This window comes from Siphateles boraxobius, unplaced genomic scaffold, assembly GCF_051911475.1.
Source record: "Siphateles boraxobius isolate OS27281-9 unplaced genomic scaffold, OSU_SipBor_1 3, whole genome shotgun sequence".
NCBI classification, from domain to species: domain Eukaryota; kingdom Metazoa; phylum Chordata; class Actinopteri; order Cypriniformes; family Leuciscidae; genus Siphateles; species Siphateles boraxobius.
In genome coordinates this window covers 12243739-12387917 of record NW_027508919.1, presented here as the reverse complement: position 1 = coordinate 12387917, position 144179 = coordinate 12243739, and the positions used below count along the sequence as shown (strand labels likewise).

Here is a 144179-nt window from a genome sequence, read left to right as displayed (position 1 = left end):
CCATCTATCATTGTTTTCCATAGTTAGTTAGTGGAGTCAATATAGGCTATAGGCTATGATGTGTGCGTGTACACAGCTTTTTTTTAAATGGCGGGTGCTGGTGTTTTGCATGCGTTTGGCCAATCAGCGTACACTAACGTCACTGATCATTTCCTATAGTGCTGGTTTAGACCCTACTCTGAAGTAAGAGCTAAATTTGTTCCTACGAAAGTTCCTGCGGTGCGAACATGCCAAAACCCGGGTACTTCCGCCAGTTCTAGGAACTATGAAAAGGTTCCTCCGGTGCGAATGCCAAGTGTTTCAGATATTTCACATTTCCTGTATTTCTGGCCTTTCTAGTGCTTCTTTTGGGTTCTGTCTTGTTGTTGTCCTCTCCCTGTGGTATCATGACCTTTGGTGCTTTCCTCCTTCCTGTTGTGATGCACCCAGCTGAGCATTATACTGAGACTGTTCACATCTAAAGCTCTGTTTGGTCGTGCCCCTTAACCTCCCCTCACACACACAAACTTTACTACTCAGATGTCACTATGCATAAAAAAATACAGGGCTGTTGTGTGAGTTGCATTAGAAGCTCCAGTTATAGCCTGTCTGACTCCACCCCACCATCAGTAGCAGCAGTCTTACTCCCACATGAGGGCAGTGAGTGAAAGCATCATTAATAGGGTAGAAAAAGAAAAGATCAATAGGCCTCCTCAAAGGAATTCATTTTGAGTCTGGATAGAGTCCATCTGTAGATTTTTTTTCACCCACAAATTAGCTGAATAAAGTGTCTGTAGCTTGTATGAAGGACTGTTTCCTCGACCGCCTGCTAGCTGAGCAGCATGGGAGAGGCCTATTGAATGGCATTATCAAATGGAAAATTATTGCTTGGAATAATTAGTTGCTGCTTTGATGATTGTGCATGAATTAAGGCAGACTGTTTTGGGGAAAGTGAGGTCCTTTTAGCATATTATAGTCAGTGGCACCGTAGAGACTCACCCGATGGAGTCTCGGTTGTGATTGATTGCCTTCAGACCACTTCACACTTTACCCTCTGACCCCTGAATGGTATTCTATTATTTTTCTTATTTCTCCTCTTGCCCTTTGTAGTGAACTCCAGGGATCTGCTCACATTGTTGCTTAGACTCTGGTGCTTCAGTGTGTAATGAGTTTGATGTCTAAGAAAAGATATTCAAGGCGAGCACAATTGGTCTTGTAGCGTTGAGACGATGTTTGCTCTCGCCGATTCACATCCGCCTGCCTTTGCCCAGAGACACAAGCATCCTCCCTCTTAGATAACAGATTCCTTTATCAACTGAACCCAATTAAAAAACTGAAATCACAAGGAATTCATTTGATATCACAGATCATTATCATGGCCGTGTGCACAGAAGCGATTAAAGATGAATGGCATCTCCATCGTCATCTTTCTTCCTCTTTTTCTAAATCTAAATTTGCTTAGTTGATAGACAGACAACCATATGTAGGTATATATGGAAGTCACATTATGACAAAACAGTTAAACAAGTGATTGGACATATGATTAAAGGATAATTCCAGTATTTAGCTCTTTGAGTCTGTTTTCTAGTTTGTTTTGGATGAACTAGAGTGGTGGACACAGAAATTTTGACGATGGGTCCTGTCTCGACTTTTTGACTCTTTTAGAATCGCCTTTGACCGCTTCAGAGTGGCTGTCTACCGACATGCACAAACATGTCCTTAAAACAACCCTTAACGTTCGTTTTCAAAACTGTGCAACTCACCGAGTGGTTAGTGATCTAACCACTCCAAAACAAACTAGAAAACAGACTCAAAGTGCTAAATACTGGAATTATCCTTTAATCAAGAAGGACAGAAAAGTACAGGTGTATTTTTGAACCGGATTAGGCACCCATGTTTTAATGCAATAGTTCATCCAAAAACGAAAATTCCTGTCATAATTTGCTCTTTCTTCTGCAGAACACAAAAGATATTGAAGAATGTTGGTATAGCCATTGCCAAACAGTTTTGGGTACAATTGACATGCAAGACAACATTTCTCAAAAATATCTTCTGTTATGTTCCACTAAAGAAAGAATGTCAGAAAGGATTTTGAATGTCATTGTCACATCGATAGAAAGGCAGACAAGGTAGATGTAAACAAATAACAATTTTATTAAAGTGCAGAGTGAGCGATGCAGGATAACTTGAGTGCGATTATGAATAGCAGATATGGTGAACACTTAACTGACGGTGAAACAATGTTGTGGCGAGGGACGGCCGAGGGACGTGAGAGAACGGCGCGAGGCCGGTGGTGCGATTGCTAATGAGCAACACCTGTATAGCACACCGGTCTCGCATCTCTCACGGAGGAGCGGAAGCATAAAGGGGGAGCGACGACATTAATGATCGAGAGAGGAACAGGCCTGATTTTAGTTGTTCTGGTTTTTGTATTTGTGTTTTATTTTAGCCAGCAGTCGTCCGCGAGGGGCTTCTGGCGGTATTTTAGTTTGTTTATTTTATTTTAAATAAAGTTTGTTAAATGTTCGCCGGTTCCCGCCTCCTTCTTCCCTGAACATTGTTACACTGGTCCCGAAACCCGGGAAGAGGGAGGAACGCGCTGTCAGAGAGTCCTCGCCGCTGTGGGGAATCCGCGGTGCCATCGAGCATGGTGCGCGAGTCGCCGCCGCTCGCCGTGGGCCGGAGCCTGCTGCCATCCGCCGGGCAGGGGAGGAGCAGGGAGCGGGGGACTCGCGGCCATGGACGCTCGAGGCGGTACACTGGAGTGACGGGGGGACGGCCGAGCTCGCTGCCGGCCGCCTGGGAGTTGGAGGGGCGGCTGCCGTCCGGGAGGGAGCGGGGGAGTCGCCGCCGCTCGCCGTGGGCCGGAGCCTGCTGCCGTCCACCAGCAAAGGGGAGGAGCAGGGAGCGGGGGACTCCTGCCGTCTGCCCTAGATCCCAAGGAGCCATCGCCGTCCACCGGGCGGCGGAGGAGTGTCGAGCCGTCCATCGAGGGCTACCCAGCGTCACCGCCAGGCACCGCGGAGGAGATCGCCCAGCTGGTGGAGGACCATGATGGCAGCACGTTGTGGGAACCGGACCATGTTTTTTTTTTTTGTTTTTTTTTCCCTCTCTCCCCTCTCTCGATCTGTCGCTCCTCATGCTTCCGTCTCCGTTTCCCTCGGCTTGTCGGTCCATACCCCCCAGGGATCGCCGCTGCAGGGGGGAGTAGGCACAGGCTCGTGGGTGCCCCCCCGGCCTGTGAGGGGCGATGGGGGTATGTGGCGAGGGACGGCCGAGGGACGTGAGAGAACGGCGCGAGGCCGGTGGTGCGATAATGAGCAACACCTGTATAGCACACCGGTCTCGCATCTCTCATAAAGGGGGAGCGACGACAATAATGATCGAGAGAGGAACAGGCCTGATTTTAGTTGTTCTGGTTTTTGTATTTGTGTTTTATTTTAGCCAGCAGACGTCCGCGACGGGCTGCTGGCCGTTATGTTTATTTTGAGTAAGCCAGCAGTCGTCCGCGAGGGGCTGCTGGCGGTATTTTAGTTTGTTTATTTTATTTTAAATAAAGTTTGTTAAATGTTCGCCGGTTCCCGCCTCCTTCTTCCCTGAACATTGTTACAAATGTCTTTGCAGGATACAGATGAACTCGATGACTGGGAAACACAGGACGATGAACGAAGGAACCTCAGGACAAAAGGTAAGTATCTTCAGGATGGTTATCAGGTAAGAAGAGTCTGTAGCGTCGAGAGACGAGACCAGACACTGAGGTGCAGGAGACTGTGGCCGAAGTAGTGAGTGCAATCATGACGTGCAGGTGCCGGTGATTAGAACTCAGGTGACTGTGATCTGGTGTAATGATCGGGTGCAGAGGGCGGGAGTGATGACGTGGATGGCTCCGTGACAGTACCCCCTCCTCCATGGTCGGCTCCAGACGACCGGAAACTACGACGACGGGGACGACCACGACCTCTGGGCGCAGGATGAGTGGGATGATCTTGATGGAACTGGGTTAACAAGGAGGGATCAAGTATGTCATCACGGGCTACCCAGGAACGCTCCTCTGGGCCGTACCCCTCCCAGTCGACCAGGTACTCCAGTCGATTGCCCCGTCGTCGCGAGTTGATGATGGATTGGACTCTGTAGATGAGTTCTTCTTCCGCGACTTCAGGAGGAGGAGGCACTTCAGGTTCAACGGGTTCTGTGTGGGGAGGAGACAAGGGTTCAGAATAGGGTTTTAACAGTGAAACGTGAAAGGATGGAGAAATACGGTACTGTGCAGGTAGGTTGAGCCTATAAGTGACGTCGTTGAGCTGCCTCTGGATGGTAAATGGACCTATGTAGCGGGGACTCAGCTTACGACAGGGCAAGTGAAGATGGATATCTCGGGTAGACAACCATACCTTTTGTCCAGGTTGGTATTGGGGTGTCTCTGATCTTCTGGCGTTGGCTTGTGTGGTGTGTCTCCGCACTGCCTGTTGTAGATGGATGTGAGCTGAGTCCCACACCCTCTCGCTCTGCTCGAACCAGTGATTAACAGCTGGAACCTCTGATGGTTCACCGGACCAGGGAAACAGGGGAGGCTGATATCCTAGGATGCATTGAAAAGGCGTGAGTCCTGTGGTTGACCGGCGGAGAGAATTCTGGCCATATTCCGCCCGATCTCTTGGATCTTGCGCTCAGTCTGGCCGTTGGTCTGAGGATGATAACCTAAGGATAAACTGATGGAGACTCCAAGGAGATTGAAAAAGGCTTTCCAGAAACGGGAGATGAATTGAGGACCTTTGTCGGATACTATATCCTCAGGGAGACCAAAATGACGGAATACGTTCTGAAAGAGTCCTTCGGCTGCTTCGAAGGCTGTTGGTAATCCACGGAGAGGGATTAGTTTGCAGGCTTTGGGGAATCTGTCGACAATGACGAAAATGCAGGTATTGGACTCTGAGGGTGGAAGGTCAGTCATAAAGTCAATTCCCAGATGGGACCACGGACGATGAGGGATGGGTAGTGGAACCAGTTTGCCAGCGGGTGGTCGACGGGGAGTGTTGGTGATGGCACAGACTGAGCAACCCTTGAGATATCGGGAGATATCTTGGGCCATAGTAGGCCACCAGTAGCGTTGACCTAGGAGCGAGAGGGTTCGATGGCTACGTGGGTGTCCAGAGCCCGGAGAGGTGTGAGCTGGGTCCAGAAGGGGTAGACGGTAAGCGGTGGGTACGTAGATGCACCCTTCTGGACCTCCCGGCGGAGCAGGTTCTGCTTGAGTGGCAAGTCGAATGACTTCATCTAAAGACTAGAGGATGGGACTGACAATCATGGCTGGAGGGAAGATGGTTTCAGGATTGGTAGGTTCTGGATCAGGTTGATGGAGACGTGAGAGAGCATCAGCTTTGGAATTCTTATATCCAGGTAGGAAGTCTATATCTAGGAAGTCGAATATTGTGAAGAAGAGGGACCATCTGGCTTGGCGTGGATTGAGATGACGAGCTTCTCTGAGATATTCTAGATTCCTATGGTCTGTGATGACTTCAAACTTATGTTTAGCTCCCTCCAGCCAATGTCTCCACTCCTCTAGTGCACTCCTCTAATGCAAGCGTGATGGCGAGGAGCTCTCTGTTGCCGATGTCATAGTTCTGCTTTGCCGGGGACAGCTTCTTTGAATAGAAGGGCACATGGAGGGAGTAAAGGAGGTTCCCCTGCCGCTGTGAGAGCTCCGCTCCCACCCCGGTGGATAAAGCGTCCACCTCCACGGTGAATGGTAATTCTGGATCCGGATGGATGAGGATGGGAGCGGTGACAAAAGCTTCCCTGAGAGTGGAAAAGGCAGTGGTGGCTTCTGGAGTCCAGGACAGAGACTTGGGCCGGGTCTTGAGGAGTGATGTAAAAGGAGAGCTGAGAAGACTGTAGTTATGAATGAACCTGCGGTAGAAATTTGCGAATCCAAGGAATCTCTGTAGTTCTTTGATGGTAGTGGGTTGAGGCCAGGTCCGGATTGTGTCCACCTTCCTCTTGTCCATCTGGATGCCCTGTTGGTCAATGATGTATCCGAGAAAGTGAACCGTTGAAGTGTGGAATTCACATTTTTTTTTTCAAATAGAGCTGTTGTTTCCTGAGGCGCTGGAGAACCTGCTTCACGTGGTGCCGATGTTCAGTGAGGTTCTTGGAGAATATCAGGATATCGTCAATATAGACTATGACAAACTGTTGGAGGAAGTCTCGGAGGATTTCTTTCATGTAACCTTGGAAAACTGAAGGAGCATTGGACAGTCCATAGGGCATAACCCTGTACTCATAGTGCCCTGAGGGCGTCACAAAGGCTGTCTTCCATTCGTCGCCCTTATGGATCCAAATTATAGGCACTTCGTAGGTCAAGCTTGGAGAATACGCAGGCACCACGGAGTTGTTCCAGGGCTGAGGGGAGCAGAGGAAGGGGATAACTATACTTGATGGTCTGTGAGAGTCCGGTAGTCGATGTAGGGCCGCAAGCCTCCGTCCTTCTTTGCCACAAAAAAGAAACTGGAAGCGGCAGGGGACGTTGAAGGGCGGATGAAATCCTGGTGAAGAGCCTCCTTGATGTACTCCTCCATGGCCATCTGCTCCGGGATGGACAGAGAATAAACTCGACCCTTGGGTAGAGTCGCCCCAGGTAGCAGGTCGATGGCACAGTCCCATGGCCGATGAGGTTTTAGTTGCGTTGCCAACCGCTTGCTGAAAACATCCTGGAACGCCCGGTACTCAGGAGGAATCTCCACCTTCATGTCAGACACTGGACTCTCGATGGTAGTGGAGTTGTCGGCGACAGACGAAGTGGGAGAACGGGAATAAGGACGAGGAACCTTGATCACGGAGGTTAAACAGGTCTGATGACTGGAGGTACCCCACTGGAGAATCTCACCAGTAATCCAGTTTATCCGAGGTTCGTGTTGGAGCATCCATGGGTGTCCCAGGTTGATGTCCGCAGTATGATCCTTCCAACACCAGAAACGAGATCTCCTCAGAATGCAGGCAGCCGATGCGGAGCGTCATGGTGGGGGAGAAATGGCTAATATGACCACGACCCAGCGGCTTACCTAGGATGGTGTGAATCGTTAGGTTCATGGGGACAGTGTCTTCTCTTAACATTGAGCCTTTGAAGGAGGTTGCGAGATATGAAGTTGCTGGCCGACCCTGAATCGATGAGAGCTTGCGCTGGAACAGTAGAACGGGGTGTTACGAGGCAGACAGAGGTGTGGGTCAGAGATGCAATCTTGGTAGAAAGTTGGATGGTACTCACCGCTGGGCGTGAAGGTAGAACTGGGCAATTAGAGATGACATGTTCTTCTCCCCCACAGTACAAGCACAGACGATTAACCCATCATATTTGACGCTCCGTTGGTGTTAGTCGCTGGGTATCCACCTGCATTGGTTCTGGTGTTGGAAGGGCGGCAGATGGTACTAGAGGCGAGGATGCAGAGCAGGTTGGAATAACGGACAAGCAGTTAGTCGTTGGGAGATTCGGATCGATTTCTGGATGAGCTAACTGTCTAACTGTCCATAAGAGCTGTTAATGTCGAATAAAAGCTGATAACGACTTGGTTACTGGAACTTCTGCTTGCCATAGCACTGTAGAGCTCGACCGGAGAGAAGAGAGATTATAAACGCTATACGTGCTCGATCAGAGGGGTACAGTTGGGGTTGCATCTCGAAGTGAAGATTACACTGAAGGATAAACCCGCTGCAATCCTCTGCCTCGCCGCAGTAGGTCGCTGGTCGGGCCATGGGACTGGCAGAGGCAGCAGGTGAAGAAGTGGGGGGTGATGGAGGAAGTGCTTGGTGAACAGCGTTAAACCAGCCGAATGGATCCGTGACACCCTTGCTTGTGCTCGTGCTCTGCATTGCGATGGTCTTGTCTTCTGTCACATCCATAGAAAGGCAGACAAGGTAGATGTAAACAAATAACAATTTTATTGAAGTGCAGAGTGAGCGATGCAGGATAACTTGAGTGCGATGATGAATAGCAGATATGGTGAACACTTAACTGACGGTGAAACAATGTCTTTGCAGGATACAGACGAACTCGATGACTGGGAAACACAGGATGATGAACAGAGGAACCTCAGGACAACAGGTAAGTATCTTCAGGATGGTTATCAGGTAAGAAGAGTCTGTAACGTCGAGAGACGAGACCAGACACTGAGGTGCAGGAGACTGTGACTGAAGTAGTGAGTGCAATCATGACGTGCAGGTGCCGGTGATTAGAACTCAGGTGACTGTGATCTGGTGTTATGATCGGGTGCAGTGGGCGGGAGTGATGACGTGGATGGCTCCGTGACAGTCATGCGGGTGAGTAAATGATGACATCATTTTTATTTATTTTTTATATGTGGGTGAAGCCCACATCTATAATCTACATTAAAGCAGTCAGCAATGGGGAGTTTCCCACAAGTTGGTTTAATCAGAAGGTCAATAAAAATTTGTCTTTGGTGTGTTAGCAAAAACTGAGAAGCTGTTATTGTTGTGCTATGAGATTTGTGGAAATCATTTATTAATGTTTTTTTCCCCCCTTAAATATCAGTTCAGAACATCAAAGTGTTTCAGAGCTATTTATTTTTATTTCAGTTACATTTTTAAATCGACAATCCAAGTAAATTAGCAACGAGCTCCAAAATATATCCGGACCTTGTCTACAACTGACCAGCGAATTAATAAAAAAATAATAATAATAAACATGTAAAGGATAAAAAAAAAAAAAATAATAAAAAAAATAAACATGTAAAGCATAAACCCCCATGAGATGCTAGGGAAGTTGATGTATTAAAAAAGGAAAATGAGCTCTGCTCTTTCTTCTTGTAAAGAAAAAGAAGATATCCAAGTACTGAAGTTTGAGCCAAGGTTGGCGGATATATCGGAGCTCCAACTGTGAGAGTTGAAAGACTGAAATACTTCCAGTTAAGTAGACGCCATTTAAAGTCATGTCACTGTGCTTTTCCCTTATGTATGAGTAACTGATATAATCACTGGCGATGTGCACCAGCTCACGTGCTGCTCATCGCCATGCATGCTACATACTCACAGTTCACCAACTATTTAACACCCTTGCGTCTTGCCTCTCGCTGCTCGAAACATGTGCCCTGCATATGAAACAGGCCTGTGTAATCCAAACGTGAAAACGTATGCCCTAAAGATCCACATTGCTTGCCTATGCATGTTGATAATACTGTTTATATAATCCATGCAATGATGGTTGAAATAAACCTTCCGAGTGACATTTAACCACTTTTGATGCAAACATATATGCAAACATATTCTCCAGCAATTAATCATTTTAGGCCTTCCATGTAACATCCTGTGAATTTACCTCAATACATTAATGAATGATTCTCCCTCCATCCCTGCTGGGCAGAAGGGGTTAGCGCAGACCTCACGAGATTCCAAGTACTCTTGCATCACGATTGAACTCTAGAGACTCCAGCCGGCTCTGATGAATGGATAGTGTAATGAGGAGGCACACAGCTGCAGCTCAGTGAGGTAAACCCAGCCCAGACAGTTTGCAGGTCGCAGACGGAGGGAGAACGCTTCATGCAGGCATGAGGGATCTGATAATGGAAGAAGTCGTCTCGGTGGGAGCCTGCCTGGAATTACTAGTTCATTTTAGGAAGTGCTATGGCTGGGGAATGATAATGAGACATTTGATAAGGCATAGAGGGCCAAGTCAAGTGAAAGGTGCAATGCCAGGAGGTGTGAATGCGCGAGCTGCGCTAGGCTGTTGGTTTACTTTGATTTGATGGAGATAAGAGGGGAGGCCCTTGACTGGGACATTAAGCATCAGCACCTGTGTCAGGGAGCCAGGTAGACCTGAAGACATTTGTTGAGTAGTATGTTGAGACAACCTGCTTTACAGAGGCTTAACTGCTTTAAAATAGGTTTTGGAAGTGAATATATTACTTAAGTCCCAATATTACAGCAGAGAACCAGGGGCCTCTGTTTATTTCATGCGTTTTTATGTCTAGTAAGTCCACATGAGACACGACCACATCATATTGTTAATAGTTGCGTGTGGTGGAATATATTTTTCTGTCACTGTAACTGTGACAGCCTGTGGTTTTTTTGTCTTTTTAAAGGCACACTATGTCAGATTTTTGCATTAAAATATCCAAAAACCATTAGCACAGTGTTATATATTTTTATATATTTTTATTTTACAAATAAACGGACATGTATGAGTAATAATTTAGACAATTAAACATTGTTACTTGTTGCGGCTAATTCATTAGAAGTAAATAAAATCATGTTATCAAACTTTATTTCATTACCTCATCCATGAACATTATTTGTCAGTCCCATCAGATTGATTTCCATTGGCATTTGAGGTGAACACTACAACTCCCATCATGCCACATTCCTTCACAGTGTCATCAAGCTACGCCTTTGTTATTGTTTTCAATATGCAACTTCTAGCAGCGAAAATTACATACTGTCCCTTGATATTGCATTATTAATTTGCATGCTTATGACCTTTGCTGTCATTTTCACACCCACTTAAAGGGGCATTCGGCAACTATTTCAACTTAATAAAACCGTTTAGAAATCATTTGGATGGTTTAATAACCTGTTCTGGTGAGAATGGTGACTTTCCCCGCTCCCCCCAACGTTCCTAGGCGGAAAACCAACCTTGCAACATGGGGACTAACGTCCCGGTAAGTTGGTAATAGGAAGTCTCGTGAGAAGCGAGAACGAGCGAGAAACACAAACTGCTTTACGGCAATTCGACATAAACACACACGCCGCCCTCAATATGTATGATGTATTACCCATCTCGGTAGACATAACTCCACTCGATAAAGTTGGCCGGCTCCGATAATAACAAATGCACATGAGAAGCGGTAGAAAGCGGGAGGAGGGTGCCGCAAGTGAGTTTTCTTACGACATTGTTGTGAAATATACGCCTCACAGCTGTAGGGGGAGCTCGTTGACAAAACATGCAACAACAAAAGTGAAAATCAGCAAAGAAATAGCTAGAGTTGCCGAATGCCCCTTTAAAGTTAATCTTTAAAAAAAAAAAATATATTAGTTAAATGTAATCTTTAGCAAACCCTCAAATGAATTAAATTCCAGTTATTTTGACCATATATCCTTTATATGGTGCATTACAATTCACTTGTAGCTTTTACATTTTAAAATGTATAATATTAATCTAGTGTTTTTAATTTATTTAGATGTATAGTGTAGAATTTAAACATTTATTAAAATTAAATAAATATTAAAATCCTACATTTTACTGTCTAATAAAATAAAACACTGGAAATATATATATATATTGTTTTATTGTTATGAGCCAGAATTTTACAAGAAGCCATGGCGAAATAATTTGGATTTCCAATCCAAGGTGTTCTTTTGCGACCAAAGGTTGTGGCCTTCGTGTAAGTGAAGTTTGCTCATTAAGTGCCAATCAGAGATTACCGCAGGCCATGATTTGCCTGTCTAGTGACGGAGCACCTGTCACAAGTGGCAATCTCTCAACCTACATCTGCATGCTGTGCCGTGCCACTGCCTGTCCAGTTTCTCATTATCTCCGTGCCCTTTTACTGCCCACATGGCTCTGTAAGTGGGTCAGAGCTGCTTACATTTGCAGTCTCCAAAGTCCCAAATTTCTATCCATGCTCATTGATCAGTTAGGCTGTGACCCAGAAAGCACTGCTGTGGCTGTCCAGACATTTACCGGAGTTCAGAGAGGATATTTGGTGAGTTATGCACCGTGTGGGTTGTAAATCATCTCAGTGTTACTGTTCTGGAATAACTACGTTAGTACCAATGATTGCTTCTTTACTTGCATGAGTATAAAAAAAAACATCTGTTCTACATATTTTACAAGTTGTTTTTTTAATAAATTTTTTTGATAGATAGCTAAATTTGAGATTCTTGAATGGTGGTGTAGTTACAAAGACCATTGTGATCTGCCATCAGAACAAAAGCACTATATTTAGAAATTGTTTCAAGCTGATCATGCGTATTGCAATTCATGTGTTGTGAAGTGCAGCTTGACACGTCCACTTCATTTCGCACCTAATTTTCAGGAAAACTGTATATTGAAATAGTCAGCTCGTTTCCCTCCACATCTGCATATTACATGTCCTGAGAGATTTGATTCGGATAAATTAGGGCCTCTTTGATCCGACGGACACATCTGTCATTCATTAATGCTGTCACAGAGTCTCGAGGATACTGCCAGCTGAGGCTCTCCCAGGAGAAGATGTCTCTCTCTGTCTTTTTATGATGCTCAAGATAAAAACACAATTTAAACATTAGCTTGAATGTTCTGCTTAAAACATTTTATTTTTCCCTCAAATGAGCAGTGCAATTAAGAACGTGAAAACTCCGTCATCCTGGCAGGGGCTGTAATGGAATCTGGCAGCTCCGTGACAGGGGTGATTACGAGAACTTTAATTGACAACCTGCCACTCTTCCAGTGTTTCCGACAGACGCAGTGTATTGTTTCATCATTTACAAAAGCTTATGAATTCTTCTAAAATGCATGGTGCTAGCGAACCGCCGTAGCCCCACAGCGTGTTTTAATCACACTCCCCCATGCAGCCTCGATGACCTGTAGAAATGCAGAGATGGCAGCGGGATACAGGCAATAAAGACTCACCATGCCCTCTTCAGCAGTTCTTAAATAGTGATGAGGTGCTCATAAGCAGCACTGCTAGAAGAATAATATCCCCTCAGAAAGCGTCCATACCTGCGCAGCCATGTCTAAGTGGACGTCTGCAGCCTGATGTGAAATTAAAAAATTCACCTCTTACTGTGACTCTAATTAAAAACACTTGAATCAACAATTTTGCATGCAAGACAGCACTTCAAGAAGAGATGCCTGGTGGGTTTGCCTTTTTGCCAAGCATTATTAGCATACTCGTATTGTCTATTCCTCTGTTTAGCCCTGGCGCATGAACTTTATCACCTCCGATGGTTTGCAACGCTGCTCGGTTTCTCTCCTCAAAAGATTTTCAAAACGCTTTAATCTAAATGCATTATACTTGCAGGAGCGGAGTACTGCGAAAACCGCCATGTACATGCATTATTTTTCTGTTATTTTAAGACAATGCTCTTCAGACCTTTGAACCTACTGAAAATATGATGTATTCAGAATGAACAAAACCGCTCTCTCTGGGATTGTTGGTGGAAGCCTTCAAGGTTGGCTAAACAAAAAAGAAATAGAAAATCAATGGCTCTATAAAGAAATTTCTTCCAAAAGTTTGAATACTGTGCGCTTTATTCAAAAGCGAGTTCATTTATTCATGCATTTGTATATTAGCTGTTCGAGAGACCGCTATGAGGCTTAAACATTGATTTATCAGAATCTTTCTTTGATTGTTCCTCATATGTGTTTATCAGTCATATTATGTGTGTTTCTAGTGGACGGATAAAAAAAGCGATAGAAAGATAAATGAAGTGCTACAATCCTCTTGCTTTTCCAATTGTTCTGCACCTGACTCTTTTGAAATGTGTAAACACACAATTCTACTGACTGTATGGTGCTTTCTTTCCGTTTCCTCTCCATTTTTTGCAATCAGCGAGTGTGTAAAGATGGTCAGGACAGGTTGTTGTTTAGGAAGCAAACCAGAGCCGGCAAAACTTGTCAGAGTGGCAGAGTTCCTCTCCAAAGGAAGCACATTAAAATGCAAAATCGACCCCATCTGGTTTTGATTTGCAATGTAAATCCACTTTGTTGCAACACAGAAACATGACTGTAATCCCAGTATGAGAAACTCTTTGTTGAAGTGCAGCCATGATCTCTTTCTTGTCTTTTTTTCCCAAGAACTCTTTTTTTTTTCACCCAGATAAAAGTTAATTGAATCGGATCCTAATCTCGTCTGAGATGTGTCAAGAGGGAAATAAAAAAAAGAAAAATATTAGTGCGGGTTACAGAAATCCCCTATCTCCTTCTCTTTTTTTGCCCTCTGGGATCGGGAGCAATCTAAAGGCTGTTTTGCCGATTAGGTCTTTGGTGTTCTTAACTGAATGCCGTGGTCTTTTTCTTTCTCTGCCTGCCTGTGAGGGGAGAGTGAGATGCGGACTGGGATGTCAGTGATCAGCCACCCTGCTCAGCTCTGCCTGAGTGTCCTCTCTTTTCCTGGAGGGGCTGACATTGATCTAGACTAAACAGATGACCCACACAATCACTGCACCTGAAAATAAAATAGTTCCTTGGGCTCCTACCATCACAGTGTTTCCTTGTTCTTTTCCAAAAAAACTAAACAAAAAACAGAAATCTGTTCCTGAAGTTCTGTGTATGGAGACTGTATAACGTATGGGATCTTCCAAATATATATATACAACATATGTTCTATGTATTAGTTTATATATTCTATATATAAGTCAATGTATAATGCATTTGATGCACTGACACAAAGAATAATTGATTTTCTAGTTTGTTGTTGTATTGTTTTGTAGGTGATTTCTTAAGGTCTGAAGAAAAGTGTATGAGAACATGTTGCTTAGCTGTCAGTACACCCATACAGTGCTAAATTATTTATCAGACTGGGGCTACCAGTGAAGCAGAGAGAATATTGTAGTTAGGGAGCATTCACATTAATGAATATTGAATAAGATTCCGGAGTTCAGTAAGATTTTTAAATGGCTCCGCTGTTCACATCAAAATACTAAGAATGTTCTCTGACGACTTGTTAAAGAGCAATTTAGAATTAAAATATACACTTCTGTACAAAAGTTTGTGGTCAATAAGATTCAGCAGACTTTTAATTCAGCAAGCACACAAAAAGTGAAAGTAAAGACATTTATAACGTTATGAAATATTTCTATTTCAAATGAATGTTTTTTAACTTTCTATTCATTACATAATCCTGAAAAAAGTATGACATCTCTACAAAAATATTAAGCAATGTTTTCAACATTGATAATAATAATAAATATTATTGAGCAGTAAATCAGCATATTAGAATGATTTCTGAATGATCATGTGACACTGAAGACTGAAGTAATAATGCTGAAAATACAGCTTTGCCATCATAGGAATACATTTTTCAAAATTGCATTTTGTAAAAATATTTTATAATATATTTTATAATATAATTTATAATATTTTTATAATACAGTTTATTACTGTATTAGAATTTTTTTCCGTACTGTATTTTTTGGGGAGTTAATTACTCCCTTAATGGAACTATGGAATAACATTAAAAGCCAAACCAATATGCATAAAGTGAAAATTGATTTCCTTGATTTAAGGATGACATTTTAAACCTTAAAATAAAAACTCTCTTTGACTCATCCTCTTGTTTCTTTACTCATCCAAACCTATGACTTTCTTCAATAAAGGACTAAATGTTTGAAGAACATTCTGCCGACTGTTTTCTAGATAATGATAATGAATCACAATTGGAATAATTAATATGTCACATGCCCACAAGTTTATGCTCTGCTCTGAACTGTAACAATGTCATTCCCTCTAAACTCATATTTCCTTGGCTTTGTTCAGGCAAGCTGTTCAGACTGTTAGATCTCTGTTTTCTCCAGCAGAGAGTGATTTCAGAAGACCACAGGACTGAATGTGAGAAGGGTAGACAAATGTGAGGGCAGTCACTTCTCTACGAGAAACCATATTAAAATTGGCCTTACTTTTTTCAATCTGAGATGTCCTGGAAGGAAGAGGGGAGGAAAAAGTCATTAAACTCTAAAGCTTTCCCTCTAATAAAAATGCATGAGGCAGAACTGTGTTTTGAGAAATTGAATTATTAAAAGCTAACATTGTACCAAAAATAAATTTAAATCCATCACTTTTTTGCCTATGTGACTGTTACATTATCAGAAGTAGAACAAATGTACGAACATCTCTTCAATGACCTGACTTTCTCTCCCTTCTTGCATCCGGCTGAGCTTATTACAGTAAATCAAACTTAACGTCGATGTCTGAAGCCCAAGAGCGTACAATATAATTTACGTAGTTACTAATTTTTTTAATGATCAGGACTGATGGCCAGCCAAATTTGATGTATTGTTGGAGCTCAAGATACTTTTAGGCACTGGATTTATGAACCTCTCTACTGGGAGATAAATGTCTGCCATATTTTACGGTGTCATTTTTTATTCATGCTTGTAGCAGTGTATTTGTGTACATTTCTACAGACAGAATGCTAAAATAATGTCTGAGCTACCTGTCATTTACAGACCTTGACTGCAATGGGGAAGGTGGTATTTCACATGCTCAGTCTTTACCACCTGACCAATTAGATGTAAGAGAACCACACAATATGGAGTCTACCTTAAGGAGCAGGTACAAGCCATGACTGCCTCACATCAGTTGCTAAGCAACAGAATCTATCTGTTATTAAAAAAAACTTGTTGCCAGTGAGCAACTATATATCTATATATTTATATGAGTGTGTGTGTTTCGAGCAATAGTTTGAAGGAAAGGCAATCTGTCCCCTAAAAGAACAGAATCAGTATAATGGAAGAATTTGTTGTTGGTCTGAATTGCGTCTCCCTCCTTTCTTCATCTTTAATATTATTTGGTGTTTTGCTACTTTTATTTATAGGAATGGTAGAATTTTTTTTGGGAAATCATAGGTAGAATAGGGAGAATGATGCAAGGTGGAGTTCAGTGCTATGCTTTAAGGTGTTTACGTAGCCTATCTGATGTTTTTTCTGATAGATCTGTCTTTAGGTCTGTGTGACCTGTTGAATCCTCTCAAAATGTTTGTAATGATGCTGGCAATGTATACTGGCAATGAATTAAGCAAAATTGTGAATAGTGTGGCTATTTTGAAAGAATATGGCCATCAAGTTCTTAAAGACACCTAGACTAGTTTCATGACCATTCCTCACAGATTTTCAACCAGCTTTGTATTATTTTTGAGTTCACATCTACATATAATTTGAGGAAATAAGATTTAATGCGTATTGTGCTGCTAATGTTGTTAGCGTAAGTGATTTTTGAACTAGGAGTGTGGAGAACTAGGAGTGTGGAGAACTAGGAGTGTGGAGAAGGGGTTGAGGGGGGATGCTGCAAACTGTCAATGGATCGAGGTAAGACTGTTGAGTCTATATGTATCCTTTATCATTGATTGCTGATTGCTGTCCACTCGTGTTAATTATCTGAACGTGCTCCTCCCGAACTTGGTTAATAAAACTTCATTTAAAGTGTCAGTAGTATAAATGAACAATTTGCATGTTACCTGTACCCAAATCTCCCCATTTATTTGTCTGCAAAAGCATGAAGTGGACTTTTGACAGGGGTTTTGTTAAAATTATAGATCTTATTTCCGCATTTTTTGTATGATGACTGCTTCATGGACAGTTGGGTTGACAGAGGCCTTGGATGGCAGTGGGCCCAGTGCATTATGGGTGTTGCAGTTTCCATACGTTTTTGGCAAAAGGAAACGTCACAGCCCCCATTCTCTGTTTTGTCTAGTCATGTTGCATCATTTTAACCCCCCAAACCTGTTTTGCTGTTGTTTTGCTTCATGAAAGTATTAAGAATTGTAGTTCTCAGATTTTTTTTTCATAATAAGTTGTATCATATATTATGCAGGTAAATAGTGTCTTTAATGTTGATTTTTTTTTAATGGAAAATTAACTAATCTTCCTATGTAAGTCATCCTTCCTCTGATTGGACAAAAAACCTTTTTAAATTGAGTATCCCCAAAAGTGATGAGATATATACTGATATATACCAGCCCTAGATATGATATTGTCACTATATTTATGATGCATATGATGTGCAGGAGACAGTAGGTTGAAACATCATTGCTGTTGGCTTGTATATGTGTTCAGGCACCTGACCTTATGGAGATTGTGAATCTTCTGTGCTGATACAAGACAGGTAATATGTACGTATGAAATTTGATGTATGTTTGCTGGCAGGGACTGCAACATGATAAAAACAAATGAGTACAATGATACCAAGGACATACATCAGAATACAGCTGCAGTTGGAGTCTGGACTTGTTCGAAAGGACACACATTACACTGAGATTTATCAACAGTTTTGAAAATCTGTTTTGCAAGCTAGGGCTGGGCATGTATGTTTGTCCTCGTCATTGTTTAACTTTGATCTGTCCTTGAGGAAACCGAAAATATTTTCTCAAGAAGTGTGATGGCCTTTCGTTCTCTCAGGGATGTTAGACAGGAAATGCAAACTAATGAGTGTAACAGACAGAGATGGAGAATGAATAGGGGCTCATAAATTAAAGTTACACGCCTGGCTCATCTGTTTGCATGAAAGACAGGCTGCCTATCTATGGCCCATTTCCTATGTATGTAATTAATACATTAAATATTATATCAATCCTGCTGCCCACAGCTGTTTGGTTCAAAGGAAGTTTTGTATCATGGCAGAGTGCCCAGGGCCCAGCGCAGGGGAAAGCGTGCCAGTTTTGCCAAGGGCTGACTGATCACAGGAAGGAACTGCACTTTGTAATTCAGCGGAAGATAAAGCTGAGAGCCCCACGTTTGTGGAACATGCTTTTTTCTCTCCTTTTTTCCCCCGTTGCACCCAACCCATCAAATCTTCAAATGGAATTTCAATGGATTCCTTTCACATAAGCACACCATTGTCCTGAATTTTTTTTTTTTTTTTTTTTTTTGTCACTGGTTTTGTTTTCTCACCTGATGGTTGTTTTTGTTTATTGTCGCCACCATGTTTGGTTCGCTGCTATCTCATTTGTGTTCTTCTCTGACAGGATTACCTCTATAGAGGGAGACAGAGAAGGCAAAGAAAAACACTAGGCTTGTCAGGGGGTCAACAACTGCAAATGCTTATCTTGGCCCTTTGATGAGAGGGACCTGCCAAGGTAATTTAGTGTATAGGTTTCTAATTTACTTCAGGATTTGTGTGCTCTTCTGTACACCGCAAAAAAATGCTTTTCTTTCTTAGTATTTTGTCTTGTTTCCAGTCCAAATATTTAAAAATTCTTTAATCAAGATGCATTTACTAAATAAGTAAAATGGCATAAGATATTATGTAACATATTTGCCAGTGGGGTAAGATAAATAATCTTGTTTTTGGCAAATAATTTTGCTTGTATAAAAAACAAGACATAATATCTTACTATACCATTTTATATCTTAATACCATTTTACTTAGTAAATGCTTCTTTATTTAAGAATTTTTAGATATTTGGACTGGAAACAAGAATATATATATATATATATATTTGCAGTTTATCAAGGTCACCCTTAACATGGAAGTTAGCCATTCATATGTAGCATACATAATGATACTAAATTATATTAACTCTTTTTTCGCCATTGATGGAAATTTCTATAATTTGTGAGACAACGCTTCCCCGCCATTTATGGAAATTTCTGGCTTTCCTTGTTTTCTCTGTGATACGGTAGGGGGCGCTATTATACATCTTCTGAAAGAATACTGAATCTCCTGATCAAAAGACATGCGAAGAAAATGCAGAAACAAGTGATATCATATGCATATGTAAAATAACACGGTCACCCACAATAAACAGCAAATAAATCAAAACTGCTTAATGTTGCTAATTGAAATGTCAGCCCAGGACGAGCTATAGAGTGGTGCAGGTATGACGCAGGTATGAGCAGCGAAAATAGTTCCAATCCAAACAAAGATCACAGCAGAACCATAGTGCGTCTCACAGCAGCATTCACAATCACTGAATGATTCTGCATTTTGAACAAATCGGTTGAGTCAAAGATTCAATGACCCATTCTTAAAAAACTGCCTCATTCTTGATAAACCAGCCATTTGAACGAATCGCATCGACTCAAAGACTCGCTTAATAAGACCGCTTATCACATGCATTTCCGAGCTCACTATCGAAAAACCAATCAAATCCGTTTACAATAAATAAAAATAAAAAAACTCCTGAATAAAAATAAAAATGTATTTGGTCTGATTTTATGTATTTACAAAACGATAACGTTTGATAACAGTAGCTTATTGATTAAAAAAAAAAATATCGTGCAAACAAGCACGGACTGGTGGGACTTGACGTGGAGTTGGTGTAAGGAGACAGACTCGTCCAAGGCTGGCACTAGTCCCTCACAGGGCGGGCCAGGCCCCCCAATGCCCACCCATGGCGCCGGGACTCAATAAGGCTGTAAAAGTGGACTGAGCTTACTTGTTCAGTGTGATGACGTTAAATATCCCTGACAGCCTCTGTTGTCCTATTTAGTCACTTTTTAGCAACCGCCTTTTTCAAGACATGTAACAGCTTTAAAGGGGTCATGATGTGACTTCTTGTTTTCCTTTTTCTTTAGTGCGTTATCTAGCTGTTTGTGCATGTTTACGATCTGCAGAGTTACAAAGCTCAAAGTCTGAATCCCAAATAGATATTCTTTGTAAAAGTTAAGGCTTAGCCACACCTTCCTAAAACGCTTAATTCAAACACACCCCCACAAATCTACGTCAGTCTGTGGGGGCAGTTTCATAACACCGCCCAAATGTATACGCAAAGAAAAAAGGCATAACTTTTACTCTCGCTGTATTATTGTTGCCGTCGGCGACTGTTCTTTCTTTTGATATATTGCATATTCAGATATTCATATAACAAAATATTCTGGGGGGCCATGAGATTTTTATGAAAATGATTAAAAATACTGGCAGTGGCTGGCAAATAATAATAATAAAAAAACACTAGCAGGAAAAGAGTTAATTATTTAATTGAATAATTCATTTAATTATTTTAATAATATACAGTCATTTAAATTTTTTTTTTTAATGTTGTTAGTGTTTTTTCATGCTACAAATTGTTTATGCTATCTCTCACTTTGACATCAGCAAACCTGAATTTGCTAAATGTGTGACATTTAATTAGCATCATCAACAAGTATGAAGTGCCTCCTACAAGTGAAATATACTTTGTTACTATATATATATATATATATATATATATATATATATATATATATATATATATAAATCTAAGAATAAAAAAATAAAAGTTCCCTTTCGTTGTCACTCCGAGTTACGTCGGATGACGACAAATGGGGTTTCGCTCAGAAAGCCTATCAACTTCGAGTATTACAAAACGAGCCAATGGCAAAGAAATGCCATGGGTCTTCGGAATTTGCATGGCGTAACTCCGCCCCACCTCGTGGGTATAAAAGGAGGAAGCCGGCAACATGCAGATATGTTTTCGCTCCGGAGCCAAGTGTATTCTTCTCTCCACAAGCCAACTCTGAATTGTCAGCTTCACAAACGAGTACCTCGAGTATTCGTGTGACGGCGATCTACGGCGAGAGCATGCTTCCTGCTGATCTGTTGCAGTGGTCTGCCAGTCGGTGCGTTTCTCCCCGGGTGCTTCAACACTTGAGTTTTCTCTCACTAAAAGAGCTTACACGTGGCACGTCTTTTTAAAGATGTCTCGCCCGTGTACTTCTGGTTGCGGCAGATTGGTATCGGACTCTGATGGGCACAAGCGTTGCATAGTATGTTTGGGCATTGATCATGCTAGAGCAGCTCTCGTGGATGACTCATGTTCTCTCTGTGGGAACATGACCATCGCCTCATTACAGTCGAGACTCCGTGAACTCGCAAGAGTGAGAGTCCCCTCATCCACCCCCCGTCCTGCGGCTGGTGGCCAGGGTGACCTGAGGGTTACGGTCTGGAACAAGGCGCCGACTGTGTCCGCGACCCCAGCCTCCCTCTTCAATGACGGTGCCCGCTAGTGAACTGCTGATTCCCGCGGGTCTACACTCTGGTGGCCCGCGTGTTTCAGTTGAAGCTACAGAGGAAGATGCCATGTCTGTTGCAGCATCACTAGGTGGGTTTGAGTCTTCTGGAAGTGAGGGCTCGTCACAGCTGCATACGGCTGTGCTCGAGTCTGATCCGGAGATGACGGCCATGCTTTCCCGGGCAGCTGCGAGCATCGGACTTGAGTGGAGGCCTCCACCCTGTCCCGAGCACTCGCGGCTGGACGATTGGTTTTTGGGTACGGCCGCCGACCCTCGTCCTCGGCAAACCCCAATACCTTTCTTCCCGGATCTGCATGATGTGATCTCGAAGTCCTGGAAGACCCCCCTGTCTTCTCGGGACCGCTCGCTGGTCTCATCCGCCTTTCCTCCCCTCGATGAGGCAGCTGCCCGTGGGTACACTGGGCTTCCCCCGGTTGAACACTCTGTTGCCATGCAACTATGTCCTCAGAGTGCTTCTTCTCGGGGCGAGCCTAAGCACCCATCCAAAGCCTGTAGATTTCCGTTGACCCTGGTGGCGAAGTCTTACAGAGCGGCGGGACAGGCAGCTGCTTCACTGCATGCTATGGCCACTCTGCAGGTCTACCAGGCCCAGATGCTCAGAGACATGCACGAGGGTAGGACAAACCCAGGGCTCTTTGATGAGCTGCGCGCCACGACCGACCTTGCTCTCCGGGCGACGAAGGTTACCGCGCGCTCCCTGGGTTTGGTGATGTCCACAGCTGTGGTCCAGGACAGACATCTGTGGCTGAACCTGGCTTACATCCGGGACGCCGAGAGGACCCGTCTGCTTAACGCCCCCTTGTCCCAGGCCGGCCTCTTCGGCGGTGCAGTTGAAGATTTTGCCCAACAGTTTTCAACTGCCCAGAAACAGACCGAGGCCATCAGACACATTCTGCGCCTCCGGCTCGCTGCTGCCTCCACCCAGCCGGCCGGGCAGAGGCCTCGACCTGTTTCCCGCCGAGGGCGCCCTCCTGCGGCTCCCGCCCGGACCACGCAGCAGCCTCCACCCAGGGCTGGTCGCGGAGGAAGCCGCAAGAAGGCACCACAGCCCTCTCCTGCCCCGCCCCCCGCTAAACGCCGGGCCAAGCGGCGCTCCTGAGACGGGCTGCTCAGGGATGATGGTTGTTTCTCAGGAGGTGTTAGCAGGACCACTCCTTCCCCCGGTGGAGGGCCGGGGGAGAATCTTTTGCTCTCCACTCCCCGCTACTCACCCACGGGTGGGCAGCACCCTAATGTGGTTAAAAACAGATACAATCCCCTCTTCCCTGAGCTCACAGGGAAGTTCTCGGGCGACACAGAGTGCCGCCCACAAGCCGTGCTCTCCTCGCCCCCCTCTGTCCCAGAGGCGGTTGACACGGCGTGCCGTACACGGACCGATTCGCCCCTGTCTCCCTCTGTCGCCAGACCCCTGGCAGAGCAGGCCCACGTGGGACGACCAGCCTGGTCTTCCCCTGGCCCCCTCTGCCAGGGCGCGGTTGCCAACTGTGCCCCCACACCGGGCCGCTATGCCGTCCACATCTGGGCCAGTTACTCCGCTTCGCTGCCCCTCCGGGGGGACGCCTGTGGTTCGCATGATCCCGCTAGTTCAGTTCCTGGGAGCCTGGCTAGAGCTTCCCCGTCTATCCCACTGGATCGCGCGGACCGTCAGGCTCTGCTATGCGATTCAGTTCGCACGTTCTCCTCCCCGCTTCAGGGGAGTCCGCTCCACTTTGGTCGGTGGCAATGCCCGCACCGCTTCCGGGTGTTGCTCAGGGGTCAACACGTACTAGTCCGTTCAGACAATACCGCCATCAAGGTGGTCTACGCTCCCGCCGTATGTCACAACTCGCTCGCCACCTCCTCCTATCGAGTCAGAAGCATCTGAGGTCATTTCGAGCCATTTTCATTCCCGGAGCGCTGAACTGTGCAGCCGACGAGCTCTCACGGCTTCAGCCACTCCCTGGAGAATGGCGATTCCATCCCCAGTCGGTTCAGCTGATTTGGGACCAGTTCGGGCACGCACAGATAGATCTGTTTGCCTCCCACGACTCGACCCATTGCGCCCAGTTTTATTCCCTGACCGAGGGCACGCTCGGCACGGATGCTCTGGCGCACAGCTGGCCGCAGGGTCGCAAGTATGCGTTTCCCCCAGTGAGCCTTCTTGCGCAGACCTTGCGCAAGGTCAGGGAGGACGAGGAGCAGGTCATCCTGGTTGCCCCTTACTGGCCCAACCGGACCTGGTTCCCCGAATTAGTACTCCGCGCGACAGCAACTCCCTGGCCGATCCCTCTGAGGAAGAACCTTCTCGTAGTCAACGAGACACGTCTATGCGTTGAGGTGGAACTTCTTCTTCAGCTGGTGCTCTTTTCACCGAGAAGACCCCCGGAGATGTCTCGATCAGCGTTGTCTTTTCCTTCCTTCAACAGGGGCTGGAGCGAAGGCTGTCTCCCTCCACCCTGAAGGTCTATGTTGCCGCCATTGCCGCACACCATGACCTCATCGAAGGTAAGTCGATGGGGAAGCACGACCTGGTCATCAGGTTCCTGAGAGGAGCGAGGAGACTAAATCCGCCTCACCCTCCTCTCGTTCCCTCTTGGGACCTCTCAGTGGTTCTAACTAGCCTGAAGATTGCTCCATTTGAGCCCCTGCAATCTGTCAAGCTTAAATTCCTGTCTATGAAGACAGCGCTCCTGGTTGCACTGGCCTCCATCTAGAGGGTAGGGGGCCTGCACGCATTCTCCGTTGACGAAGCGTGCCTGGAAATCGGGCCGGCTTACTCTCATGTGATCCTAAGACCCCGGCCTGGATACGTGCCCAAGGTTCCTACCACTCCCTTCCGGGACCAGGTGGTGAACCTGCAAGCGCTGCCCCTGGAGGAGGCAGACCCAGCCTTGGCACTCCTCTGTCGAGTACGCGCTCTCCGCGCCTATGTAGACAGAACGCAGTGTTTCAGGACCTCAGACCAGCTCTTTGTCTGTTATGGTGGGAAGCTGAAGGGAAAGGCTCTCTCCAAGCAAAGGTTGTCTCACTGGATAGTGGACGCCATTGCTTTGGCTTACCAGCAGCAAGGTTGACCGTGCCCCCTTGGTGTGACTGCCCACTCCACTCGGAGTGTGGCGTTCTCTTGGGCTCTAGCGCATGGCGCTTCGCTAACAGACATCTGCAGAGCTGCAGGCTGGGCGACACCTAACACATTCGCTCTAAGGACTGGATACGTGCGGTTTTCTCCTCAGGTGAGCTTCCCCGAAAGCCCTGAGCTCCTCCAACACTCCTGTGCTGTGTGCATGGTCCCTCCTCTGAGCGACCCCCACATGGGTATTTCCACTGTAGGCCTCTTTGAGCATGCGTCTCTCCCTTGGCAAGCCACCTTGCCACCCCTGGGGTTGAAATATTCCACCTGCGGCTGGACACCCCAGTGTTTTCCATATGCTTCCTTCGGGTCATATGTGTATTCTCTAAATCCCTGAATCTAAATCCTGAGTAGGGAACGGAGACGTTACGTCTGCCTGCCACTTCTCGCTGTACCGCGGGGATCGCCTGAGCTCAGTCTTGGGTCCTCAGCAAAGAAACATATCTGCATGTTGCCGGCTTCCTCCTTTTATACCCACGGGGTGGGGCGGAGTTACGCCATGCAAATTCTGCAGACCCATGGCATTTCTTTGCCATTTGCTCGTTTTGTAATACTCGAAGTTGATAGGCTTTCTAACCGAAACCCCATTTGTCGTCATCCGACGTAACATATGTAACCAGAGACGTTTTTTGTAGTTCACATTTTGCGACTGCAGTCCCATAGCAGCAAAATGTAAGATACAACAAAATATTTTTGAGATTTCTTTTAGAAATTTAAAACGATTGACAGCCCTATACATAAAATATTTGCAACACTGTTCCCATTAGCCCCATGGATCTTTAGATTGAGTTGTTAGAATTTAATTTTCAAAGAAGCCACAGAAAAACACTTTAGCAAATGTGAAATGACTATTTAAAAAAAAAGCTTTTTAAAATAGTCATTTTTCCCCTGCTATTTTCCCCGCTTTTTGCCCTTAAGTATTTGATTTATTGTTTGCAACAGGAAAAAAACTACTGGATTGTGATGCAGACAAGAGCTAAAATTCTGCACTTTAAAGTTACTGTGCTCTACAGATGTTGTGCATGGCACACAGTTTGCAGCATTACTACAGTCTTCAGTGCTTTTGAATAGCAGTCCGCCTGTTGATGTTCAGCGTAAATGCCTGTCATCAAAACTGTGGATCACTGGGTTCATTGCCCTTCGGTGAAACCAGTCAGAGACACAGGCCATCCCTACTGCCTCATTAGCAAAATAAATGTGAATGAGCACAATGCCAGCTAGTGGGCTTAAAGAGTCATACACAATACACTTAACTATTGTTCATTCAGATCTCAGGGTGAGAATCCCAGATTGATATCAGACAATACTGTTTCACTAGACAAGACTGGAGAGACATTAGCTTTTTTTTCTTTTGACAGAGAGAGGCTCCCCGAAACCCCCACATGTCTCCCTTCCTCGCATCCCCGACATGACTCCGAATTAGCCCTTTTAATTAACATTTACCAAACATCTAGTAGCCGTGTTAAGGTAATGGGACACAATTTAATCATTAATGGAAACAAATTAACCTTTGAATATCAGCAAGAGGAAGGTTGTTAGTCGCACCCTCATCAACCATGTTCTGTCAGCCGGATTGCAGAAGCACGAAAATGCTGCAGTGCTATGTGCTGGGCTGCCCTGTTGCAGCTGCGGAGGGAAGTAGCATGTATGTGGGACATTAAGACGCTCATTTTAGTCCTGCGCAATCAAATCAGGTCAGCGCAATGCATTGCAGCCCGCAGGAAATAGCCAGTCCAGAAAGGCCTTGCATTGAGTTAATTAGACCTTCATTTACTGAACTGTCACTTGATTGCTTTTTTATGGGGTTTAGAGAAAGAGAGCATTTTTAAATTTAGCAAAGGCTTGTCATATAATTCTCGAGAAGCAATACTTTTCTTTAAAAAGAAGAAGCCTGGTGTGATTTTTCAGACAATGTAATGAAACTGATTTCGGAAGGAGCCGTGTTGTTTCCCATCCAAGCCCGTGGTGATCAGCGGCACGGTAATTAATGCGGTTGCAGTGAGGCCGATCGCACATCCCCGAGACTCTTACAATATGTGACCTTTAAATATCACACTTGGAGCTGGAGTTTGGCAATAAGCGAGGCGTGTGTGTGAAAGTGGACATTTGGTGATGAGGCAGGAAAATGTTTGACACAGCTGTGAGGTGACAGCTGCCATGAAGCTGTCTGCTGGAGAGAAATAAACACATCAAGTGTGTGTAGATAAATTTATATTTGTTTATTTGCATTCCAGCCAGTAATTGTTACATTCAACCCTTCTGAAATGGTGAGCTCTGCAATGCAAGGAATTTGACTTTCAAATGAGATAACGTAAACCTGATATATCTAATATATCCATTATTCAGATTCCCCCGGCACCAAGTGTCCATGTGCCTGTGAGCCCTCGTGAGTGAACGAGAAGAGCTATTTTGCGGATGATAGTTTAATGCAAATCAAATAGAGCTCGGCCATAATTCAGTCATTCTTTATTCATGAGCGTACTCCACGACTGGCCGCCGCTCTGGCTGTTGTGTTGTGTGGAAGGGAAGGTCAGGGTAAGGTGAAGTATTGGCATGCCTGCGTCTGTGGCGCACTGGAGCGGACCAAGACAGAAAGACAAATGGCCGTACGTGTCCGTTCAGGGCTAGTGGCTATGATTGTCTCTTTAGAGATTTGTGGGCGTCAATGAGCGAGTGTGTGTACAGGTGGGGGCGAGGTGGGCTGTGTTCGCGAGGCTGTTTCCCGATACGTCTCCTCTCTCTCTGGGGTTCAGACTCAAATAACGAAGCCTCGCCCAACCACTCTGAGCGGGTGAGAGCTGCTGGCTCTGTCGCTGCAATAATAATTATAAAAATTAATAAAATGTGTCAAAGCGTGAGAGCCAGCGGTGCTTACTAAATCATTTATGTGGCAGTGACTCATAGACTAAATTTTATCAAAACAAATCAGCAACACAGCAGAACTTTTCTCCCGATCTCATTCTTTTACCCTGTTTTTTCATTAGTCTAAGATCAGATTACAGATTGTAGCTTCTGTGCAAGAAATAATAGCTAAATGATACGGTGCTCCCTTAAATGTGTAGCGTTCCCACAAGCATTCTCTTTAAACAATTTACTTTCATAAACAGTTTATTCACAAGGCATCATTAGTTAACTGAAATAAATATAGTAGATTGTCTTTTGATCATCCGCATTTAGATATTTAATTTCAGCAGGCTATGGAATGCTATAGAAAAACAATAAATTTTTACTTGCTAGTAATCAAGCAGTGTAAATTGGAAGCTCATTAAGAATGACAGCGTAATTACTTTGTGGCCTTATAGTCAGATTTACGCTCATCAATAAATACGGTGCAATCAGCAGGCTTTCATTATGGTGTGCTCCTTTTCACCGGCTAAGTAGGAAGCTTGATAATAAAGGAGACTATATAATTTACTTGAAGCATGAATATCAAAACAAATGACAGTCATCCCTCCCTCAGTGCAGACTCATGGTGAATCCCCTAATTACTCTACCTGATTCAGTGTGCTGTGGTAGCACATTATACTATGTTTCAATGAATTTGATACTGTATGTTTTTGAAAAGATGCAAGACATAAGATTATTGCAAGGTCTCATGTTCTTCGCAATGAGGGTAACAATGTTAGACCCATTATATTAAATGTGATCAGACGACATGCTTGCTGTAAATGAATATATCCACCGTTGCTAGTCTCATTAGTGTTAGAAATTTGCCAAAATACAACTTTACTTGCCAGGAGTTTCTTAGTGTATAAGTCTCAAGTTGTTGTTTATGTATAGCAGGCATTCAGCATCAAACATTACACATTAAAATACAGTGTAATGGATAGTTCAATGGAGTGAAGTTCAGATTAGCAATACAGCACAGAACAGTATTTCAAGGCAAACTAGTGTTGTGAAGCAGAGTGGCTATTTTCTTATATATATAGTGGAAGCAACATAATTTATTATTAAAGACGCAATGTTCAATGAATATTTTGATTTTTTATTATTATTATTATTATTATTTTAACATTATGATTTTTAAATATTTTTATCCAAGATATTATCCAAAAATGTTTTTGAAAATGATGGATAAATCTGTTCCACATGATCAGAGGTATTCTTTTGCTTAGTTATCATCATCATCATCATCATCATGGCAGTATTATTATAATGTAATGTTTGACAGTGTTGGGAAAAAAGTTGAGTTTTAAAATGATCCTTTTTTTACAGGACAAAGTATTGTTTCTTTAAAAGATACATATTATTTTATAGTTTTGATATATTTATTTTACTATGTAATTTAATTCTCTCTATTAAGTCTGAGGGCAGGTGATTGCTTGAGAATAAGCGATAATGCCGTGATTTTGATTAAAATATTGAGAAAATCTGATGGAAAATCAGGTCATTTGTCCCACAAAAACAGGTCCGATATACATGGCTTATCACTAACATAATGTTGTGATGAAAGGTTGTCTGTGTGAAAAGATGTGACTAAAATTCTGTAAAGAGAACAAGACTCATTTACAGAAGATTAAATGCGTGTGGGAACGAATAGTTATTTTGACGATTCATGCTCTTAGCTTGATGCAAAGTGAATAGTAAAGGCAATCAGACACTCGCCTCGTTCTGTTTAAGGATTCACCTCTTCAGCTGAGAGTTTGAAGGTGCTTGCCTCATAATTGGCTGCGTGAGCCCCCGGCCTTTCAGCTGTCAAACACTCATTAGATAAAGATGTGCATATTAAGCTGTTATTGATGGCTTTGTCAGATTTATTTGCATTATGTTTTGATTCGGAGGCACACAGAGGAAGATGGAGTTATAATGAGAATCATCATCAGGGCAATGAGGTTGAAAAGCAATGGAGCCATACAAATGTCATTACCAACTGTGCAGCAGGTACTCAATGAAAAAATAATGGCTGAGAGATGCACTGATAGGCACAGTGTTTCAATGCCCCCTAAAGAGGAAAGGCAACAAGGCACACAGCAATGTATGTAATGATACCATAGGGCAAAACTTGCTCTATTTTCAGATGAATAGTATTAAACAGGGTTTGACTTTAGATTCAGTGTTTAATTCTGTGAAGTGAACCTCGATCCGGCCTTCCACAGTTGTTTTAATAGTTATTATAACTCTATTTAGTGGTTTTTGTTTGGCTATCAAGGCTATTTCCAGGATTGTGGGGCCACACTTTGAATAGAATAGTAGAATAGATTTGAGATAGTTTCAGGTTTATCAGAAAGGGATGTTTATAATAATACTGGTTTGGTTGGTTTGCCTAATTTAGGTGCTATCTCATTGTTAAACTATCTACTTTTTTTTGCTGCATCTAAAATAAGCAGACTTTCATTTATGAACATCTTTTGATGCATACAAATGTATTTTAATTCCTGAAATAAGTCGATTTTATTGTTAATGTTACAGTGCAATATTGGTGTTTTAAGTTTGTTGATGATAATTAAGTTCAGCCATACAAGTGTGCCAAATTACTTTACTTTTCTTTGTTTGTTTTATTTTTAAATAATATAAAATTATATATAAAATTATATATTTCACTAAAAAAAAACCTGTGCAATCCCTGTTCTCAAAGAGGGTTCCAAAAAGTTTTACTCTCCTAGTCGGGTGATTCATAAAATGATCTGTTAAAAGTGTCTGTTTTTTGTGCGTCTTTTAAAACATATAAAAATTGTTCTTGAAAGTGTATCATACGAGTTCCTATGAATACTAATGAGATTACACTAACTATACCACTAACTATTTAGAGAGATAAATCAACTCTGGTTTTAGTTATCCTAATATCCTGATGTTCTGCAATACCTGCTGCTTATGCACGCCACCTTGTCATACATATGAGGGAAAATACATTTATACACAAACACTGTATGAGTAATGACTCTCTGAACAAATTAGACTTACATGAGGGGAAGTATCACCATGCACCGTGCATGTACACACTCAATATAACGCCTTCATCTCAAAACAAGAGATAACATATCAAATGAGGATGTCAGAGAGGAGGTGAGGAGCTGCAATTGTATGAATTTGCTACAATCAAACAAAGAAGTGCTTTGTATAAGAAAGAGGCAGCGAATTCTATGATCAAAGGTCTTTTTTTGTTACGGAGTACAATTTCATTTCCTCCAATCTGTCTGGAAGATTAAGTGCCAGCCCTGCAAATGACTGTTATTCGTTTTGATGTCAGTGAAGACAGACACTCTGGAACAATGCAATATTGAGTCAACAGACATGCAGATTGTAATCGAGGGGTATACAGTGTAGACATGGTTCTAGCAGCACTCAGACTCGATGTATTATCTCGCTTGCATGTTTATTTAATGGGAACAGACACAAGCGTATGCAGTGTGATGCAGGAGGATGTGTTTTGCGTGCTGGGGAAATGAAGGCAAAAGTGCACTTTGTGGATACAGCTGTCCTTTAGGACCACTGCCATGTCTTGATGACACAATTCAATGCTCTTGTTTTAACCGGAAACATCAAATTAGACATTAGCCGAGTGCCAAAGGTGAATCTGGCTCTTAAAGTTAAACTATATTCTGCTTATGTTGGAGAAAAAATAGAAGTCAGCCACTGTAATCACCCATCATATTGGAACTGGCTGCAGTGTAATAGCATATACCAGCCACTGGCTGAAAAGGGGGCACACATTAATAACCAGGCGGCTCCACTCCTCCTCTATTAATCATTAAAGCATATTGATTCATAAGAGCCTTTCTTTCCTCCTCAGTTTAAATGAGAATGAGCTCCAAATTGATCCATCAATCAATCATTGGTTGCACAGTAAGCATCAAAATGGCTTGTGCTTGGGCTTCTTGTAGCCTGAAATTACTGAACACCAGCAAACAATGTGTTTGATGAAGCTCGTAAGCCAGTGTTAGTTTGCACCACGCAGAGTCACTTAAAGGTCAGTTGAAGCTGGTAAGTGCTTTTATTGATAGGACTCTTTACAGATTGATAACAAGTACATGCAATGACAATATGGAAAAATATGAGGGCTGTCAGTTTAACACGTTATTTAATTAGTTATGAAGAAAAAATTAAACTATTTAGGTCATCTCACATTTAATACAGCTGATTTAAACGCACATTATGCAGGGCAACTAATCCCTGCTTGATGGAGCCAATAGAATGCGGTTATATGCACCTAAAATTCAAGTTTTTGTTTCATATCTATATCATATGATATATCACACAAGTAATGAGCACAATATGACAGGAGTACTGTTTTTTTTTTTAGAATAGCACAAATTCAATACTGATTTTATACAACAGATCAATAAATAAGAAGTTAATATTGTCATATATTTTAGACACAATATTGTTTGTTTTTGTCAACGGAAATATCACATATAAAGCCACAGCAGACAAAGTTTTTCTGAATGATTTTGCATTTTGAATGAATCAGGTGAACCAATGATTCAATGGCCCATTCTTAAAGAGAGCCATTTACTTCATTCCTGATTGAATCAGCAGTTTGAAAGAATCAAATGAATCAATGACTCAATATTTACCTCCACCTACTGGCAGTTTCAGTTTCTTATATAAAGTATTATTTCATTTAAAAATAATTTAATATATATTAATTTAAAAAAAACTTTAAAGGTATAGTTCACAGAAGAATGAAAATGTTCATCGTTTACTCACACTCATGGCTGTTGTAGTCTAAACGTTTGTGTAATAAATTCTATTTGATGCTTTTTCCATTTATCACAATAATGACTTAATCGTTTTGGGGTAATTTTTCAGATAAATTTGATGTGTGATTAATTAATCTCCACATCGTGTAATTTATTAGATTAAAAAAAGAACTTTAATCGCTTGACTGCCTAATATATATATACAGTACACACACATATATATATATATATATATATATATATATAGCTCACACCTTTTTTGATAAAATTAATAAGATTGTATATTGATGTTTTTGCATATTGAATTATTTTGTTTTAATCATTTCTCTCGAATTTTCCACTATGTTGGATTTATTTTTCTTTTTTGGAACAGTCTTCACATGAGCATGCTTATGATGCCTTAAACTTCTGCTTAGGAACAAAGTATATATATATATATATATATATATATATATATATATATATATATATATTAAAAAAACTGTTTAAAACTGCCAAAGTTTGTTAATGTGTTGCAATTTTCTCCTCAGATGAACAGACTGTTTTGCTCTCACATTTTTTTCCCATTAAGGACATAACCGAAGTGTCAAAGGTTTATTTGAAAAACATATCAGATGTCAGACTATTACAGAGGACATATAAAATATCCATGAATACTGTATTAGTTGAGTTCAGTGTGGTTCTTTCTCCATATCAAGGTTAACATAAATGAAAGGGAATGGGAGCTTCAGATGAGACATTAAAGAAATAATTACTCCCCGGTGTTCTCAACTAAATCAATGCATTGAGTATGAAGAGTTATGTTTCATTTAAGCTTGCACGATTCTTCAACTGAAGATGCACTGTGTCTAACATGTTCAACACTTTGTCAGCAGTGTTCAGTTGGCTTATTTTGGTCTAACAATAATTCAAAATAGCTGATGGTGGAAATTGTATTGTATTAATTTATATACTGAAAAGTTCTTGCATTGTGTCTCATGCTATTAAATATGCATTAGGCTTCTGAATACCCTTAAATCAAGGTCTCTGGCATTATCTGTCTCCTCACGGATGTCATTAAGCTCCGCTACAAGCACTCTTGCTCCACACATACTCTCCGGCGCATAGCAGTCCACAGATGGACACACACGGGGAGGTGTGTGATGGGAGCACGGCCTCAGACACAGAGCTGTCCCTCACAGCCTTGTAATAAAATAAACATGGTCACACACAAACACAAAGCTTGCTACTCAAAAGTAAACTTGTGTGTGCGCAAAAGAGGTCCTGCAGAGAGGGTGTGATTAGCGTATCAAGCATGCATCAGGAGCCCTCACAGCTGTCATTGTGTTCGTGGGACGTCAAGATAAGTAGCTTTAATATTCAGAGTCATCACAGCATAGCAACAGTTGCCTTGCCCCCCTCAGAACGGTGCAGGGGCTTTCTGAGAAGCCAAGCTTTAGAAAGTTGTCTGACCTTTCCCTTGACCCCGCTGCCCTTGCCTTCTTTAGCCCTGACCTCCAGCAAGCCTAGGAACAATGAGCACAGATCCTTAAAGGTGGGAGGCTCTTGGGAGACTACACCACAAAGCAGCGCTAATGCTTTCTGTTTATCCATTTTAATCCTCTGTGGAACTAGTCTGACCTTCTGCCCTCTGCTCTGACCCCTCAAACACAGCCGAAACTCCCCCTGCTCGCAAAAGCTTGTGAACAAACCCCAACCACCGCCTCATCAGCATATTCTTTTATTATATCCTGCAATATCCCTTAAGATGGCAGAAGCATGCATTGGAATGAACTAATTATATTCTGGAAATAATGAATGACCTCGAAGAACCATGCAAGTTGGCTCGTATTGTTCTTCAAGTGTTCTGCAAGCATTCTAAATAATAATGCTACTGCTATATTTTGTTACTCACAACTTTCTAAAGGAAAATTTTTAACTTTTAAAAGGTTCCAAAACCTAGTGAGGCGACTACCTAGACAGCATTTTAATACATGTGTTTTAATCAAAATTATGGCAGTATTGCATTTAGAAAGTTCCTCATGAAAGACGAGACATGTCAGTTTGTTCAGTACTGAAAATTTATCAAACCAAGTAAAAAAAAGAAAAAAAAAAACTTACTTGTGTTGTTAGCTTTGCAGCATTTAATTCAAAGCAGCAAATTCACTTTGCAAGCTGTTTGATTGTGTTTGTAAGTTTTCAAGTGGTATCTGTCAATTAAGTTTGTCTTGCAATTAATTGACACCAGCCACCTTGTCACCTCATACGTGCCTCTTAAATGTATTTTTTTCTTTAAAAATCATTTATGTTCTCATTTAATTTGAAAATATTCCTACTACTTAAGTAGAGATGTTAAAACGTAATAACATTAAGAATTTGACACAAATACTTGAAGAAGGATATGAACTAACATTAGACCTATTACAGGTGCTGGTCATATAATTAGAATATCATCAAAAAGTTGATTTATTTCAAGAATTCAACTCAACAGGTGAAACTAATATATTATATAGACTCATTACATGCAAAGTGAGATATTTCAAGACTTTATTTGTTATAATTTTGATGATTATGGCTTACAGCTTATGAAACCCACAAAATCAAAATCCCAGAAAATTAGAATATTACATGAAATCACACAGTAATTACACAGGAATACCATGGTCATTGAACCAGGTTTTGGTTCTTCTGGCAGTGTGGGCAGGTGCAAATCCTGCTGGAAAATGAAGCAAGCGTCTCCATAAAGGTTGTCTGCTGAAGGAAGCAGGAAGTGCTCTGAAAATGTCCTGGTAGACGGCTGCGTTGAGTGGACCAACTCCAGCCGATGACATGGCTCCCCAAACCAACACAGACTGTGGAAACTTCACACTGGACTTCAAGCATCTTGGATTGTGTGCCTCTCCATTCTTCCTCCAGACTCTGGGACCTTGGTTTCCAAATGAGATGCAATATTTGCTCTCATCAGAACAAAGGACTTTGGTTCTCTGTGCTTTATTAAATTCAGAGTCAACGCAGCCATCTACCAGGACATTTTCAGAGCACTTCATGCTTCCTTCATTTTCCAGCAGGATTTGCACCTGCCCACACTGCAAGGTTCAATGACCATGGTATTCCTGTGTAATTACTGTGTGATTTCATGTAATATTCTAATTTTCTGGGATTTTGATTTTGTGGGTTTCATAAGCTGTAAGCCATAATCATAAAAATTATAACAAATAAAGTCTTGAAATATCTCACTTTGCATGTAATGAGTCTATATAATATATTAGTTTCACCTGTTAAGTTGAATTCTTGAAATGAATCAACTTTTTGATGATATTCTAATTATATGACCAGCACCTGTACTTATAATTACACTAATAAATACTAATTACACATTCCTTATTTATTTACTTCATGCGTACAGTATTTTAATTATAACTATGAGTTGAAATATATTGCAAGGAGATGAGCACTCGCCTGCTCTTCAGTGTTTTTAAAGCAAATCTTAATTCTCGTTGACATGGTGATAAAAGATTTAGGAATGTTGTAAAGTTCCTTTATTTTAACAGTTTTGGAAATGTTTGTCTCTTAGTTCAGTTTTTTGGTTGTAGTGTTGTTGTGGTGATCCTTCTTTGCTGAGAATCTTTTTCTTTCTTTTTTTTTGTCTGTGAATTAATACATATGAAGTGGATTAGGGTTGGTTTAAATTACAATTGTGAATAATATTCTAACAAACTCACAACTGAGGACTTCAGTTGCATCTGAAAGTGCATGATTTTCTTTCTTTGTTCACTTTCTTACATGTGCTACTCTATAAATTAAAGTAAGACAAAGCAGAAGAGAAAATGAATCTTGGTCAAAAGTCAGAAAATGTTATATTTTTATGTTGCATATGTCTTATGTTGCATATTCTATCCTCACATCCTGAAATAACTGCTATGTGCCTGGCTTCATTTCTGTGGCATTCAGTTGCTGCCTATGAAGTGCATTGCAATCATCTGATTATTAGTTAACGTCTTATATAATAATTGATTCACATTTCAGATAAGTTATTTCACTTATGATTAATTAACATATTTGGCTTGAATTTAGCTAAAAGTCTTGTTTTAAAGTATTCATACTCTATAGTACAGTGGTAGTGAAAAGGAAAAGGTAAATATGCCATCAGCCTTTCATCCTTTTATACTGAACGGGGATAGAAAAAAAGTAGAAAATTGTAAAGGTGGATTTGACGAGCAGTGTCCTTTTGTTATGCTGACCAACTTTAGTAAAAATAACTATGTTCTGAAGCTGTCTTTGCATTCCAGCTGGATATCTGCCATGCTGTCGGATCCATCAAATGATTAATGGTCAAGTCTCTTGGGATGGGTCTGATCAATTAAAAATAGATACTGAGACAGTCTGCAAGAGCGATTGAAAAACAAAAAGCATCAATTACAGAAAGATGTCGGTTCTTGTTTGGTGAACCACATTGAGGACTAGACCAAATTTGCCGTGAAGCCATTTTCATTTAGTTTCTAAGCTCATGCCTTGACAACTGACAAAAGAGTCATCGCTTTGCTAGAAGGCTGTATGCTTGGAAGATCCTCACCAAACATGTAAGAGGTAATAATTGCAAAATGCTAAGGACAATTAGCACTGATAAAGGAAGATCACAAATGACTGGAGCACAGATGGTGCATGCAGAAACACATAGCATTTGTCCAGGATGTCTTGCCAGTTTCTTAGATTAATGCTGGTAGAGATTTGATTGTCCCTGCAAGTAGAGGGTTGCATTAGAGCTCTATCTTCTGGAGCAATCTCCACTCAGTACTTATTTATTGAGAAATTGACACTTTCAAAGGCTGCATCACACAATCTATAGTCATCATGAATCCTCTTTTCTTACCTCTCTATTTTTTTCATGCGAAAAACAGATGTGAGTTGTTTGAACTGGAGCCTGACTGATGGATGTTTTGTGAGATGAATTAGGCTATTTGCAGTAAGTTTGCCCTTGAAAATGAATTCACGGGAGCATAGAGGGCACAGCCACCACGGCAGTGGGAGCTCAAATGAGATTTTAGCCAACTGTACTGGCCACTTACCACTTTTTACTTTGCTTATGAGTGCCCTTAAGTCTTTAACTCACCCTTTGGCATTGTATGTACTTTATTGACTCAGGGAAAGAAAGCATATTTTTCATTGTGGCTGTAATGTTCTGAAATCTAATGACTCATGACAAAGAATTGCTTTTTATTTGTGTGATCATTTAAGTGTTGTGCCTTTTGATGGATGAAGAAATTCAAGTCATGGACTGCAAGAATATTGGCCTTGAAATGTGAAACAATCGAGCTTTAATCCTAAAGCAAAAGAGAGGTTGTACTTCACTAAACCAATGTACTTTTGCTTGTGGTAATTCAGCTTATTCATTAACCTCCTGCTATCCACTTGCTGCAGCAAACTGTGACGTGAAAATTTTGTGCAGATTTTTATGGCAAAATTGCATCAATACCTGATTCACATAATTCCTGTAGTAAATTAAACAAAATAGACTGCATGTGAACATTTTAGGGAATTCCCCTTAGTTTGTTTTAGTTTTTTTTATTCATTCTAACAAATAGAAAAATGACACTAGGCACCCTAAAATTTCACACACACAAAAAAAGATAAATGTATTTTTGTCATCGAAGGTCAAACTTTTTCTTGAAGTTGTCCAGCATGACCTTTTAATGACATTTGAAGACCCGAGTTTAGCTTGACCTTGAAGCACTGGTGGCCCTACATTGCTCACCATGATGATTCTTCAATTACAGGCTGGGCATTCTTTGACAGGAGATGACATCATGTTTCATCTGTACTGGACAGTCTTTTTGCTGCAATTGCATTAGTGTGACTTGAGGCAAACCTTTGGCTTTGATGAAACCATTTTGTCCAATGGTCTTCTTTCTTCCCTATAGAGGTTATGTTGCATCAGTGTCAGCAGATAAATTATTGGTGTATCACTGAAGTCAAGTAAGGCGAAAATAGAAACATAAAAAGGAAACTGAGAAAAAGAGTGGCCTTGTCCCTATGACTTTCATTAGTCACATGTGGTTGAGTGCACCAAAAAAGGTCACCAATGGCCAGTGTAAATGCGACCAAGAGTGAAATAATCTAAGTGGGGCAGTGCAGCATATTTTCACTTTTTGTTGTTGTTGCAGTCCTCATCCTTCAAAGGCTACGAGCACAATGACAGTGCCAAATCAATGTGTTTTACAAGCATCTTTCAGAATACTAATACACAATATAGATCACTTTTGTTTGAAAGCACTTGATGGTTCTCTTTACTCACAGACCTTGATTGATGGGGCTACCAAAAGTACCAAATCTTTTCAAACTTAATTTTGATCATTGCCATTAAAGGCAAATAAGAATGGTAGCAAGAATCATCATAGGTGCATTTAAAAAAAAATACTGGAATTTTCTTCTGTGTAAGGATTTCATTAAATATCATCTGATATTAGAGATTTTTTTAATTTATTATATACGTATATAACAGCTAATGTTTGATATTTATGTGTGCATGTTAATTTCCCTATGTTAACATTTTATACTACTGCTGTATATTTCATACTGTAAATTACATGCATAAACTTATTTCAAAGTAAGCATTTTAAAATGATTTTTGTTTTTAGTGGGTTATAATTTATTTACACCAAATAGTATCGAATTTTAATATTATCCCATTATAAATGATCAGCCATAATATGAAAATAATTATGTGCTTGCTTATCAGTATCAGCTAGAATTTGTAATTGATATGTAGGCTAACATTCTACTTTTGTGACATATATATGCCAAAATTAAATTAAACTCGAAATGCATTACTATCAATAAAATAAATAAATAGATTCAAGCACAGAAACTAGTTTTGTTTCACTATTAATAAGGCTTTAACCGTATATTTTGTAAAGGGAAGCCGGACAAGCAGGGTTTTAGCTTTGTTTAATGTGAATCGCAACCCAGTGTTTAGGGGGGGGGGGGGGAGTCAGCATGTGTTTTGTTATGAACAACAGCTGGTGCAGAGATATAGCCAGTGATTTCAGTCACACTCTCCAGACCTAGAATATGTAATAATTATCTACTGCAGGCCCTTGTACTTCAACTCTCAGCTTCACTCTTTTGTTTATAATGGATATTTACTTTAAATGCACCCTGCTACATGTAAAGTATTTTTACAAATACTCTTAAATACTCTCAAAAAAGAGTCCGCAGGTATAATAGGTTTGATAAACAAAACCAATACTTTGTATTTCATTTTGAGAGTTTTTGTGAAATAAGTCAAAAGTAAAATAATATAAATGTGTTTATTTTCTCAATGGACAGTAACCAGAATTGGTAAGCAGAGTTTTAGACTGGCAGCTAGTAGCCAGTTTCTCTTGGCATTCAATTGCTGACCACTGACATAAATATCCGTTGATTTGACCAGTTGCATCTGTCCCTTACAACTTGTTACATTTTATACACTTGTGTTGCATTGGAGTTCTTACAAAAGCAGAATACTTTTCAGTAATTGGTATAGTTTGAAGACCAAACTTTTAGGGACCTAGTGGGCCACAAGGGTGAAGATAGTCTTGTCAGATAATGCGCCATATCTTGAAAAGTGCTTGTCCTGGCTGACTCTGAAGTGTCAATGTGCCTTGAAGGATGGAGTCAGAGGTTAGAGTGCCCAGGACTCAGGCGTCAAGCCTTGTGACAAAATTGAGACTTTTTGAGCAAATCACATCCACCAGCAGACAGTCAGAGACAGCAGAGTTTGACCTATGACCCTGCAAGGGGGAACAGCTATAAATGTTTGCTATTTCATTTAATAATGTTCACTCAGCCTTGCGACATGAATCCAAACCCTATATTTTTGAATAGTTGATAAGTAAAATTAGCCAATTTTCTCAGATAAGCTGTCAAATCTGCACTGAAAGTGAATACCACACTATACATCAACTACACTCAATGCATTTCCAAATAATTCATAACCTTGATGTCTTGCAATTACTGGAGTGAGTTATTTATTTATTTATTTTTGTAAATGTTTTTACATAAATATAAATTTATTTATGTTTTTTTCCATGTTTTTTCCACAATTTCATGAAGGCTAGAAGTTTTTCTGTTACTTAATCCACTATATGAGATGCTGTCTCTATTGTATTACCTTTTGAGCTGCTAACATCTCAGTCTGATGTTGTAGTGCTAGGTTTGCAAGGTCTGCCGTTCAGTAATGTTAAATGTGTTGTCCCACTTTAAACCAATTAGGCTAGCATGTTAAGAAACTGTGAACACTTCAAAAAGCAAATGATTGGTGCCAACACTGCCATTGAGCTTAAACTGAATCGTGAAGTACACAGTCTTACCCAAGACTTACCCAAGCCTTTAGCCAATCCACCTCTCGCCCCACAATCCATAATTTCACACAGTGCAAAATGCAGAGTTTGGGACAAATATATAGGTAAATCAGGGACGGCAGCACATAACATTCCAATCACACTCAAGACCTCAAACGCCATTTATCTCTCATCAGGCAAACTGATTGTGTCCTAAATATGGAATAAAATGAGGGGAAAAGTGGTTGCTTATCGAGGAACTCCCAGGTGGCAGTGCTTAATGTATAATTATGGCATGTGGAATGCGGCTTTCATTTTGAAGAGAGCAACGGTTTAATTACAGAGCTACCTCTGTTAATAGGAGTGTCTCAGCGTCTGCTGCCGTTGTCAGCTAAAAATCTCTGTGTGATCCCATGTTCAGATACTCCACATGTCTCATTAACCTGCCGGCGCTGCTTGTGTTTTTCCTCGCAGAACTGCAAGACGTTAGTCTTCTAAAAGGCTGTAGAAAGGTGCCTTCAGCAGCCTCGCTGTTGAAATCGAACGATTGAAGTTGCTGCTCTATATTTGATGACAGTCAACTGCAGGACGAGATGCAGATGGTAGACGTGCAGTCGTGTGTAGTAGAGGTATTCAGTGATGAATCATCCATATCCATCTCATTATTGTCAAAATGGTAAAATGAGGCTGGCAAAAAACATTGTCAGCATAGGTTGTGCATTATATTTAAACATATGATCTATACAGCTAGCAACCACCATGTGTTATATGTCCTCTGAGATTCTGAAGCTGATGTTGAATGGCAGTAGTTTTTTTCAAAGCACATCCGGACTCTTTTATTTTAGAGACGGATATATTGACTATAATTGACTATAAGCCGAAGTCCTTGACAACCAGTCGGTATGCTGTCTGGGAGCACCTGAAAGGTCCTTCCAGAGATCTAAGTTTTGCACTCCAAGAAATACTCACACTTCCATGCAACAACAACAACAACAAAAAAGACCTTATTGGTTGGTGAATCTGTTTTCTCTAAAGAAGGCATCAATCTTTCCAGCATCCCTTTCCTGCACTACAAATTGCTATCTTTTCAACCTGATGGCAAGCTTCAGTTGAATGAAAATCATAGTGTATGCATTCAATTTGTAGCAAGCTATTCTAGACAGTCTCTAGGTTTCTGGTCATGAGAAAACTTGATATGTTAGTGGTGTCACAGTTCAGAGTCACAAGATGAAGGGGAGAAAAAAAAGTTCTAATCCAAATGTATTTAAAAGAATAAACTGAGAATATCCAACATAGCGTAACAGGGTGCTCAACTCACAAACAATAGCTGACAACAAACTGAGGAAACACAGGAACTTAAGTATACAATGATAATGAACTAAAAGACTAACAGGTGTGATGATCCAATGAAATACGATGGGAACTTTTTAGAGCAGGAAAAGTGAACAAAGACAACAGGAAACAATGAAAAGCCAACAAAACGTCCATGAAAATAAATTTAAAAAAATGACTGAATATGTGCGACAAGTGGGATGAAATGTATTTCTTTGTTTTAAAGGAATAGTTTGCCCATGAATTACCGAGATACAGTAGTGGCCAAAAGTGATGTCCAGAGTGGAGATTTATTTTTAATGACCCTACAAGTTTGATTAAACCATCAAAATATGAGTAAAATAAATATTTTATATGTTTTAAATATGAGTGCGAACAAAACACTAAACTGCTAAAGGCCATAAAAAACACTATTGAAGAATCACAAAAAATAGTTCTTTAAACTCACATTCTATATTCCAAGTCTTCTGAATCCATACAATAGCTTTGTATAAGAAAATTTAAATCCAAGCCATTATTTACTGATTGGCATATCTTCACTTCTTGTGTATGTACAGTGGTGGCCAAAAGTGATGTCCGCCCTAGGAAAATCGCCATCTTCACCCTTTATTCAAATATTATTAAAAATGTGTTAAAGATTTTGTAAGCACATTGTGTTTAGTTTAGTAGTCAATTGTTTTATTTGTGATAATGTAATGAAACATTCCAAATAGTGTGGACATTATTTTTGGCCAGGCTATCATACAAAGACACTATGAACACATGCAAAAATGAGAGAACCAACTAAATATTAATAACTGATTATGTTGTATTCAATGTATGTTTTATCCTGTGAACTTTTTCTTTTCTGTGCTTTTTTTGTATAGTAAAATTAAACTGTAGTTACTGTAGCTGAAAATGTCACTACGACATTATGGTCAAAATATGATGAGGAAAAAAGACAAGTAACATCAATAAAGGGACATTCTTTTAAAATGGTTAAAATGAAAATCATGGCTATTGAAAAAAACATTGAGACTGTACAAAGGGGAAAGACAGTACTTTATTCTCATAAAAGGCCTATTATGAGATCATTCAGTAAAAAATTACAACTTTGTTCTTGGACTGTTACAAATTGACTATTTTATTGTTCTCATCATTTTGACTTAATATATTGCTTTAAATAATTTTATAAATTTTTTTTCAATGTTCTCGTATTATACTCTCGATATCAATACTTCAATTATGTAATGTTAAAAGGTTATCCTTAAACATTTTATTCCCATCAAATGCCTGAGAGATTATTCTCAAAACATTGACAACTTAATGTTACGACTTTTTTTCTCATGATATTTAAGTCGTCCTCTACATTATTCCTTTTATCGCTACTTTTAATGTCTTAATTTTATTTCATTTTTTAAAATGTAATAAATTTATTGTATTACTACTTTAAAAACAGTATTTATTTTAATGTTAGCATTTTATCATGCAAACTTTCTGGCTTTATTCTTGTAAAATGCTTACATGCATTCTTATGGATTTATTTTAGCATGGCACTAAAACTCAAAAGCCATACCTTTTGTGTTTCACATAAGAGAGGGAAAAAAGTACAGGGCGGAACCACTCGGGGTGGGTAAATGATGCCAAGCTTTTTGGGTGAACCGTTCCTTTGAGCCCTTGTTATCATTTAGGACTGTCAATGTAAAAAAGTAATGCAAAGATCAAAGCAGAAAGACAATATGAACTATTTGAAATACATTATTCAGTAGTGGTAGATACTGTTGAGACCACCTAGAGCAGATTTTTTTAATAATTGCCCCCATAATGGCGTTGGCTGTGCTTTTTGATGTGAAAGAAAGATAAATATTTCACATGCTGGTTCAGAACATCGTCATTAATATCACTATGGCATCAGGACTGACCTGTGGGAATGTGCTCTGAACAAAGCACTTCCTGTGGCATTCCTCTATTTGATTTCCTGCAGTAACCTTGGTGATCGGCTCTTCTGGGCCAATTAATTCAGGTCACAGTTTCATCTTATTGGTCCATGCAGCAGAGTACCCAGCACTGATGCAGCCTGAATACCAGCCAGTAAGAAATGATTCTTCGCTCCCCTGGCTCCTATTGGCGTCTGCATGCCTGACACCACACCCAAACTGGGAGTCCTTGGTTTGAACCCAATCTCAGCTGTCAGACCAGGGACCTTTCAACTTCCCTTTTTAATTGTCCTGTGTGGCTTTACCCTATAGAAAAAAAGAAAAAAAAAACTTTTTTTTTAAATTCACAAGTCAATCTTATGTAAGCTGTCTGTAAGGGTGTTTGTTTCATTTGTATCTCATGACAATAGGGTGTAAGAAGACTTTGGAATGTGTGTTTGTATGTGTTTGCATGAAAATGGCCAGGCTTGTGCTTCTGTGAGCAGCTTGTAGATTACAAATCAGGCCCACATCCTTTGCAGAGCTCGTGGGCCTTAGTCTGAGAACCTCATTACCTATTCAGGTCACTACAGGACAACAAAGCTGGTCTGCTCAAAATAAGCTGAATATAGCCAATGCACTAAGGGATGCTTGGCTTATTCAGGCCCTTGATTTCAGCTCCGCCAATAAAATGGCAGCTTTGATGTCAGGTAGGTAGGCCTAATGGACAACTAATGAGCCATCAGATGGTGGCCAGGCATTTTGAATACATGTCTGATCTTAGGATTAAAAGGCCTGCGCGTCTCCATATTGAGATGTGTGCGGCCTGGGACAATGAGATGAAAGATGAAAATGGGTGACTGTTTATGTTCAAGGCTGCATCAGCCATACATGATTTAGTGCTCAAGCTTTGCCATGTTGTTGGTGTTTTTATTCATTTCCACTACCTATTACTTGATGCTTTGGTGGGCTTGTCATATGAAAATATCTTGTAGTGCTAGCTTTTATTTCTTTTTTATATATGTTGCATAATCTGCAAGGTCATGTAATGGCCTTCAATTCTTCATAATGACTGTAATTCCAGCCATTTATGTGCCAGTCAACTTAAAGTCCTGTGTACCTGAGCTCTACAAAAAGTCCAGTTTGGTGATTCTCGAATTCTTTTCATAGATATAGTTTTAGGCGGCAAATGAATTGTTTGTTTGGAACGGCATGATTGCTTTCACTCTAACTGTTAATGTACCAGCCTGTTCACCCTGAAGACCATAATTTGTAGGCGAGCAAGAGTTGAGAGCAGAGCATATTATAATACAATACAAATTTATGAATTAGAGCCATTTTGAAGCTGCTCGCCTGTCGCTACTCTCTGTTGTGTTATTTTGAAAGGTTATAGGGTTTATAGCACGGGCCGGGCGTGTTTTGTAACCTTTAGTCATGATGTGCCAAGCCCCTGTAGGATTGCTGATGCATTAGTGCTCTCGTTTTGACTTCATCATGCAGTGTTTAGAGCGGGACACATTCACAGTTCCCTTTAAAAGCAGTTGTGACCCCTGCTTGCTATTTGCTGCTGGCTTTTCAGCTCGATCCAACACAAACAAGTTTCTATTGTTACAATTCAAAAGAATTGATATGAAAGATATGCTACAGAGAACACACCAATAGTTTATTTGTAAATTCTGGACTTCTAAAATTAAAAGATTTGGTTGATTTGAAGATTTTGATTTGTATGTGGAAAGCAAAGCAGAGAGTTCTGCCTAGGGTTTTACAAAATGTATTCACTCTCGTATCAGAGGATGATGGCCATAGAAAGCAATATTATTTTAAAACTCCTTTTGCACGTACTGCACAAAAACAGATGTGTTTGTCTATTTACGGTGTTAAACTGTGGAACACCTTGGACTATGAACTGAAGTGTTGCAAAAGTGTGTATAAATTTTAGAATTTGTATAAGAAAAAAATACAGGAATGTTACAAGGAAAATGATGATGATTAAGTGTAAAGATAGGTATTACTGAAAACGTTTGGTGATTGAGGTGAGGATTGGGGTTGATACATTCATAAAGCAGCTGTTTCTTTCTGTTCTTTTAATGTGCACAAATAGGGACAGGTATTACAAGATTTTTTCTTCCTCCTGTTCCTTTTTTTTCGCTCATGGAAATAAAACAATATGTTGTAAAACGGCATGAACGAATAAATAAATAAATAAATAAATAAATAAATAAATAAATAAATAAATGTATAAAAAATGTTCAGTGTTAGACTAAGCAGAAATGCCCTTGCCGCAAGGCTCTTTTCTTAATTTACTATATGCACTAAACACATACATACTACTACTGTTTAAAAGTTTTAGATACTTTTTTTTAAAGAAGTCCAAGAAGATTTTGTAACATTATAAATGTCTTTACTGTCACTTTTGATCAATTTAATGCATCCTTGCTGAATAAAAGTATTAATGCATTTAATTTCTGTTCTGTTTTTAAGTTAAAAAACGATAGTGTATAATGTTACAAAAGCGTTCTATTTCAGATAAATGCTGTTTTTTTTGTTTTTTTTACTTTGATAATAATAACAAATGTTCCTTGAGCAGCAAAATAAGCATTTTAAAATGATTTTTGTGACACTAAAGACCGGAACAGTCACATTGGAACAGGCCCCGCCCACGACTGGCACATAATCTGCCCTATTAGCTTAGCTGCTCTCCTGACTGAGCTGTACACAGTCCACCCAGTTTATCTCCTTGCCAGAGCATTTAACAGCAGTATTCAAGTAAGAAATGTATTAAAGGGTTAGTTCACCCAAAAATGAAAATTCTGTCAGTATTGACTCACCCTCATGTTGTTCCAACCCCGTAAGACCTTCGTTCATCTTCGGAACACAAATTAAGATATTTTTGATTAAATCTGAGAGCTGGCTCACTCCTCCATAGGCTTCTAAGGGATTGAAACTTGTTTCTCGAAAGGTTATTAAAGACATCGTTAAAATAGTCCAAGTGACTACAGTGGCTCAATCCTAAATTTATCAAATGACGAGAATACTTTTTGTGCGCAAAAACAAAACAAAAATAACGGTTTTATTTCAACTATTCATTTCCTTCTCTGTGGGCCTCGAGTCGGTTCACTAGTTTAACAGCGTATGCTTCTGTTGTTGTACATCACACGCATCACCCACATGACCAGCGTCGGCCAATAGTGAGCCTACGTGTGACGTAGCTCTACGCTATTACACCAAGTTAACTGACTAGAGGCCCACAGAGAAGGAAATGAATAGTTGAAATAAAGTCGTTATTTTTGTTTGTTTTTCCGCACAAAAAGTGTTCACGTCGCTTGATAAACTTAAGATTGAGCCTGTAGTCACTTGGACTATTTTAACGATGTCTTTAATAACTTTTCGAGGCCGGCAAGTTCAATCCCTGAAGAAGCCTATGGCTAGTATGGAGGAGTGATCCAGCTCTCAGATTTCATCAAAGATATCTTAATTCGTGTTCCGAAGATGAACGAAGGTCTTACGGGGTTGGAACAATAAATACTGTAATAAATACTGGAGTAAATACTGACAGAATTTTCATTTTTGGGTTAACTATCCCTTTAAAGCTTCTAAAGTTTCTCATATTAACAGCATACAGTATTATAGCAGTATGTGCTGTATTACGCTGCTGTCACTTTAATACACAGATCTAATATGATTTCTTTCCCTGCTGTTTACATTCACAGACATAACCGAATGGAGGGGTAGCTCTCAATGAAAATTCTGCTTAGTTCACAGATCGAAGTAAGCTATGACATGTTTTACTGAAATTGCAGTCTAGCCAAGAAAAAGGTAATTTGACTTTCATCGCCATGTTAGTGGTAAGCTGTCATGTCATCAACCACAGGCATTTAACTTGTATATGATGGTTACTTTCTGTGTATGATTACATGACAGAAATTGTGCACAGTATTTAGATCAAGCGGTGACACAACTTGCCCCACTTCCCAGACATTTTTCTCACCTCCCTCCATACTTAATGGACTCTGTAAGCACCAGGGGAGGCCTCAGATGAAACTGATTGACATTATATGACCAAGACGGTGATTCTGAAGGAGCAACTTGTCTATTAACTGATTCATTGAAGAGGCGCAGATCTGTGAAAACATTTTGTCGCTTTGCCTTTATGAATCTGGCAACAGTGTGCTGGTGTTAGAGCTGTACTGTTTGAATATAGATGAGTCTCTGATCCCATTATCTAACCAGTTTAACTTGGAAATCCCGTTGGCTAAGTGATCGCTTTTGAAAAGCCTTTAAATATGAATGAGCTGTTTGTCTTGCTGTAGGGGTTACAGGGGGGTGGATGAAATGATAATCAATGTTTTAATGGTGAAAGGAAATGCTGAAATTAGTCATGTTGAAGAATTGATGTGGAATTATTAAAACAAGAAAATTGTATGATTGTGTTATTATAAAATGGGAAAATGGAATTGGTCAATTGTTGTCTTGGTGTCATCTTTGCCTACTGCACATCAGGAATATAAAAATGCTCTTCGATTATATAAAAATCTTTATTGCACTTGAAAAATTTTCTAATTCAAAATGAACAATTTTCTAATTCAACATCACATCTATAGTCTTACAGTTTTATATCTATTAACCTGAGTTTATAGAAGTGTGTGTGTGTTGCCTGATAGAATTTATCAGTATGTTTGGTGTTTTTATTGTGCCTTATTAGAAACTGATATAGTTTTTTTTTTTAAATATTATTACATATGTAAATGCTGCTTTTGTGAACTGGTGTCAATCTGACTCAAGATTACATCACACCTCCTATCAATTCACCTGAAGTTATTAAATAAAAAAAGTAATTATTAAAAACAATTATTACTCTCACAGGAGCTAAATCGCAGAGGTAAACCAGAGGTCAAATCATTTCCTTGTGGACTATTTAAAGAAAGAGAAGAATAGATTCATAAAACTGCAAGGGACCTTAATATTCCCGGTGGAAAAACATTTCCCACACTTTGAACAAAGTTCATAAAGCTTCAATTAACTAAGGATTCATGTTATGCCTCATCCCATTTCCTTTCACTTTTCAAGGTAGTTTGAAATCCTCTGAGGTTCTGTCTCCTTGTTAATAAAGCATATTATTGTACAATATGCTTTAATAACAAAGCCAAGGCTTCCATTCCACTGCATGTTTGATGTTTGATTGAGTCGTCTTTTGCATTTGGACTGTTTTTTAGGATTGACCTGAATGAGATGCAGTGAAATTCTCCACCAGTTTATTTTGTGTGAGGCATTTTACAGCACGGCTACTTTCCTCCTCTAAATCCCCTCCTTTCTGCTTATCCAACCCGCTGGAAATCTTCTAAACTCCAGCACAATAGGACTGCGGTGATGGCAGCCTGTTTAATAGGAGCTGATCCCCAGCTGTTTAAATATGCAATCTGTTTTACCACGGAAACTTTTCAAGCTTCTTAATTGATACTAAGACTTTTTGAAAGCAATATGGCTGCCTGGCACTGCAAGGTGATATGGACTGGAATGCCTTTGTTCTCTTTACAAATTGGTGGTCTTTAACGAGGACCACCTTCTCTTATTCCATTGTCTCTAGTTCAATTAGCAACATGCTGGATTACGCCACCCTAAAGATGGTTCAAGGAAACAGTGAAACAGGCTATAATGTGTTTAAAGCCCCTTTGTCAACAGCGTTCTAAAACATAAGGTTTTATTTGCTTTGTCTGTTTTATTGCCTTTGGGTCCAGGTTTTCCCAATCACCCGATTTTTGTTGAAAGGGAGGGTGCGGGTTCCTCTCCCCTCCTCTTTCTGTCTTTTCCCTATCCCTAACTCCTCTAATCCCTAACAATCTATTCTTGTTACTTTCTATGAAGCTCACTGGCCTGTCTTCTTTCTTCTCAGTTATTGCTTACTTTGTTTCATTGTAGTTGGTGCTGTCAAGATTCTCCATAAGAAGTTTATTGCTGCCATACAGAATGTATTACTCTCATTAGAAGGGTCAATATGAGTAGATGATGGAAGCGCTCTTGATAATGAAATGTGAGTGGGTAGCGTTGCAAGGACAGTAGACACATTACCCTGCTCAGCCAGCTCCATATGCACCTCCATTGTGAATAGAAATGAGAGCAAATAAGTATGGATGGAGTCAAAGGAGGGTGGTGAGGTTTGGGGGAAAGAGACAGGCAAAATGTTTGAATTTTTTCATATTTGACTAATGTTTTCCATAGGGAGGTCAGCATTTTGACAATGTTTCAAAGTGCATTTTAACCAGACTGACCAAATTGGTATGAGTGAAATGAAGAAAGAATGGTGTGCTAAAGTTTTTTTTTTTTGTTATTATTTATAATTTTATAATTATTTATAAATATTTTTGTATTTATAAATATAAAAAAATAGAGAAAAAAAACGTTGCAACTCTATATCTTTTTGCTTTATGTTTCACAATGTGACTTAAAATCTTATTTTTATCTCCCAATTGTGATTTTATAGATCCAATTCTTACTTTTATATCTCACAGTGACTAAATTTCACAAATTGCTATTTTTTTACATAATAATTGCGGGTTACTTTTTCTGGTGCAACTTTATATCTCCAAATTGTGACTGTGTAACTCCCAATTACCTTACTTTAAATGACTTTACATCTTGCAATTGGATTTTTTCTCACAGTTGCAATTTTTTATCTCACTGTGTGACTTTGCTTTTCCTTCTGATAAAAGTTTAAAATAATTTTAACAAATAAGAAAAAAAAGTTGTTTTCTCCATCTGTCTGAATGGCATCAGTAATGCCCCTCACCACGTCCACTTTGTGGAAAATAGACACTGCAATTGGTGGTTCAGCTTTGCTTGTAAATTTGAAGGCATTTAGACAAAAGGTCTTGCAGTGGATGATATAAGCTCAATGATAGGCACAGAGGTAATGACAGAGCTTAGATGCAGAGTTGAAGAAAATTAATCTGACCTGATATAATAGAAAGGGAAATGAAATGGCCAAATATCACTAAATAGAAAGACCAAATGAAATGTCACGACAGTGCTTCATTCAGATGTCCTCACCTGATGATCCATCAAACCATCACTTGTCATGTGTTTGCTTTCTAACTTTTTTTTTTTTAATCCTCATGCACTTGAAAGTTCTTACTTCAGCTATTTGAAACTTCAAGTGCAAGAGGAAATGGCCATTTGGGTGACCTGTAAATCCTTCATCGCTCACACAAGTCCAATCAATTGTCTGCAATCCACTCCAGAGAGTTAAGGTCAAAGTTAGATGTCCCTGATGCTTCTAGCTTTGTCACACTCTGATTCTCCTGGTGCTTTTCCCCAAATTTTGGCATGCTGCCTCACTGCTTTGGACCCTCCTTCTCTAACTACGACTATCAAAACAACAGTCATTAGGCAAATTTGCTTTGGTGCATGATCATGTTAATTATCGCCAAATTATCACTTCATTAAAGCGGGTAGAGATAAATTATCTTTTTGATGAAATGGTTGCAGAATGGGAAAATAATGATCCGACTAAAATAAATAAATAAATGCAGTCTTGCGCAAATGAAATAAATAACTAATCAGAGGGAGCAGGCGGCAAGCCGTTCTCTCACTGCACAATGGGATGTGACAGAATGAGTTTTATAGAGAGAGCCGAGACCACCCATTCCTTCCAGCACCCTCTGTGTACAGCTTTCTATAGTGGGACCCATACACTTTCCTAATTGAGGTATACATTAATCATTCCAAATACCAATTATAATGAAGGCCTTCATCAGCCTCGCACTGCACCCTTTGTTTCCAAAACAAAGTGTGCTGCTCCAAGGAAAGACTGTGGTATAATTTTCTAGATTGATGTCTCCATAATAATCATTATTATTGTAGGTATTATCCTCATGACAAATTTGGCTCTGCTTCTTTCAGGGCGAATGCAATTATGTTTGAATGCCAGCGCGGCTGAAAACATGGCAATGGAGACATTCAGACTTGTTCTGAGATGCCATAGCCTACCACCACATTATACCTGAATGTGTGTCAGAGGAGATTATAACGCTGAAGCCAGTGCCCAAGTACAGTATTTTCTAACTATGGTCTTAGAATGGTGGAAAGATTGGATTGCCATGGTAACGTCAGCAGGGCACCTCATTCCCTGTTGCTGGCCTGTGGTCGGTGGCACATAAAAACAGATGGAATGCGTTTGGCTCAGAGAGCATACGCCTGGATTGGTGTCTATGCCTGTGTTTGGCTTTTATCCTTAATCTAGGGAGGCCTGAACAGTTCATTGTGTCCAGGTACAATTAGTACTCTTACTGTATTTACTGTATGTTCTGTATGTCTATATGTTCTGTGTTTTGATATATTTATGTATTTGTTAACCTTACTAGTCTAGTGAGTTACAGTCTAACCTTACTACTAGTGAGTTCTTCCATTATTGGAAATCCTGTTGGAATGGAGACAGTCCATAAATCATGCTGTATGTTTACATGCTTTTCAAAAGTTGGATTTTATTTGTCTATTTGTTCAATGTTCAATGTTTCAGCAGCCATTACTCCAAGTATCAGTGTCACATGATCCTTCAGATCATTCTCAATCACATGATCCTTCAGATCATTCTCAATATTTCTTATTATAATCAATTTTGAAAACAGTTGTGCTGCTTACGAAAACTGAAATACGAATAAATGGTGAATAAAAAGTTCAAAAAGAATCATTTATTTACAACATAAAAGGCTTTTGATCAATTTAATGCATTCTTGCTGAATAAAAGTTATTTCTTCCTGACTCTTTTAAACGGTAGTGAAAATATAACCAACAATTGCATAAATGAAAATGAAATTGACATCCTTTTGAAAAAGCATCTCAGAGAAATTAAGTTTGGTCTTTTCACTGCATCTGGCTGGATTTGTTTAATCTATTTTCCTGTTGATATGACCACAATACATTATAATTATGTTTGATTATGTTATTGTGCAAGACATTTGGCGATGAATTTATAACATGAAGTTTGATTTAGCTCACCTTCTGTCTGTTAAATTATGATTATGTTTGCCAGTGCTGCATACGTGTTCACTAGCACAACACTTTTACTCAGGCCAGTGCTCCATTTTCTTAGACACGAAGGCATCTTAAATCTAGATTTCAGAGTGCCGGAAGATGAAATAAACTGTTGCCTTTGGCTGAGCTGAATCCAATGCTTTTGCATTTAGATCTCTGTGACTTCATGTCTTTTTGCTTTTCCTTTCCTTTCCCTTCACTTATCTTTTCTCTTTCAGCCAAGCAAGGAAATTGCTCCTCTCAATCGGTTGCTGTAGTAGCCCAGTGCTCCTCTGTCTGAGCAAACTGAAACACATAATCCCCTCAGGCTTCCCTGTAATGGCACTGCAGCATTGCACTGAAACTCACTCACTCATTGGTTACGTCATCAGACTATAGGTATGCCTTCCTGTTCATTTCAAATTAGTTGGATAAGGTTTGTAAGGACATTCAGCTGGCATACGGCAACCTCTTCTCGAGCCTCTCCGCTGTCGTTATTTACCATCGTCATGAAAGCAATTGTAGGGACCTTATATAACTCCAAGTTAAGTGATGTGAATAAAGGCGCGATAGCAGCAGAGCATTATTGGGATTTCAGTAGCTCTACAGTTCCCACTTCCCACAAACTGTAGATTGAACCTGTGACCTTTGTGTTGGCGGTTGAGATGTTTTGAATTTAGCATATGATTTGGCCACCATGATTAAATAAACACCGTTGAGTGGGCTTTCAGTCATTGTGAACTAAAGGCAGACTCCCTACAAGGTTATGGAAATGGCCCGGTGGTGAAGTTGTTTACGGATTATAGACCTTTGTGGTTCTTCTGCTAGACAACCAGTGCTGAAATATTAGGCATAGAACAAATAAACATCAGTCTAATGGGAGACTATATTTTCCATGCACTAGTCAACAACAGTACAGCTATAAATGTGATCTACTGTATAATTTGCAACTATCTCCTTTCTTTTTAATACGGCTCTACCTCTGATAATCTTCCCAAGTCAGGCTCAAGAGACACAAAATCCAATTTAGTCCTCCTGCTGTACTCTGTACACCTGTCCTCTGAGCTCTGGGCTCATTTTCAGCTTTTTGTTTCCACCTTTAATTAACAACTGAGAAAACAAAGGTAACATGCACCGCTAAATAGTTCAATGTCACACAGTTCAGCGGAGACTTCCGTCGACCACAATATTACTCTCAAATGGAATTAATCCCATTCTCGCTCACTCGCTTGCAAAGTACACTAATACGCTGTGTTGTATTATTCATTTATTCATGTGGGTTACCATGGAAATATATTCCTTTTGTTAATTGTCAGTGATTTTGTGTTTACAGTTGCTTTTAATGCAAGTTGATTTCAACGGCAGATATTTTGTGCCAACAAAAGGCATAACATTACTTTAGTAGTGAGATTTTCTACTGGGGGAGGGGATTAAATGCCTGTTAACAGGTGCATACTATTGTCTCGTGTTCTCTGGCATCCTTTAATTGCATGCGCTTGGTTTTGGTTTTCGCACTTGAGAAATGTCTGATTGGGTGTTGATTAGAGAACAAGTTCTCCATATCTACATGAATGGTGTTTAGATGCCACAGTGAGTGGAAAGATTCAGTTTGTGATAAAGGGCTTGTGATTCAGGGTGAATGATATTTCAAAATGGTATTTCATTGAAATGCATAATCTGTAGGATTCAAAGACATCAGACTAATCTTAATATAGATTTGCATGCATGTATGATATTGTTCAGTCTCCTCTATGACAGAGAGACATGGAAATTGTGAGGATGGGGAAAACATGCAATCTGAGATGAGATTGCAAATTTCCTTTCATTCTGGTCTTTTCTTTCAATCGTTTTGCTCAGCAACATGAATGAGTTTGGTGAGCTGTCTTGTAGGTAAAGATTAGATGTCAAACATGTATTCCCATATAGTTAAATGTTTCTTGTCTTTACAAATTGGCCAAAAGTTTCCCACTATGTAGCTTTACTTGGTTATTTTGCTTTGCCATGATTAGTACACAGCGATGTCACATCACATTACTTAGCAACATAATCTGCATTTGTTTTATTTCATCCACAACCAACATGCCAACGTGAGCTGGGCTTTGAAGCAAACTGCTTCCTATTGATACTGAACATTTTCTTTGGATGTGAAACAAAGCTTAAGCGTGGCTAAAAGGGAAAAAAAAAATCCCACATTTGAGGATGAATCCAGAAAAATAATTAGAAAACTAACTGGACAGAACATAAAAATGTTAGTGGGCAAGCTAGTGTATCATCTGTTTACTGTTTAAATCAGAGAAGCTGTTTGCTTGGCAATGTCAAAATATTCTGTATCCCTGTAGCTTCATTCAGCTCTCCTACAGATGGATTTTCTCTTTGAGCTTCCTGGCTTATCTCTAACAGTTCAACATTATGATAAAAAAAATAAAACAAACTTTGGCTGCACAGAGCAGAAAGCTTTTCCCTCTGGTGTGAGACTTCAAGATGTTGAGGAAGAACACAGTGAGTTCACTCTCCTCAGGGCAACAGGGTCACCACAGGGAAATTTTTCCAAAATACTGAAATATTTGCTCAGTACGTTGTGTTTTCTTTTTGCCTTCTACAAAATGAATGCCCTGGGAGAAAATCATTATTTCACTATATCATGCATAACCATTGTAATCTTGATCAAAATTACCAGATGAGTGCTTTGAGCTCTCTCATCATGAGGTTTTTAAAAGGCATTGTATTGTGGAGAGGACATTCACAGCATTGTCTGTTTTAATGAATAAATGCAATCAATAGCTGTGTTCTAAAACCTAGTGATATGTACTTTGTGAATTGTGGAATTACAGAGAGCAACACAATGAGCTACATTAAAAAAACATTCAAGATGGTGGACAAGTTGAGAAAAATGTTAATTTTAAATATTGTTATATTTCATTCAATAATGAGAAGTATTTATAAGATGCCTCTTTTTATTCTTTGAATTAGGCAGTCCCAAAATGCATTGCTTTGAGTTACATACAAATATTCATGTGGATAATTTGTGAACATATTTAAGTTGAACTAAAATTGACTAACCAGTATTTGCTTGTTTTATATGTTTATGCTTAGAGTATCACGGTGTTAGCGTAGCAACAGGCTAACTTCAAATTTGATTGGTGTTCTCGAAACTTGATTGATCTCCTACTTGCATAAGGAATGGCAAAATATTATATGACTATAATTTTGGAACATAAAAATGACAGTTTAATGTGTATGAATAATCTGTTATGCATATTGTTTATTCAATCAGTGAGAGTGTGCACTGTGGTTTTGCAATGCAAAATCATGTCGTTTTTTTCAGATGCAGGTATGGTGATGATGATGATTTGATCTAGTCTCAGAATGAGTGAATACTAATCATTCCTTACATAAGCTGTCCCTGGAGTTCAGCCATTAACACACGCTCCAACACCCTGCCAAAAACCTTGCCTGCCATCCAAATCTCCCCAACCCAGTGCTGTTCACCTCCGTATTGTATAACGCACACCCTGGGCTCGTCCTGACCTTGGGCCAACTCAAGACCCCGGTCCCCTTGTAATGAACGTGGTAATTAATGAGAAGCATAACCAAGCAGTGTGAATTATGTTGGCTTTAGTACTAGTTCTATGGCACACAGATGTGTAATAAACCTTGCCTAAAAAAAGACCTCTCCCTCGAACATGGAGGGAAAAGCTATTAATACAAGTCATCACGACTGTAATGACTCATTTGCACAAAGGAGGAAGAATGTTAATCTAAACACATTAAGAGTTGAAGCTGACAATGAACTGAATTTTCGAATGTTCACTTAATGCATCAAATTTTTTGGTACTCTTGTTTTTGGGGTGAATGGTGCCTCCCAAGACAACTCATAATAAATAATTGTTTAATTTTACAAGTAAATGGTTGCCAAAATTATAAACTATGATCTTGCTTGTGAAAGCAATCCATCTTGTCAAATTACTGTAATGTTGGAAGAAAAGTCCCAATCATTTTTCAGCCCTTTCCATTGTCACTTTTGGGTTTGTATAAAAGGCTGTTGGCCGAAGAAGAAATGAACATAAGAGCTTTGCTTTAAACTGGTAAGATGGAAAGATCTCACAGGATCATTCGATCCCCGTCAATACAAAAGCCTCAGGTGCTCTTGTTCTTTAAGTGTGTGATTCTTCTTCTGTGCATATCTGCCATCTAGTCTTTTGCCGCGGGGAGGATGTAGTCACCTCTCATTCCTTTCAGATTATTCCAAGCGTCTGACATATGTTGCCAGACTATTTAACTGACATGCAGTAAGTTTAGGTCAACTAATCAACCTCTCCATACTGTACGCCTGCCGTACTAGCACAAGAGATCCTTCACCCTGATTGGCGTGGTGGATAATGCAGACTGCAAAAGGCCAGACTTTAATTTCCAACTCTTCTATCCGCTCTTTTGTCCTCTCGAGAGGGGGCATTGACAGCTGTTTCCTTGGATCTTTGGCCCATGTCCGACATGCCCTGGACTGAGAGGGGTGGTTCAGGTCAGACAGCGAGTTTGTCAGCTCAAGACTGGCTTCTCTAAAGGCCACTTTCCTCAGACAGTCAAGCCAGAGGGAGTCACAGCTATCAGGGAATCAGGCGTGGTTATGATATCATCTGTCTGCCTTTAGCCCAATTACTGTGTGGTGGCTTCCTCCCGGTGCCTCAATGAATCTGGGCAGCCGGCAGTAAACACAAAACACTGTGTCATTTCTCATTTGCAGGGCTGATTAGAGTTATATTGTGGGGACTACATACAGATGAGGCAGTGTTTGTCAGATTTGTAATGGTGGGTGAGAAATGGAAGGTCTAATCAACCTTGTGACTGACGGTAATGATCGACCTCAGGTCCTGTTCGTGTATAAACAAAGTGCAAATTCTCCTGTGATGCTTCTCTTAATTATGTGCCTGAGCATTTAGCGTCACTAGAATAACTTCTCACTTCTTTGCATTGCTACAATTTAGAACATATCCCTACTGGAATTTAAATTGAATATGAGTTAAGGTAGCAAAAAAGTATGAAGAATTGTTATTTTAAATTTGTAGAATTAAAATTAATAGAAATTCAAATACATTTGCGTAACTGTTTTTTTATCTAAAAAGCAAGTTTTTCTAAGACAAACTTTGACTGTTCACTTGCCAAAGGCTTAGTAGGTATGACAAAAAAAAAAAAAAAACTTAAAAAAATTCCAATGCCTGACATTAAAAAGTTTTAATAGATGGAAGGATGAATTTAAGTTTGAAATGCCACCTATTAAAATGTGGTTATCTTTGATTTATTTCTTTTTTTGTTTAATATACTTTATGTATTTCACTATGTTTATTAATTAAACATTTTTAGACCAAATTAGAAGAACACTTAATTTCCCAGAATGTGTTGAATTCATTCTAGTGAATTCTGTCATTCAAGTGGGGTGTGCCCCAAACATTTTAAATTATATCTCATGAATTGAAAGTGACTTAGTTCCTTAGATCTGAATTTTCAGAAAAGTCTGTATTTGTATGTGCTGAGTTGGCTCTATGTTGCTCTATGACTTTCAAGTGGACCATTTGAGATGGACCTACAGGGGTCTACGGACACCATTTTAATTCTGATATATAATGTTGCTTGTGGTAAGACAAGTTATAAATACAGTCTTGCCAAAAAAAACCCTCAATACAGTGTATTTCAAAACAGTGTGTAGATTTTTTTTGGCACTGGATTTTCAAACCTGGCTACATTTTAGCAATTGATTGAATTAGTACTGGCCACATTATATGGGTACATCTCCTGGCAGACCATTTTTCCCTTCCTTCCATACACTTTGAACTCATTGTTTTGCAACTTGTAAATCCATAACCCTATTCTCTATTGTAATGAACTCTGACTTCCTGCAATTCACACTCCCGGATCCATCCTTTGAAGAATGTCAGTGTTATTAGATGAGTACAGGGAAGAGAATAGGAGGCACTTAACACGAGGATTTTTCAGAGCCAAGAAATCCGATTCCATATTGTGGCTAAGATTAGGTTCCCGCTTTGTGCAGGTGCAGGTTCTTTCGAGACGAGACGCTCTGCGAGGCCAAGCCAGCGCATGCCTCTGTGAGTCAGACAAAAGATCACATCACACAAAGGGTCACCTCTGCTTCTTTAGGCCTTTGATTTGTATCCTCATTGACATCACACAGGCTTCTCAGTTCTTTGTTAATACCACAATTCCCAGTGTTCTTCACTTTCAAATGAGTCTGACCTTCCAGCACAGAGGCAGTCCTCCTCTAGCCTACTGTGCACCCCAGGCATCCCTGCACCTCATGCAGATGGGCTGTATGGCTGCATGCAGACAGGCTCTGTGTTGGCTTCAGGTCGATCCGCATTACTCTCCTGTGGTGAGGATAATGGCCTTGCCTGAAGGTGTGGATCTTTAGGAGAGGCCATTATCTGCCTGACAAGTCCTCCTTGGTCTTCTGCACAAGGCCATTGTGTCTGGGCCAGAAAGGTAGCCAGTCGCAGTAGCATATCAGAATATCACATGCACTTGACAAAATGACAACATCCTACAATGCTGATGGTAAATAATGCAACATTGTTGTAATGGAGCATAAAGTGTTGCAGAGAGAGAGACAGCCTCTCTAGCCAGTCTTAAAGGGGTAGTTCACCTAAAAATTAAAAAGGTTCTGTCATTGTTTACTCTCCTTCTTTTTTTAGTTGGAACACACATGGCTGTTCTTGTCTATACCATGCAAGTAATAGAGGACTGTGGTGGTCGAGCTTAAAAGATAACAGAAATACACCAGAAAAGTCATCCATATAATTTAAGTCTTGTGAAGAGGTGCAGTGAATACATATTAAAAGAATGGGCCAGCATATAAGTATTTAAGTCTCCCTCTCAACAAATATTTCAATGTATTATTATTATTATTATTATTATTTGTATTTTTTAATTTCAGTGTCTTTCCCACACACACAAAGCTATCTTCAGAAGATTTGCTTCAGAACAGTGCATAATTCACTTAGATCACTTTTATGGTGCTTATTATTTATACATTTAGGTACTTGACTGCCTCGGTTCCTTATGTTGCCATAAGGAGATATTTCTACCACATGTAACTCTTAAATTATGTTTTGTCGGTCTAACCTTATTAAGGTTAAATCAACGATGTTAATCTAAAAAGTTATTTAGCTGGTAACATTTCAATTGATTTATTTTATTCAAGTTCAACAATTGTTTTTTTTTCTCCTCTTGTTTCACAATTTGGAATGACATTTATAAATAAAAATAAATCTTATTTTTGGGTTAATGCTCCTTTAAGACTTGTCTTACTGTGCTGCTAGTACATCCGCTGTGGCCTAGTCCTTATTTGCAACTCTATGCAAGATCTGTTCCACAATTAGCATCCAAATTAAGAGAATAAAGAAGGAGCATTGGCCCTGAGATTTATTGCCCTGTCCCAAAATTAACTCCCACAAAGGGCACAGCAGGGTGACTGGGTTTTAGCCCAGTACTGACAGCCCAAGTGCTTTTTGTCCCCAATAAAGGGTATGTCTAAATTATTAAGCACAGCAGTTGGTTTTTGGTATACTTTTTTTTACACTTAATGATAAAAAATAACTTTTAGTGTTGTCAATTTAAATGTTAAAGACAATTTCTTTTTCAGTTTGCCCTCCAGCCATTGCTTGGTGGGCACGGGATACAGAACTGGTCCCAGAGGTTGGCCTGAATGAACAGTGGGTCACAATGAGCCCTTTCCCCACTGCTGGAGCAGCTGCAGTCCTTTGATAGAATGAGGTCAATTCAAGAATGGAGATGGCTGGAACTGATTGAGGGGCCTATTCAAAGAAATAAGGTACAAACTGTTTTGTATTGGTGAAAAAAGAGTAGCGCACCCCCTTACCCCTTTCCCTTCCCCTCCTCCCACTTTTATTGCTTTGCTTGTCGGTGTCAGGAATAAATCATTTAAATTGTTCTCTGATTCCCCCTCCTACCATTTGGCAAAATGATAATTGAAACATTAATAGGACATTAATAGGATGTGTGTCCCGGTAACCTTTGAGATAAATCTCTGTATAATGTGATGAATTCACCCTGACCAACAGGAATCTAGAGTAATTAAACATGAGGTGACGAGGCTCATTTGGGCATGTCTTATAATTCATTTGTAGCTCAGAGCAGTGTGCGCTGCCATTGGAACAGATTTAGTAGTCAGAGGAAGAACTAATTTGTTGGTCATTACACCGAGTTTGTTTGCAGTACTAATGATGAGGACTACAAGCCTTTTTGAATTAGATTGAATTAGAAGTGTTGTGTCCTATTAGCGGCCCTACTTTTGAACACCATTAAAACAACATAATATACTGCGGTCCTGTCAGTCCAATGCATTTTTGAATTTTGTGGTCCAGGTCCTGATTAAAATGTGTAACGGTGAGCGCTTTCTCTGTCATTTTGTCTTTTGTCAGATGTTATTTTGACAGATAAGTAGCATTGCACTAGGTTTGAATCCAAGTAATGCACTTGGCCAGAATTACGTGCATCATCCACTTCAGCAAATTAGAACGACCAGCGATTTGAAATGGACACTCCTCAGTTGGATGATTCTCAAACGCCTGCTTTGTTTGGCAGCATTAGGTGAATTTTCTGCTGTCATTTGTAATTTTTGCAATTAGTCAGAATCAGGATATCTAAAAAGGATGTTGCAGAATGATTTTGCAGGGAAGCATTCAGATTGGACCTCGGTGAAAACTAATTTTCATTTGATTGTCATCACAGCAGCCGCCATTGCCACACACATTAGCATATTACATTCGGGGAAAATTAACAGTAGATATTCATATCACATTATAGATTTTAATGAATTATGGCAAGACAAAGGATCGCTTAAGAAAGGATAATTGCTGTATGCTGAACTCGGGTTGCGCTCATTACTTTTCAACAATGCCGTCTCACTCTTTTCCTCTCCAGTCGAGACGGATCTATTCCATTATGAGCTATTTGATGGCAAATTAAAAAGAGTGTGATGGAAACATGCAGAACTGATGAATTTAGACAAGGAGACAAAGTGGAGAACATTTAATAGTTTAATAATAAGCTGCAGTTTACATTCAGTGATAATTCTGTTTTTCATGTTGCCAGAAGCTGTTTGGTGAGACCAGCAAAAACATTCAGCTACTAGATCTATATCTTTTTCACACATTGCTGCTGTTTGTACTTTCCACATTATAAAATGAATATTGCAAAGAAACTGATTTTGCAATTTCTCTCTGTCCGCTGCTATGGCAATTCCACCAAATCAGTTTTTTTCTCTCCTGCAGTAAAACAAACTTGTTTGAGTGGGCTTGGTACAGCGTTCTTAAGTGATCTGTAAAAATGGAGGGCTGTACTTGATGATAGATAGCAAAGCAAGTCTGTCTCAGAGCATCTGGGTTTGCTTTACATGGAACTTACTTCCATTTAGCGCCTCTCAAACACTTCCAGTGACTCGAAATGGTAGTTTTACTCTTACCCTTACTTGAGTATTAAGATTAAACAACAACCTGTTATCTTGAAAGTTTAATGTTTGTTGCAATTTTTTGGTTTCTTTTGCTATCTCACTCTAAGCTCATTGTACTGACACACAACTGTTGGTGTTGTTTTTTTTTGTAATTTTTTTTTGTCTTTTTGTCTTTTTTTGCCCACACAGAAACTTGATGGCACGAAAACTGACCAATAAGAAACTATTTTACAACAAGGTAGACTGCAATCAACAGTTGCCAGGGGTAACACAGTCAACAAAAATTCAAGATCAATTGAAAATGTAAAAAAAGGATTAAAGAAGAAATAACAAAGTCAATAAAAAGGGGACAAATAAAGAAAAAAAGCCAGTTAATTTCAATTATAACTTACTGATAAAATAACTACACAGCATTAAATATTCTCATTATACATTTTAAATTATTTATAAAATATATTTTGGCATATATGTCATTTTTTTCCTTTTTGTCTTTGTGTACAAACGCTACTGTAGCTTTAGATGAACACCAATGTTTATTATTTTATTTTTTTTACTTTCGCAACAAAACATTAAAGGGATTGTCACATAACAACAGATTATTAAAAATGATAGTATTCAACCCTAAACAGAGTTTCACATAGCAAGACGTAAGTGACGACCCCTTCTATCCTAGCCCCATAGTCAAAATCCAAAAAAGTACAAGACCAGAGCACGAAGTTCTAGTAAACTGCGCTCCACTGGCTACAATCAGGAAAGGGCACAGGAGATTTCAAAAGCAACAAGTCTTATGTTTTTTTCTTCTTCTTTTTGTCCATATATATATATATATATATATACATATATATATACTTATTTATTTATATCTGTCTGTAAGTCTGGGGGATCGGTCTCTCCCTATTCCAGTTTTTCAGTGAGCTTGAGCTGATAGCGCAACTTCATTTAGCTCCATCAGAGATAAAAAAATAAGCAGTGTAATGACCTTATGGTTTGCTGACATTGGAATATCTTGAGGGAAACAGAGAAGGGTTGTCTTATCAGACCAGTGAGAATCCACTGAAATTAAATGAAATCTGAGGGAGTGTTCCTGTGCACTCTCCCACAATCGGACGGCTTACGTCATATGGGAAGAGTTTCGCTAATCTGTAGCGTCAGAGAGACCCACGTCCTCTTCGGGAACAGTGAGCGGTTTGGCAGCTGAAGCAAAAACTGCATACCAAAGAAGGCATTAGAAGAAAGTTAGAAGTCTCTTTTGAGTCTACAAGGCATGACTTTACTCAGGTGTCACTGGCGGTGCCCTGGAAGGTCTTTCTCCTCTAAGGGCAAGACTTGAGGGCAGGGTGGAGCGTTTCACGCAGCACACAGTAACCAGCCTGTCCACTGCAGATAGACGATTGCGACAAACGTACAAGCGTTGTTGTTACTACCAAGCCACGATGACAGTCTGAGCTCGCAGAGACATTTTCAGCTTAGTTTGTTCGGTCTCTGGAGAATACATTGTGCTGCACATGTGTCTCGCTCTTCTTTCCCCAGGCCCTTTTGGCTCAACGCTCGCAAAAGCACACAAATACACACACACGCACACGTCGGCACACACTCGTAGTAGCGTATGCGTTCTGTGTACACGTGGGAGCCGGTTAAAGCACGATGTCCTTCAGCCGCTTGCTGCTGGGGGACTCTTTCTCACGGCCGTCCTGCAAGAGCGTGTTGATCTCCCGCATAGCCGGCTCACTGTCCTTCCCCTCCGGCTGCCGCAGCAGGCTGTGGTTTGCTATGCGCTCTACGTCCCGGCATTTCAGTGTGTTGTAAGCGGAGGGTGATTTGGACTGGGGGCTCTTCAGGTGCACAGGGGACGTGATGGGGCTAACAGCCTCTCGGCCATTTCCGGCCTCTCGAACTGTGCCGTTGGTCTTGGGGCTGCAGACGGCCGGCTCTGCTGTTTGCCGCCTGCCCCTCTGTTCAGCCCGCTCCTCGTCCGGCCCATCTTTGCCAAAGGTGGCAAAAGTCCTTTTGGTGGTGCCACAGTCCTCATAATGAGGTACATCCACAGTTGTGGCCTCGATGGACAGAGCGATGACGTTGCGGCCGTGTTCGGGAGACTTCACTTTTGCTGGGATCGGCACCCTGGGCATCCAGCAGCGATCCGAGTGGCCCAGGATACGACATTCGTCTTGGCAGTGGAACCCCTCTGACTGATCTGCACAAAAAGAGAGAGAAAGAGAGGAGGAGTTAGTTTTGTTGTCTAAACCAGGGCTTTTAAAACTGTACACAAAATCACTTGGCTGCAGCTAAATTTGCATTTCAGGAAATGACACACACACACACACACACACACACACACACACACAAAAGCAGTTTTGTCTAGGGCAGCACGATAAACTAACATTAAATAGAAATCGCGATATTGCTTTTGATTTACAAATCGCAAATGCTGTGATTTAATTATATAAGTATTTGTGCTAGCTGCGTGTTATAGTGAAGCGTTCGTGCAACTTGTAAAAACAATGTTTTCTGTGTCTCAGAGGGGCTCGTTTCATTATTAAGCTGCTTGGTGCACATTATTAACGAAACTCGTCCGCATTACACCAGAGAATTCAATTGTCACAAAGGGCTGTTTCAGGTCTGTTCATCTGTTCAACTTAGCGCTGTAATCTTTCAGAGACATGCTTGTAAGAGTGTGTTCTTTGCGTTCCCCAATGTGCATTTGGCTACCTTCTGTACCAACACAAGGAAAATATGTCTGTAAAAAGCATTTTACATGTACACACACAACGAACATGAGAGCGTTTTCTGCGCTAAACATGGCAACAAGTTTAACACTCGCAGCGCGGATCACCAGTCCAAACCAGAGCGAGAAGGTTTCAAAATTGGACATATTTAATCTAATCTAATGCTCCAAATGTGAACCAGTGGCGTGTATGATGGATTATCTACGTAAACAGTACTTTGTTGTCATGGGTTTATTTTTTAAACCCCCTTCCCCCCATTGTTCACTTAAAAATATTTTGGTGCATCTTGAGAAAGATACTCGTCTAGGCAGGTCCTGGAATGGAAAGGTTTGAGAACCCCTGGGCTAAACTATGCCGTTTTCACAGCTTCTGCTTATTTGTGGTTTCTTTCAAGGATCTCAGGCATGGTTTGTTTTGGGGCTTTCATCTTTCCAGCACATGTCAGAGCTGGAAAAGGGGGGGAAACGACTGGCATGCTGAAGAGCTCCACTCCATTTTAATGTAAGCTGGCACTACTTCTTCAACAAGTTTTAATGCTAGAACTTTTGAGGGCCTTTTAATAAACCAATTAAAGGGTGCATTGTTAAATCAAAAGTGGATCCCCATCTTGTGAGTAATTGTTTCACACTGTTGCCAGGCTTGATGAAAGGAGGGTTTAGACAGTGCAATCACAGATTTCACAGTGAGGGACACTGGCAAAGTAGCCTCATTGTTAAATTCTGAACATTGTGCTCTGTCTCTGTCATCTAGCTGGCAGTTATAAATATGTAATGATGTTTTAAAGCAGTTGTGGAGTAAAAAAATAGAAAAAGAAAAAAAGATTTGTCTGAGCCAGTATTACTACAGATCTGTCCTTTGTTGTGTTGGAGGCAAGTGCTTTCAAGCTGATTTTTGTATCATTATAACTACAAAAAAAGCCACGCTCTCTCTCGCTCAAGTTGAGGAGCTGTCTGCCTCTTTCATTTCCCTTTTATTTAAAAGAGATACATCTGTGATAATCAAGGCAGCTCTCTTTTTATTAGCAGTCAGCCCAAAACAGCTTTCTGTGTGAGTCCTTTTGACTCCATACATATTTCATTATTGGCCATCTGGATAGACAAGCACGACAAGGGCACTCTCTCTGCTTAAATGTTTGCTAATACACACAAATGGTATTTGCATAACAAAATCCCATCCTCAGATGGCTGTTTCCACGTGCATCGCTCACATGTAATAATAATAAAGAGCCGTAATTAGGGATGCACTGTTAATTCTGGCCAGTAGAGATAATACTAATTATTTTTTGATTGCTGATAACCACTAAATTACTGATATTAAAACTAGTTTATTTAGGCATCCAAATTCTTATTTGAATCTTTATTCTGATTGAACCACACTATTTATACATAAAAACATATTAAATAATAGCATTACAATTTATAATGTTTGTGTGTGTGTGTAGAACAAAACTGATAAATGTTTTAAAAATCTCTGCTATCAATAAGTAACTGATATGGTACCAATATATGAGTATGCCTTAAGCATTACATTCCAAAGTCATATTGATGAATATTGATATAGAGTTTGCAGTAATTGTAAAGCCAGAGAACACCTGTTATTGTTGATTGATTGTCACCAAATAATTCACTGAATGACAAGTTCATATCCCATCAACCAACATAGACAGATAATATTCCACACAGATGTTTGTTGACACATTTGGTCAGCTTTCTTATTGGTAAATCAGCCCAAGGGTTGAGACCTTGCTACATACTTGTAGCCTTCGGTGACAGCGAGAGATTGTGGGAAGGATTCACACATTTACATCTGACACCCTGAGCTTGACGGATCATCCAATTAAAATCACTAATTATCTGCTTTTCAAAGCTCTTTCAGGACTCTGAGGGACAACACAGCTTTGGGGCCTGAATCAATATTTAAAGATTGGAGCGTTACTTTCCAAGATCTCCACTGCCAAAACTGTCACCCTTAAAATGTGATCTAATGTGATTGACAAGATTACTAACTGAAGTCTGGAGACACTTCAGATATCCTGCGGCACAAGTGAGAAGATAAAAGCTCCTATGTGCTTGTGTATCTGTATCTCGGTGCATTATTAGAGATTTGACCCACATATAGTCGCACCATTCACACACAGACCGTCACACACGCGCATGCTTCCCCATACTAAAACTCAGCCGAGCAGCAGGGAGAATATAGAAATTAAATTGAAAAAGTAAAAAATAAATTGGAAAGTAAAGCTCTGGATCGACTACGGTATCTCAAGTGGCTCAAATTTAGTGGCCATAATTACCAAGCCCAGTGAACACACACACAAGTCCACATCTTGAAAGGGCTTTTCATCACCAAAAGTCAATGTTATCACCATAGCAACAAGGGTGAGTCTCACCATTATCCACATATACAGCGAGCGAGTGCCGAGGACACCACACCTGCCATGGCGCAATCTGCCTACCCAGAATTCCTCCTTTCATTTCAGAAGAATCTGCTTTTCCACAGAAGCATGGATTTATCTGCATCCTGTGGATCAATAGGAGGCACTTTAACAAGATTCAAATCGTGTTCACCTCTTGAATAGGCAACACACAAAAATAGAGTGCATTTTCCAATTCCCCTTCCTTATGACAGTAGGGGCACAACCATTCATTGAATGTTGTCATCTTTTTCAGCCTCTGTCCTTTAAGGGGACCCCCATGGAGCGATTCTCTTGTAAATTACATCACTGTGAAAGCAGAACGCCATTAACAGCTCTCTCACATCCTGTCAGTGGTTTATCCACAAAACTCACAGATGTTTTTCTCAAAGATCTGTGCTAACCACAAAACAAATTGCAGTAAGACATGACAGCCTGTCATCCCCTGACAAACCAAGAGTCTCTTCCTATCTTTTTTTGCCCTACGAGAGATGGAAATATAATGCCAACAAATGAAGCAATTAAAGCTTCAATGCAGCTGATCTTTGAGTTGTGCAGAAGAGAGCAGTGAAAGGGAGACGGCCCTCCTACAGAGAATATCTATTGAAAGTCATCAGGAAAATACGCTTGCCAATCAGTTCCGGGAAAAGACTTAAAATACAGTCCAGAGCACTATGTCAGAAGGAACATTTGCTGTCTAGGATTTAAAGCCTAATAATGGGCTTGGCTTTGGCTGGAGGCGGAAGCATCTTTGTTTTCTTACTCTTCCACATTTGTAATTAAAGCACAGAGTTTATATAAAAAAATGATAATAATGGTCCCAAAGAGTCCCACAGCAGTGCTGAGTATCAAAAATATTGGGATTTAATTTTTGCACTGGATGAAAGAATGCACAAGGTGTTTGGGACTGTTTTAAATATGTGTACCGCTATCTGCATTCTGCAAAGCTGAAGAATAATAAATAGTCCACTTGTAATGCAAAGGCTCTTGTGATAAGAACCCACAACTGCTGTCAGTAGTAGAACGGCATCAGATTACTTTATGAGAGAAGAACTCTGTCCCATAATGAGGCTAGAAAGAACCTTAACTTGTTGATTAAGCCCCAGCTCCGGCAGGTCAGAGGTCACAGGGAATTTGAAGGTAGACATCATAGCTTAAAGGTTTTGCTTTGCTCTCTACCAATGAACAGCTTGTGTTCCATTCAGTATTGAATATGGTATATCTTCTAAATACCAATTCGGTATGAAGTTTGAATTAATGTAGTAAACATGATGCAGAAATACAGAAGCACAAGATGGATAGATGGATAGATGGATGGATGGATGGATGGATGGATGGATGGATGGATAGGTAGGTAGATAGATGGATGGATGGATGGATGGATGGATGGATGGATGGATGGATGGATGGATGGATGGATGGATGGATGGATGGATAGATAGATAGATAGATAGATAGATAGAAAGATAGAAAGATAGATAAATTCCTCTTTCTGTCACTCCATTTCTAATTAAACTTTCTGAAATCAGAACTTTGCACAACACTGCCACCCAAAGAGGGATTTTAATCCATTTAAAATGTCTGTTATCTTAAACATGGCTAAATGAGCTAAATGTGTGGGTGGGCTGAGTTTCGCATACCCAAAACAAAAGGAATGGCTTTTAATCTGGAAAAAAATTCTGAACATCTTTTGTGTCACTGCCAGACTTTCATCTTGTTTGGAAGCTATTATGCTCCTTGGAAAACGCACTTTCTTTTCTCTCCAAAAATTCGTGTACGAGCGCTGGAGGTCTGCATTGTTGATGTAATGCGAGAGAGGGCCAGAGAAAATGCAGCTAATGCACCTGTTTAAATAGGCTCGGGCTCAGGGAGTATGTAAGGGGAAAGTGGGCATACTCACACACTCTCAAACACTCGACTGGGGAAGTAATTGCAACCACGGGGCTCTGCAGTTTTCACAGTGACACTATTCAGTCACTTTGGATTTACAGGCTTGGGGAAAGAATGTCATTTCTTTGAGGAACAAGGTGAAACAGCCTAAGAAACAAGCAAGATGTTCCTAATAAATCAAACCATTCTGGTTCAACATGATGCATCGTTTTAAAGATTAACTATATTAAACCTGAGCATGTTTTGCTGCGGTTTTGAGCATAATGATCATATAAATCATATTTAGATGCATTCTGCCTCAAAAACACATTTTTCTTCTTGTTTGTCTCTCTCTATTGTTGTTCCGTGCAGACTGATGAAACGTTTGAGCTGCAGCCGTGTCCTGTGAGAAATAATGTACTGGAGTGAGAGGACAGACGTTGGTTGTGGCGCTCACTTCTGCACATTCTTTTTTATTATTCTTAAAATAATAAAATAGTGTTTAATTTCATGACTTCCCACCAGTGTTAAGAAAGCTAAATGAAACAGTAATGTTAATTTTGTGTATCATGTGTACTATTATTATTATTTAATAGACTACTATTACTAATTATTATTATATTTTATTGTTTTATTTTTATTTATTATTTCTCTTATTTATTTTTTTATGTACTACCTCTGGACGTTTGGGGGACAAGAACTTGGCAATGGCACATTATTTATTATTTAAAATTAACTAATAAATTTGTGATTAATTTAATGATTTCCTGCCATTCTTTAGAAAGCAGAATGAAACCGTAATGTATTTTTTTTCACATTATTATTATTATATTTTGTTATTTTACTTTTATTTATTATCTCTCTTATTAGTTATTTATTTATTTATTTATTTATTATTGCTGGACCTTTCTGCTGACCCACACTTTGCAATAGGTGGCACATTAAACTGTGTGCCATGTAAATTTGACAATATGGAAGAATTAAATAAATGTCATGCAACTAGTGCACATCTCATTCACGTCATTCTCTGGAGGCACAGGAAGTGCCCGGGAGGTCCTGGGTGACATTGCAGCACGTCCGTCCAGGATGGGGGTCATGTTGTCTCCACTATAACACTATCGCAAGCTGCCATGCACAGGCTACAACAAGCCAGGCAGACGCTGGGGGCTTCCCACGAGGGAGAGTCCAAGTGCTGCTGTCATCCCAGCCAGGCAATTCAGTCTGTGCAACATAAATCAGCCGCGAGCCCTCAGCCCTGCGGGACCACAAGATGGAGTGTGATGGTCTTGTTTTTACAAACAGTGGAGGAGGATGCGTCACTGAGCCACGAAGACGGCACTCAGTGCAGAGACCTTGCCATCTAGATCAGCTCTCCAAGATTCTCACTCCATCTGCTTGCTCCCTGTCTTTCTCTTTTTTTTCCCCTCCCTCCCTCTTTCACACCATTTGGAAAAAATAGTTTCTGTATTACACCTGTATGTCTGCTTCTCTCTGTCTTGTACCTTCAATTTCTGTGACTCCTTCAGGAAAGTGACCTTGACATCCTCCATCTTCCTTTGGCTCGGATATTAATTATTGATGATATTACACCTGCTATTACACCTGCCTTGTTAAGGACTGCCACATGGATGGCAAATCAAGGGTTCCCTGTGCCCGTTTCTGTGTCTTAACATTAATACCAGTCAATTTGGAAGTAAATCAGAGTCTGGTCTATCCTGCTCTGGTAAGTGTGTCTGACAGCCAGTCTCCTCTGTGAAGCCACCTGCACTCCTATAATCTCAAACACACACTGACAGCTGAACTTATAGCTGTGGTCTACTGCTGCATAGTTCTTTTTTCGACCGCTGCCTTTGTGTGAATTGGTAGCACAGCTCCAAAATATGTCTTTCCTCCTCTCTTCCTGCCCTCTGTGGCTAAACCTAGTTAAAGAACGAATTTCTAAACTGGTGCTGACAAACAGTGCAGTATATAGATTGGTACAAACAATATCTGCTTAACAGCTGTGTAACTACACGAGGGGAAAAGACACTGTGATGCTGTATTATGAATCATTTTGAAGCAAAAATGAGCTGCTTTATGTGGGAGAAGAGGAGGGTGGAGGCTAGCAAATGGACTGCTTGATGCTGTGGTAATGAGCTGAGCATGTGCCTCACACAGGTAGAATATTTTTTTTTACTGTATGGTGAGGGATGGTTTAGTAGCATTATTTGTTTACAATAGCATTACGATATAATTGTTACAAATCCAGTTTATATAATGCTATATTCTCCTGTTGTGAGCCATTGCTCACTAACATTTACAATTAACTAAATCAGGGGTTTTAAAAGTTTTTAATGCAATGGACCACCAAATATATGACTTGCTTTCAAGAGACCCCCTCCTTAAAATATGAAGGTAGCTTCATGTTCATGTATAAACACCCATTAATACAATGAAAAATATTTACTTTCTAATAAGCTGACAGTGTTTCATTTATTTGTTGCTAAAATATTATTAATGTTATTGCTATTTGATTGTTTTCTTCTTCTTTTTTCTCTGGGCTTTTCTGCTTGGCCACTCTTAAAAAATATAAAAATAATATTTTTCTCAGAACCTTTCTGCTTGCCCACAGTTTTCAAGCTACTGGATTCCATGACTAAATCCTTAGCTGACAGTATCAACATGTGACGTCATTTTGTGGGTAAGGGATCTTAAGAATAGTTTAGCGATAATTGTCAAGAGTATATCTAAATTAATTTAACCATTGAAATTAAAAGCTTGATTATGAAGGATGCAGTTACTGTCTTTCTGCTCTTTATTTTATAGAACGCTTCAGAGCCACTATGTGGAGTTGAACTGAACTAATGGGTTAGAATCCCTCGAGGATGGCCAGAAACCGATGTCATCTCCCTGTTGCCGTGCCACTGCACCCGTATAGCTCTCCACTGGATAGTGTCATGGCCTGAGAAGTAGATAGCATGCTAATATAGGGTGAAGTGACCTCTTAGAGCCCACTATTATAAAACATGGGGGATATCTGACAGAAAACAGGATATTATGTCTCTGGGTTTGGGAATGACATATTCGCTTATTAGTTCAGGAAAAGCACAGAGAAAGCCATTGTAGTGGTACTCGACCCCAGAGATTTCTTGATGATGGCAGTCCCAAATTAACCTGACTCATAGATCTGGCAGCCACCAAGGCACACACCCTAAGGCAACCAGTCACAAGAGTTGGCTCTTCTTTTCCAAAAGGATTGGTTTGTGGAGGACATCTTTAAATACTCTGTTACAAATGCTGTATTCTGTGTTTAAGCTTGACCGAGCAATGCAAGCTAATTTACTCAGAAACCCTTGAGTCTGAGAAGAGCGAGAGGAGAAAAGCAGACAGTAAATTACATCTGTGAGGGGACGGGCTGGGCTTTGGGTGTTAAGGGTTTGGGTGGGGGAGGGGGGGGGGGGGTGTAACGGAGAATGCAAACTCATTGGCTACAGCAAATTAAATAATCTCTGAGAAGCACAGTGCCGAAGTCGGTGAACCCCTCTGAAATCTGCAGGCCAGCCTCTTTTCTTGAAGCAATGAGATATTCTTCTATTAGGGCTTTATTTGCTATTCATAAAGCATCCAGCCAAGAGAATGTAACTTGCTTTAGGGCAGGGGTGGCAAAAATAGATTTGTGGGTGGATGAATGTACAGTTTTCCTTCTATTTATCTGTGTCTCTTGACCTTCATTCTTTTAAGTTCTTCATCCAATTACTGCTTGCATTTGAGCTGAGAAAAATAAAAAGAATAATTATTTGCAATATATACAATATATATTATCCTACTTTTCAAATGTTTGGGGAGGGGGGGGGGGTATATTGTGCTCACCACGGTTGCATTTATTTGATTTAGAAATACAGTAAAAACAGTAAAATAAAATAAATTATTATTAAACAATTTAAAATAACTGTTTTCTATTTTAATATGTTTTAAAATGCAATTTATTCCTGTGACAAATCAGAATTTTCAGCCATTACTCTTTAGTATTAGCCTCTAATGTCACATGATCCTTCAGAAGTCATTCTAATATGCTTATTCGGTGCTCAAGAAATATTTCTTATAATTAAAGTTGACAAGAGTTGTGCTGCATAATATTTTTGTGAACTCTTTGATGATGAAATAACATTTATTTCAATAGAAATCCTTTGTAAAGTCTCCACCGTAACTTTTGATCAATTCAATGCATCGTTGCTGAATAAAGAATTCAAGTGAATCTAACTGACCTCAAACTTTTTAAAGGTAGTGTATATAAATATATGTTAATCAAAAGCCAAATGATTCATGAATTGACCAAAGCAGAAGTGGCTGTTTAAATCCAAAAAAGGAGAGTCAACTTAAAAATCTTAACATCCTTTCCAACAAACTGCTATTGCTTCATTTTCCTCCAATTGCTATTTTTTTATTCAGTGGGAATAAAGCCGATGCCCTGTTCCTGTCAAGCTAAGACTGACAGAAACGTACCTGGACACAATGCAACCCGAGAGCATAAAATCAGTGTGTCTTCTCTTCAACAGCTGGGCCCAACTGCGTCAGCCGAATACTAATATCTCCAGACTGTCATCCCCTGTGAGACGTGTGTGAGCGGCCTGCTTGCATAGACTGTGTTACATAATTAATGCAGTGTGTCTTCTCATTCAGGCATGTTCACTGTGTCAGCCTTGGCTTTGCGTTTTATATTCCGTTTTATCTTGTTTTTCAAGCTGGCCTATCTCATTCGCTTTCTTTCATTCTTTTGTCTTTCTCTTCTTCTGTCTCTCACTCTCCTCTTCATGCCCATGTCTGCCTCTTTCTCCTACTTTCTTTTAACTGACTCCCTCATTATTTCCCACATGCCCCTTCTGCCTCTCTCCTTCTATCACATTCTTTCTTTTCAGATAATGCAGAGAGACTGTACACAGTCTGACTGCTTGTTAACGTGCCATTCGTCTTTATTTTTCAGAGTTGATTTTCCTACGCATATAAAGACGATTGGGAAAGTGCTACCTGTAATGTAAGAACTGCATTCCATCAAGTCATCATTGCCCGGCATGACAAGAGTCAGCAGCCAAGAGGAGGAGCCCTGCTGGCTCACCTGATGCTTATTGTACCGCAGAAGTAATATAGAGCATTGAAGTCCAGGTGCAGTATAGCCGTGCCACCTCTAAGTCGGTAACCATCTGTCCTCGCACCAGTAACGCCACACCCTGTTTTTTTCACATCCATTTGGACACTTATAATATCCCTTTTTATTCATATTTCAAGAGTTTTCACTCCCCACATGCCCAAAACAGCAGCTCTGGCCAATCATTGCAAAACATGGTGTAATACTGAGTAAAATTGACAGGCAGAGCGACACTGCATCTGAAATGGCAGCAGACCTTGCCTTGAATCGCAGCCAGACGGTGGGGAGGGGACATATGTGATTGCTCATCTATATGCTGCAAAAGCTTACCTTAAAGAAAGCATGAGTCACGCACTGACACTCAGCAGTGGGGCGTATTCCTCAGTGAAAACCCTGAGATCACAAACAAGAAGAAAAACAGAACAGACTAATGTCCGACTCGAGTTGAGTCAATGGAAGTTAGTATGTCATTAGCGATGGACGTCACCCGGTTGTGCCAGAGGGGTGGGTGGGATTGCGAAAGGCACAATGTGGGCAGTGTTGCTGTGGCTGAAGTTAATTGGATTTCCTTGGTGCCCACTCTAGGCCACATGCGGGGCCGTGACATTAAATGCCCTTATATATGACAGAAGAATAAGACCAAGTACAGAGAAAGCCACTAGTCTAAGGAAGCCTTACTGACAGTCCCCAGTCACCTCTTGTGCTCTTTCACAATTCCAGCTCAACTGGGGCAGAACTGGACTGCAGGGGTGGGCAGCTTGAGTTTGGCATGAAAAGTGCCCCCAGAAAGTAGTAGGACACTTAGTCACACTTAAAAAAGGTATGATTTTCATTCAAGAATATTAATCCATTAATATTATGCTAGCATAACTAATTTTCCTTTTCTTTTTATTTATTTTCGTGGATGTGCTCTACCATTCAGAAGTTTGGGATCAGTAAGATTTTTTTTTTTAAGAAATCAATATTTTTATCCAGTAGGGACGTATTAAATTGATTAAAAGTGACAGTAAAGAAATTTGTAATGCTGTTTGGCGAGCATAAGATGCATCTTTCAAAAACATTACAAATCTTACTGACCCTTACTGAAGTTTAACACAGGTGTTCAAGCCAAATAACCCCTGGTCTTGCTTGAGGATCAAAAGCAAAGCCCACAAGAGGAGCTCTACATGGGAGCTAATGATCCCATTAAGGCCAGAGATTAAATTAGACATCTATCACCAATGCAAAATTGTGTATGTGACAGCATAGATTTGGATGGAGACATATTAGGCTGCCTTTTTACAACTTTTGTGATGTTAATGTGACAAAAATGATGAGCAAGAATGCACAATATGCTTTAACAAAGGGCCTGAGCCCCCGCTGTGATGTTTGGCCCATTTGATTGTGTTGATCTCTAGTCTTGCAGTGCAGCAGCCCATTCCAGCCTACTCTTTAATGGATAGTGCATGAGAGCAGGGGAGCATCATTAAAAAACCCATTTTGAGGCCTCCCTGTCTCCCATTAAACTTAACAGCCAGCCTCCCCCATTAGTTTTTATACTCCTTTTTAAGGGGTTGGGGGCAAGGGCCCTAAAACCATGAAGGTTAATTGGCTACCCAGAGGATGGAGTGATTGAGTTCAATCTCCTCTTTTTGGAAGCCTTGAAAACAGACCATATTGGCGGCATGTAGGAAAACAAAGTCTGTTGCAGTGGCACGCTCCGAATGCAAGCCCCACTGCTTTTTTTTCCTCTGAGGAAAGTGATTGCTTAAGCTCTGGGGAGAGCTGACCGCTTTGAGGAAAAGAAAGGAGGGTATTTGCACGTAAAAGGGTTGCTGAGGTTTTCTGCTTTGTGAAGCTGACATTATACAGAGATAACGCCTTTGGGCAAAGTGGGGAGACTCCCAGGGTTTGTGGCCGTAACTGAAGTCACTCACCAGTTCCTGTCTTTAATCTTTCATCAATAGCTGATAATCTGTCATTTTTATGCAGGAGGAAACTGAACTAAATTTTAACCCACTGAGATCATCTGCAATGGACTGAATTAGAATGCAGTGAGGACAGAGGGATGAAGCAGTGACAAGATGAAGGCATCCCTGTGAACTCGGTCAGTCGTTTCCAACAGCACGGTCATTGCTTCGATGGCAGGTCTGCGTATGCATTTCAGCCGATCATTTATGTTTACACCAGGGCAAATGAATATACATCAGAGTGACAGGAAACAGAAAGGGCAGCTGCCCAGGGTTTTAACCTTTTCGTAATGGCTGTAATTACCTCAGATGAGCAGAAGGCGTCATTTTAGTGTTACGATTCAGAAGTGGTAATACGGGAGAAATGCAATGCCAAAACGGGTTGTATAAAGACAAAACAGGAAAATATAGCATGTAAAGGGAATGGAGGATAGCTTCTATTCACTCAAATGCATGCTGCATTAATAGGAAAGGGGTTAAAAGAGAAATTCTTGCACTGCCGCAGTGACAGAGCAGCCAGTTCTCCCTTGTATATTTTCCTCCTCTCTCTTTTCTCGCTCACACCTCCCTCTCTCTTTTCTACCCAGCTGCAGTGATAAATGTCTCTTTGTATTCTGGACAGAAAACTGCCGGGTACAATGTACTTGTCAGAAGACAGCTGATTTTTTTTCCCTTTACCGCTGCAGAGTTTATTCGTAATCTTTCCCTGAGTGAGCGAACCCCGGCGGTTCTAGAAAAAAATGCAATACAAAATTGACATTTGCTCAAGTAAATAATGTGTGCAACAGATTATCCTGTTTGTATAAGCGTGGGTGTGTTTTGTGAGGGCAGTACGCTCTTTCAATCAGCGTGCATTTCGGTGTACACGCATGTAGTTTTGTCCGTAAGCGTGAATCAGGAATGTTTAGTTTTAGTGAAGCTAGTTGAGCAATGCTAATGGGAGTTAATGGAGTTGAGTCGGACTTGCTGTGGGCTTCATGCCACCAGGGATCTCAACCTGCCATCTATTAAACCAACTGCCTACAGATCGAGGCTCACTTTTTGGCAACACTCGCCACACAGTCCAATCCAATCCCTGTCAAACAGAGCGGCTGTGAGGATGAGGGTCTGGTTCAGCTCGGGATCGGTGCTGACTGGATAAATTTCCTAGTTCTCGGTATGTGATCTGCAACGTACGCGACGCCTACAGGATTCAACAATAAGGATTTTTTTATTTTTTCTGCTGGTCCTGCTCATATATTCACTGACTCCAACACAAAATAATTTTTAATTTGTATTTTTATTTTATAATGTTTCTTTATTACATTAATGGGAATGTTTACACATCTGTTTTATTTATTAAAATATATTCTTTTTATATTTGTAATTATATTTTGTATTTTTCCTTTGACAAATGAAAATTTGCAGCAAACTGGAAATGTATACAATGTAATATCTCCATAACAAAAAGTTTAAATCTGCAAGGCATAAAAATGAATGTAAAAGATCAGTGAATGCAAACTTTTCAGTGACAGCGCAGCACTTGCCTGAAAGGACAAGTGACGATCCCATAAACTGACCCCAAAATCTCTGACGCTGGCACCCCAGTAATAATTGTTATGATGAGCCCATTACAATCCAAGAGCCCTCCACTGGGATGGACTTTGTCTCACCTCACTATTAGTTACATTCCGGTTAGAGCACAGTTGGGGATGTGATGTGGTCAGCTTCATTTTCCCTTCTGCACCCAAGAGGATGCTTTGCCCCTGGGCTTTTTTACTTGTGGATTTGCATGACTGCGAGAGAGAGAGAGTGATGTGGGTTTGGATAAGGGCCACAAGTCAGGAAGGACCAGGAGTGTACAGAGCAGATGGACATGAGGATGAAAGGTATGTGGCAAAGAAATCCAGCGTCGTTAAAGACAACTCTCCAAAAACACAGATCAATCAGGATAGCACAATTTGGCACACTGCAGACAGCATGGCGCCGCGTTTCAGTTGACCTATCCATCTATCCGGCTAAAACCCTCACTCATTGCTTTTCCTTTTGCACAGTCCCTCTCTCATTAACCCCTTAGATGCACACTTTTTCATTTCTCCTTCCTTTTAGTCTCCCAAATTGACTTGAGATTGAAGAGCAGCGGTTGTTTTTCACAGTGACTATCAAACAGCACATTACCTTGCCTTAATCTTCTCCTCTGCGTCGTGGGCCAATCTCTCAGTATTCCTATCTGCGCAGAATTGTACCCAGTTACATACGTGTTCAACAAACAATTGGAATTCAGCCTGTTTTCTGAGGAGATTATTAACACACAGCCGCAAGCATTGGTCCTGAATAAGCAATGGAATCCTGAGCCTTCTGTTCCTCACCGTCCCGCTCTTTCTCGCCTTCCGTGAATCAAAGCTAGGATTGTCTGGAAAATGAGCTGTCAACTGAGGGTTCACAATGAGATACATCAACCTCATTGCCAACCCTGGAAATAATGAACCGCTCCCCCCCCCTCTGATTTGTTCAATAAGCTTCCCATAACAAGTGCAGAAAGATAAGAAGCCCCCCTCTTGAGCTGATTAAACCCCGTTGCGAGTATTCAGAAGAAGGGTTTTGGAGATTGGGGATTCAAGGCAGAGAAGTACTACCAAGAGTTATGTGATTGTCTGAGATGTTTTCATGTTTTTGAGAGGAAGGCACACCTTCAAAGAGAACGACCTCAAGGCCTACCTGCCAGTGCACTGCGCGAAAGCACTGAATAAAAACACGATTAATTTCCTCATTTTTACACAATGTTATGAAGGTAACCGCTGGAAAGCTAAGCTATAACACCAAATGCAAATAACAAAAATGCTTAAATGCAGGAAAGTAAACAGCACATTTAAGAGGACATTCACACGTTTTTTTTTAATCACTAGTCTATTTTACACATAGATGGACCAGGTCAATAATCAGGTTCTGCTTCTGTTTTTAAGACATGACATCACACACAGCCAATGTTCTTTTTAAAAAAAATCTTAGTCTTTTAGTCTTTATAGTTTTAGAATTTTGATGGATATACAGAATCCTTTAAATGTTGTCAATATTTCATCATGATATTCATTATTTTAGTCCGTTTTACTCTGAATATAATTTTAGTAAACAAAAATAATAAATGCACAATTAAACCAAATAATATTTGTTTTTATTAATTTACATTTAAAATTATAGTTGGAATATTTGAACAATAGTATTCTTTCTAGATTTGTCTTCAAAATCTTTATTGAATTGTTAATGTTATTTTTTCTTGTCATACTTTTGTCAACATTTAGTTTTGCAGTTAGCCTCTTTAAGGCAAAAATGTGTGAAGGATTGACATTTTCATTAATTACATGCCATGCAAATGTAATTAAATGCAATAAGTCCAAATGATATAACCATTTATTTATTTATTTATATACCTGTGTCTCATATCAGGCAGAAACTCAGTGAGACTTTAATGTCTGATTCAGTCAGATGTTAATATTAGTTTTTAAGAGAAGTCAGCTGTCATGATGCACCCTTGAGGCTGCAGTTTAGTTCAGAGTCAAGAGAAAACCGCACTAGACTGTCAAAGACATCATTTCTCCTGCTCTCTGTTTATCTGACTCGGAGTCCTCTCTCTGTCTTTATCTGTTCCTATCTTCATTTCGACATCTGTCAGCATTTGCATTAGGCGATCAGAGAGCCCCTCCCCCGCAAAAAAAAAAAAACCCAAAAGTTTGGGGCGAAACTGGAGTGCAAAACCTGTTATTTATATTTGTCAATTATTTTAATATGAGGAAAACTGCCAGGAAAGCTGAGCAGTACAGTGCATATACAGATTTTGCCAGTTACGTGTTGAAGAGATTGAGAGGGTGACCGAGGAGGAGGAGTTTGTGATGGGTGAGGGGGTCCATAGGGGGTGATGGAGACAAAAAAGGAAACTCTTTTATCAATTTCATCAAAATCAATTAGAAGCCAGAGTCTACTGATGGGCCACTGGGTGGTGGAGGGAGTGTGAAATCCTGGGGCATGGGAGGAGATACAAGCCCGTGGGGACAGAGGAATTGATGAATAAAAGACTCCCGGGGTCGGGGACACTCTGAGTGGAACATGCTGGAACCCAGCAGCTGCAAATTGAGCTGCCAAAGCTCCTCAATCTCCTCTGGGGGTGGGAAAAAAAGAGCGAGGAGAAGAAGAGCTTAATGGTGACTGTCATTTTGTCTGGTGGGACTGGGAACTCTACAAATAGCCTTCAACCAGACCTCTGGCCTAGAACAAAGCAAAATCAGCAGTCAATCCTTGAGATTCACAGATTTGTTTGGGCCCGTATGGGGCCGTAAATGCTCTTGAAGGGATGTGGAAAGAAAATGCAGACGTATGTTTCATGTTTGTATGCTATTTCTATCAGGTACCATCATTCTCAAGAGGCTTTTGCTTGTAAACTGATGTATAATTCAATGCAGGGGGGCTTTAAACACAGAGGGAAGGGTTCAGTCAGTGACTGATCACTGTAAGTAATTATGCCCTAATTCAATCATTAGTCTTGGCTCTTGACCACCACAGCCCTGCTACAGTAGCATTAGCACCATCGCCTACGCTTTCCTGTCAAGAACACACCATATCCCGATAAGTGCAATGTTTTGTGCCATAGAAGCCTCCATAAATTGCCGTATTCTTGAAAGAAAAGGAGTGCAAACTGCAGGAAATAGACATAGATCCTGGTAATAGAATAAAAAGGCTATGAAGAAGGCACCCCTGAGGAAGTTTGTGTATTGTGTATTAAGAGACTGTAGTCCTAAGAGGCCTTTTTTCCTCCGTTCTCACACTAGATCTCGCAATGGAAGAGAAGTTGGGGAGGAGCCATTTTAAATCGGAGGTAACACTGTGTCCCTGGTGCAAACGTTAACTTTTCAAAGAGCTGCGTGAATCATAAACATTTACAATGCTAGGGAGCCTGGGGAACGAGACAGGAGGGAGCTTCCTAACCCTCAACTTCCTGCCTCTGTTTGTTTCCAGGAAGAATGAGGGTAAAAAAAAACACATAAAAACAAAAGCAAAAAGGGGAAACAAAGTACTGTCTTTATATCCAGACTCTCTGTTTATGTCCTTTGGCAATTGCAGTTTAAACTTGTTTCACTGTACTAGAACAGTTAAAGGGTAGATCAGAGGTATTCCCACTACAACTGCTATATGCCTTAGTGTCTTGGTGAATGAGCGTATCTTTTTCCTAGCGGGAAATTCAGCCTTAGGTTGTTTTTTGGGGAATCTGTGATTGTCTACATTTATTACACTAATACCAAACTCTGGTGTAGCACCTTTTATGATACAAAATAAGGTAAAAGAGCCACTAAACATGAGGATCTATCCGTTCGGCAAACAGTCCACCTGAGATTTCTGAAGCCGCCTCATCCTGGGTTTGAGAGATTAATTTTTTTTAATTTTTTTTTTACATTTTATTTGATTGGGACAGTGAATTTTAATGAACATAACATGGAGTACATGCATGTAAAAATGCCGGATTTTAGCCAAAGGCTAATTTCCATCCGCAGCCCCATGGGCCAGGATCATAGAACTCACAAAACATTGCAAAGTAAAATTTTACATCTACAGTCAATTCATAAATTAGCTACATCCTATATACAATATTCACCCAAGACTACATTCAACTTCACAAAAACACTCATCCATATACACGTTACAACAAAACAAATTAAAATAAAAAATAAAAAATACCAAAACTAAAACAGATAAAACCTACATACTAGCGTGTACAGCTTTGATTTGCCCATAGCCATTTTTTCAGCTGGACTTTAAACAAGCTATATGTAGTACATTCTCTTAGTGTTTCGAGCCAATTTAGTCAGTGAGTCAGCTTTAGCAATATAATAAATTGCAACAGTTCCTGCCCACATTTTTATAGTTATAAGAGTTATAAGCCATGAACCAAACCAACAAGCAAAGAGGTGAATCACAAAACAGCAAACTTTGAGGGAAAAACTTAATGAGGAAAATATACTACAATCCCATTAAGCATTGCGAATGACAATAAAATAAAAAAAATATGGAGAAATGTAAAACTATTCATCCTAATTTTGATTGATTTGATAAAAAATGTTTTGCAGAATAGTGGGTAATGTAGTTTTTCACACAGAATTTTGCTGTTAAACATGGTTATTTAAAATTTTTTTTAAAAAATAATGTGAGTTGATGGTTTCAGCAAAAACAGAAAGTGACATGGATTTTTATTTCTGGAACCCAACAGTTGCAATTAGAATTACAGAGATTGTAATGGCGGATGAATTCCATTATATTTCTGCATATGTATTGTCCATTATCAGTTAATTTCATAATTATAAACAGGCTATGATACATCTCTGCGGATATAGACTTTTAAAGGACTCAAATGAAAGCCGTCTGTTCACTGCATTGCTTTCCATTGGGGTAAAGGGGCCAGTAACTGCCGCAGAATAATATGATGGAAGACATGCCTCAAAATGACATTAGTATCAGATATTTGTCACCGTCTAATGGCTTTGGTTAAAACCGATGACAGCGACGTTGAAGTACTTGCTCACTTTGCTTATCTGCTATCCTTTATTTTCAATGTTTGCTTGCTCATGAGCAGATAAGAGCTTTGCTAATGATAAAATGGCTGACCTGGAAAAGCTTCATCTATTTGTAACATCCTCTGTACATTTTTCTAGTTGTGTCCAATTATGTAAGTGCTGAGCTCAAGGGTATGTCAGAGTGCATTTTATGAGTCCTATACTGTATATTAATTTCTCTTACAGAGAGACTTCTACAACAGCTTAAACTGTAGTCATGAGACATACTAATTGTTCATTACACGTTGACAGGAAGTTGGCGGTGAAAGAAATGCAGAAAGATCTCCATCATGGAAACCCAGAGGCTTGTAATTCCTCTCAGTGGTTTCCATAGTGCAGACATAACATGGACACCACGGCGAGCCTAGCAACGCACAAACAAATTTACATATAAACATTTAAATGGGAGAATGTTTCCTCCCTCCGGTTGTCAAGTAGCCATACGTCGTGTGATTCATCTGGAGAACAAACCGGTTAATTATCCTGCTGGAATTAGCCATAGAGCACACGATCTGGACCAAATGAGATCTTAATTGGTTCACCTGCCAATTCTACATAATTCAGGCTCCTGCTTTACAGAGGGGAAAAAACACAATGAGGAAGAACAAGCTAAATTATTTTATAGCCGTTAACTCTGTCTTTTCTTATCCCTAGCTCTCTTATTGGGCTCTTCTTCTCTTATCCCTAGCTCTCTTATTGGGCTCTTCTTCTCTAAGCAAGACACCAAGATCTGTAAGCGGCATTACTATGACTCAGACACAGCCAGGCTTGATTTAGCGCGTCACAGGCGAGCCACAATGCCTCACGTTCTTTAAACTCCTATCTGAGATTTTAATGACCATTTTTTAATTTTAATAACGATTTTAATGATTCATCTCCCTCAGAAATGCTCCATTTTCTATTCAGCAAATGTCAAGCTCTCATTGTAATTCAGAAAATTGGTTGACTAATTTCCATCCGACAAGAATAGAGTTTTTCGCTATTGACTATTAGCGGCTGCTAGAGGTGTTCAGTTGTTCTAAATTACATAGATCAAAGGCTGATTGAGCATGACAACACAAAACAATCGGTGCAATAAAACCATCCTTTGGTCTTCTCCGTGCTTTGATTCTCAGTAGCGCTGCCACTCGTCGCTCTATAACTTTGTAGCATTGAGTGGCAGTAGCTGAGAGTGAACATGACCTCTTACTGACTCCTGCCATCATACCGGATGTCTTTAACGGCAGTCGGAAAAAAAGAAACATCAACATTAATTCCCTGCTAAATGATCCACATGAATTATGCATGAGGAGACTGCGTGATATGTAGATTTCCACCTTCAACCTTTGTCAGCCTAATTGCTGCCATTTAGGTCTGGATCTGACGTGTAGCAGTCGACTGCAGACGTTGCTCACATCCGTCAATAATGTTCTCGGGCTCGTATCAAAGACTCCAGGAAGAGAAGTGCTGCCTGTCCATTAGAGAGGGCGCCTCTGGGCCAACTCTGCCTGCGAAGCTAAGTCTTGCTTTTTTCCCCCTATATGCATTCAGCTAGTCAAGATCTTTCTGTCTTACCTTGGTCATGTAGCTGCGAATTGTTGGGGAGCACGGTCATATTCAGTACGTCGTTGACAGCCGTGTCAGCGTAGTGCCCTCTCTGAACATCATGTTCGCTGTCGGTTTGGTCGCTCTCCTCGTGCCCGCTGTCCTTCAGACTGTTTCCTTCCATGTCCTTGAATGTTGACGTGCTACAGCCAGGTGAAGGAGAAAAGACAAGAAAGAAGGATAGTGTTATTTAACTGTCAACTTTGGTTTCATCATTCACTCTCTCTTCACCCCGTGCTACCTTTATTTATCTTCCAGCCACACAGAGAGTGTAGCTGAAAATAGGTGTTTTTTTCACAAATTCTTATATGGTGGGATAAAGGATTGGGGGTCAATGGCCTGCACTCACTGTGGCTGTGCAGAGCTCTTTTGTGTTGCTTCGGTCAAAGTTCCTACATTTTCTATAGACCGTTTCAGAAATACGTCTGTTGATTGCAGAGGCATTTATGGGGTAGTTGAAACTCTGTCATCATTTTCCAACCCTTATGTCAGACACTCAAGCTCTGGCTTTCTCTCGTCTATGTAACATTCTCTTTAATGAAAGTAAATGAGGTCTAGGGTTGTCCAAATCCAAAATGACCTAAAAAAATATGATAAAAGCGGTGCATATGACGATGGATTTGTGTGAGGAACAGACCAAAATTAAGGCATATTATATAGTAATGATAATGTAAGTTAATAAAAGTGGTCCCATATAGGTATGTCCTGAGATGTTAATATTTTAAATTTCTTCAGAACAATGTACAAAATTACTTCTCTGAAATACTTTTATGATACTTTTTTGTCTTTTTAAAACTTGATTGCCTCATTTACTTTCATTGTATTGACACAATTTTTGAATCTACTCACAAACGTTGAATCTGTTAACATTATTTAATAGACCTGAACAAGTACTAACAATGAACAGTTTTATTTGTATTATCTGGCATTACAAATTATGAATAAATACTGTAACGAAGGTACTGCTCATTTTTATTTATTTAAGGCATTAACCAGTGTTAACTAATGGAACCCGGGGGGTGTGTAAAATTAACTACCACTTTATAAAAGTATATTTATAATCATGTGAATCGTTAAATAAAACTGCACAGACATAGATATCTTGTATAACACCCCTGCATACAAGATGAGCCATCAATATTTATGATTAAGTTTCCTGGAAGAGAAGTACTTTTGAATTTTGACAATCTACTATTCTTTTATTGCATAGTTGTTGTTTTTTACTTAAACAAAATCAGGCCACTTCCTCTTATTTAGGAGAACTTATGTTGGTCACATAAACCCCTGGATGTTTAAAGAAAGAGAGGATGTTTTAAAGAAAGAGGTTTAATAATTTGAGCAAACTGTGCTTTCCCTCTTTACCCACATTATATGACTTGATAAAGCGAGAGGGGTAAAAAAAAAAGCTGCCAGGAGACAGCTGCAGTGAACAAGCCTGATTTCCCTTAATTTGATAGTTAGCCCAGTGGAACACATTCAGCCTCTGAAGCAACAGCGAAGATCAGAAACGCATGCATACACATCCACACACTGACATACATAGACAAAAGCATCTCTGCAGCCTCTTCTAAGGAGAAAGAGAGGAGGGAGAGAATTCTAGCAATGTCACTACAATGGTGGTAGTGCAGCCTCTGATTTTATCAGTCTAATTGCACCTGTCCCAGTCTGTGCGCCCACAGGCTCCGGAAGGGATTTCTTTGTAGTGTCGCAGAGCCAAACAGTCGACACTTGAATACTCTTTGTTTATGTAAACATAGGCAGTGCTTTTTTAGAAGATAAAATTGCTGTAATTGGTTTGAAAAATGCGGTACTGAGGTAAACCGTAATGTTTTTTTGCTCCAGGTAAAAGAGGAATTAAAGTCCCTGTGCAGATCCGTAGCAGCCAGGGCCCCAGGCGAGCAAGGACCTTCATTAGGGACGTCTGCATGCCAATGCTCCATGCCAGTCAATAGCCTCCTTTTAGGTGGACTGAGGAATGCTAGCCAAGTCCTGCCAGTACAAAGGATCTATTGTCCTTGCTCTTTTCTTCCACAGTGCAAAATAACGTTACCTTTTCCTTATCTCCGTGGCCTTACAAAGCCCTCCTTGTGTGCACTGAGGAAGAATCCTTTGGAATTCCAGGATTAAAATTCATGTAGATTTAGCTATCAGATTAACATCTACACAGATGTAGCTTAACCGCCCAAGTCTCCTCCGCTCTGGGCTACAGTTTTAATATTCTCTAACATGTAATATGTATACACGTTTGCAGGGATTTGATGGAATTATTCATATTAGGAAAAAAATAAAATAATAATTCGAAATATTTGATGAGTATGTGCTTAATCATTTACAGTACTGAATTATTAAAGCTTAACACTGGCCATTTATAAACATTTTGAGGATTAATATCTTGCCTATACAATATGTGGCCAACCCTAAGACTTTATTTTTTGGTGATTTTTAATGAAAAATGGCATCTTAAAAGGGCCATATCATAAGTTTTTGTTGTTGTTGGATAAAAAGTGTTGTAATTTTATACTGTACTGTAATTGTATGTCCACCCATTGAAACTAATATGCAAAATATCTCATTCCGAAATATCTGACACTTGGTACACCCAAAGCAGAATATATAATATAATACTTGTATTGCTCTTTGCACATGCAAATAGGATGTTTAGCATAATACAAAAGAAAATATGAAAAACAAAACAAGCTATGATCTGACCGCTTTAAGAACGCATCAAAATAAGTTAGATAAGTTAATCTGATTGCTATATAAAGACATACCTTTTAATTAGGTGTGCTCTGCTGTTTACATAACTGGTGTCAATGGAATAATTCTCCGTCTGGGGGAAAGAGACAGAATTAAAGAGGGAGAGAGAGAGAAAGAAAGAGAGAGAGAAAGAACAAAAATGAATTTAATTATGCAGCAACCAAAATAATGTCACCAGTAATTGCCTTTCAATATAAATGTTATTTTACACAAAGACTCTAGTTAGCTGCCTGGGCTTTCAAAGGCAAACTCCCCCATTCTCTTTCTAAGCACATGTGGCCTGTTCCGCTGCAGTGAGTCTGCTCCTGTCGTCACTCCTCCAGCCTCCCCCACCCAAAAAACATCCTTAGTCAGACCACGCTCTTCCAAATGTCATTAAGCCAGACTGGGAAATAGAGGAGGGGTGTTGGGGGTTGGAGAAAAAAGTTTCCTCTCTTCGAGTGCTGCTTTTACTCACAATACTTTTGAAGATGCTAATGTGGAAATATCAAAGAAATAAATATACAGAGGGAAGAAATTAAGAGCGTGCCAGGGGATTTTTTTTTTAAACTTTGCAATTGCAGATGAAAAGGCCTCAATGATCTGCATTTGATGACTCTTTGACCCACATTGAGAAAGAGACTTCAGAGTCTTCTGGAAAGCAGCACTTTTTAAATAAATGACTAGAAGTACACAGTAGAACTGCGTGATATATTTATCGAGTATTCACAGTATATTTGTGGCGGTATTGTTGGGTTTGAGAGATTAAATCAACATCATGAATAATGCAAAGACTTCATTGCACTTCATATTTGGTCATTAAAGTTTGTAAACAGCATGACTAATTTCACAATCCTCTTTGACTTGTGACTTGCAGGAATTAGAGTGTTGAGAAAGACCTGTTCCTATGTCTTATTGGTAAGTTCAATTAATTGACTAATGAATCACTTTAAACTGTTCATTTCAGTGAATCGGAACTCGAGCCCCCGGTTTCACAGACAAGGCTTAAGCCTAGTGTCAGACTAAAATGCCTGCTTGAGCCGTTTTAACTGAAACCAACTTGCACTGACATATCTTAAAATGTGTTTCTAAGACATTGTTTATAAAAGCTACTTAAACGTCATAATTGAACTAAGGCCTAATCCTGGCTTAATCTAAGCCCTGTTTGTGAAACCAGGCCTAGATTCAACGTTTCATTTGCTTGGTCAAAAAGTCTCCACAGGGCATTTCTCATATTTAAAATGATTAGTATAAACATATATGCAGCTTAATATCACTGTAAATGGCTGTTGCTTAATTGCTGCATAAAAGGATAAGAAATATTATGTTCATTTAGTGGAAAAACTGGCTGTTTTCCTGTTTGGATTAAACATTTTTAATCTAACTGGCTACTATTGATGCATGTATTTTCAATTGGGAGAAACCTGCCTCTTAGATTCAACTTCAAAACTGAGATAGAAAATAATTCAATGGCTTCCTTCCAGGGGTAGTCTAGCCATCAGCCCCTCTGACAACAGCAGTCACCCAGACGATAAGAAGGTTAATGCAGACAGTGCAACAAGACCAATGATTATGCCGCCAGCCAGGGACCTCCACAATCCACACTAGCTGCTGGGAGACAGATACAAGCTATCATAATCACAGACGGAATAACTCTGCATAAAGATCTATGATCTCAAAACATGCCCATTTCCTTCATCTGTGTATATCACCAGTGACTATGAGATCCCTACCGCAAAAGTAGTACATGTCAACAACTATATAAGTGACATGTTAGGGGGATTAATTTCACAATTGATTTATTGGATCCTACTTCTGGAAACATACTTTTAATGGTTTTTGATATTATATAAAAGCAGCATGCGTAGCAGATTTAGCCCGCCAAGACCAAATACATTAACGTGATTGTCATGATTTAATTAATTTTAACAATACATATTTTTAAATGAAATATGTCATATCTTTAGGGGCCTGTTAAATATACTTAAATAAAATAAAAATAAAAAATCTTGTTTTTCTAGTGTAGTAATGCTCATCACTGTCCACCTCAGATCTTCGTCCATCTCCAGTCAATAAGCTGCTGCTTACTGCCTCACCTCCACACTTCTTAATTACCTCCATGCATGATAATATTTTAATTACAAGTGACGGGTGACCAGGCGTCTAATTGAGATGTTTGGGCTGGTTAAAACTGTACTCACTGAAGGTTAACGTTCTCTTGTGTGTGTGTGGGGGGGGGGGGGGGGATTTCCTTTGTGGGTGTTTGCTATGTTTCTAATTAAACCTTAAGTCATTGTAATCACAGAGATAATTTGTAAAAAGCAATTTTAATTAACATTATATTAGCAGACCTCAGTTTGGAACATACACTTGTTTGTTCTCGTTGTAGCTCACAAGTTAGTTATGACTCCATTAATATCAAAGTAACAGGCATGAGCAAATAGTTCAGAACTGAGGTGTATATATACAAACCTCAGTTCGGAAATATTTGTTAGATAGATAGATAGGTAGGTGTGTGTGCGCGCGCGCGCATGTGTGTGCACGTGTGTGTGTTTTATGCCACCTTTAGTCCTTGTGAGAACACATTACAGAACCTTTCCATCTCTACAGTCGTCCACAAAAAGACTAATGAATAGCGGACTGAGTAACAAGGGGAAAGCTTCATTAAAAAAGACAGAATACAAATTTCCAAATGATGTGCCTCTATGTGGCCGGCCCATAATTGGTTCTGAGCGGCGTTATACAGATCCCTTCTGGGAGAGCGAGAGGCCGTCCTACTTGTCTATCTATACGAAGCTATGCTCTCACTCTCCTCGGCCACGGCACTTAAAACAAATGAGAGCACTGTTGAAACGCAGTTACACTGCACGGATCACTAACCCTTTTACAAGAAGAGTCACTGTCGATGATGCAGGCTCCGTCATCTCAGCAGATTTCCTTCTGTTGACATTTTGATCTCTCCGCTTATATCAGAATGGGCTAATTGGAGTAATAGCTTCAGTTATGCAAATGCAGCTGCTGTTCCATGGAGGCATCTCACTGCAGGAGATTACGAAATACGCTTCAGTACTGTATTCAAGCAGATATCAACACGTTCTTTGAAGAACGTGATAGATAAGTGCCATTATTCCACAATAAAAGCATCTATTGATGTGTGGTGATGATTCACTAATGGATCATGATAATTAGTAAGCTTCCCCCAAAAAAGGATATCAATTGTATTCCACAATGTTCTTGTGTTTTTCATTAATTCAGGTTGATGGCCAGAGGTCATTTAAGAGGCGCCCTCGGCCCTTAGAGGTCTTTATGCCAAAGAGCTTCCATGCATTAGCAGCAATCTTCCTGTAAAGTAATGTACTGTATGCCTACACCGCTGACCGCCATCAAATCATAAGGACTATCAATATTTCTTTCACAGAGGTTGGGTTTCAGGCTCAGAGATGAGGGTTGCTTAAACTACAGACGAGCTGCCACAAATGGCTACTTAATCAGGTTCTACAATGTGTTGTTATGATCCGAGCGGCCCCAGTTTGGCGGACAGTGTCACCCTATCCCCGTAATTATTGTTGTGTTTCTTCCCACATACTTAAGGGTCTGGTGTGGCAAATCGCACCCTAAGAGCTCTGTGAGCGAAGGTGGAAGGGCCGGAGAGGAAAGTAATGGAAAGGGGGTGGTAAACGAGACCTTCAGAGAGCAAGGTGACACCCTAACCTAATTTCTCTCTCTCTCTCTCTCTCTCTCTCTCTCTCTCTCTCTCTCTCTCTCTCTCTCTCTCTCTCTCTCTCTCTCTCTCTCTCTCTCTCCTCCCTCCCTCCCTCCCTCTCTCTCTCCAACCTGCAGCCTCTAACCCCAACCGAACTCTTCCAACTTCAGCTAGTGGAGAGGAAAAGCAATCTCCTCGCTTAGTTGCCGCTGTGAGATTTGATTTGCCTTCTTCCCAGCGTGACAATTGGTTGCATAGTCCGGATGCGAGACCGTTCATTGTACAGAGGCCAGATGCAACGAGCGAGCGGAGCAGGAGTTCTTCAGGTGGCAAAAAAATGGGAAAATAACATGTCACGCTGCAATTTATGTATTATCTCTTCTGAGACTGATACATCAGCCCGTACTTGCATTTACACATGCAAATTATGCACTAATTCAAACTGTACGCTAGAACAGCAATTAATAATTATCAGACTGTACCATTGTTTTCAGATAAAATGCCTATTAAAATCATTCCAGGACACAAAACTAGTTAAATTAAAGCTCAAAGCATTTTTTTTTTTTCATTTTAGGGAGTGGTTGGGGATAAAAAAAATTAAAAAACGTGTCTTGAAGATCAAGCGAGTTCCCTTTTCTTCTTTCTAACTCAACTAAAGTTCAAATGCTCCTAATATGTCACAGTCAGAGGTGGAAAAGCATATTCTCCTCTGAATACCAATGCTGCGGCTATATATATATATTTTTATTTATTTTTTTTTTATTATTTTTTTTTATAAAAAAAAAAGCATTATGGATCACATGAACTAAAAAAGCAATATGAAGGACCTCAATTAAAGTTAAACCATTCCATTAACTCATTATAATCGCAGTTTGGTGCTCGCAGTTATTTGGAAGCTGACTCTTCAGTCATCTTAAAGCTTATTTACACAGTCCCAAGAGTGCTGGGAGGAAATCGGTATTCATAATGAGTCCTGTTGTTTATTTACCTCCATCCACAAGGAGCTTACCGAGGAGAGGTTATCATGAGGCAAAGGCAGGTAGTACATAGCTATTTTCTTGTTTAAAAAAAATGGCAAAACTGGAGACAGGCTTTGTTGAGCAGGGCTTAGTGATATGAGCAGAAATGAGCCTGTACCAAGGGTGGCATTTTCCACGCAGGCTTAGGAGATGTCTATATATCTACAAATGTATTGCTGCAGTGAGGCTGCAGAGAAATTACGTGTGTGCCGTTTGACTGTGTGAATAGAACAGGGGAGTCTCTCACCCGCCGGCATATTGAAAGCCAATCTCAACATGGAGTCGCTCTGCACAAACATCACACATTCTTCCTTTTTCCTTGTATGACATACAGGCCTTCCTTTACTTTAATTTTCATTGTTTTCTTGCCTCCTACTCTCTTGAAGCCTTCTCATTTCACCCCGCCATCTTTTTGGTGGGTCTGCAGCATCTCTAAGCCGCTCGTCTAGTTCCACGCGGCACCAGTGACGACAGGAACGGACCACCGCAGCTTCATCTTCGCACCAGGTAGGAGTGGATTTATCCTTCCTTCCCCAGCTCAGAGAAACACAGCGCTCCTCAGCCCGGTGTTAGGTTGCCAACCCCTGATTATAGAATTTCCCATAGATCCTCTGCCATCTGCTAGATTATAGATTTCCCCCCTCTTTCTCTTCCAGACCCTGTGAGCCCTAGGGGAGGCTCGACAGTATAAAGCGAGGTGAAGGAGCGCCTCAGGCTCACCTTGGCATCAGGATGAGATTACGTTTTCTATTTCTGCCTCTTCGGCAGGAACCGTGATGAATATGAGGACTTGTTGACGTTTAATAGAAGCCGGCTACCTACAAACACAAATTATAACGAATCAATTGCTACGGGAGCCTATGTGACAAATAAGCTGCCATATACCCGAGATCATTCCACTTCATCACCTGTCAATTCACACTCAACTCAGTTTGGCCCGTTGCAAATCCATCTTATTATGAAAGGGAGCCATTTTCGAGGATAAACGCTTTTGGAGCTTTAAACTGGCTGTATGTTGTTCTGTTGTTTAAAAAAAAAAAAACAGTGGGTTCAAAGTGATTTGTATTTTCAAAAAACTACTTCCAAAAAAAATACGTAAAGGAATCATTTTTAAGCCTGTATCCTGCAATAACCTTCGGCATCGCATTATTCCACTAACTAAAACACTCCTCCATGGGTATGAAACAGTGTGTTACAAATGAGTAAACACAATACACTTCCCTACCCCATTCATTCAGCGTTGATTTTCCTGCAAAGTGTAGTAGATACATTTTCTTTAAGAAAACAATCAAAAAGCTCTCATAAACAACCAAAGCAGAAATGGGTATTTCCTAGCTCAACAGCTGCACCGTTAACAGAGAAGGGAAAAAGAAAATGCCCTTCTGTTTGATCCTGTAAAAGACTCAATCTACATATGCTAAGGGCTATAGGCTCAATTCAGTTTGTGTGTGATTAATTATGCATACATTAATAGCAGCTATGTTAATAATTCATAAGGTCATCATATGTCAGAACTCTCCGCCTTTTTGTGTGATGAAAAGATTTAAATAACCTTTCCTATCATGCATATCTGCATTCCTGCAAGGAGGGTCATACTGTTGAGTAGTTTGCTAATGTTAGGCCACATTCCTACTGTGACACTCGTTTCTGATCTACTGTACATGTGAGAGTGTGTGTGCGTACTCTGATATTTCTCTTTTACAAGAACACTTGGGTTTGTTGTTGGCCTGTGGTGTTTGGGAATTGATCAGATACTCTGTCCACTATAAATAGCTCTTTGGATGTTACAATATCCTTCTCAACCCGTAGTGTGTGTCTATGTGTGTTTCAAAGAATTCACAATCTGCTTGGATGCTTTACAGGAAGCATACTGGTCATAATAGAAGAAAAGTGTGTGTGTGATTGTGGTGGCTAGTGTGTGGGTGGGGGGCCTTGACTTATCATATTGCATTTTCAAAGGACAATTTAGCCATAGAAACTAATGAAACTCACAGAACTTGCAGAAGTCACTCCTATGGGATGTTATTCTAATTCAAATGCTTGGACTAAAATACATTCACTCCTTTTATTCAAAAGGCTCCTTGCATTCCACCTGTGGTCACCTGGGATGGAAAAGGAAAGTCACCTGGATGATAGATAATAGCAGAATGTAGTAGCCTTCAGATAAAAGGATGTGACACGCACAGGTTATTGAGGTACAGTCTTTATTTTCCTACTAAATTAGTAGAATTTTCTTTTATTTGTGGCTCTTAGTATTTTTAGGAAATCTATCATGACTACATTACTGTTCTAAAGATTGTGGTTAGTAATTGTTTGTGTATATACTCTCCAAGGCTGCATTTATTTGATCATTTGAGTGAAATATTATAATCATTTAAAATAACTGTTTTCTATTTCATTATATTTTAAAATGCAATTCATTCCTGTGATGGCAAAGCTGAATTTTCAGCATCATTACTCCAGTCTTCAGAGCCACATGATCCTTCAGAAATGATCTAATATGCTGATTTGGTGCTCTAGAATGATCGGAATAAAACAAAACATTTATCCTATTATTATAATTGTTGAAAACAGTTCAGTATTCTTTCAACCAACAGAATTCAACAGAACAGCATTTGTTTAAAAAATAAATATTTTGTAAAAATGTAAAAGTCCTTACTGTCACTTTTTATCAATTTGATTTATCAATTTATCAAACTTTTGAACAGTACAAATCAATCACGACTATTTTAAAATATAAATATATCATTATTATATAAATTAATTTTAAAACAATATTGTAGGTTTTTTGATGTTTTCTTTTAATCTAAATACGTAAAAAGCTCTGTTTGTATCATCTAGCATTTTTAATGTGGCTTGTTAATTTTCTTATTCTTAAAATTAGAGGTTTGCTCATGATAGATAGATAGATAGATAGATAGATAGATAGATAGATAGATAGATAGATAGATAGATAGATAGATAGATAGATAGATAGATAGATAGATAGATAGATAGATAGATAGATAGATAGATAGATATATCTATGCCAAACGACTCTGGCTGCACTGTTGAACATGAAGAGAGTGAGTGCTTCGCCTGTTATATTCACAGCTCAGGATGAGCTCCATTGTGCCATTTTACACCATAGTCATGCATCTTTCTGTTTCTCTCTCCCTCACAGACACACTTGCTAATACACACAGAGACTCATTCGACGGGCGTGAGCGGACATGAGCGATGTGAACACCTTTACATCAGTGTAATATCCAGCACTGTGCTCCAGTAGGGAGTGCCGACTCATCCATTCTGGATGCTGCTTTTGTTATGAGTGTAAATCATATATCTTGACACTTTGATCCAAAATAATGACATAGTATCTAGGGTTATGTTCTCCCAAATATCTGTCAACGTACTGAGATGTCTAACAGACCCCCCACCCCCATCCTCCACACACACTTTCAGCCCATTTGCCTCCCCCCGCCGAAAGCAAGGCACCTTTTCACAATGACAAGGCACAAAATCATCTTTCCAGGATTCTTTTTTTTCCCCTGTATATGGAAATTTGCAGCAACTCATTACAGACTCTAAGTCTCCCCGGATGTACTCCCTGTCTGTCTCTGCCTCAAGTGCACTTTCTCTTTCCTCACTCTGTCTTTCATTTCTCTCTTTTCCCCCTTTCTAAGATGGATTGAGCCAGCCTCCTTATTGACATCTCCTTATTGACATCCCTAACAGATGAGATGCAATGTGATGCAATGTGCAAACAGGAAGCGGTGCGAAACTTCATCATCTTTCACTAATCCCTCCAACCTTCCCCACTTATTCAAACAAACAATGTTTACTGCATACTTGGCTTCGGATCCTGGGCTCCAGAGCGATAGTGTAGCATTTAGCATAGGGTCTAGACATTTTAAGGTGATGCTAATATGAATGACAGATTCAAGCCTCTCTCTCTTTCCACTATGTAACAATCTAACCTACCCCTTTTCCACCAACGCATTTTAAGAGCCGGTTCGGAGCCGGTGCCTACTCGCGAACCAGTTCTGTGTTTCGCCAGCCAAAGAACCGGTTCTCGGCCAGGAAAACTGGTTCCAAAGCTGCACCAACTCTTTGCTGGACTAGAACCAGAGAACCGTTCTTTTACCACGTCATGCTTACGGCGGGGGCTGGGGGCGGGTTTAGATGTGTTCTAAACATCTTTTCTGACCGCAAAGCCAGGAGAAACATTTGCAGAAACACGATGTAGTCCGCCACTGTAATTGTTATGCTTGAAGTTTGCGCAAGCGTTTCTAGCTTTTTTTTTATTGAAAACATTATGTCAGCAAAGAAGAAAACAGTCACAATATAGAACAAATAAATGGAAAGAAAAAAAAAGACGCAAGACAGGGGTACATAACTAATCAGAAAAGATTACATATCAAAGGAAAAGATTAAAAGACTTACATATTTCAATTGTTTTTAAAGCCTTCTTGGAACACGAGTTAGAGATAATCCCAAAGTAATGTTGTACTTGCAAGTGTTTCTAGCTGAGACGTATAGTGACGTACACAGTGATGTAACGACGTCGTTCGCTGGGCGCTCTAGTCAGTGGAAAAACAAACCGGTTCTGAGAAGGTTCGCAAGTTGAACCAACTCCGAACCAACTTTGAACCAGCACCAGTCCCGAACCAGTTCTTTTTTGGTGGAAAAGGGGTAACTGTGGTTCTCATAAGGGGTTCTAAAAATCATTCACTTCTTCACATTCAAATCAGCCGCTTTAACAATACTTTGTTTCTCTTTATACTGTATGTAGCTGAGGGTCTTATTCCTCATCCTCATCTTTCTTTGTTTTTTAAAATGCATTTAATGCGTAAAAGCCAATTGAAAATGCTAAGTTAATATGTATAATGTTTAAAAAAATAAAAAAATTAAGACTTTAAACGTACCTGCCCTTTTAATACTGTTGGCTCCTTTATTTACATTTACATTTATTCATTTAGCTGACGCTTTTATCCAAAGCGACTTACAATTGCTATATTTCAGAGGTCGCACGCCTCTGGAGCAACTAGGGGTTAAGTGTCTTGCTCAGGGACACATTGGTGTCTCACAGTGGATTCGAACCCGGGTCTCTCACACCAAAGGCATGTGTCTTATCCACTGCGCCATCACCACCCCTAGTTTCTTTCCCCTTTATTTCTTAACCTTTTGGGATTTTAATCCATTTTTGGACAAAATTATCTGCTAAATATTATATTTGTATTTTTTAATCATCACTCAACATTATTTAGTGGCTACATTCTTTAACAATGTTTTGCTCTGTTTTTCTAGCAAAAAAAAAAAAGCAGATCCACTGCAATTAAAGACTGCGAAGATCCAAAAACCAACCCACGCCTTTCCTCCAAGCTCTTGTTGCAGTTTATGCCCTTATGCACTTTACCACCTTACTAAGCGCTGCTAGATGACATACGTAGTAGTGGCTGGGCGCTAATGCCATAATGGACAGATGGGAGGATAAAAACTCAACTGTAATCATAACAAGCTTGACCCAATCAGCACAATTCATGATTCAATACTATAAGAGTACACATACAGACACATCTGTTCCTAATATTTGAAATGGCCTTTTTTAGCAGCTGTCAGCATCGGGATTGAGAGCGACACTTTACCTTGCCACACATCAGTGGCTCATCTGTAGACCAATGAACAGATGTTGATCAGGGTGCTGACAGCCTGCCATCACCACTCCACAACATCTTCCCCTCACACCATTGCGCTGTGTGTTACACGAGGGACTGTCGACAGATATGGGGCTAATCCAAACATGCATTTCTTTGGATTTTCAATTAGCGATTTGCTTCAAAACATTCTCTTAACTGCACCACGACACTTATTTAACACCCTTCCCTTCACACCTTTAACACTGTACAAACAAACAAACCCACATAAGCAGAAATACACTTTACATGCGTGCTGACAGGCTCACACCCTTGTTTTACATTCCCACATCCTGGGCCCAACCACATGTGCACGCACACACACTCTCCTAAGTGGGCCAGTAGGGGTGCTTCTCTGCTCCAGCTCCCAGAGAGAGTGGAGCAGCTTGTGGCGAGGAGGGCCAGATGCTGCGGGCTTGACCCCACACCATTGCAGCAGCTGAAACACACCAGGATTATATGTGCTGACTTTCTTTAATTTAATTTGTATTAGACCATCTTTAGGGCCAACCAGGTTTGGGGGGAGGAGAGTATGTCAAGGGGGTTGTGAATAACAACAAAAAAAAACAGCATACGGACGGCACATCACCCCCTCTATGCTTCAAACATCTGCATTTGCGCTGTTAAAGATCAGATTTGTATTTGGCATTGTGCCAGTATAATGAGAGTAATAGCACACCTTGTGTCACACTATTGTCACCAAGACTTCCTTGAAATAAAGAGCTGAAATCATTTGGCTTGCACCATAAACAATGCGTGGTAATTGTCTCTTATCAAAGACGTCAGGGTGCATTCATGTGCATGCACACGTGGGTGTGCTTGTGTATTTTTGCTTGTGCGCAGCGGTTTTTCGGAGCCTGACATATCTTGAGGCTCACTGTGTGTCTGTACAAATTCAGATGTGTTAGTTTGTCTTTGTGTCAGAGTAGTGTCGAACCATTTCATTCATCTCTTGTTATTCGGCTCCTCCTGATTAGCGGCCAATTTTATTCCTTGCAGGCTGATAAAAAAATGTGATATCCTATAGAGCTGGACTCTTTTCATTTATTCAGAGGGCTCCAACTGTGGCCTTTCCATTTAATCTACATTATGTTTTTCAAAAGCAAAGTGGTGAAATCCCTCTGCAGTTGGACAATTTAAGCTTCAAAACCCAATACTTAACTGGGATTCAAGCTAAGCTTGGGCGAAAATGGTTCCCCCTCCGTATGCACAGTGTAGCTGTATCTCTAATTTAGCCTTTTAATGCTGCTCTTCAGAGAAAGTCGTGGCCATTCTGCATGATGAGCCACATGATTCTCTTTGTGTTTTTGTTCAGGTGGCAGGCTTGTTGATGAAGCTATCGTGCACTAAAAAAAGCATAGCAATGGCACACAGATGCGAACATGTAGCGTATGCTATGAAACAAAAAATAACATCAGTGCAGCATAGACGGATCAAGAGTGTGAACATCTATAAAAAGATAGTACTGCTGGAGAGTGTCAAAGTGGAGAAGAGTTAATCTTCCTCTGTTTTGATGGCAAGTGGAATAATTGGGCTCTCTTACACTCATTACATGAGAATAATGCCAACCTAAGAGTTCTTCAACAGCTCCAATTTTGTTCAGTTCGAGCTTTGAAAAATAGCACTTCCTCTGATTAGCAGAAACAGAGAAGATCTGACACCTGGGGTCCTGGGCTGTAGGTTATTAAGCAATTGAAGATATGTTTTGAAAATGAGTCTTTAAAATGGGGTTATAACATCTACAGGGGGAATTTGATGGTAATTTTAGTAGTTTGCGCTCAGGTAATTATTGACACAAAATATACCGTTTCATTCTTTGACTGTATTTGTCTTCGAAATCCTTGTCTTATCTGAAAACATTCCACATATCCATCCCAGTTTTGCCCAGATATGCCAACAAACTACTAATATGGTAAGTGAAGCTGATTTTTACATTTAATGTTCTCTCTATTTTTATTATTATAATTATCACAATCAGCCATCTACATTTACATTTACATTGTCATTTAGCAGACGCTTTTATCCAAAGCGACTTCCAACTGAGGACTAAAGACAAGTCAAGTCATTGTGAAGAGGCAAAAAACAATGCAAGAAGTGCTCAAAATACAAAATTCAGACATTGCTCAGAGTAGCATAAGCCAGACAAGGGAGGATTTAAAGGAAAAGGAAAAGTTCTTTTTTTATGTTAAGTGCTCACAGAAGAGATGGGTTTTCAGTTGTCTTTTGAATGTTGTCAGGGATTCTGCATTTCCGGACGAGGGTGGGGAGGTCATTCCACCAGCATGGGACCATGAAAGAGAATGTTCTTGAGAGTGATTTTGTGGCTCTCTGAGATGGTACCACGAGTCGTCTCTCATTGACCGATCGTAGGCTTCTGGTAGGGATTATACTCGTAGGAGCGAGTGAAAATAGGAGGGAGCTGAGCCTGTGGTCGATCTGTAAGCAAGTGTCAATGCCTTGAACTTGATGCGAGTAGCGAGTGGTAGCCAGTGCAGAGATATGAGGAGAGGAGTGACGTGGGCCCTTTTGGGCTCGTTGAAGACAAGATGGGCTGCAGCATTCTGGATCATTTGTAGAGGTTTAGTTGCACATGATGGAAGTCCAGCCAGAACTACTACTATCTACCTTTATAGTTGCCCATACTGAGAATGTAGTTGGACGAACATACCAAGACTGGCAAACAGCCCCTCAGATAAATGCGGCATAATTATTTCCCTGGTTAACAGGTCTGCTTTAATAGAGATAATTAGTTAGACTAGAGACGAGGTCAGCCTAAACAATACAGGGGTATCGGTTCTATGAGAGAGAAAGCATTTATCTCTCCTTTTGTTCTTACAAAACCAATATTTCAAACATGATTTCTGATAACATGGATTTCTTGTATATTGTTATATTCGCTAATTAAAACCTGAACAGATTGGTGGGATTGGATTCTTTGTTAATTAACACCCAGAAAGTAACTTTAAGGTGATTTCAGAGGGAAAGAATCAAGTGACGTCCCTCTCCCGGTGGAGAACAGATGCTCTCAGGAGCATACAGTCAATAGAAGGTTAAAAAGGTGTCACCTTGTAAACAAGAATTACACACATGCACCTCTATTTTTGCATCGCTCCCTTAGTGATTGTCTCCCCACTGGATACTCGCTTATCTAGACCAAAAAAGGTTGTGCTCTCTTTGCCCCTGCCCCTGCGGAGTCCTATTTCTCTAGCTCTTCGCCCCCATGAGACACATGGCCTCTCGCTTTCATGCAATTTCAAACAACAAATATCATGACGTGCTGGATTAGTGCTTGCTCCCCTAGCAGCACTGACAGTGAGACAGCCAAAAACAAAACAGAAAGAAAGTAACACTTTAGCTTTAAACAAACAGGCTCATTTTGGATGCATTCGCATTTTGCTCTGTGCCTTGCTGCTGCTGATGCTGCTGCGAAAAAAAGAAAAAAGTAGATAAATAATTCAAGTAATGACAACCACAGGCTTTGTTCACCAACTTCCTTCCAGATCTAAGAGTTATCCACTTTACAAATGCTTGTTTTGCGGTGTTGTATCAAGCGAGTAAATAAAACTTCCAGCTGTCTCGCCATGTTGCGAATATGAATTGTATTCAAAGTGAAAACTGAAAAGGTGTACATATGCAATCCTGTCAATCCACTTCCTGTAGATAAATAAATAAATAAATATAGGGATAGCTAACCAGCTGTGTCTCGGATTATGAAAAGGATCATTTCACAAAACCAAAAAAATGCAGCTTTCATGGTTATATTTTCCTGCCTTACTATTTAGAAATGAATTTTTAATTCATTTACTCGCCCTCATGTTCCTCTCTCTCTTCTGGCAGATAAATTAAGATATTTTGCAAAAAAATGTCTGTTTTTTGGTCCGTACAGTGGAAGTCAGTGGGGTTTCTTTGTATGGACACAAACAGTTAAAACACTTTTTAAAAATATTATCTTTGTTGTTTTATGTAACTATTATTGACTTTTATACTATACTATTATTGATTTGTTTAGCACTTTGGTTGATTTTGTTTTTAATTGTGCTATATATATATGTGTGTGTGTGTGTGTGTGTGTGTGTGTGTGTGTGTGTGTGTGTGTGTGTGTGTGTGTGTGTGTGTGTGTGTGTGTGTGTGTGTGTGTGTGTGTGTGTGTGTGTGTGTGTGTGTGTGTGTGTGTGTGTGTGTGTGTTTTTTGTGTTCAACAGAAAAATTAAAGTCATGCAGGTTTGGAATGACATGAGAGTGAGTAAATGATTTTTAGGGGAATTATCCCTTTAGGAATTAGAAATAGTCAAATATGTCTAAATAATAACATGGATATAAAACATGTCCTACTGATTTTCAAGAGGCTAGATTATATGTGACCAATGGAAGATGGGTTTATATTTCTAGAAAATGTAGAAAACGTTATTAAACTGAAAGCAGATGTAAGCTTCCTGATATACTGTTATCCTGCCTCAGGAATTAATAGCTTCCTACTGCTTGTTTTCCTCATTTACTCCAATATTACATGATCTCAGTACATTCTGCTTGCTTATACTACAGGTGTAATCTATAGGTGATAAATAATCGCTAATACATGGCCACACTATCTGACTGTAACTAGTGTCATATATACACTTTTTATGGAAGTCACTGGGAAGTGTTGAGGGAAGCAATGATAAGCAGCTCTTATCCTTTTAAGACTGCCCCTTAATCCGACAGAGGGAAAGCTGCAGCTTTAAGAGATTTAGTCTGGATTATTGCTAGTCTTCCAAATTAAACCAAAAGTCAGCTTTTTGTGGTTGCTCATGCAAGCTACAGCCCACCACAGCACTGTGGCGGGAGCATTATAATTAGATTCACTCCCTGACTCTCTTTCTTTCCCTGTCCAGTCCAGTAAGCAGCACCCAGGTAGCATCGCTCCAATATCTCTGAGAGGATGTCTGCACACTCAAATTCTCCATCCTGGCAGCCTGGTCCTTCTAGTGGCTAAACCTGAGGCGTTCCTCTTAATCAGGGTGAGTCGTCTCAGGCACAACAAATCTGGTCTTAAGCCTGTGGAGTAATCATTATTAAGACACGAACAGATGAAAGAGAGTCCTGAGAGTCTCTCCGGCGTCCCCTAATCTGTCAGACATGCTTGTCTGCTGTGCATTAGCACTTCTATAAAGCATTGCCCAGGACCGCAGGGCTACAGATGGAAGGAAGAGCTCGCTAGTACCTGTGTTCTATCTAATGGCGAGCAATGTTTTGAAGTAACTAAATCAGCCGAGGTCATAAAATATGAAAATACCATAAAGCAAACACTGTCAGCGAGAGCCCAGAGCTACATTGTCAAGCTACCTCTCCTGTACCTTCGTATTTCAGGACACGACATAAAAATAGACCACAATAACAATTAATCACGCTCTGTGGGGAGAAGCTAAGAACCCCTGAGAGAAAACTGTCTCCCTCCATTTGTTATATGAAACACCCAAGACATAATAAACAAGAGACCAACAGAGAATAACACCCCTCCGCACCACACACCACCCCCTCCGGCTATATTTATGACAGATCAACTTGCGTGTTCGTGGGCGTCTTCGTGGTCTTTTGTCGCTATAACGGGCTCTGCCGGTTCGCTTTAGGCTAACGAGGTCTCAGAATTTTGGGCCGCCGAACACACATCTTTAGAGTGACCTGCACCCCTAAGGACAAATTAAACTCTAATCATTACAGCCGAGAAGCAAGACTCATCAACCCTGTGCGATTCCAGTCTCTCGTTCTCTCACATTCTTCATCGTTCTCTCTTTCAGAGCAGCTGTCTTGTCAGAATGTGGTTAGAGAGGCTGCAGCGCATGCTGAGAGCGCAGTGCCCAGAAACAGAGCAGCAAATCAGAACACACCGATCTCATTCATTAACTTTGGCTCCCAGGCTGCAGGACATCAAACACTGGACGTGACGAGAGAGTCAAAGCAAACCTCCATTGTGTCTTGCGGAGTGGTCTCCAAAAAAAAAGGCAGCTTAAAATCGTTTTCGCATTTTTTGTTGCATCATAGACATTCAATTTCAGGAGCTTTTCACTCGCTGATGTTTATTTTGGTCTGTTGGGCTTTCAAACGCTTTTGACTCTGCGTGTCTCAGGCTTTCAGGTAAAAAAAACAAAAACTCAAGAAACAACAAATCGTGTCGGTGAAGTAGGCCTACTGGCTTGAGCAATCAAAATGCAAAACAGGATCAAACCTTTCCAACCCCACGGAAAAACAAGCTAGTGGAAAAATTCTCACAGCATCTTGCAAATAACATCAACATATTTCTCACTAAACTTGAACGTTCCAAGATTCTTGGTGACCCGTGTCAAGGCTTATATTTACTCACCCTCATGGCTTCCCTTTCTTCAAAGAAAAAAAGTCGCACATGTTTGAAACAACATGAGGGTGAGTAAATGATGACAGAATTTTCCTCTTCGGGTGAAATATTATAGTATATAATTAAAGACAAAACAAAGAACAGCCAGAAGCGGTAGGGAGGAAGAAGGGGATATTGGGTTCTTCGAAAGAAAGTCATGGGGGGATAGGCGATAGCAATGATTGGAGCGGCTAAGGCCCTTGGAAGGATGAACCTGGTCATAGCCCATTAGGAAAGACGTGAGCGGGTGCTACAGCTCATTACATGCTCTGCCTCCTGTTCTATGGCTGAACAATGCACAATTATGTTGGCCTGCTGTTTTCTCAGCGCTACAGCTATACAGCGATCTTCCTGCCAACAATCTTGCTGTTCATTAAACCACCTCAACAACCACTCAGCACACCCTGCCTACTAGACAAATAACCCCGGTTGCCAATAGACCCACAAAGGAGCTGGTTATTCTCACTCTTGTAAACCCAGTGAATGCAGAAATTAATCTCAGCAGATATATGGTGCAATATTTTGTACACATTCTCTCAAAAATACCTTTTTTTTTCCTTTCATAAATATAGAGGCGAGTAATAAGTGTTGTGAGTAATAAGTGAAATGAGTTCTTGATATGTAATTGACTCGATACATCATAAGCTTGTATTAGATGCAGAAAAGAGGCAAGCACAGATCAATACATAAACAAATTACCTGTTCAGATATTAATCTGTGAAAATAAATGCACAAAAAACAACCAAAAATGCAATATTACACATTCAACTGCAAAAGGCTTTTATAGTGCACAACACTGGAGATAAAAGTGCTAGGCACTGTTATGGTGAACTCTCTTTCTATCTATCTTTCATATATCCAATTTATGATAATGAATCCAATCCCTGGCACGGAGAGAACAATTTAAAGTTAAAAAAAGTACAAAAACAAATTCAGTTTGGCCACTTCAAAAGGTGTGAGATTTTAGCAAGAAAAACAATATTTATAATGGCAGTTCTTTTCTTTTCTTGTTATAATGCCACATGCACTTCCAATAGGCTACCTCCAAATGCTTTTGGATCCTTTACTATGGGGTTAGGGAACATCCTGTTAACATCCAGAGTCCTGGCCATCAATTGATTGTAAACTGCAAATGAATAAGCTACATGTAGCTTAACAAAATAATGTTTTATAAATGCAAATGTGAAAAAACAGAGAGTTAAATAGATAATCAATTTCCCTAAAAGGTCTATCCATGTGCAGATCCCCTGGTAGTTTAATTGGCAAGTAGGTATGAAAAAATATTTGTAAGGACATCTGCTCTCACAATCCTGATAGCTTGCACATATCCATACAACCCACCAGTTTGAATTGCACCCGCTAGGATTTTCCTGAATTTTCTTCTGGGTTCATTTTTATTTTTATTTTTTTGGGTTATGCCAGGGCACTACACATGTAACTGTGAATAATGCACATAATCTGCTAGTTAAAATAAGCGAACAATGGTGTACCTTGCCCATTATCCTCTCTATATAATTTAACGAATCCACTAATATTCTGATAAACCATGTAAAAAGTTGTCTGTTCGTCATTCCCTGTGGCAATGCCTTGTGTTAGAAAATGTAGGCCGACCTTTCCCATCCTATTAATTTAACCACAGGCATTTTCAGCGCTGGCAGCTAAATCTGTGTTAATGAGAGATGAGGCTAAGAGAGAGAGAAATCATTTATATAGTTATTTTCCTCTCTTGTGGGTCTCAACTGTATCTGTATCTGGCCAGCTACTTTTCCATCAGAAGTCCTTTTTCACAGGTTCCATCTTCTCGCCCTGATCTAAGCGATATCACACATTAAGTGTTACTTTGAAAACGTGTGAAAAATTTGTTTTGTTTTTTTTATGAAAAGTGATTTCAAAGTAAACATGCAAAGAGAATTTCAAAAATTTAAAACATGAATGTCTGCTGATTTTAAAATACTGTATATACATACACAGTACAGTATGTGCACAGCATCATGTAAAATTACTAAATTGGGCTGTTAAGAAACATTGAGAAAAACTAAAAAAGATGCTTTCATAACCATAAAAGACTATGAAACCATAAAACTATAAAAAATGCTTCAATGGACATTCAAAATATACAATCCAAGTAAAGCTCTGTAACAGTCAATTCTAGTTCTAGTAAATTTTCTTTTTTCATAAGCATGTGTCATAAGGGTATATTTATTTTAAAATTACTACTATATTTTGGATGTTATATTTTTTAACGCATGAATCCCCTGATCTACAGGTTGTTTGATAATAACTTATCTAAACTTCAAGATATAACTTTATTTTTCAGGTACAGTAAAATATTTCATGGAGATGCCTGAACCCAAAATTTTGTTTAGTACTGCACCATAATACAAGAAGTTGGTAGCAGTAGCACTACATAATGGGGGGGATGGGGGGCTATTTGTCTTCCATTTCTGTTTTTAGCGTGTGTTACTTTGCGAAAGCTTTCATATTAGGGTGCTTTTTTCTCTCCATTCTCTCACTCTCTCCTTTTCTGTACTGACTGACTAAAGATATTACATTGTCAGATTTTTGTCATAAATGTTTGAGAGCGGACATCAAATGAGAGGGCTTATGTCAGCTCATGACTGGAGTCACAAAGATAGCATTAGGGGTTTTTCTTATTCCAGATGAGGCTATGAATGCCTCATCTGCAGGCTACAGTAAGACGATTTAAAGAGAATGAGTTTGCTTGACCATTTTTCTCTAATAATGTCTCACTTGAACGTCAGAGTTCAGCGAATCATTGAACATCCGTGCTATAATGGAACTGTGGCCCTTTTATTAGATCAAGAAATGTTCCTGTTTGTAGGCGACTCTTGAAGGCAGAATGCCAGCCGAGTCTGTGGCTTACAAATATAACCTCTGAAAACTCCCATCTTCATCTGCCAGAATCCAATCAGAACGTATTGCAAGGTACTTGAGATAAGGCGTATCTCTCACTTCCTTATCCATTTTCTTCCTGCTCTGTCTCTCGTACTGTCTATTTTTTCTCTTTGGCACATAACATAAAATAAAGAACAGGAGAGCTCAAGTTGATAAAAATATGTCAAGTTTAGGCAGTCTGTGTAGTTGGCAGTCTGTGTTGTTTTTCAACATGTCTTTCTTTCTTTCTTTCTTTCTCTCTTTCTTTCTGTTTACTAATTCCCCACCTAATTGAAAGTGACAAAATCCAAGTTCTTCATCAGAGCAGCCCAGTTCACTGAAGCCTTTCTGAAAGCCCTTCAGGGAGGCAGCATGCTGTGGCCTTTACCTTATCGTGTATGGGATTTAGAATGATTAATTGGCTTAGTCTGACGAAAGTCAGAGAAACACAAAACCCCAGCGGTTCAGTTAAGTCAAAACATTTTCTAAACCCTGACCCTAAAGGTGAAAGAAATCATTTTTCAAAAGCAATTTTGTGTTGGAAAAACAACTGAATGATATAGAAATTTATTTTAAACAGACAAACATGAAGAAAAAAAAATATGGTTGCCTAATTTTAACTAGTAGTATGCAAACAACAGATAATGTAGCTCTGGAATAACTCTGAGGGTTTGTCCAACCAAAAGTTCTCCAACAAAGGTTTAACTTCATTAATAGAAGCTAATGTATTTAACAACCACTCTTTCAGTAGATAAGAGTCTGAGCATGAGACATAGTCCTAAGTGACTGAAATGACTGGCAGCAGATGAAAATAATGTGTATTATTTTTACATGGCATGACATTGCTTTGTAAATAATATATAATGACATGAGAATGAGTCATGTGCGGAGAAGCCTTATTGTGAAGCTGTACAGTAAGTGCATGCTGGATATGCCACTGATTAGTTTGGTACCCAGGAGAATATGGCTAACATAACATCAACAAAGTGAATGCATATGTAGCTTTGCTTCATTATAATGAAAAGACAACCTTCAAAATGATATGTCTGTATCACTTTAGTACTATATGTGATTAATCTAATCAAATGTTCAGATCCTTATTGACAGGCTGATCTCAAATATTAAAATAAATAAGTACCATATGCTAGCAGTGGGATTTATGAGTTATTGTTTTCGGTAACAGAATGCTTGCATCTGGACGAACAGTACTTAAATGATTGCTCCAAAACCAGAGACAGGGATTCTCTGACAGAAAATACAATGTCGCACTAGTAAAATAAAACCAATATTGAGTTTTCTTTTTCACACTCTCCTTTTAAAACATTAATCGTTTTTAAGGGAACTACAGTACATAAATTAGCAGGATGCTTTCTCCAAGCACTAATGAAAGGCAGATCAATACTTGATGATTTTTAGCTTTTTATCAGTGTCATGGATGGAAAGAAGCCTCGTTTTAGTTTGAGCAGATTGTCATGTTTGCTTAGGCTGCAAGATTCGCTACTGATCTTGTATAATCGGCTAGAGAGCCACATCTCTGCTGCGGCCTGAACGTTATTTTGGAGACAACCACAGACAGGTTAACCACATGGCTTTGCAAAAACAATGTGACTCCTCAGAGACTGGGACCACAGAATCATCTCCAGAGAGTCAGTATCGTAAACACAGAGCTTTCCTGTAGCCTTGAGAAACAAATTGCTGTGTTCGCTATACTGTATATCTTCTATCCTCTACCTTGTTCTACCCACGTGTTACTGCCTCCTTAGGGGTCATTGTATTCCTCATTTGTAAGTCACTTTGGATAATCACGTCTGCTAAATGAATAAATATAAATCTTGGTAAGTTTTCAGTCCTGTTATGTGCCCTCGTTCAATGGTGGCCTTATACCACAAGTATATCTACCACTGATGTGTTGTGCTCTGCATGTTCACAAAAAAACGCACTATGTGCTCTGCAAAAGCACGCTATCAGTAGCATCAGTGTGCATATACTATCTAGATTATCAGATTAGCTTCATTATCAATAAGCCGTCAGTGTGTAAATTTTAATTAAAACTATGCAATTTTTCTTCACTTGGAGAATAAAGAAAATTGGCATTGCACTCTACCAAACATCCAATTTCAGAATTTAGGCTCCAACTGGAACTGTAAAACAAACAAACCACGTCTCAAAATCATGCTTAAATCACAAAACGCTGGAAAACAGACCTCAGGCCTTGATACTTCATGGCAAGGAGATGCACCATTAATCACAACTGTGCACCAACCAGTGTGTCCTCAGCAGACCTCTGGGAAACCCTGACTTGTAGAGTCAAAAGCTTCCAAGCCCAGGCTCATAATGCGTGACAGAGCTATTATCAGTCATTTCACAGCTGCAATGTTTGATTGTGCCCCACATAAATGGATGCGTAATTACATTGACAACATTTTTCATATACAGCATGTTGAATGGGGAGTCACTGTATTTTGCAAATGTCACACAAACGGGGGAAAAGGATATGGGCGACTGTGGTCAGCCAATCTATCTCTCTCTCTCTCTCTCTCTCTCTCTCTCTCTCTCTCTCTCTCTCTCTCTCTCTCTCTCTCTCTCTCTCTCTCTCTCTCTCTCTCTCTCTCCTAATGTTGTATCACACTTACATCTACAGGCTTATTCAGCCTACACCAACCGACTTCCTTAATTCTTTGTCTTTTCATCAGTTGAGAAAAATAGATGTTCTTTAATCCTGCTGCTTAGGTAGTTTTATTAAAGGATTACGCTACCATGCCTAGCTACTACATTTGCTGTTACACTCTGTAATTCCTTTGTCCAGCCACCATGCAGCTTTAAATCTTGCGTTAACCTCTGTGTAGTCTGACATACTGGATGATGGTAAGTAGGGTCTGTATATTCCTTCATTCAAAAGTTGGATTTTAAATATCCTTGATGTTTTACTTGATCATCTGGTGACAGCTTCAATATAGTAGTGCTATAACGGGGTTCTATTGATTTCCACAGGCTTTACAAATGACCAAGAGGGCTGAATCAGCCAATCAATGAATAGGTGCAAATTTAACCCCTCTCATTTTGCCAGCAGTGAAACTTCTCATTTGTGCTAACCGCCTGACAACTCAAACAGCCATTCCACTATAATTGAAACTACAATATAGAATTAAGTGCATAAGTTTGCATGTCCCTTGTGAAATGTATACAAATAGGTTATAAGGTCTTTTTTATTTAGTACTGCCCTTGGATATTTCCCAAAAGTCAAAGTGATAGTTAAACCGATAATCCTTTTCAACAGTGTACATCTCATTATTTCTTAATGCATAATTTTTCCTTATTGAGCATTAATGAATGTTTGCGCCTTTAGTAATAGTTGTGTATGAGTCCCTTAGTTATCCTCAGTCACTGTTGGGAACAGCTTAAATGATTCTGGAAAGTCAAAAAACATGCAGTAGCTGGAGGGTTTTTTAATTTCAATTAATCAGTGGGCAGCTTCATTACTCGGGACAAATCAGGGACTTAAGCACACTTGTTACAAACATGCAAACAATTGTTGATCATTGCGGAACCTACGCACCATCATAGGAACCATGATGCATCATAAAAAGTTTATATAGTGTCTACTTTCTCTTTTCATTGCAAATGAGGTCCTAAACCACCTAATTGGTTGATTACGTCACTGTTGATTCATTTTGATAAATCCTGCGTATGACTGTGTAACTGCTGCAAACAGATGTAACTTTGCCTTTTTATTTTAGATGTCCACCATAAACCACTGCATGCCACCCCTGAAGAAAGAGAACTTGGGTGCGAATCGTTGTTTTGGCAATGATTGTTCTTAATGGTTGCACCTGAAATTACATGCAGTGCTGCCGATTAGCCAGGTCAGTGCATTTGGCCGATGTTTAGGCTACAGCTCTTTTGCTCAGCACGAAATTCGAAATTCACAAAAAAGAGAGCAGCAACAGAGGTGGCCAAATAATCCACTTTGGCAACTGTCCAATGTTGGGTGGCTCACTTTTTTTTTTTATCTATACTTAGGTTTCCAACACCGACAAATAATGCAAGCATGGATTAGTATAGGTATGCAGGCTTAGTTAAAGGGATAGTTCACAAAAAATGAAAATCCTGTCATTATTTAGCCTACTCACCCTCATGTCGTTTCAAACCCGTAGGACTTTTGTTCATCTTCGGAACACAAATTAAGATCTTTTTGATGAAATATGAGAGCCTTCCGTCCCTCCATAGACAGCTATGCAACTCACACTTAGATGCTTCAAAAAGTTCATAAAGAGATCGCAAAACTAATCCATTTGAATTGAGCGGTTTAGTCCAAATTTTCTGCAGAGACTCGATCACTTCATATGATGAACAGATTGAATTTAGGCTTTTATTCACATACAAACATTGATCAGTGAACATAAACAGAATCTTCAGAAACCTCTTGCAGAAGCTCATTGGTTCTTGCACGTCAGGCGTCATTTCTCTTCAGAAAATTTTGGACTAAACCTCTAAATTCATAAGGTTTAGTTTTATGACTTCTTTATGAACTTTTTGAAGCGTCTGTGTCAGTTGCGTAGCTTTCTATGGAGGGAAAGAAAGCTCTCAGATTTCATCAAAAGATCCTCATTTGTGTTTGGAAGATGAACGAAAGTCTTACGGGTTTGAAACGACATTAGGGTGAGTAATTAATGAAGGACTTTTCATTTTTGGGTGAAGTATCCCAATAAAAGTAACCATATTTCAATTTTCCAGTACTGCAGTGAAAAACAAACAAGAACAAAGGAACCGAGTAACAGAAACCGCTAAGTATTAGTAAGCTAATTTAGCCTTTTTGACTAGGTTGGATTAGCAGCCCTGCGACGGATCTCCCTCGACCCTCCCTTGACCCCTCCCTTGCCGCTGGTAGCCGTGGCAGGCTGAAGGATGGAGCAGACTGGAGCAAATCTCACCTCAGGCAGCGGCATGCCGTTGATGATGAGGTCAGGCTGCTGAGGGCCCTGCCCTGTGAAGGTATGGTGGAAGCCATGGTTGGGTGCAGCATTCCTGGAGTTCTGGTTCTCCACGTTGAGGAAGGTGCTCTCGGAGCGCCTGCAGCCCAGCGGCAGAGTCTGCTGGTGGTAGTCGAAGTAGTTGAGCGAAGAGGTGAGAGACGAACAACTCACCACATTCATCTTGTCCGTCTCCTCCACGTCCCGCGGCACCAGTCGGATGTCGTTCTTGCTCAGCTTCTTCTTCTTGCTGGTCTTCTTCTGGTTGCCGTAGGAGTACTCCGCCACCCTGCGCAGGTACAAGAAACTGAACAGACTCAATAAAGCAGTGCTCTGCCTTCCTCACTGCACACACAGCCAGCACCAGGTCCTCGCCTGGCTCAGGCTGAGGTGCCAGACCCATATTCATTGGCGGCGCAAGAGAGATCGGCCACATTCGAGCGACCTCCGGCCGCCAATGGAGCCGACATCCCTCATTTGTTTGCATTTCCATGCTCGGCGATTGGACTTGTCACAAACACACATACACAATGCAAACATGCTAAACCACAGAAGCACACACAGCAACAAATGATACTAAGCGTCATAGCAAGTGTAAGCAATAATATTCAAAGTAAAGCCCGGATTTGTCTGTTTTTTTTGTTTGTTTTTTTTTGCTCGTGTTACAAACCAGCCCGCTGGCAGGTGGGTGGTGAATTTCAATTCTCTGAGCTACACTCTGTGGCTACTGTTAACTTGATTTGAGGGTTTTGATTCTAATCACTGTAAATGAGAAACTTTGAGATCTTACCCCTAAGGATGCTTAAGTTGCAATCTAAACATAAACTTATGAGCTCATAAAGAAAGTCAGTGTAGTTATGTCTGAGCTATACCCCCCTGACCTTTCTCTCTTTTCCCCATGAGAATCATTACATCTTATATCCTGAAACAATCTTACACCTATTTCTTTCTATGTCCTTACACATTCATCGGAACTTACGGCTTTAGCTTAATGGTACGCTGGCTCTGCCTGCAAAACACAAAGATCCTCTTTCTGTGCTTTTCATTTGGATTCAGCCTGTGCCTCCCTGCTCTTTACTTTTTTCTAGCTCAGAAAAATGATAACGGTGCAGGACCTTATCTTTTTAGGAGGCATCTAAAAGCATTTTTTCCTCTGTGCGAGTTAAAGCACACATTTTTTTTTTTTTTTTTTTAATTTGGCAGCCCAAAGCATGCTTAATAGCTGGTCGGAGAAAAAAAATTATTATGTTGTCGATGGATTATTGAATTTGTTTATTTTGTTAAAGAGATTAAATTGCAAATATGTAAGAAGAGATTTAGAGTGGTTACTTTCTGGAGGCTCTTTATATTTAATATAATGATGTGAATTATTATTAGGAATATTATTAGGTGGTGGTGTTGTCTGTGTTGTTTCAATAAAACTATTTGTTTTTGTTCTGAAAACTGCAACAGCATCAGTGTATTTTATTTAACTGTGTTAATAAAGTCGTCTCAATGGTCTGTTTGGTCATATGTGTTTTGGCTCTTGTCGCAGTGAATACAATCCAAAGAATCTCAGATGAGCCAGAAAGGAGAGTCTGTGAGCACTGCAGAAGAAAACCGTATCAAGCACTCTCACTAACCCCCTGTTGGGAGAGCTGAAAGCCTCCGTCAGGTTTCTATCAGGAGAGGAAAATAAATGTTAACAGCAGCAATCTAAACACAGGCCATCTCTAAACATCTTGCGATCACGGCATGGTACTGTAGATACTCTGTGTGACTAAACATTGAAATCAAGATCCAGCCTTCTTCAAAATGTTCGAATGCATACATCTGTTAAAATGGATCATTTACTGTATGCTGCTGCATTACAAGACAGAAACGTCAACAACGATTTGAGCTAAAAATATGCTAATGGTTTCAGGTTAAATTTGCAAAAGCAATTTATATGGAAATGTTGAGTGGTAATGTAGCAGAGGGAAATCAACACAGTGGCCATTGTTACAGATTGATAAGTATTCATATTACAGTAGATTAACAAAATAATATTCTCCCCTACACACTATGTGTCAAAGACTATTACAGGTCTAAACATTTGCATGATTTACCTTTTATGAGCATAATTGTTATTATGAAAGTGTGATTGTTGCAGCAACATTTGGTTACTATGTCATTACTATTGTTTCTTGATAAAGTGCACCTCTACGATCACAACCATAATATGTTGTCATTCAACCCATAAACAAAATCTCTAAATCTGTTTTCTAGTCAATATTTTGATTAGAGCAAATTTGAGAGAAGATCTAGAGGTCATAAAATTACACCAATAATGTATGCAGGCGCCAGTCTCAGTGCAGATGGTGTGTATGAGGAAAGGCCTGTGTTAGCTTCCTTACTAAGAATGCATCAGTCACAAGTAAGGGTACGCATATAAAGTTGTGTTTGCTTATTTTAGAGCACCCTATCATTTAGCTTGTACTTTTCTATTGTTTACTTATTTCAGGGATAACCCACTAAACTTTGGTTTAATTGCTGCTTACATTAAGTATTATTTATATCATTAAGTGATAAGTTGGAATGGTTGGAAACAAAGACGTTGTTAGAAGAAAATTGTGAAAAGAATTACGGAAATATTTATTTTGGTATTGCTATTGTATCTGCTATTTGTTTACTACATATTTTAATAAATTTATTTTAAGCTCAGTAAGGCTCTCCTCATACTTTATAACTGAGGAATTAAAAGAAAATGATGCAGCTTTGTAAGAAGTAATAGTTATGATGGTGTAAATATAATAATCATGATAAACGGATAATGATTACTAAAATTATATCATGTTATGCTTATTTATGTCATCAGAAATGGCAGCAGCAGAGCAAGGCCTGAAGCGCATGCACAGTTGACGACACAGCGCGTGCACAGCCAATATACACATCAAACATGCTCTCCTATGTCTTAATCATTATATGCTGTCTCATTCATTAATCATTATATGCTGTCTCATTCATTAATCATTGTATGCTGATTAATTTGTAGTACAAATATATTCAGATAATAACTAGACAAGAGTGCGAATTATGGAATGGTTGGTGGGGTCTGACCACTTAAGTAAGGCCTGAACTAAAATTATGTGTTGGCCTTTCCATATTTTTCATTTTAAAACAACGCTGGCGGAATTTCTGCCAGTAATTTTCAAAGCCAATTAAGTCAGTCTCGCGCGACCAAAATTGTTATTTGGCGCCCCTAGCAGCAGCTAACCGTCAACTACCAAGAGATGTTTTAAATATACAAAGTTTTTTTTGTTATTTACTTATGTAAATGATGATAAATGGTTAATGTGATCAAACAAACAATAAGCCTACTACTTATTGTGTAGACTGTCGATATTCCATTCCGTCCTAACGGAAAGACCTCGAGCAACATACTGTTGCTATGGTTACCACCTCAGGTGAACAATGTCGGTGAGCTTGTGTTTAGCTTTTGGGGCTGGGCCTTGCTTTTATTAACTCCATTTTAGGCCAGTTAAATTATTCGCACTCTGAACTAGGTTGTTTTTAACTTAAAAAATAATGTATGATAAGATTGTTTGGGTACCTGCAGTTGTACGTTCGGATTTCCTTGTTATCCCTTTTGCACTTGACTGCCACAAAGATCATTGTGACAAACAGGATGACTGCGATAGAACCAAGGGCAATGATGAAAATGAGGGACAGATTGACGGGACCGATTTGCTCCTGTGCATTGAGATCAGGGGAGAGATAAATGACAATATAGGCAGATGCAGATAGAGAAGTTTGGCCGTGGTCGTGCGCCACCACCGTTATTTGATAGGATGGTTTCGCGTTCTCTCCAAACGTCTTTGTGGTTCGCACCTCTCCATTTATCTGGTCTATTTCAAAGTATGCCATGTCTCCTTCTGAAATTGAATACGTTAACCTTCCGTTTTCCCCCTCATCGTAATCATCAGCTTTTATTTGCGTAACCAAATAACCAACTCCAGCATTTTTCGGAATTGACACCTCTGCGGTGCCATTGACCAGGGGCGGGGTGGTCATCACTGGTGTGTTGTCATTTACATCCAGTACAACAATGCGCACGGTGGCGTTGCTGGTCAAAGGTGGATCTCCCCCATCCTTCGCAGAGACTTTAAACTCAAAAGTCCGCGTATCTTCGTGATTAAAAGCCCTAACGCCGTATATTTCGCCGTTTGAGTTCACAGTAACGTAAGATTCCACAGACATGCCCCGCACCTCCGATTTGATGATTTCATATGACACAGTGCCGTTCATGCCCAGGTCAGGGTCCCTGGCGGACACCGCCAGCAAAAACGCACCTGGGACGTTATTTTCGAGGACCATGGCTTGATAATGTGGCTTAGTGAAGTACGGGGGGTTGTCGTTTTCATCCGTAACTTTCACTGCAAACGATTTCGAGCTTCTTAACGGGGGATATCCGCTGTCCTCGGCTAGAATGGTCAAATTGTACATGTCTCTCTGCTCCCTATCCAGGCGGCCATCAACAAGTAAGGTGGAAAAGCTCTCGAACTCGTTTAGTCTAAAAGGCACATTGCCCTGCAGTCTGCACTGCACTTTTCCATTCGCTCCCGAATCGTTGTCTGAGACTCTCACCAGAGCTATTACATATCCTAGAGGAGCGTTTTCGCTCACCTCTACAATCTCACTGTTTTCTGACAACAGTTTGATTTCCGGCGCGTTGTCGTTTATGTCGATGACATTAACAATCACTTTGCAGTGGGCAGGGATTGAATTTGGACCCAGATCTTTGGCTTGGACATCAATTTCGTGGACGTGCAATTCCTCGTGGTCCAAAACGCCATTCACGGTTATCACGCCTGTTTTAGGGTCGATTTTAAACATTTGTTTGGTCAGGTTGGAGACAAAGTTTATGAATGAATAGACCACCTCGCCATTGGTTCCTTCGTCCGGGTCCGTAGCGTTCAAGTCTATGACTAACGTATTTATGGGGGAATTCTCCAGCACGTTTACAGTGTATGCCGGCTCATCGAATACTGGGTTGTTATCGTTGGAGTCTATTACTTTAATATTAAGTTGCACAGTCCCAGACTTTGGGGGGTCTCCACCATCCTCCGCTGTGAGTTCAAACGTGTAACGCGACTGCGTCTCTCTGTCTAAAGTCTTTTCCACCACAAGTTCTGCGATTTTGGACCCGTCTCCCCTCGTCTTAATCTCGAGACCGAAAATATCATTAGGGGTAATTGTGTACGTCTGAATGCCGTTGCTCCCCGAGTCCGGATCGCTTGCCCCCTCTAGGGGAAATCTGGTACCGGGAGCGGCATTTTCCGAGATTTCTATGTCAATGTTTTTGGTGGGGAAGTGGGGCGCGTTGTCGTTTACGTCGATAATCTCAATTTTAATCACGCAGATCTCCATCGAGTTCGACATCACCTCCAACGAAATAAAACACTTCGGTGTCTTTTGGCAAACAGCATCCCGATCAATTTTTTGCTTTGTGATGAGCAGTCCGGCGGGGCTAAGATTAACCCATCGCGGCTCGGAATTGGAAATAACCCGTAAATAAGGCTGTCGGTTTCCCAGTGCAAACCCCGCAACTTTTGCGTCCGCCGTCACGTTGGCTATCTTTGTGCCTGGACGCAGCTCTTCTTCCACGGTGTATTTCAAATTAAAAACGGCATTGACTCCAGCCCAGCACAAGAGAAAGCACAAAAACATTTGTACGAAATCCATGTCCTTGGAATGTATTATAGCCTACCTGTTGATGTCTTCACACGCACATTTGCATGATCTTTTATTAACATTTAAACGTATGCACATTCGGAAAGAGGTAAAAAATAATAATAATAAAAAATCTCCAATAAGTCAAACGAACAAAATACCTGTCTGGTAGATATCCTTTAGAATGAACGAAAATGTTTATATCTGCGGTGAAATTCATTTGACTTGTACTGATTACGCAGTTAATAACTTCCATTTACTTTATCGAAATCTTATCGGGCATTATTTTTGAAAAACATATGAAGAAAACTGGTGAATAATTCTTCATATAACGAATGTGAAAACATTGTGAACGAAAAACATGGCTTCAACATGAACATTTGTGTAGTTCAGGATAACCGAGATGTAAACCGACCATTTTGAGCCAGTGAAAGAAATATTCAATAGCCTACAAATAGTGTAAATGTCCGCTGGAAGGTCCTCAACTTGTGAATGAATGAAAAGAAGGATCCAATTTAAAAATGTTTGCTCTCGGTATCATGATTCGCGATGAACACTTGACATTGAGTTAAAACATAGCTCGTGCCTAACCCAATCCATTTAATGATGTCAAGTTTGGATGTCTCCTCCTTGATCCGCATTTATGTCCATGCACATATCCAACTGAAGCCACAGTGATTCCAATTTCAGAAGGAAACAAATCAGTACAATCTCTGAAACTGGAACAATGATGGAAAACCAATATTAATAAAATATCAGTCCAGTTCACAATTCAGTGATATTCCCATTCGAGCAAGAGGTGGCGTCTTGTCCAGTGAAGATTTCTCTCGACAAGCGTAAATTTCTTGTATGAAGGTATTTCAGCTGGCCTTAGTCCAGAAAGAATAAAACTAAATCCGAATAAACACTGAGGAAAGATCAGTGAAGAAGAAAAAAATCAAGCATTTGTAAGTGCAGCTGGGCTTGTCTTGCCGTGATAAAAGCGCCGGTCAGAAATATCCAGCCTCTAGATGTAGCGAAATAGTTCTTGATATAGTTCTTAAATGTGTCTCACTGAGGTAAACGCACAGCGCTCATCTTCAGCGCATACTGTCGAATGCACAGCTCAGTGTCTCGCGCTCAGTCTCAGGACCCGCAATCCCCACAGCCAATCAGAGGTTACACTGGAGAGCTGGATTTGCTGGTGGGTGGGGCAAAACTACAGATATGAACTCGGCCAGCTAGCTCTAGTTCATGCAACACAACATGTTACGCGTGCCAGTTATGTCTGGACATACAGTGTTTGAATTGTACAATTCTTGATTTTCAGGAGGGGCAACTTTTTTTTATAAGGAATTCCCGTAAGCAAATTTCAAGGTGCAATTAGTTGAGGTAATGTCTTATATAAAACAAGAACTTATGCGTCTTTATGCGTCTTATATATATATATATGTGTGTGTGTGTGTGTGTGTGTGTGTGTGTGTGTGTGTGTGTGTGTGTGTGTGTGTGTGTGTTGCTATTCCCCCCCAAAAAATATTTTTTATAAGTTTTGTAGGCTATATATTTAAGTTTACCCTAATTTGATTAAGGTAATGTATGTTATTAGACCTATAATAACGATACGAAATATCCAAGTCAAAAGTTGACGATAAATATTCTCAAGCGAAATTAGGCTAACTGGACGACTCCATAGGCTGGCTACCTAATCAATATTCAAAATGTTATAGTATTTTCTTGACCTAAGGCAGGTGTGCATCTATTTCATCCGCTGGCAGAAAGGACCCATGTAAGCCTATATCAGTTTCTTTAGTAGAAATATGAATAGCCTGCCTAATTTTAGATCAGACATATCTGAGTAATCACGTCATACGCCTGACACTAGATATGGTTTCGGCAAATAGCCTACGTTTTTTACTCACTTGTCTATACGAGATTCAGTCAGATGTAAAGGTGAGATGTAGGCTACGTGTTGCGCTTGGAGTAGCTGTGTTAAGCTGTGTTTCGGGATCGAGCTGCCTTTCATTCCCATCACTGATTACGGCCACCGGGCCACACCATATCAATGATTCTCTCTCTCTCTCTCTCTCTCTCTCTCTCTCTCTCTCTCTCTCTCTCTCTCTCTCTCTCTCTCTCTCTCTCTCTCTTTATTATTATTATTAGTAGTAGTAGGCTATTAGTTATTATTGCATTATTATAAATCCGCGTATTTTTGCCATTACTTAGGCCTATTCCTTGTCAATATTACATAGGTTATACTGCGCCGTTTTTGTATTATTTAAATTCCTCAGTATCTGGCTCATGAACACGCACAAAGAGTCAGGAGTCATGTGCCCACATGACTGCATGTTGAGGGTAAACGTGTTTAAAGTCACAAGGCTGACACCTAGTGGCCGACACCACTTTCTCCTCACATATAAAGAAGCTATTTTGAGTTTCTTTGTTTGTTTGTTTGTTATGCTCAGACATACATGTTGGAAAAGTACAAATACAAATGTACAAATTTATTTTGATGCAAAAACCTGATTTAGTATACAGGCCTATTATATAAGTCTTTAAACTAATAAGATTACATATTAACAATGTATTTTATCTTATTTATGTGTAGTTAGTTAGTTAGTTAGTTAGTTAGTTAGTTAGTTAGTTAGTTAGTTAGTTAGTTAGTTAGTTAGTTAGTTAGTTAGTAAGGGAAGGAAACAATCTTGCTGCCACTTGATAAAATTAAACTGTATATTCCTGGGGTATTTGATTCCAAAAGATTTTACTTGACTGACCAGAAACATCGCTTCTTTGTTTGCCATACAGCCATGAAAGTTCTCAAGCAGTCATATTAATGAGCAAGCACATGTCATCGTCTTTAAATATTCCAGATCATGTTTGTTTCCAGCTTGAAATGCTTTAGGGACAACTGTCAACCTGTTGCTCTTCTGACTGTTGAAACCTGCCTTGCTTCCAAATCAAAAACAAGATACTGAAGGTGGTATTTCACAGCTAGTTTTATCATTTTTGGTGTAGAAAGTTTGAATTATGAGGATGACTGTTATTTTTCCTTGAGCCTTTTAAAATTTAGCAGTGCTATGTTCCATCAATAAAACAACGAAGGACATGGTGTATGTGTGCAATGGACTCCTGCCTTGACAAGTTGTTTATCTCACTTTCCTCACACAATACAAGTTCACATGTTTTGACATGCACCTTCACTTTGACATCAAGGTTAATAGATTTAGCTGGTTTGTCAATATCAACACACAGAATGAATTACGCTATACAAATTTTTGTGCTCAAATGAAGATATTTGTTGATTATTGTTGTGCAAGATTCCTTTAGTAGCCTATAAAAGCCACATTCTTAGAATTGTCTTTGATAATACGACAGCATGTGGAGATTTAGATTCTGTAATAAGTAATGCATGCGGATGGGGTTTTAATCTTGCTGTGTTCCATTCATTGTAATGGAAGAGAAATGACCATCAAAGACAGAGTGATTTTAGCCCAGTGGGGAGAGACAGCATAAAATGGATCCTGCATCAAAAAAGCAGTGATGGCTCTCAAATAAATAATAACACTGCATAGAAAAACAAATCCTTTTCGGTATGGGTTAGGGTAGAAAAAAGAGCAAGAGGAATGGTGGATCTGTCTTTCTATCTATTAGGCTGTCCAAATATATTTTCATATGAAAAATTGTTTTGTAAATGATGCTATAATATTGTTTATATAATTTATGTATAATTTATTTACGTTTTCTAAAATCACTTTCATAATTGAGAATTCAAGTTGTGTTTGTTATTTATGTATTTACACATTATTTTATTTATTATAAGCTGCAGTACTTTTATTTTGAAGGCTTGGTTCAAGTTTATTCCGTAGGCTACTGATTTGAGTCATTTCAAAAAAAAAAAAAAAAAATTCAGGCCGAAACGAAGTTTGTTCCCTATTTTTTTACAGTCTGTTCCGAGTTCGTTTTGGGAGTTCGAACTCTTCGAAACAGCTTTGCCAAAGCCAACTTTATGGAAAACTCTATTGCTGCGTCCCAATTCGCATACTATCCGTCCTAAATAGTATTCGAAAATAGAACTAGTACGTCCCAAATCGTAGTATGTTGAAATGAGTGTTCCAAAGAGACCCGGATGGTCTACTATATCCGGTCCAGAGCCATATCTGATCCGGTCAGAATCCGAAGTGCAGATCATAGACATCATATAGATAGACGCCCTATCGACCGCTACTGCCTATTGGCGCGGACGAGCCGTGGGGCCGCCATCTTAAACCGGTCACCCGCTCCGCTCAGTGTAATCTGTTTGGCAGGTGCAATGAGCTGCCAGCGCATTTAATTAATCATATCTCACTGAATACCGAACTGATTTTCACGCGGGTTTTTTTGCTGCAAAGGTCATTCACGTAGCTATGATACAGGACACATTGAATTTTTTGTTCACAAAATACAACTAATAGTACGGTAATGTTAAATGTTAAATCTTACTTGTGTAAAGTAATCCCCGAGTGATGGTCCCCCGATTTGAGCAGGAAAATATGCTGCACAGTGCTCTGGAATCTACTGCTGCTATGCAACGCAAATAGGAGTATGACCGGTTTAAGATGGCGGCCGCATTTCTTGCGCCACAGTGGCCAATAGGGCGTCTAGTCTCTATATGATGTCTATGGTGCAGATCGATGCACATTCTAACGGCTGATATTGCCCACAACCCATCGCGCGTTGGACGAGGATTCAGTTAGAACTACAATCACGAGTGAAAAGTGTTAAAAAACTACAGGCATGGAGGACGCGCGAGTCCGGCGGTTGTGTAGAGAGGTTTAGATAAAGGGGTTTAAGTGATTAATTATCAGTATCTAACCTGACGAAATTGTATTTATTCAATGTTGGCTACGTTATATTGCATATGCAGCAGCATTGTGAACTTTTGTAAAGATACGTTTATAGCCATTAAATTTTAAATGCATCATTACATTCAAATTGCAAACACATGAGGAGAGTGAGAGTCTTCGCATGAAAGACCCACGACTGGCAGATGAACGAGTTACTACATTTCTCTCCGAAACGGTAAGAAATAATATTAGATTGAATGGAGGATTTTAACTGTGACGAGATGATTGACAGGGCAGTTTACGGTGATGCACGCGACAGAGCTGTCCGTTAAAGATGATGAAGTAGTATGTCCCAAAGCTTGCCTACCCTTTTGCTACACACTCAAAAGCATGTACTTTTTCTTCACAAAAAGAGTACATACTTTTAGGGCATGGTATAAGTAGGCGAATTGGGACGCAGCATAGTAATAGGTGTGCATGTAAGCTCCGCCTTCTTTCACGTAAAAATATTTTCTGATTCATTTGGCCTGTTAACTATGCAGTAGGTCGTGGTCAGACGCCCGTGAGTAAAACATGAACACAATGGAGAGCTGCTTTATGATCATATGCTTTTCTAACGCTTTATTAAAATGCTTGCTGTTTTCTCAATTCTCTTGTGTTTATTAATGAGATGAAAACGCACAGCACATGTTTACATATTCATCTAACCATTGCTCTCAGCAGCGTGGGTGCCGTGATATGTTCATAACAGTATTTCGAAATTTGTTTTACCCCTAAACGAAGAACGAAAAAAGATTTTTGCCGTGAGTATATCGAGGCCTTTAGTTCCTGCAAGCAAGCGTCAAGCACGGGCATTTAGCCTTGATAAACGCTTATTCTCGTCCAAAAAGTACTTGAACTCTCATAAGGAAGATTTAAAGACTAATTCTCTTTCTCGCAGCATGCAGCCAATGAGTTATTTTGTTTTATTTTTCTGTATTTTGTGTCAGTAAAATGCCATTACATCCGCTGCGCACGCTTTTGCGCATGCTTTCGCTTTGTGTCAAGCTAATGTGATTTCTGTTATGTTGTTTGTACTGTGTTTAGTTTTCACAGTGGATTTGGAGAAAAGTCTTCAAATAAACCAGTAGCAAGAGAACCACTTGTGTCTGCATATGCTTGGAGGGAGATACAACTTTCTTAGCGCTGTTGCTGCAGTGTTTTCGGTCCAGTACCCCTCTAACTGCTAGGACCCTTTGTGTGAATTGCTAAGTAAAGTAGCTCAAAGGTGCACACAGTCTGCAGTCCAAGCTACTTTGTGCAGCGGGAGCCACTCAATCATGCAGTGGTTTTGAACTTTTTTTAAGACACTGTTTTTGCTCCCAGACTTGAGCCAACACTTTCCACAGTACATAGAGAATAACTGATTTGATGCTATATTTTGCTGCTAAAGCATGGCACACTTCTGTAGCCAGTCCCCTCTGCTCACTTTGAAAAGAATATCTGAGCTCGGCTGATATGTTGCTGCCTTATTAGTTACCCTTAGTGTGCAGCATCCTATCTTCTACTAAATAGCACGGGCGTTCACCGAGACTCAAATCTACAGGTGTCCTTTGAGAGAGAGAGAGAGAGAGAGGGGGGGGGGGTATGATTTATGGTGAGATGGCGGCTCTTTCTTTGGCTGGATGTAGCTACAAAGAGGACTACTCCATTATGGTCTTCATCTTAGGGTATTTCAGGCATTTGATTTCCTCCTATGATCGTGGCTGGAAGCGGACAGCAAGATGACTGACAGGCCCATCCTCAGTGTAGCTTTGTCCTGCTATCTGTGCCTTGATACATTGTGTTAAAACATCCTCTCTCCATCTGAGCACCCCTGTCTAAGCTGGAGGGGGGCACCTTTGCATCAGTGATGGAGCTCTCGATATTAAAATGCTTGTTGTTTATCTCTTTGTAAAATGGAGTTACAAAGGGCAGTCTTTTTATTTGATTTTTTAGCACATTGTTTGTGTTTGTATCTAAATATTTTAGTTTCATATGCATATATTTGTTAGGAGATTGAGTGTCGTTTTCAGCTATTACTGAGCGCTATTACCAAAACCTTCTGCCCTTTGCTGTGTCTGGCACAAAGTGCTAAGTAGAGGTCAAGATAAAAGATTTGGTCTATTTAGCCGGGCTACCCTGCATTGCTGATGAGGACCTTGAAGCACATCCTTAAATGTTTTATTGACGGTAGAAAGTATACAGGAATAATTCTCCCGGTTAGCCTTGTCTTGTCTCCTTTTTCTATAGCCTGCATGGCAGATGGAGAACTATTTAACAATTAATATGTGTTATTAACATGTTACTTTAAACACAACAACTGTTTCCACTGGAACCTCTAAAAGCTATTATAAGGCTCTGAGAGGTTTTAGCGATGGCTGTATTTAAGATTTCATTAGGAAGAAAAAAAATGTTTGTAGTGTGAAATGGAACTGCTGTTAACTGTTGTTGGCAACTGTTTACACAGCCTGAGTAAAGACTGGCACAATACCAGAAAACAATTTGCTTCAGTCATCATTTTTCAACAGAGCATAATTGTGTCATGTTTTTACAGATGTTTTACTTTGATGATATTTCACTTTTATAGTGAATTCAATTGCAATCATGTGCAAAACCGAATGACTATTTAAAATGAAAAGTCATAAATGTGTTTGCATGTAGTTAGATGGACAACATGTACTATGCTATTAGATTAACTCTAAATTATAAGCAATTAGTCTGTTTAAATTATTGAAATAATATTGCCAGCTTGGCCTTGTAATGTCCAACTATCAGCAAGAGCTGGAGAGGGAATACTCAAGGGATGAAATGTATACAGCGGTGCCAGTCACGTCGTAGGATTCATCACTGTAACTGGCACTCAGCACAGCTGCAACCAATTAGATTTCACTCCACTCCAGGCCCAAACAAGATTGAGCTGTATTCACACTTCATTGTGGAACTTATGACGGCTGCAAGTGAGACTAATAATTAGTAACCCAACATCCCATTTGCCTTCACTATGACATCTTTAAGAGCACTGTGCTCTGTTTATGCAAGATTAATTTTAATATTTCAGCATTTAGATAGCAATTAATACATGTAGTTCCACCATCTTTATGGAAAATGTAATCCCTTTAAGGCTCATGTTTCTATAATTGCCGTAATGGCTTTTAATACCTCTTGTTGGTGAGTTTTGAGAGCTGTCTTCTCCCGCACCTCCACCCCATTTAAAGTCCCCTTGTGGTGAAAATCAAGTTTTTAATGTTGATTATATGTGGTGTTTTTAATGTGCTATTAGATAAACCATTTGCACATGCATAAGGGAACACCATTGCTGAGTATTCTCTCTTTAAAATTGCGGTGAATCAAAGACAGTCACAAAAACGCGGTTCGAAATTGCTGGTGTTTCTGACGTCACAAACTACCTTGTAACCAATCACATCTACGTGCCGGCGGGCTTTAGCATATCAATAACATCGAACTAGCAGGGAAGTCTCAAGAGATGCTAGGTTATCCCGCTATATTTTTCTATTGTTATGTAAAGTCGGGTAGATTTAGCAATATAGCGGATGTATGATGTCTATTACAATCTTATGTTGAACTATATGCCTTTCTCCACTGACTTTCTGAGTTGTTCAAAGCGTTTTGACTGATTGAGATGGCGAACATGAACATCGTTTGTGTAACATTAGCAACACATTATTAGCTATTTGATAACATCAAATCAAGCAAAAGGCTAATCGTATTAATTACCGTTATGTGTCTGACGGTGTAAAGAGCGATGCCATTGTGCAGAGTTTACCTCAGTAAGATGGCTGAGTGGAGCCGGGGCTAATTTGCATATTCATGGCCCCGCATATACTAAATGAAGCAAGGATGTAGAGTTGCATTCAAGCTATTTAAAGGCATGAAGATTTTTTTTTCATGTGGAAAAAAACTTTTAAATGTGTAATTTTGGTGATCAAAGATGAGTTTTAAGGGATAAAATTATTGACTTCAGGGGGACTTTATCATGAACTTTAACTTTTTAGCTAATAAATTGCATACATGAACTTCCTACATTACATATGCCTACTGCTAATACTGTTTACAAAGACCTCTGTGTAAATGATGTATGCCATTTTTTTACACATGTAATCCAAATGAAAGCCTTGCATAGCATTGTATCCTCACAATTTAGTTGCCTTTAAACTTCTGCTTAGGAAACAGTCGAACACCTGCAATGACCATGAAAGCCATGAAAATCACATTTTGATGTTAAACGTAAGTTCTTCTCCAGGGCTGCGTTTCCCAAAAGCATAGTAAGATAAGCTTAAGTTGACCGAAGAGACCATTGGTGGCAATTGACTTGGTAAAACTTAGGCATACGATGCTTTTGGGAAACATAGCCCAGAATAGACACCTTATTTACAAGTTCACTGGCTTTCAGCATCAGATGATAAGGACTCTGAAAGGCCCAGTTTCTACAGTTTCCATTTGAGTGCTAATGTTTAGCATTCATTTTCTCACCTCTCGCTACCCAGACAATGTGCATAATCATGTGTTCAATACACCATGAGAGACTGGAATTCCAGTCATGATTACCCCTATATGCAGAAATCAGTGGCTTTTGTTTAGCAGTCAGCTCAAGTGCAAGACCACCTCGCACAATCATAATCACTAAAAAGTACAATACCACGGCACGGTCCATTCTCGTTGCATTCTGAATTACCTGTACTATATGATTTTATGATTATTTTTCATTCCTTTTTTAAGCCTAGGGTCTGATTGATGTCAGAACATGTTGGCTAAAACACCTGGAAATGTGCAGCCCTGGGCGGGGCAGGCCTTTGTCTGATAGCATCAGCAGGATGGAGAGCTTATCAGCCCTCGTCCCCCTGGGTGTGTGTTTACAGCTGTTCTCTAGTCAAGACAAATTAGTAGACTATAAGCCATTAGGCCACTTCAGACACTTTTTTATGTGTTCGCAAAGGAGGTTTATGTGCCTATGTGTCTTTGTGTTCTGTTTAGATCAGATCATTTCAGGTAAATGAAAGCCAGTGGGTGGTGAAAGCATAATCGAAAACAGGGCACAAACTTGAATTCGTCTTGGGCACTGCTTGACAGCATGGTAAGAGCACATGTGTGACATCAAGTGTATTTATTCACAAGGGCTTAACAGGGAATGACATATTGCTGTTGTTTATTTTCCTTCTAAATCTGTCTGTCTAATCTAATATCTAAATATATATTTTTGAGTAGCTGGGCCAGCTTTATCCCTCATATTACTGCAAATCTCCTTCAGTCTCTCCAGTCAATTGTTAGCTTAATCCACAGAAAGAAAACATGTTTTGAGTAGAGTGCAAGTCATCGCTCTGAATGAAACTGAAGCGTGTTTATGTACGCTTGCAGGTCAGGAGGAATCAGCTTTAATCAATAGTTAGATAAATTAGAACACTATGCTCAGGGATGGTGGTAGTTTTGAGTGCTTTGTATAATCAGCCTATTTAATCACACAAAGTTCTTTTTGAATGCATTTTGATAAGTTCTTTACACCAGGGTCAATACAGCACATGTTATATAAACCTAGTCTTACTATCATCATAAAGCCTATGTTCTACTTTGCAATTTATTCTGGCCAAGAACCACCCACTTAAACAAGTTGAATATTAAATACCATCTGAATATTTTTGAAAGCACTTTCTGTGTTGTTTCTCCATGCATTTTAAGTCGTGCCCTAAACCAGAGGCACTGTCCCTCATTTATCAAAAGTGCGTACACCAAATTTCCAGCGTACACCTGGCGTACACCCAAAACCACGGTGACTTTGATATTTATCAATATGGACGTTGGCTTACGGCACGTTCAAATCCTACGCCAGGTCAGGAGGTGGTGTACATGTACGCACGTTTTGAGTTAGTGCGGAAATGCGCAGAAAAACAATTCCTAAAACCACAAAACGCACTGACAAACTAAAAGATATGAGGAGCTCTTTTCCAAAACGCGCTAAAAGCCATTTTTAAAAATAAATTTGTATTTTATTTCTATTAATAAACTAGTGTTGTGTTTGCAAAGATGAAATTGATGATCACCATCTCCGTAGTGAACGCGCCAATAGAGAGAGTAGCCTATTTCTATTCGTTTATAATTGTTTCGTTTAAAGACATCTCAAGCTTTCTTTATAGATATATTTCTCATGTCTGTGAGGCATATACTGAGTTTTGGTTAATTTGTGATGAGATGCGCTCCAGTTCACGTGCAATGCAAGGGACCGCGCCCGCGCCTCCATGTCATGACTCATGATTATATTGTCTGCTATTTGCTTCTTATTTATTAAATCCAGGTAATTGGTTGATGAAAAAAATATTAAAATTAAGATACAATTTATACAAAACGAAATTCACTTTAAAGAAAGGCTTTATACAAAACAAAACTTAATTAAGTGGCCAAAATCATGTCTGAGCATGTCTCCCGATATATTGCGCATCCTATCTTAGCCTATGTTCACTTTTCATAATCAACATAGATGGCGAAAAAATAACATTATTATTTTTTTTAACAAATATGAAACTAAATGCACTTAGTTAATGGCTACAACACGTAGCCTAATAGTAGGCCTGAATATTGTTATTACTTTTTTCAAGTTCGGCACCAATTACTATTAGCCTAAATGTGTTACTAAATGATGTGAATGTATTTTTAACATCGTTGTATTTAAGGACTGTATTTGTGAGTTATTTTTAAATTATTTGTTTTATGTGGTGGACAATATTGGAACGTGACATTGGAAATATTTATTTTATTTTTACTATTTAATTTATTTTACTATTTATTTTGTTTGGCTTTTATTTATTTCATGCAGTTGCACTTATTTAATTTATATTAATTTATAGTATGAGTCCCTGATTATATGTTGCATGTTCTCTTGTTGTTTTTGTTGTTGTTTTTTTAGACAAAAAATGGATGGATTTATAGCGTTTTGAAAAAAAAAATACAATTAACTTTGAATTTATCATCAACAATATTGTTGTTTGATTTAATAATAATTTTTCATGATGGTGATGGTCTCGATCTCCAGAGAAGTGTCTCCTCTTTGCCGTCTTCCGTGTGTCCATGGCGTAAAATGAGGGTGTGGGGGAAGCGGATACTTGAATATATAGGGGCGTGTTATTCTAATGACGATCGTTTTCAGCCACGGCATTTATCAAGGGCAGGTATTGCGTACACCTGGATTTCAAAGGTACGCACAGCTTCATAAATCAGGCGGTGAGAGGAGTGTAAGCATAATCTTACACCAACATATACGCCCGTTTCTACGCAAGAATGATAAATGAGGGCCACTGTGAAGCAACAAGCGATCTCTATCATGTTAAGTAATGTATTTACCCTAATCATGTTGGCACTATTTCAGGTGTCTTCGACTTCGTGTGGCACTGCACGGACCAATCAGCGTTTTACTTGAAGCAGTGCATGCTGGTTAGAAATTTTGTCCGACTTGCAACAGCGAAGACGCCACGTCATCATCAAAGTACTGCGAGAACAATTAAATAGCAGTCGGCTCACTCGTTCTATGCAGGATCTTCAGAGCGTCTACACAAGCTCTGATGACGACACAGCTGTTCATCAAGATTGGACTGATTCACAGATGACAAATATGGTGTGTGTTTCATGTTCATTTGGACAGTTCCACTAATGCTCACAAATCCGTTTTTTTTTAACAGTAAAAACTCTTTTCATGTAATTATAATGTTATAATGTGTCATGCTTTATTAAAATTAAACTGATAAAAAAAATATATAGACCCTTCTCTTTGGTCTATATAGGCTATTTTTTACTATATAGACTAACACTGTAAAACAATATTTTTGATTTTAGTTAAACTAAACTTGATTTACTGTGTTAATGCAATTGATTCGTCCAATGTATCCCAGATAGCATACTTATCCGGGGTTCATCTGGGCCAACTATGGCACATATGGCTCAGTTCTGGCAGTGGCAAAGGTCATATGGGCCGTATCTGGGCCACACACAGTTGTGGCCCATGTGAGGCTTTGCTGTTGCCACAACTGAGCCATATGTGCCATAGTTGGCACAGAGGAGGCCTGAATATGTATGCTATTGCCAGCTACACTCGGGTTGAGTCATTGCCATCACTTGCCATGCAGTATGTGGGCCAGAAGAATGTGGGAGATGTGGGCTACAACTAGTTATCTGGTTAGCCTATTTGAATGGGCCAAAAAAACAACAACAGTTATGTCAACTTTTGAGAGCAAGTAAAACTCAAAAATGCAGGCTACATAAAATTGGCCTATTAAATGAAAAGTGTTTCTGTTTGTGTATTTGACAAATGTTGGATCTAATCAACTTCATCCAGATAAAGTACGCAAACACCAATGTGAGAGCGTCACTATGGGAAGAAGAAAGTGTCTGACTTCACACCTCCATTTCCAACTCTTCCCCCGACTGCAAGAGGCAAATCTTGCCCATCAGCAAATTCTCCAGTTGGGGTTCAACCACAGCCGAAGTCAAACAGGTAGCCACGCTCACATTGAAATTAGACATTGGCCCACTCCTAATATATAATAATTTTCAAACAAGGATGGAGTAAGACTTACTGTGCAAGTTTAATAGGATAGTATATGACCAAGCCGTATATGAACAACACAAAAAAGCATGCATCATGAGATTATAAGCTAAGAGTTTATGCAAGCGAGCATGCAAACAGAGAGAAACTGCTCTTGTCATGTTTTGTGATTGATTATGTTGTGTTTTGCAATGCATCACATTTTTGCATCTTATTACATCTAGTAAAGACACATTTAAACCCAATCCTTCTTATTTTACAATACCTATCTGTGAATGTGCGTAACTTTCGATTCATTAGCCACCGATTCATTAGCATTAGCCATAACAAGTTGTTTTTATAGCTAAAAATAACTGGAAGTAGATGTACAGGTTACAAATGGCCATGTCCGGTCTAAAGTTAAAAATTAGGCTGCTAAAGTCTATTCATTTCTAAGGCTATGAGAATTTTTTCTATGAGCAATTTGTTTTACTGAAAAACCTGTTGCACAAAATATACCACATTCCTTCTGCCCTGATATGTCATACTTTTTTAGAAAGTAAAATGCCTTTCAGTCAATAATTCAAAAACAGATCTCCACCTACAGCTTGTGGTATACGTATATTTTAGCAACTGATATTAGTATGTATTTTATGTTAGTAGTTTTTTATAAAATGATTTACATTACAAGCCATCGTAATTTCATATTACTTTTTGGCCATATAAATAAAACTGCATATTGCATATTTCTGCTCAGTTTTAGGCAGAAAATTCAGGTATTTTTCCTCTTTGAGTGTGAGCTCAATATATTTTCACTATCATGTTTGTTTGCTTTTAAATTTATATATTTTGTATATAGGCACAAGAAACTGTTCCTTTTTTAATCAATTTTTCTCACTTATTTCATGTCAGGCTTTACAGGGTTAAGGAACAATCAAATATATTATGTAACATAACACAATAATAAACTGCGATAATAAGAATGCAATAATATACTGTGATAACTGTGTTAGCAAACATAAACAAAGTGAAATATGCAGTTCTGCTTTATCTAGTTTATTTTTCACTTATTGCTTCAAACACAACTTTTTGTACATATTCTGAAAGATTTATTGCCACTAAGCTAGCAAACGTTTGCAAATTTAGTGTAAACCTAAACCCACATTTCAGGAAAGAGGGCATTAAAAATGTATTAAATGCAACAATCAGGGCAGACCCCTGTCACAGCAGCAAATATTGTTGTCGCAGAATATTGGACAAGTGATATAACAAACCCTTGAGAGAGCTCAGACAAACATTGCCAGAAAGCAGCTCTGTAGTGTGCTGAAACGGTTTTGCCAACCAGGCCCCGCCAGACTCCCCCGTCCAGACGATGTGACAGGGAATTGCAGTTTTTTTCTATCTGGATGTTGATATCAATAAAGGTATAGCTGTCTGTCGGGACTACTGTCAATCCAATTCCCTTCTCCCAAAGGAGAGTTATAAATGGCTTCTGTGTTGTTTACATGTGCATTGTTCTCAGAGGTGTCTTGGGCGACTTTTTAGATTCCACACATATACCCTGCAAAGCAATTTGCCCTTCTGCTATTGGATGAGGCTCACGTTGGTGCAAGAATTAAAGGGGATGGCAGAGAAGAAAGAAATTAATATGGAAATTAGCCAGTATAATGCCTCAGACGATTAAGGTGCTTTAAGGGCCAATGAGAAGGTGGCAGTTTCCATTGCAGATAGCTGCTGTACTGCAAACGCAGGGATAGAGATTTCATTTCTTGGGAGGATCATTCTCCTCCCCGCTGTACGGATTAAGGAAATAGCTTCTGAGAGGCATAGCATGCTGTTTAGTGTGTACTAATTGCACATCCAGTATTGAAAAGTCTGTTCTGAGCAGATTGTGGCTTTTGTACATATTTTCCATTCTACCCCTCTCTTTTTCTTTCTTTTCCTCTCTGCAAACACTCTGGATGAGATTTTTGTTGAGCTTTGACCAGTAGTAGCGGTATACAAGCAAGAATAGCTTATTGCTTAACCTGATAATGCAAGCAGATATAGCATGCATGAATATATTTGGTCCTTAAGAGGGTAGGAAGTCCCATTGTGTGTGTGTGTTCACTAAGAATGGGTCAAAGTGTGGTTGTGGGTGGGCTTTTACTAGATTGATCCGTCTATTTTTATCCCTGCTTTCTTATCTGTGGTGGTCCACCCCACCCAGGCATATGCTTTGGGGTGAAGTGCATTCGTAAACATTGGCTCTTTCAAGGTAATTGTGGCGAAGATGGCTGCTGGCTTCATTATCTGGCTTTGCAGGTAACAGGCATTAGCACGTATGGGAGGATGGGATGGCCTCGGGTTATGGGAATTCCTTCACTATCAGTGGCAGCCAATGTTTACTCATCCCTCAGGGACAAGGGAGGATCACAGGGTTTTGAGACCCTCGGGTCCCAATGTGTGGGCTGTGCAGACGAATAGAATTCCCTCAGTGTCAACATTTGTTTTGTTCATTTGTAATTTTCCCAAAGCTAGACGTCTAACGGAACACACACGCACACATACACAGACATCATATAAAAAGGAGAGAAATTGCGTCTGTCTTTCCCAACAGCATGCTTATTTGACAGCGACAGAATTGTTCAGAACGTATCGCCCAATAAAAACGTTATTTACAGCCCATTGTGAATGGATGCTGTAAGAAAGACAGCTCTAATTTTTATGTGTTTCTTTGTCTTTTTTGTCAACTGTTTCATCCTAGAATATACTCAAAATATTAAAGATATTTTGTCAAACTCGGCATCACTGGAGGTTACAAAGATATTCCCCTGCTGTTTTTATATCCTTCTAGAGACATTACACCCCAGGAATCCTTGATTTGTTATAATTATTGTAGTGACACTTTGTAAGGTTGATGTCTGTGTCAGTATGATATTCTATTACATAATACTTTCTAAGAACTCCCAGACACCGATAACCCCTTTTAAGCCTTTTCCATATAAAATAGTAACACCAAAACCCATTTTGAATAAAAACAAGCTAAGCACTGCCTCCCTCTCCTCGAAGATCTGTATCAATTATTAATGCTAGATAACACTGCCTATTTTTCAAACAGCAGGTTTGATGAGAAGGTTTGTTGTTAGTTCACATGTATGTTTATGTCCACATGTAGAAAATGACAATTTATGACATGCATTCCCTGCTGAAAAATCACCAGCATAAGGTATGTTTTGCACACTGGGACTAGCTTTGGATACTGGTTGCTGGCTTGCTGGTCCCCAACATCAGAGCTAAAAAATGTTCTAACAACATTTTTATAACACTCTCATTAGGTTATGGAAATGTTTCTGAAAGTTCTCTGAATGTTCAAAACGTTTTAAAAATGTAATGCATTTGTTAAGGGTACATTCCATTTAATCATTTTGGTCCACCAGCTAAACCAGCACTAAATCAGCTAACCAGCATGAAGCTACCTGGAATGACATGAAATAGTGCTGGTTTATAAACTCTCAGAATAAAAAGGTACAAAAGCTGTCACTGGGACGGTAACTTTTCAAAAGGTAAGCTTTTGTTCCTTTTAGGTACTAATATGTACATTTGTAGGTACTGTTAAGGTACCAATATGCACCCTTTAGGTACAAAAGTGCACATTTTCAAAAGGTACCACCCTAGTGACAGCTGTTTTACATTTTTTTTCTGAGAGTGTGCTGGGTTTTTCAGCAGGGTTCACAACGTGAGTAGTAGTTTTAGTAGTGAGTAGTAATAGTAGTAGGTTTTTGTATTTGTGCATTCAACTATTAATTTATGAGTCAACAGGATCAGATCTCAAAGTTTATAGTTTGAGTAGGAAGGGGAGCGGCTGTTGAACAGGTGACCTGTCCTCTCGTGTGAAAGCACATGTGGGCGTGTGCACAAATATGCAGAGAAGATTAACTCAGTTTCTAGAAGCCTTGAATTTCAGGGCAACAGAATGTCACACACATTCTCGCACGCTGTATACAGTACATGTTCCTTTTCAAAGCTAAAATGTCACACAAGAGCGCTCAGGGACACATCGTTTTAGTATTAGCATTGTAAGTAGCATGTGCCAGGGTCTTTGTTTTAACACCAACAGCAACTCACTGAGACCAAAGAGATTTCAGTTTTTGATCAAAAAGGCCAGAGCAGTTCTGTTTCCCTATCACATGAGATAAATTGTGGGTGCGAAAGGCCAACATCGTTCGCCATTGTTTACTGAAATGGTGGCGCTTGTGATAGATGTGACTGAAAAAGAGATACCGTAGCATTTTAAATCTGGCTTTGAGCTGCAGTAAACGCTTTAACTAATCTCCTCTTGCTGCATGCGCATATTCCGGGCTGGTTGATTTTCTCTGCCCTCGGGGTGGGCTCCCAGGACAAGAGAGGAGGGCCGTATTGCCTCTGCACAGCTTTGCCTATGCAGAACATCAGAGAGAGATGTCTGCACATGCACACGTACAAACAGATACACAAACAATCTATGGCTGTTGCACACTGCCACTTCTCTGAAGGCAGGGGTGATCTTTGCCAACGCTGGTAAACAAAGGAGCAGGGGAGCCTAATCCGCCAGTAAATCTGAGGATCATAAGTAAATCACCTATTTTAGAGATTAACTCTCATAACCATCTAAAAAAAAAAGAGGGAGGTGGGAGGGGCTCGTTTGCATGTAGTTCTCGAACGCGGTGTGGTCTCGTTGGTCTTTTTTCTTTTCGCTCGTCTCCCTCACGTGCATTCGCTGTTAGATAAGAACGTAATGTGATATACTCAAAGCTGGGTAACTAATCTGATATTTCACCTCGGTGAGAGATAGGGATGATATAAAAACACATTAGGAGTGGGCACTAAGAGGATTACAGTATGGAAACGGATGTGTGCTGGCTGTCTAATCCACTCATGTTTAACCCTTGCAAGCTAGCCAATCCAACGCAAGCAAATTATTATTCTTTGTTTCTTCAGTTGATCCCGCATTAGGTTTAGGCCTATGCCGACTCGACCACCCTCTCTGGAATAAAAGCTGATAAGAGCGAGCCCCAGTCTGGCCTTGATTAACACCCTCTGTCTGCTGACAGCACCGTGCTGCGTTTGGGTGTGCGAGCTTTAATCTGCTTGGAGACTGTCATTAGGAGTTTAGTAGGGTTTTACGTCTGGCTGCTGGAATATTTGCAGTGCGGCAAACGTGTGTGTTTTGCATTAATGCTGATTTGCGCATGTGTGCGCTCCATAGCAATTGTTCCAAACTCTGATTGGAACTGGATTGCACACTTAATCTTTGTCTTCACCTTAGTCTTTTTATACCATGATGACTGGGGATCAGATGCTTTCAAACAAGCTACTACAGCACAGATTGGCTTAACCCACAGTTCAAAGACTGTTGCGTGACGTATCCTCCATTATAGCAGTGGCTGTAAAGCTTAAGACTTGAGAAATTACATAGAGGTGATAGTCGTTTTACCCCTGCGGGGCGTTCTTCAGAAGTTAAAGAACCGGGCTTGAGGCACTGACCTTATGTCACCTCCCCTAATTACCACATATTCGAGCTGCATGACCTTCAGGAAAGCCGTGGGGATCAGTTACGGGTCTGAAATAACAGCTGCCAGTCTTCATTAAATAGGATCTGCTTTCTTTCAAAATTCCTTATCAATCATCAATTAAGAGGAATGAGACTTAGGACACTTGTAGTTTGTGACATCCTAATTAATTGCAGCTAGAATGAGGGACTGACACCTCCCTTCCTATCAAACCCTCTGTCACCTTGGACTGTTCCGTAATTAGCCGGAGTGTGACGTAAGTTTCCGGTACATTATGTGTACCACTATTGGACGGTACAGAATATGTATAATATATAAGTGCCAGTGAATTGTAATGAGTTTAAATCTGTGTGAATTCGTATGCATGATATGTGTGAAATAATGTGGTTTATTCTGCTTCATTAATAGACTCTGGCAAAGCGATGTAATGCAGCGCTGCTGTGAAATCACAATTGAAGTTCCATTATCAGATTAGATGTGGTGAATTAAAAGACTTGTTATTTGAATATTTAGTTGACCTTCAAACTTCATGCATTGCTGAAATGCAAAATCGCTCTGACCGTTTTTACCGGCTGATTAGAGATTATTATTCTCTCAGAGAATAGATGTAGAATAATCAAGTGATGGAAAAGGGCTTCCCACTGAGCAACACTTGAAATACAGAAACAGACACAGATATAACAGTGCTTCCTCACTATAGTAACACAATGGATGACACAGTTCCTCGTTCGGCTCCACTGTAAGTCTCTGCTCCAGTTAAGCTCATCCCTTCTGGGCTGCGGTTCATTACTGGGCCAGGTGTCTGCATTTTGAAGGGAGCTCATTGACTCTGGGCTCCCTAGAAAGAGAGTTAGGCAGTACCATTCATTTTCAGATTCTCTTTACTCTTTACCATATACAGGAATGTATTGTAAGGCTTGTACTTCTACAGTTGGCTTTCGGCTTGCAATCCATGTATTGAAAAAAAAGAAGCAGTACTATTAATCTGTATGCTCTCAAGTGCTGTGAAAATTCAGCCTACATGGATTCCATACAAAATGCCCTGTCATTTCCATTGATAAGGTGTGCTTTTGATGTTTTAATTCACTTTCATTCACAGGCTATCCCGTCTCCACGGTGCTCTGCTTCTTAGCGAATTGTCAGCCAACTTGCTAAGTGAGTTATGGGCCCTAAGGGGGGCTCAACAAAGTGTGCCATTGGCAGTTTCTACCCTGTGTCACTGCGATGCTGGTAATGCTGCACCGATCAGTGCGATGACAGCCCGCCGAAACTGTGTCTGCGTGTAACACGCTAAATAACTCAACAACCAAACACCTGCTTCAGAGACAGAAGATGTCTCTCAGGTCAGGACTCATGTAAACACTGTGAGAGGTTGTGAGTGGTATTGTAGATGAAGCTCCGTCACTTTAAGATGATCAGATGGTAATGGTGTATTCTGTCAATAAATGCAGGTGCATTCAATTACTCTAGGTTCTTTACAAGCAATGCTAAAACCTCCAGAGAGTGTTTGGTACTTTAAGATTAAGAGCTGGAATTTAATTACCCTTCATTCATTATACTGAGACGTTTGTCCGAAACAGCACAATGCAAATGTGCAATAGGTATTCACCACACATTTTAAAAGATAAGATATTTGCTCAATGACGCTCAGGATATGTTGTGTACCAATCCTCCAACATCATCCTGTCAGTAATCGCGTTACTACATGATTAAGTGAAATCTGGTGTACTAATGTAACCTGCTACCGCAGCAAGTCTAACCAAGTTCCATTAGGGGCTCCGTAGAATGCATCATTCATTCTTTCTGAATTTGGGCTTCGGGCACATCCCTTTAAGTATAACATTTCAAACATGAGAAAAAATGTGTAAATATAGAGCGCCATTAAAAAGTCTGAAATCACTAATGAATGCTTCAGATGATATTTTTTGAATTTGAAATAAAAAAGTTTTATGAATTTCTAAGTATTTGGTATTTAAATTATTCAAGCTAGCTTACATGAACTCTACTGATTTGTGTGAAACATTTTGATCATATTCTCCAGCATGATTTGAGAAAGACCCAAAGAGCATCATGAGCTTCAATGGAAGCAAGAATATTTAACCTTTTTTGTACAGCAGGTCACGTGAACAATGTCACAAATAAAGTTATTTAGTTAGTGACCTTTATGTGACAACTTTGAGTAACATTTCTGGAATACTTGATTCTTGGTCTATTGTTGCATTCAGCGGTCAGATATTTGAGCCCGTTCTCATCCTTTGGCGGCATATGTGACGCCATATGACAAAACGGCGAAATACTACGCACATGGCACCCTTTAGCGTGAATATAACACGCGAACCCAAGACGTCATAAAGTTGACTGGCATCCTTTAGCGTGAATATGAGACGCAGACCCTACCCCACACCTAAACCTACCCATCACAGTGCGTGTTATATTGACGATAAAGGGTGCCATGTGCGTAGTATTTCGCCGTTTTGTCATATGGCGTCACATATGACGCCAAAGGATGAGAATGCGTTAGATATTTTTAAAAATATTTGCCATCGTCCATGGCAACACACTACTGTATATCATTCCGCTCACCTGGGTAATTGAAACTAGTGTGACTTTCATGTCTCAATATCTAACTGCGGACTCATTCTCTCGTTTCATAATGTCATCTCACGTCTCAGTTACTGATTGCAGTACGACAATGACAACAAAGGACTTCAGCATTAATATTACTGTAATATTGTTGTTCATCTTGTTACATTTTGTACATTTTAGTTGCCCATTCTACTCTTAGCGGAAGCTTTAAAATAACATACAGACAGCATTGCAAAATATTTGAACTCAAATCGATATTTCCACATCTTTATTTCTGATCTGAGTTTTGATCACACTGGCAGGGTTTATTATGCGTTAATGTCTGACTCACTTTACAAATCAAAATTCTGAAATGTTCTATTTATTCAAGGATTAAATTAGTCTTTGATGCAGTCTTTCATTGTGGTACACTCTTAACCCGAATTAGTTGACTTTACTCGCAAATCGCGTGGAAACCCATTGCCCTATACCACTTTAGTTTTTACACAAGCTGAAACTAAACATGTTGAGTTGTATTAACATTTATTCTTATGTATGTGCAGTAGACAAAACAAGTTTACATTAGTAGTCTTTACTGAAAATCATTAGTTCACATTGTTTAGGTGTACTATTAGGTACCCAGCATGTATTGCAACATGAAACTTTTCATTTTTCATGACTTTTAATCTCTATTGATGAAAAAATCAATGTGCAGCCATCACTGGATCGCTTTACTATAGCTGTTTAGCTATAACAATTGTGCCTGATTAGACACACAGGTAAAGCAACCAGATAACAAATAATTTTCAAATGTCAAGGGCAAGAGCCCAACTAAAGCCAACACTCATCACCATTATGGTGAATATTTTTAAATTAAATTAAACAATAATTCATCAACATCTAAACCTCTGTTAATTCTCAATACCGTCTGTTGCCGAGGCCTGTGCTCGTCCAACCAGGTGTAGAGCCCCTTGGAAGCACGTTAGACGCAGGTCTTTTCACGTGACCAGGCAGGTTTTTGAATACCAGTGGTTTCTGCCTTTTTTGTGATGTGGTGTTTGAACCCCTCCCCTTCCTTATGAAACTAAACATACCAAGTAATCTCTGCTAAACTTGATTAGTGCAATGAATCTTTCAGCTAAATAGTACAAAAAACTAATGTTGTTTAGTAATGATAGCAGGTTTTTACAAAACATAAAAGAATAAGTAATGATCACTCGTAAATTTAATTAGAAACAAAATCTGGGTTTACAGTGTATCATAACTTTGGACATGGCTGTACAACACAATACACCAACAATAAAGAGTGGGTATTTGACATTTACATTGTCTCTAACTACCAGATTAAAAAAAGTTTTTGAAACATTTTAAATGCAGGAATATGAAGACATGCCGAGTGAAGACATCCAACCACCATTAAAAAGCGTGGATTATTGCAAAATTTTGACTCACCAAATGAATAAAGAACACAATTCAGATCTAGTTGAAAGAGCTGTGTATGTGATGAAGAAAGAGTTTGTCCTGATTCCAGCTCAGTGTGAGAAAACCAGCAGAATGAAAATGTGTTGCCTCATAAGCAAGACTTGTTCACGAGATGAAATATTAATGCTTGCGGACGGGAGCAGTAAGCATTTGGAGACGCTCGCCTGATGAACGATCACAGGGCTGTATTTGCATTGGAAATGAAAATGTTGAACAAGATTCATGACTGCATCATTGAAACGTAATATATGTGACTGCACAAGAGATCTCGACTAATGTCATAATCTATGGCTTTCGTCGAAAGAACGCACAAACACAAGGGGGAGGGAGACAGTTGAAGCCTGGAGATGTAAACACTTTGGGATTGGAGGGGATTTTATTGGGGACTTTTTGGTGATGCTGTGTTTTTATTAGGTCATTGTCTGGCTCTGTTGTAATTCCAACGTTCATTCTGCTGTAGCCTCACAGCTGTTGCGCTAATATCCACATTAATTTAAAAGTGACAGCTATTAACTGAGCAACTAAGCTCTAGGACTGAAATGAGAGTTTTTCTTTTTGGTGGAAATCTCACAAGTGCTCTGCTGAAATTAAGTGAGGGTTCTGAAACAACTGCAGCCTGCAAATATCTGTGCTCTAGAAACTGATTTCTATTTCAAAATGGTCAAAAAATAATGGACCTTATTCTGACAATGTGTCATTTGGAGGTTTTTTTTTTTTTAAGGACAATTCACACAGAAATTCGTTCTGCTCATGTTTCATTAGTAAGACCTGATGTCATTTGGGAAAAAGGGGCTTGTTTAACTAGCACATATCAAAGACTATAGCGTGAATTCAGGTAAATTGGGCCAGCATACTGTAAAAAACTGACCCAGTTTATGTGAATGATCCAGTCTCTGATTGGTTCACTCTGGATTGCAAATCATTTCTCATAAATTAATATAATTATAAACAAACATATTGCATGAAGTGGACAGTAAACAAGAGGCCCACTAATTGTGATGACAACCGGGAGCCTGGTGTGGTGCTATAAAACTATCTGTATTATAATCAACACAGCTGTCAGTTTGCATGTACCTGCAGATAGTCACCGTGTTTCTGTTTTTGACCAGGTAACTCAGGCACTTTATTTTCCCAGTCTAACTAAAATAACATTTTATTTACAAAAATCATATGTGTGAGTTGATTGCTAAGAACTGTATTTATTTTATCTTCAAATCCTCGTCACAAGCCAGCTTGTAATGTTTAGCAATGTTAAAGTTTCAGGGAAGAAGGAGGTGGGAACCGGCGAACATTTAAGATAAACTTTAATTATAAAATAAACAAACACAGCCCCTCACAGAAGACTTCCGCACAAACATAAAAAAGTTGCCCTTCCCACGGCTCTCGGCCCTGCCCTGCTTGCCACGTGATGTTTTTAATGACTAATTCAATTTATATTTAGTTTATTTCATATTTTGAACTTTCTATTCATTAAAGAATCCTGAAAAAAACACGTTGGATTCCAAAAAATATTTTGCAGCACAACCTCTTTTTTTATCGAGTAATAAAAAATGTTTCCGAATCAGCATATTAGAATTATTTCTGAAGGATCATGTGACACTGAAGGCTGGAGTAATGATGTTGAAAATTCAGCTTTATCATCACTGGAATAAATTACCTGTATATTTTAAAATGTAATAAAAATAAAACTTTTATTTTATATTGTAATAATATTTCACTGTTTTTAACATATTTTTATCAAATAAATGTAGCTTTCATGAGCATGTTTCTATCGCAGCGACTGGCCTGCCCAATCATTGGCCAAAGACTGCCCAAGAGGACGTTTGACTGACATGTAACGCAACCAATCACAGTTAGTTTTGTTCCGTGTCATGTTTAGGGGCGTGAAAATGTAAAGTTGATGTCCCTACAATAACAGACTGGCATGCATCTGATAAATAATTCATTCAAGAACGTTGTGCAAGTTAACTGTAATGATGCAGCTGAGAACTTCAAATACTTTTGAAAATCCAGCATTTATTTGATCCAGGTAAGTGCTAATCACAGTTGTAAACGCAATGGCGTTCTTCTTCCACTTGGGGGTTTAGCGCTACGCCATTTGTTTCCAGGTGGACCATTAAAGAACTCGACACACACGTTTCCTGTAGAATTCAACCAACCAGAGGACGACTTCGAAAATCCTGAAGTGTTTCCGTTTCCAGTAAAGTGTGCCATATGCATCAGACTTTCATCCAACGGTTCGGGGGGCGTGACGTCTGAGGCCGAGACTAATAGTTTACCAACATTGTTCTGTGCACTTTTTAAAATTGTTTTGGTAATAATTATTTATACCACTTGAGCTATTTTAGACTTTTGTTGCCAGTTAAGGAATTCACAATAGTATTAGGACAAGTATTGCACATTCCTTATTTTTTTGTATACAGCTATTCAAGTAATTTTGGTTACTAAAAGTTATTACTGTTTATTTTTTTAGGCTTTTTGTTAGATAAACCAGACCTCCTGGAACTAAATAAATAGCCCTTCCTTATATGTTTATAATTGCAAAAATTATGATTTTTGATGCATTATTGTAACCCATCTTTCCCCTCAAAACAGTCAACCCTCATCAATATCAGCCTCTTGTTTACGATTATGATTCTCCATGCAGCCTGCAGCCCGCTGAGCCAGTCTGGGCTTCATCAGCTTTTTGAGACGGCTTAATCTTGTCAGTCTTGACAATGAAGCCTGATCTCCTCTGTTCTCTTTGACGGCAAAATCAGCCTACAGCTCGGCCTATTCAAACAGCCTCGATTCCCGCTGAATCCATAATCATTTCTATTAAGAATCTGAATGTATCCGACTTTGAGAAGTGAAGGAAAGGATCTGCATTCAGCTGAACATAAGCCAGCCAGAGTGAATACAAAATGGCTTCGCTAAATTCCGGCAGCTTCACTACTTAACAGCCCAAGATACGAATAAAAGACGGAGTGAGTGAGAGAAAGAAATAATTTCTCAGAAAATGAGAGTAGAGACAAATGTCTTTGGGAGCATTCACAGAATGGGTAGTGGAGGGAGAGAGATGGAGCTTTAGGATCTGTATTAGCACAAGGCCACTTATGCCGCTCTGCAGAGGGCACTTAATCAACCCCTTTGTAATGGAGTATTCCTTTCGTCTCCCTGACTGTGTTCGAAAGCACACTCACCCACATCAAAATCCCAAACTGAGAATATCAGCTCAGAAGCGACTGCCTCCTGCTAAAAAAACAAGAAGATGTTCATTCAAAATATCCTTCTTGTGATTCATTTCCATGGCTGGAAAATAATTCACGTAGGAAGTTATATTTTGCTCTCAGATGATCAAAGAGGAGTTTGTGATTAGTCATGAAATACTTAAGAATATTTGGCGGCATGAAGCATTGCATTACTGTCACAGTTTAGCTGAAAGCCTGTAAATGCATGTGCAAAAACGTATGTATTTTAGTCAGCGTTGTTGCATGGGAACAAAACGATAATTAAGCATCATCACCTTTCTCTCTCAAATCTTGGCAGGCATGCACCCTCTCGGAATATCCTCCATGGCATTTCAAATAG

The 144179-nt window shown here is 39.8% G+C and overlaps 1 protein-coding gene and 1 long non-coding RNA gene across 6 annotated transcripts; one reads left to right on the top strand and one right to left on the bottom strand.

Annotated features, from left to right (window-relative positions):
* Positions 1-61962: 61962 nt before the first annotated feature.
* Positions 61963-118827, bottom strand: pcdh19 (protocadherin 19). 4 transcript variants are annotated; one of them, XM_077247903.1, is made up of 5 exons: positions 115568-118827; positions 112171-112303; positions 87403-87461; positions 84602-84774; positions 61963-64587 (listed from the first exon to the last, which is right to left on the bottom strand). In XM_077247903.1, the coding sequence occupies exons 1-5, from the start codon at positions 117697-117699 to the stop codon at positions 64028-64030; spliced, it is 3057 nt and encodes a 1018-aa protein (XP_077104018.1). In that variant the 5' UTR covers positions 117700-118827; the 3' UTR covers positions 61963-64027. The 4 variants fall into 4 exon arrangements, with proteins under 4 accessions (XP_077104018.1, XP_077104016.1, XP_077104019.1 ...); XM_077247901.1 differs by having other exon boundaries at positions 111958-112303; positions 115568-118825; XM_077247904.1 differs by having other exon boundaries at positions 112171-112285; positions 115568-118825.
* Positions 118828-127247: 8420 nt separating this feature from the next.
* On the top strand, positions 127248-130981 carry LOC143757113 (uncharacterized). 2 transcript variants are annotated; one of them, XR_013210409.1, is made up of 4 exons: positions 127248-127370; positions 127500-127599; positions 129880-130125; positions 130843-130981. It is a non-coding gene; the product is annotated as an uncharacterized LOC143757113 (long non-coding RNA). The 2 variants fall into 2 exon arrangements; XR_013210408.1 differs by lacking the exon at positions 130843-130981 and having other exon boundaries at positions 129880-130175.
* Positions 130982-144179: the final 13198 nt, after the last annotated feature.

What these genes read in the sequence shown, in the direction of transcription:
- pcdh19 (XM_077247901.1), bottom strand. Translation starts at nt 117,699, where the DNA reads ATGGATTTCGTACAAATGTTTTTGTGCTTTCTCTTGTGCTGGGCTGGA. An exon ending in ATCCGAACGTACAACTGCAG is followed by an intron (nt 112,304 to 115,567) that starts GTACCCAAACAA and finishes GAGTCTGTTCAG; the next exon opens with TTTCTTGTACCTGCGCAGGG. An exon ending in AGAGCACACCTAATTAAAAG is followed by an intron (nt 84,775 to 87,402) that starts GTATGTCTTTAT and finishes ACCTGGCTGTAG; the next exon opens with CACGTCAACATTCAAGGACA.